Genomic DNA, 143,029 nt, shown 5'->3' with positions numbered 1-143,029 from the left:
TCTTCCATGGACCAGACCCTGTGCTTGGCACCAGGTACACAAAGGATAATAAAATAACATCCTACTTCAGGGGGCTCACAGCTGAGAACCTCAGATGACAACAATGTCAGATTGTGGGTTTAGTACCGGAGGCAAGTACAGGGCATGGTGGCAGAGAAAGATAGGAGGGGTCTGTGCTGCCTGGGTCAGGGAGAAGGGCCTCAGCACTTTACCTGGCCTGACTCCTCCATGCAGAGTCTACACCCAGAACACCCAACTCAGAAAGGCGGTCAGCTCTATGAGCTAAAGCAGGCACAGCTCAGGAAACCCAGGAGACAAGAGGAAAGGAGAAGGGTACAAGGGGTGAAAACTTAGCTCCTCGGCTCTTATCTCTGCTTCCTGGCAGCAAAATTCAGTCCTACCAAGCCCAGTGTGAATCAGCAGGAGCAAAAATTTCTGCCTTATCTCCACTCTTGTTTCGAAAACATTTCTCCCTTCATGATTCTTAGGTTTTTGCATTGATACTCCCCAGATTACTGGAAGGGGAGGCCACAGCTCCCTGATCCTGACCCACAAGGTACATCCACAAGTTGGGGCTGGACCCTGTCATTTCTTTCCCCTCAGACTCATTCCAGACTGGCCTTATTGGAGGTCTAGCAACCTTCCTCACTACATCTGGCTCCCCTACCTGCCCACCCTCAAACACACACACATCCACGTGTGCAAGGCCAAGGCAAATGGCTAAGACTTCTTCGGAAGGGGGAAGGGGCAGGTAGGAGAAAAGAAAGGGGTCCGCTGTCCAGCCTTCTTGGAATCCTGATACAATTTTCTTGTTATTTCTATTTCTCCCACCCCCCACCTTTCAAGTGTAAGTGTCCAAACATAGAAGCTCACAACTAAAAGAAACCATATGGACTCTTCAATCCAACGTTATCATTCCACACACTGGGGACGGTGTAAGTAGTAGAGTAAGGAGCATGGCCTTGGTGTCAGGTAGACCTGGGTGCAAAGTCTGACTCTCTCACTTAGTGCCCATGTAACCTTGTGCAGGTTACTCAACAGCTCTGTGCCTCAGTTTACTCGCTATAAAATGGAGATGATAAGGGTCACAGTGACTGGCAGGTGCCAAGCTATCAGTAGGTGTGGATTACTCTTACTAACTTCCCCCAAGTACTGGGACAGCCGAGGAGGTAATGACATTGATCTGAGAGTTGAAATGAACTCAGGGCTAGAGAAGGAGCCTGGAGTACATCCTATGGCCCTGCTTGTCCTGTGGGAAGCTGGCCTCTGCAAGAGGACATCCTGGAACATAAAATGAAAGAACCAGAGGGATCTTTGAGGATATTTAGCTCACCCTGGTTCTCATTTGGGGAAACTGAGGCTCTTCCCAATTCAGCAAGGAAAAGCCTTGGGTATGCAACCCAGGTTGGGGAGGGGATCCAATTATTTCTCAACTCCAGTACGTTCTGGAACGGTCAATTTGTCCACGTCACTGTGACCTAGGAACACGCGAATGGAACCCACAACTGTGGGCCTCTGTGCACAGAACAGCTGTTCACCCCAGGAAATCAACTTTTTTTTTATTAAGAAAAGCTGGAAAGTTATTTTAAAACAGAGAGAGAGGTAGCTCTTCCTAAAATAGCTGTAATGCCAAAGTTCATTGTTCAACAATCCCTTTCGCTTACAATGCAAAAAATTAACAACTTTAAGAAGTTCAACGAATGCAAAGTTGGAGAGGTCTAGGGAAGTGAGGGGCGTTAATCAGAAGAAAACGTTGCCAGGAAATCTGACTCTGTGGCTTTTTATGAATGGGGAGGCCTCACCGCACCCACAATATAAAAGGGGGACACAGTAGGTGAAGGTCTACACATCAGGGGCTTGCTCTTGCAACACCAAACCACAAGGCAGGCTCTCAGAAGGCAGAGCTTCAGCATGCCCAGCCCAGCGCTGCTGTGTTGCCTGGTCCTCCTGGCCGGGGTAGGAGCCAGCCGACACCAGAGCGCCCTGTCTGAGGACAACTGCACCCACTTCCCAGCCAGCCTGCCCCACATGCTCCGAGAGCTCCGAGCTGCCTTCGGCAGGGTGAAGACTTTTTTTGTGAGTATGATGCCTTCCTGTCCTTCCTTCCTTGCTGGGACTGCCTCCACCAGGCATTCTGCTAGAGCTCTAAGAATCCTCCCTCTTGTTCACTTCCATCCCCAGCATCCATTTCCTTCAAACTGAAATTCTTTAAGAGTCCCAGGTCAAGCCAGAGGCTCAGTGAGTTCAGCTAAGCCCAGTGTTGCAGCAAAGGTGCAGAAAAAGCCACCTAACAGGTCAATGCACTAGGACTCCCATGCTTAGAAACTTTTTATAAAGATTCCACTGGAGCTCAGTTGGCTGGGGGAAATCACAAAGGGTCTGACTGAAGATGAAGATGTGTTGTTCCCCATCCCTTGTGGCAGGAAAACATAAAGAACCTGGAAACCTGCTGGTTGGGGAAAGCGCCGTGCGGGGAAGGGGCGTGGGGGAAGCCTGCTTTAGGAGATGCTTCCCATCTCCAAACAGCTTTCAAAGCTGCAACTGGATGTCCACAGTGGGGAGAAAGACAAGCAAGGAGCCCCGAAGTGTGGGTGGGCAAGGGTGGACCCTTCGACCCTGATTCGGCTCTGCAGAAAGGAGACCAGGACCGAGTCAAGCATCTGCCGTGGCTTCAAAACCTGGCAGAATTTTTAAAATAACTTGATCCTGAGGAAAAGGACCTGATTGAACTAAGGGTTCCAGCACTGCCGAATGTCCTGTTTTGAAAATTTCCTTTCCGTTTTGGGGCCAGGTTGCACTGATTAAAAATTAGAAGCTCTATAAATAAGAGGGCATCAGAGAGACATTTCCTCAAAGGTCAGGTTCATTCTCCCTTTGTCCTTCTTGCAGCAAATGAAGGACAAGCTGGACAACATGTTGTTGACTGGGTCCTTGCTGGAGGACTTTAAGGTAACCTGAGGAGGTGTGTGGGAGGAGAGGGTGCAGCGTGACTCAGAGAAGGGAGGCCTCCGGGAGCAGGGTCTGCTTCCTTTGCTTTGAAAAGGAGAAGTGGAAATATCTTAACTCAACACACAGCCAAAGGGCTGTCCTGGGGGGTGGGGAGAGAGAGGTGGCTGGTTAAGAAAGGTCCCTGGGGACAAAGCTGTCCTCTCAAGCTAGGGCAGCAGCTCTTCCTCCCAGTCACCGTCCCCCCAACTCTGGCTCCTGCCCTTAGGGTTACCTGGGTTGCCAAGCCTTGTCGGAGATGATCCAATTCTACCTGGAGGAGGTGATGCCCCAGGCTGAGAACCACGACCCAGACATCAAGGAACACGTGAACTCCCTGGGGGAAAAGCTGAAGACCCTCAGGCTGAGGCTGCGGCGTTGTGTGAGTGCGGCCGAGTTCTTTCCCTTGTGGCCCTCGGGCTGAGTTCTTTCCCTTGTGGCTCTCGGGCTGAGTTCTTTCCCTTGTGGCTCTCGGGCTCTTCCTGAAACCCCACTCACACCCAGACGCAGAGACAGACTGGCAGGAGCACTCTCGGAAAGGCACTAGAGTTCCATCTCTTGCTCATTTCTCTCTGAGCAAGGAGTGGGGGAGGCTGCTAGGCATTTACATGTTTGCAAACAGCTTTCCTGTTATTTGTGAGTCATTTGTGGGTTATTAACTACTCCCCTCTCTCTTTATGAAAGGGGTCCAGAGCTTCAGTCTGGGCTCTCTTGTCCCTTTGGACCTTGACTCCAGGCCCAGCCAAACGGGCCAGGAGGCAGAGTCCCTCGGAGAAGAAACTCCACTTACCTCTCATTCTCTACCTTTTGAAAGCAGAGCTCTTAAGTGGGGCCCAACTGACTGACTGGACTTTCCTTGGCATTTTAGAAGAGCCAGGGAGCTACTCGCCCCCAGGCTAGTGTCTCTAAACAATTCCCCAGGAGAAAAAATTTCTCTAACTGAAATGATCCCCTCGCCACTGGTTTCCTTGGGGCATCAGTCAGTTGGTCTCTGTTTGTAGAATGGGACTCTGCAAATGTTTTGGTCTGCATGACTGAGACTGCATCTCTACTCCTCGGGGACTTAGAAATGGTCCCTGTGGCTGGACCTGAAGAAGAGGGACAGGATAGGGAAGCAGAGAAGGACAGAATGGCTGGCTCAGCACTTGTCAGCACTGTGGCATTCAGAGAGGAAGCTCCAAGCTCCAGATCCTGGGTTTCCACGCAAGCTTTGCAAACGCCTCGGAGTGGCTCCTAGAGAAGCACTTTTCATTTCCCTGGGCTGTTTTGTCTCTGTCTAGTGGGCAAGGGTGAGGTGGGGCTCAGTTCTCCCGAAGGAGCTACGGGGCTTAGGTATCCAAGATGAGTCTGGCCCCTTCTTCATGCTACTGGCTTGTCCCCCAAGTGCTGTGGACACAGGAGCTGGGAGCCCATGGCATTAACACTTTCTCTTTTCCTCCACAGCATCGCTTTCTGCCCTGTGAGAATAAGAGCAAGGCGGTGGAGCAGGTGAAGAGTGCCTTTAGTAAGGTAAGTGGATGGTGGCAGAAGGGGCTTGGGGACCATGACCTCTACCCACTCCCCAAGTTGGCAGGTGCTAAGCAGGCCCCGTCCTTCTCTTGAAGGGGGTGTGGGAACCCAACAGATGGTGTGACCTCCTCAGCCAGTGAGGAGCTGCTGCCTCGCTTATATTTGTTTTCTGTGAAGTGTCTTTGGGGGTTTCTAAATGACTGTTCCCCGCCTTTGCAGGCCTGTGGGTTGAGCCAGTCAGCCAGCCTGTGAACGCAGTGAGCTAGATGCTGGGGAGAGTGACGAAGGAAACAGAAAGTAGCTTGTTGGGAATCTAGACTAAAGCCACACGTGCAGGAAGCCAACACGTGAATGCACACACACAAACACACCCAGGGGTTCAGCCGGAACTCCCCAAAACTCTGAGCAGGAAGCAGAATTCTCATTAATCTAGAGTTGGTCCATACTCACTTTCTAGCTGCCATTCACACCTGCCAAGTGCCTCAGAATATCAGCTCTCAGATCCAATGGGGTTTCAGGCTTCCAACTGCCCGTGAACTGCTCGACCCCATTTCCCAGAAGCCATGCGGTCTATGTCCTCTTTGTGGGCTGCAGACAGATGCTGGGCAGGGTTCCAATGTCAGGAGCCATAAACCCCCTGACAGTAGGCCCGAGGAGCAGGGCAGGGCCTGTTCCATCCATTGGTGAGAGGGCATCCACATAAAAGGGCTCCCTTCGCTCCTCTTACCGACTTGCTTTCAAAGCCGTTCCTCTAACATCTTCTCTCCAAATTCTGAATAAGCATCATGTGAGCACATGACCTTTAAAATTGTTAAGGCATCATTTTGTAGACTGTGCTTTAAAAAAGCGAATGTTCCTCTTGTTACTTGCTAGCCATGCTTTAGACGAATGCATAGCCTTTCCTAAGACACTGGGCATACCCTCAGCTTCCTAGAGCCTATCCTTCACCTCCTGACTTACGAGAGCAAGTATGGCACCTGAGCCCCAGAGTCATACCCATCCAAGCCAGGGACCCATTTACTCACTTAGATGGGGCTTTCACTAAACATTTCTTATCTCCCTACACAGCTCCAAGAGAGAGGTGTCTACAAAGCCATGAGTGAGTTTGACATCTTCATCAACTACATAGAAACCTACATGACAACGAAGATGAAAATCTGAAACAGGCTGGGGAACAAAACATCCAGGATGGCAACTCTTCTCAACTCTAGGACATAAATTGGAGATCTGCAAAATCCCATCCAGGGATGGAGGAGAGCTGAACAACTCCGTGGAGAACCCTGCTGTACCTCTCTCTTAGAATATTTATTACCTCTGATACCTCAACTCCTATTTGTATTTATTTACTGAGCTTCTCTGTGAACTATTTAGAAAGAAGCCCAATATTATAATCTTTTTCAATATTTATTTTTTTCACCTGTGTGTAAGCTGTTTTCATAGGGTGATACCCTGTGGTATTTGAGTATTTTAAGATAAATTGTAAGTTATATAAGGAAAAAAGTGTTTCTTGGCGGGGAGTACTGAAGCTTCCATTCCAAGCCTGACCATACTGGATGGCTGTTGAGCTATTTCCCTGACCTCCCTATAATTTCTCTTGTCCCTGGGCCTGGGGCTCCTAGAGTGTTAAAAAGACTCTTACCCTCTGAGGAAGAGAAACTAGGGAGCCCCTTTGATACTTAGTATTCCAGTGGCTCAGAGGAATTCCCTTGACCTCATTCCCCAACCACTTCATTCTTGAAAGCTGTGGCCTGCTTGTTATTTATAACAACCAAAAGTTGGTTCTAATAGAACTTGGTTTTAACTAGAAGCAATTCAATTCCTCTGGGAATGTTACATTGTTTGTCTGTTTTCATAGCAGATTTTAATTTTTAATAAATAAATGAATCATTAAAATCATGTTATGGTGTCAGTTGACTTTCTGTTTGACTAAAATTATTCCCTCAGGGACACCTGGATGGCTCAGTCAGTTAAGCGTCTGCCTTCAGCTCAGGTCATGTTCCCAGGGTCTGGGGCTTGAGTCCCACATCGGGCTCTTTGCTCAGCATGGAGCCTGCTTCTTCCTCTGCCTCTCCCCCCACTCCTGCTCTCTCTATCTCAATCTCTCTCTCTCTCTCTGACAAATAAATAAAATCTTTAATAAAATAAAATAATAAAATAAAATAAAATAAGATAAAATAAAATGATTCCCCCAACATTTCCAAGATAGACGAGAATAGATAAATGAATTCTGCATTCCAGAGAAAGCAAGTCAGCTACCCTTTCCCAAAGAGGAGGTAAGTTCCAAATCTGATCAGAGGAAAAAACTATTTCCCTTCAAAAGCCAATAGCAAAAACTACCATTGTCTTCCCATAAACTCAGTCCTTTAAGAAATAATCCTTAAACTCTTAAAGATCATGCTGATTTTCAAGACTAAGGATGACATTCTGTAGATACCAGAATTAGAAAGATAGGCAGATGACTTTTTCAGTGTTTTTTGTCTTTGTTTTCTAGGGGTTTTGTTTTGTTTTGGGTTTTTTGTTTGTTTGTTTGCTTGCTTGCTTTGTTCTGTTCCGCTTGGTTTTGCTTCTTCAAGCCCCAAAGGTCTGGGTGAATACTAATCTACCTGGGTTGTTGTGAAAATTTGGACAAAGAGCTAACATGGCTGCTGGCACTGAGAGATGGTCCCTATACACGTTTGGTTGTTATTGGTATGCACAACCTACCAAGTCCTCCTTGAGTTAAGATCAGAGGCCCACCCAACAGAGTAGAATATAAGCAGATCAGCCCACTTGATAGAATACCCAAGGATTCAAGGCACTGCCGTCCCTTCTGTTCCCTCCTTCAACCACCAGACTAATGTGAGATTGGCTTCTGACTGCGGTCTGTTGGGAGGGGCACGGTGGCTGGGGAAGCCCTATTCAAAGCCCCGTGACTTGAAGAAGAGAGAGGGAAACAGTGGTCTGAGTAAACACTGATCACCCTCACAGTCTGCCCAGGCAGCCCTGGTCTGGGGGAGGATGGGGGCTAACTGGCTGTGGGCAGTTTTTCTGTAAGACCTGACTCACTTCAGTTAAAGTAACCATAGGAAGGAAGTGGGAAGCATCAAAGCTGAAATTCTGAGATGAAAGGTTAAGGTTAAGAGTGGAGGCTAGCAGAAAACCAAGAGAGAGGAGTGAGGCTCTACGCCAAGGCCGTCTGTCTATACTGAACTGGAGAAGCCGTGAGGTTTAGGCAGCTAGGGCTCTCTGCTAGGCAATGCGCACTAACTTAAGGTTGAGGTTGGCACCTCATGTGAGGGAAGTGGGCATCTGAAACCAAGACACAGCAACTCACCTAGAGAAGCCACACAGTTGATGAGATGTTGACAACAGTCACAATTCACCGAGCACTTATTTTGAGCCAGTTGGTGCTAGTTATGTACGTATCGGGCATGCATGTGGGATTATTATTGCAATCTTCTGTAAGAGGAAACAGATGCTCGGACATGTTGGCATGGCCTGGCTATATGGGTTATACAGAGACCAGAGAACTGAGAAAAGTATAAAATGCCTCTCCCTTTGTATTAATTATCTACTGATGTCTCCAAAATTTAGCAGCTTAAAGCAAAACACATTTTTTTTTGTCTTTTTGTGTAGGCCGGGAATCTGAGAGTGGCAAGTAGGGGTCCTGGTTCAGGGTCTCTGAGGACGTTGCAGGCAAAATGACAGCCAGAGCTGCAGTTATCTGAAGCTTGGTTGGGGTTGGACAAATCACATCCAAGATGGCACACTTACATGGCCGTTGGCAGGTGGCCTTGGTTCCACACTGGCTATTGGCAGGTGGCCTTGGTTCCTTGCTACATGGGCCTTTCTGTAGGGCTTCTTGAACGTCTTCACCATGCAGTGGCTGTCTTCCCCAGAGCCAATGATCTGAGAGAGAGCAAGGAAGAAGTCACGGTGTCTTTTCAACCTAATCTCAGAAATCTCACACCACACTCCTGGCACATTCTATTTGTTAGAAGTGAGTTGGCAAGTATAGCTCATATTGAAAGGGAAACAAATTAGATTCCACCTTTTGAAAGGAGGCATCTCAAAGAATTTGTGGACATGTTTTTAAACTACTACACCCTTCTAAGAATTTAGAAAAAATAGCTCTGTGCTCAAATGGCACATCAGGCTCCTGGGTTGGTGGGGATAAGGAGATGAGTTGGGTAAGTATCAGGGTGCATGGAGAGGCCATCATCATGGACACTACCCTCCTCCAGTTCTCTCCCCTGTGGACTCATTCTAATATATTTACCTCTATGAGCCTCAGTTTCACATCTGGAAAACTAGCAAAAACTTTTTTCCCAGGTGTTATCTACTGAATGTTTGTGTTTCCTCAAAATGCATATGTTGAAGTCCTAACCCTCACTGTGATGATATTTGGAGGTGGGGCCTTTGGGAGGTAGTTTGGGTTGGATGACATCATGAGGGTGGGGCCATCATGATAGGATTAGTGCCTTTATAAGAAGAGACACCAAAGAGCTCTCGCTCTTTCCACATGTGCATAATAAAAAGATCTTATTGAGCACACACAGAAAGATGGCAGTTGCTACAAGCCAAGAGAAGAGGCCTCAGAATGAAACCTACCATGTTGGCACCTTGATCTTGGACTTCCAGCCTCCAGAACTATGAGAAATAAATTTCTTTTGTTTAAGCCATGCAATTTATGGTATTTTGTTATGGCAGCCTGAGCTGACTAATAGACCAGACATGATATAAGGGTCAAATATAATGTCAGGTGTGAAGGTACATATGTGTTTTGGGTTGGAAATATAGAGATGAGGTTTAGATAGGGATTGATTGACTGATTGATTGATTTTTGGCAACAAGCCTTTATTCTGTAAGAAGATCAACCACCTCATCTCCCATGTTCCTCTTCTCCTCACACCAGAATTTAGATAGCAGTGAAGAATGAGAATCTCTGTTTGTGGTCCCAGCTGCTGAGGTGAGGAGGGTGGGACCAGTGAGAGAAGCTCCCAAAATCTGTGATGATAATGTGGTTACCCTACCTAGCCACTGACAGAAATCAGATCAAAAGTTTCAGGAAGGCACCATCTGGAAGGAAGGGGATGATATCAAAGATGTAAAGAAAGAGGAAAGAGAATTGGCTTGAGAGCAGAAGCTACCCACTCTATAGCATGTTGACCCCTCAAAACACGTATAGGAGTGGATTTAATTGTGGAACATGAGGACTAGCTTTAGGCCTGGGGTGATTTAGGGAGAAGCAGGCATAACACTCCAAGGAAATAGGAGCTGGATCATAAGAACAAACGCTCAGAATTTAAAATGGCAGAACAATCTTTGAACTTCCATAAGTTGCAGAACTGGCTACAAAATGAATCAGTCAACTTCACCTTGGAGTGGTTAGTGGGTCCAGGTGACATGTGTGTTCCATTATTTAATCCTCCTTTTACACACTAACTCACTTGGTGACTTTGGAAATTTTACTTACCCTGTCTGGGCCTTGTTTTCTTCAATGATAAAACAAAGAGATAAGTCTAGATACATGGTTTCCAACTGGGACCACTAGATGCATGCACATTCCCAAAAGCACTCACCGTGGAGAGACTGTCTTTGAACAATTTCCAAAACGTGAAAAAGCTTAATGAAATTGTACATTTGCCATCCCCACCTCCCCTAAGTCTGTGCAGGCTCACTAAAAAGCACTTCTATGTCCTCTGCTGGAGTAATAGCCACTTTGTATGGAAAGACTGGTAGCCTCCTGATGGCCAGAAGCTCTGTTTGCTAGTCATCTATGATATTTTTGACTAATGAAAACAGAAAATGGAATTATTTCTTGAATTTTTTTTAACCAGCTGAAATATTTTAAAACAGAGAGTCTCTGGGGAAAATTAATAGCAGCAGTCCTTTGTGGTCAAAAGCTTCCAACCACTAAATGAGATGACCTTGAAGTGTCCGTTAAGCCCATACTTCCTAATTCCAGCATCTGATTCCTCCAGTCAGCCAGGCCTATTCCCATTTGAGCCCTCTTCTGGGACACATTCCTGTCCACAGAGTCTGCACTGGGAATTTTCCAGATGGATTCCCAGTCGTTGGGAATATCAACAGCCCCCATCTCCCAGCAGGGTTGAGCATCCACAGAGCCCTGAGCTTCCAGAAGCCTCCTTGACCCTCTGTCTGGAGAGGATATGGAGGAGATAAAAAACCTAAGGAAAAGTAACCCAGCTTGTTTCTTACTCCACAGCCCAGAGATGATGTGCACAGCCACTGGAGTCTGCCAAACTTTGGCTCCAAGCTTCATGACCTTGAAACAACACCTACCTCAGTACCCTCTGTAACATGGAGAGAATAATTGTTCCTTCAAGGCGTTGTTGTCATAAGAAATAAAGGCGTGGATACATGTAAAGCACAGAGGAAATGCTTAGTAAAAGTGGCTCTTCCCTTAGACATTTGGAAAAGGCTCACATGAGACCAGATGGTAAGATCAGTGCTAACACCATAAAAAACAGCTGGACACCCTTTGTGTGTCCATCACTAAACCTGGACCTTTCCTTATACTATTTTCTGCTCTCAACCCACCATTTCTGGATGGAAAGAGAAAATGGACCATCCCTACATTTGGGAAGGACAGAAAGGAAATGACATTTTTTTGAGTGCCTGAAGAAATACTTGGCTTGATGAAGTAAGTATATATATTTATGAATTATATAATTCATATATATATGAATTGTAGCCACTAAAGGTGCATTAGTTCACTGAACAGAAGCTTAACAGAGGTGCCTAACTATCATCCCGAGCAATAATAGTTACACATACCATTAAATAAATATTAGGTTAACTATGTAGGAAGTTTTTATTGATTACAACACTGGGCTTTGTTCATATATGCTCATTATCTATCATTGTTACTTACTTGTTAGCAACCCAGAAAATGAGTCTACCACACTGCTTCTTCCCTTACCATTATTAAAAAAAAACAAAAAACAAAAAAAACACATTTTTTTCCCAAAGTCAAGAAGTCATTGTATAATGGAGCCCATACTTTGTCCAATATGCAACCCAGAATCTCATGCTTATTTGAAGAAATCTTTCTGGATTATTTAGAAGAAGCAGATGTTATTTCCCCAGCTGAACCCTATCATACTTCTACCAGAGCCAAATTAGTAACTACGACTAGTATGCAGCATAAATAACTAATCATGTCTCCTCTCAGAATAATCTCTACATTCATATCTAACAAGGATGGGACTCAAATCAAAACAGAGGCAAATTGCCTTCTCCCTGGCCTTTGCCCCAAATCGGAGTTTTTATGAGATGCACGTTTATTCACTCAGAACCTATTATGCTCTAGGTACTATGTTGGATGCTGGAGAGAAAACAGTGAATAAAGCAGACATAGCACCTGCCTTCATAGATTTAACAGCTAAATCCATAGAGGCAAAAAAGACATTACAAAGTTAACTACACAATATTATTATAATTGTGAAACTACTAAATGAGAAGTGAGAGGTTTTAATGGAGCAACTAACCTAGACTCTGGAGTAGGGATGGGGGGCCTTCCACAAGAAGGTGACATTCAGCTGGGCATGAAGAATGAGTGGGAGTTGGCCAAATGAAGAGGGAGATGATGAGAACCTTAGGCAGAAAGAGCCACATATTTAAAGACCTCTTAGAATGGCAAAGCATGAGGGGAGGGAATGTCTCTGAAGCAAGGGTAGATTTGTACTGATACTCAACATAGCTGGACCCTGGGCCCTATTCAGGACCCTCTGGCTTCTCCATCTCCTCTTGTATCCTGAGTATCTGAAATAGGAAGGGACTTAAACTGTTTAAGGAACTAAAAGATGACACATGACAAGTGAGGCATATTATACATGAGGGAGAGAAGTTTAACATGAACTGGAAAAAATGGGCAGAGGTAAAATGTTTAGACTTTAAGGGCAAAGAGAAGTAATTGAAGGTTATTAAGAGGAGAATCTACATCTTCTGAATGAGACCTTATAGGGTAATTTGCTTCCAATTCAGGTAAGAGGAAATTGTAGTATGGACTAAGGTGGTAATAAATAGGATTTGAGAGAAGTGCAAGTTTTCAAATATTCAGCAACTACTTAGATGAGTGTGGTGACAGCAGGTGATGGCCAAAAAGCCCTCTGATCTGGCCTGAACTGGGTAGAGAAGAAGGCTTGGAAGGGAAGGTGATACATTCTACATTGGCCCTACTGAGCTGGAGGTGCCTCTGAGACTTGGAGTGAGTTTTTCTATAATGGTCAGCTGGACTTAAGAGATGTAGTCTGAAGATAAATACGTGGGTGTCATTGCTATAGCGATGGTGAGTGAAATCATGGGAGTGGAGAAAATCACCAAGGGTAAGAGTGTTGAATGAGAAAAGAGCCCAGAACCAAGACCTGGAGAACCCAGATATTTATAAGTCAGAGCAAGAGAACCTGACAAAGGAAATTGTAAAGAATGGCCTGAGTGGTAGGAAGAAATACCAGGAGAGAGTGGCGTCCCTGAGAACAAGGAAAGCCACCATTTCAGGAAAGAGGGAATGGTCAACTAAATCAAACACTATTGGGAGGTCAAGTAAGATCAAGACAAAAGAGCTTCTACGGGATGTAACAAGTGGGGGCACTGGTGACTTTATCAAGAAGAGTGCAGGGTGGGGGAAAGAAGAGTGCAGGGGAGTTGTAGGGGATGGGAGATTGGTGAGATTGCACAGTAAATGGGAAGTGAAAAAGTGGAGGACAAGAGGAGATGACAGGACATTGGGCCAACAGAGGAGAAAAAGAAGTTGAGATAGATGAATGAGATAGAACTGATGAAGACAGTTCCTCAGAAGGCAGGAGGGGGTAGGATGCAGGTAGAGGAAAGGATGACCTTTGAGATGAGGAGGAACACCTTCATTGAATAATAACAGGAAGGAAGTAGAGACAGTGGGTACCAAAGCAAGTTGGTTTGAAGATTTGTTGGCAGGAAGTTGAGGTCGTTTCATCAGATGGTTTCTATTTTCTCTGAAAAGAGTGAATAAGAAAGAGAATGCAAGAAGGTTTGAGGAGAGAAAGAAAGATTTGAAGTGATACTTGCAGATATGTGGAAAGCAAAAGACTCTAAAGAAACATGGCAGACTTCCAGGCAGTATTGAGCCCAGCTGAGGTAGGTAATCATTAATTGAAATCTGCCAGATTGTACCCTTTTTCTCAGGATTCTCCTGGCGGCCTGGAGTAAACACAGCAGAATTGTTTTTGCCCCATGAATATAACAAAAGGACAAGGAGGAGAGGAAGTTGAGAGTATAAATAAGAGCTTGACTGGAAAGATGGACCCAGGACTCAACATTGAATAATGAAGGAAGTGCAGATAAGAGAGAGCTGATGAAAAGGGACAGTGTCGGTAAGCCAATGGACTGGAGGTTCTGATGTAGTCAAGGAACAGTTGTGGTGGTAAGAGCTGAATCACCAAGGAGAGGAGGTGGTGACCAGAGAGGGAAAAGACTGAATGAAGATATTTTGGAGGTGAGCAGTTTTGAGGGACGATGAATTCCAAGCTATAACCATTGGAGCAGATGGCTGAGTAAAGGCAGAGGGAAAAGTCATCAGCAATGTGGAGGTCATGGAATTGAAAAGCCACATTTTGAAGAAGTCACCCACAAGGGCAATGAAGTGCATCAGGCTTGTGGCAGTAGAAGGAAGACCAGTGGAAGGCAGGGTAAAAAACAGTATGGGGTAGGTGCTCAAATAATTTGTGAATGAAAAGGAGAGGTAGATGTTTGAGCATCCTGGAGCTTCTGGTGTATTCTAATTCCCAAATATGTGGAGTTCTCAAAGTTTCATACACTTGACAAATTATCATTTTAAATTTCCTAAATCTTAGAGGAGTGCAGATCTAGATTTCTTGGAAGGTTCCCTAACATAGACTGCTTGGAATTTCATAATAAATAGAAGGACTTATATAGTTGTAAATATATCTTAAAAGATTGAAGTCATTTTTACGTCAGGAAAATAACAAATGTCCAAGCATTAACCACACATAACCCTAGAGTCACTCAATTCAAGAAGTTTATACTTTTTGCCAATATGAATCATCATAAAATGACACATCCAACTGGTAACCTCCAGCAAATTTCCAAACAGATCTTTCCTATGATATGCAGGTTCTTTATCCCCTGAGTCTCTTCTATTCCACATACAGCCATTCCCACTTATCCACTGTTGTGCTTTCCCCAGTTTCAGATACAAATGGTCAACCATGGAACTGGAGCAGATGATCCTCCTTCTGACATATTGCAGACGAGTGCACATCACAAGGCCCATGTCATTCCCCTCACTTCATCTCATCACGTCGGCATTTCATCATCCCACGTCATCACAAGAAGAACGGTACAACAGGATACTTTGAGAGAGACCACATTCATATAACTTTTATCACAGTATGTTGTTATCATTGTTCTACTTTATTATTAGTTATTGTTGTTAATCTTTTACTGTGCCTAATTTATAAATTACATTTCTTGGGGTGCCTGGGTGGCTCAGTTGGTTAAGGGTCCAACTCTCGATTTCAGTTCAGGTCATGGTCTCTGGGTCCTGGGATCGAGCCCCACATCAGGCTCCACACTCAGCAGGGAGTCTGCTTAAGGATTCTCTACCTCTCTCTGCCACTCCCCCTGCTCATGCTCTCGCTCTCTCTCTCAAATACATAAATAAATCTTTTAAAAAAATACTCTTTTTCAAAGGTACGTATATATATATATATGAAAAAACAGTATACATAGGGCTCGGGACTACCCACAGTTTCAGGCACTCACTGGGAGTCTTGGAATGTAACCCCCATAGATAAGAGGGGACTACTGCATTACTGTTATCCTCAATCTCTTTCTTACAAAGTGGGAAGATAGAAAATCACCATCAAGAAAGTGTTACCCCAAGTATAATAGACATCTGTTGGTGACACTAGAGGTCCCCAGGGAAACAGCAGTGCCACCTGACCTTTTCCTATGAGAGCTGCCTCAATAATTATAGTGAGTAATTCTCTTACCCTCCTTTCTGCTGAGACATCCAAGCATCAAGTTTTCTGACTTGTAGTCTAGGGAGGAGGATGAGGGCAGAAAATCATCTAAATCAGTGCCGCTCAGTGTGGCCTAAAGACCAATGCTGGTCCATGAACTGTTCGTTCCCAGTCTGTGGCAAGAGCAGCACAGACACGAAGTTTAAAAAACTTTATAGCAATTTGATAGAGTATTTTTTTGTTAGATCGAATCATTGAAAACAAGGGCTTGTATTCTGTATATTTTTTACTTTTTTTTCATTTTATTTTCCTAACAATTATTTTTTATTATATTTTATGAAAATGTTCATCCACCATGGATTGGAATTTTTTTTTTTTAATCTAGTTCTTCACCAAAAATAGTTTGAGAAACACAGGTTTAAATCACACTCCCAGGCTTTATTCTCAGATTCATGGAAACTCGAAGCTGGAAGAAAGAGGTAGTGAGATACACGTAGAAACACGTAGCCTTAGACTTACCTGATTTCAAATCCCCACTCTACCAGTCACCGTTGACCTTGGGTAAGTTACTTAGCTTCAATTCCTCATATGAAGGTAGAGATAATAGTCCTGGGGTTGCAGACTTGAGATGAGGATTACAGGAGATACCAAGCTGCTACTAGCCTAGCACAATCCCAGGCCCATAATGAGGACTGTGAGTTGTGTTAAAGATCATTTGACTGAACCCACAACCTACTGTTCCAGTGAGAATCTCAGGCCCCACTGATGAACCAACCACAGGTACCCTAGCCCAGGCAACACATCCTGACAAGGACCCCAGCTCAGACAAGGCAGGTGGGATGGACCAGTTCATCTCTCCCCTGTCTCCATCATACCTAAAGAATTTAGGATCCTCCCCAGGAAGGAAATGTTGCAGCCACTCTTGGCTGCCATTCTCCTTTTCTCTCATGAGAAAGAACACTGATTTTCTTCAGATATCCCACATCCATGCCCCTCATGGGAGCTGGGCCCCTCCCAAGGTAATTCTGTTTCCCCTCTCCAGCAAGTGACTTAGGAATGGGTTCGTGATGTAACCTGGCCAATGAGATTGAGGAGAGGTTGGCTGAAGGGCTACCCGGAAATACTCTTCTTATTCTTTTTTTTTTTTTTAATGTTCTTGTTTTGTTTTGTTTTGTTTAAAGATTTTATTTATTTATTTATTTGACAGAATGAGAGAGAGGGAGCACAAGAAGGCGGAGCAGCAAGCTGAGGGAGAGGGAGAAGCAGGCTCGATCCCAGGACCCTGGGATCATGACCTGAGCTGAAGGCAGACACTTAACTGACTGAGCCACCCAGGTGCCACTCTTCTTATTCTTAAAAGCAAGGAAACTGGGCTTTTTTTCTGCCTCTGGATGTTCTCCACATTTGAAGCCTGGCATTACTGAAGCCTTCTTGAGACCCTGAGGGGACTCAGCCTGAGAGGATAAATCAACAAATGGAAAATAACAAGCAGAATAATAGAAAAAAGAAAGTCTTTGATAACTTTGTCAAACCCATGAGTTAACCGATCCTAGATGAGAATTATTTTAGAATTTCCAATATATAAGATAATTTTCATTTTGACTAAGTCACTGTTCATTGGGTTTCAGGTTACTTGCAGCCAAAAGTATGTACCAAAAATATGCCTGAGCCCTCGCGCCATAAACAGTCAAACAACTTCAATCCTGGGGCTTTCCCTACTCCCGTCGTCCTCTTGAGTGACTGAGTCATCTCTGACTCATCCACTGAGCCCCAAATATTTGAGGGAGCTCAAGATAGTCAAGGAGTTCATATCCCTTCACCACAGGATGTGACTCCAGAGTTTCGGCCAATTCTCAGGCTGGCCGCCATGCCGTCTTCCTCACTGGTTTCATCTAAGGAAACCAGAGTTCTGTAGAGCTGTGTGCACACTGGGGCGCTGAGGGAAATGTGTGAGGAACACTTGCTTATGCATCCGGTCCACATCTGCCTTCCTCACAGGGCTCTACCTTCTCACCCCCTTCTCCTGAGGATCTTTGCATCTTCTACTTCCCTTTTCAAATGCCTCCTCTCCTATGAAGCCTTCCACCACCATGGGAGACCAGACAGACAGTTATCTCCACTCAGTGACCAAACCACTGGGCCACACATTTAGACAATAGATGATATTCTGGAAGGTTCTACCTTCTAATCAATGTCAATGAGCTTGACATTGTCCCTCAGACCTGACTGCACCTCTGAGTGCAGGGAGGAGTCTTGCCGTCCGATAGCACTAATAGTGTCAAGTACAGAGAAGGTATTATATAAATGCTTGAGTTCAATTACAAAGAGGACTTTCCTTACAGTTATAAAATCACAGATGTTTTGAGTTCAACACTCAAAGGCTCTATTATCCCCCTCCCATCCACAATCATTTAATAGATGGACAAGAACAGTAATGCTTACACTTCAATATTTGCAGTGAAACAGAACTCATTACACAGTGTGCCCCTCATTTCATTTCTGGATAGCTCTCATGATTGGAAAGTTCTTCTGATTTTCTTATCAGGCCCAAATTTGCTTTGCTTTAACTTGCCTTCAATTATTTTAGTTACACTTTCTGGGATAGAAAAAATATATTCCATTTTCATATAGATAGCCCTTCAAATATTGAAGGCAGTTATTATATCTATTCTAAACCGTAATTTCTTCAAGCCAGCTACCGTCAGTTACTTAAATTATCATTTAAAATGTATGGTTTCCAGGGATGCCTGGGTGGCTCAGTCGGTTAAGCGTCTGCCTTCAGCTCAGGTCATGATCCCGGGGTCCAGGGATCGAGCCCTGCATCGGGCTCCCTGCTTAGCAGGGAGCCTGCTTCTCCCTCTGACTGCCACTCCCCCTGCTTGTGCGCTCTCTCTCTTCTCTCTCTGACAAATAAATAAATAAAATCTTTTAAAAAATAAAATAAGATACATGGTTTCCAGAATCTTTTCCATTCCTGCATTTTTTTCCCTATATGCGTTCATTAAGAGAGTCATTTCTCTCTTAAATTTCACTTATTAACTCAATTATCGATTGAGTTCCTACTGTGTGCCAGGTGTACAGCAGAGAATCAGATGCAGAGCTTGCAGCCCCAGAAAGGAAAACAATTAAACCAATGACTGTGAGGAACAAAAGGTGCCTGGTCACTGCATTGCACAATGTCAGGAGCACTATTCACACTCTATATGCTACAAAGGTCACCCCTTGGAGTTGCGCAACATGGTAAACCATGGGAGTAACTGATGGAAGCAAGCATACTGGGTCAGGAGAGGCCTCCCTAGAAGAAAAGAACATTTAAACTGAGATCTAAAATATGAACATCCATAAAGTAGGCAAAGAGAGAAAGGAACGGTATGCTGGGCTGAGGGAACAGCAGGCATAAAGATGTGGAGGAGAAGGGGGAAGGTACGAGACTAAGAAGAAGGAATAGACAGAATGTGGCGTGAGAAGCAAGCAGAGGTCAAGCCACCCAGTTTCTATCAGGCCATATTAGGAGGTTGACTCATATCCTAAAGAGGGTGGGAATCCATCAAAGGGTTTCTTTCTTTCTTTTTTTTTTTATTAACATACAATGTATTATTTGTTTCAGGGGTACAGGTCTGTTAGTCATCAGTCTTACACAACACACAGAGCTCACCACAACCTATACCCTCCCCACTGTCCATCACCCAGCCACCCCATCCCCACCCCCCCATCAAAGGGTTTTAAGCAGGGAAATAACATGATTGTATTTGCATTCTGGCTGCTGTGTGGAAAGTGGATTAGCAGAGGCTACAACCAGAGACTGGAAGACCAGTTCAGAACCTGTTACAGTCATCTAGGCAAATAAAATAAAATGAAATAAAATAAAATAAAATGAAAATCAGAGAGTGGCTAGCACAAGGGTAACAGCAGTGGAAATAAAAAGAAAATTATATAGACATATTTGTGCAGTAGTTCACATGTACTGTCAATTAGATGTGATGGCTGCCTGGACATGGAGAGTGAAGCAAGGGACAAATCAAGGATATTAGACAAGTGGGCAGACGGTGGTGCTATGAACAGAGACTGGGCCCTGGACGAGACACGGATTTTAGCAAAGGAGGAAAATGAAGAGCCCAACATTGGACGTCTTCAGTTGAGGTACTTGGAGCTATCTAAGTGGAGATGTCTAATTAGATTTTAGGAGATGTCTCCACCAGATTCTGGAGTCATCAGTATATAAATGGTAACTAAAGTCATGAGAAAGGATGCCAACTCATTCAGAAAAAAATATGGAGGAGAAAAGAAGGTTTAAAGCACAGAGGAATACAGTCATTTAATGGGTGAGTTGAGGAAGAGGTCTCCGCAATGGAGAGCAAGGAGAAGCTGTCAGAAAAATAAAAGGGAAAACAGAGTGTGGTGCACGGAAGCCAAGCGGAGCTAGGGGGAGCCAGGTACTGCTGAGAGTCCACTAGATGTGCCTCCCTGGGCAGGTTAGTACTACTCACGCGCCTCGCCCAACATCATTCATCATGATGCAGCCTCACCATCATCATGCAGATGCTTTAGCAGTAACCATACCACACTGCTTTAGCAGTAACCGTACCACACCATACTGGGTGCTACTGGATGAATTGTGTCTCCCAAAAAGATATGTTCAAGTCTTCACCCTCTAGTATCTGTGAATGTGATCCTATTTGGAAATAGAGTCTTTGCAAATGTAGTCACGTTAAGGTAAGGTTCTACTGGAGTAGGGTAGGCCCTAATCCAGTGACAGGTGTCCTTCTAACAAAAGGGAAATTTGGAAGCAAGGACATAGACACGCAGGGAAGATGGCCATGTGAAGACAGAGGCAGAATTATAGCTACACTGCCACAAAGCAACAAACACCAAAGATGGCTGACAACCACCAGAAACTCGAAGAAGCAAGACAGATGCTTCCCTTAAAGCCTTCGGAATGAGCATGGTACTATTGACACCTCGATTGTGGATTTGTAGCCTCTGAACCATGAGAGAATACATTTCCACTGTTTTAAGCCCCCCAGTTTGGGGTGGTTTTTTACAGCAGTTCTGGGAAACTAATACCCTGGGCTCAGCTAAAATTCTGAGTCCTTTTGATTTTAATAATTATCAAGTTACTTCATTCTCATTCTGTGTTGTACATTGAAGTTTTTGAAATTAAATGTATGACTCATGCTTAGATCTCTGTCTAATTACTCTTAGATATTTGCGGCAATTAATCTAGCTTTCAATAAACTTGGCTTCTATATCTTTGTCCAGGATGATAGAACATTAAATATGGTGGGTCAAGGCCATAGCACCGTAGATATCAATCAAGGTCCTCCTCTTAGCTAGAAATAATAGACAATTATATCTTATCCACAGATCGATCACATGAGACTTTATCAGATGCCTCAATGAAATCCAGACACACCAAGTCTACCAGATGTCTGAATCTACCAGTGCAGTGACCACACAAAACAAGTAGTTTGTTTAGATTAGAATGACTTCCCCACTCAAGGCATGCACTGTTCAAAAACTTCAGTTAATTGTGTTGAGTGAACTTGAATTTCTCTACCGCAGGCAATATGACTCACTGACTATGCTACTTGTTCTGTTCCTACCTCTGCCTTCAGATTCAAGGCGCTTTGTCTCCTAGGCATGACGCTGAGAGTCCTCTAAAATCTGACTCTGCACCCCCATTGACAGACTCTTCCTAACTCATGTGTCTTCTTAAACTCAATCCCGACAAGTGGCTTCCAGAGCTTTGAAGGTGGGACCCGAACAGTGAATCTTTACTGGATCCTAGCAACTATCGCTTTCTTTTCTACTTGCTCACACATCATAGGTTTCATAATCTGCCATTCTTTCCACTCCTAAAGTACAGAGGAGTAGTGGGGAGCCTTTCACAGAGAAACTGAGAGTGAGAAAAAAACTGAGAAAAGAAAGATGCACACATTTCAGGGTCAGCATGTGTCACAGAGGCTGAAGTTTGGTAAGTAGGAGATAGGACAAATGCAACTCCATGTTTATTGCCAGAAACCAAAGCTTTGGGTGAAATCTTGAATGCCTAGAAAGGAGGAAGGGTGGGGAAGTTTCTGACCTACATCTCCCTTGGACTTTGGTGACCCCATGACTGGAATATGTTTATTTGATGGCTGGTTTTGCTGTACTAGGTTCCTTCTTTCCTTCCATTCTCCTTTTGTTTCATAACACATGATAAGACTCTCCTCCCTCCCCTCTTTTTTCCATGGAAAAATACTAAGAATGAATAAAGTCATATTAATATTATGAAGCATATAAGTAATCCATCATTCTAGAATCACATCTTTATTCCTGTATTCTGAATCAAATGGCCTTGCGATCTTATCCACATCTTTTGTTAGATAAAGAGTTGGCATCTTCTCTTGAGCCAGAAAGGAAAATAACCAGTCTTTTTTTTTTTTTTTAAGAGAGGTAGAGGGGGTGGAGAGGTGGGAGGGGCAGAGGCAGAGAGAGAATCTTAAGCAGGCTCCACACTCAGCGTGGAGTCCAATGTGGACTCAATCTCAAGACCCTGAGATCATGACCCAAAATCATGAGTTGGACACTTAACTGACTGAGCCACCCAGGCGCCCCCAGTCTTTTTTTTTTTTTTTTTTAGATTTCCCCAAATCTACTTAGGATATTGGAATTAATTAGAATTATTAGAACTAAACAGCTTTATCATTGGGTATGTTAGTTAAGATAACACTAGCTGCTGTAACAGATAAATCCTGAAATCTCAGTGACTTAACAGAAATTTATATCTCACTCATAGAATGTGTATGGAGGGGCAGCAGTGAGCTGCAACGGGCAAGAAGTCTATCCCATTGTCATTTGTGCTGATGGAAGTTCTGTGTTATCATCACCCCTGAAACAGGATGGATTTCCCTCACAACAAAATGTGGTTTGGACGTCAAGACTAATGATGTCACGTGCACACACACACACCAGGAAAGCATGGAAAGGTTTGTTACTCACATAACGAGACTTTCTTGGAAGGAGGAGGGCTGGTTCCAAAACTGGCTTGAGATCACCTGGGTGGCTCAGTTGGTTAAGCGACTGCCTTTGGCTCAGATCATGATCCCAGAGTCCTGGGATCAAGTCCCGCATTGGGCTCCCTGCTCGGCAGGGAGTCTGCTTCTCCCTCTGACCCTACCGCCCTCTTGTGCTCTCTCTTTTTCTCTCAAATAAATAAATAAAATTAAAAAGCAAAAATGGCTTGAGAGAAAGCAGAGAGGGGCTACTGGCTTGGGGTTCATGATAGTTGGGTGATGGAGCTTGGGTAAGGATTCCCAGGCACAGGCTGAGACTTTCATGGTTTGAACTTCTGACCACTGCATTTTGGGGGGCAGAAAGGGAAAGGGGAGTAGTGGGCTTGAAGGCTGTAAGCAAACATCAAAAATGGAGTCAAACTCTTAATTATACTTTGCTGCCCTCCACATATGGCTTCCATTGTTGTCCTGGATGCAGCCAGATGACAAGGGAAGGGGAAAAGGATTGTAGGTTTTAACAGGTTTTTATAGGTTTTAATAGGCTTAATAGGTTTTAATAGGTCAGGCCAGGGAATGGTGGGCATATCCCTTCGGCCACGTTCCATTGATTAGAACCAAGTCACAGAGGACCTGGAAGTGTAGTCCCTGGTGGATGGCCACTTCCCAGCAACAACGATGGAAAGTGAAAGAACCTTTAGTGTATGGCTTGCCTTTTCTGCCACAGTGGAACACAAGCAGCAATGGATCTAGGTTTGTGGGGCCCAAAGCTTGAATAATTTAAAGACTTTCAGAAAAAATAAATTAGAGCTTACAGATCCCAAATTAGAAAAGTGGTTCATGCCAAGTCAGGACTCAGAAGCTGAAGCTTCACCAGCTTCACTATATAAAGTTCTCTCATTGCAAGTCACTCTGGTGCAATTGCAGGGAGGCCATCACTTGCCACTCTCCAGGGTCATCTGGACCAGCCAAAAGGAAGGGGCGTGGTTTCTGGCCTAAGGCTGCAGTTTAGTGTTACACAGTTACAGAACTCCTTCCTGGGAGGGAGTACACCCCTGGACTGGTGACTCCAGAGAGTTCATAGGACTCCAGTCCAGAGCCTGTGAAAACAATTCAAATGTGCCCTGAGAACCAGGGAAGAGAATAATGTTACAAATTTGCTGTTAGTGAAAACAGGTATTACCTCTTTGTAACTACAATGCCTTAAGAAATTTCATCTCCTTGGGTTTTGCACTATATGTAGCTATTCAGTGGTTTGGGGCAGGGATACCTTTTTTTTTATTATTACTGATTTCTGTGTGAGAGAGAGAGCATAAGAGCAGGGGGAGGAGCAGTGGGAGAGGGAGACAGAATCTTAAGCAGGGTCCACACCCAGCATGGAGCGCGATGTGGGGTGGATCTCACGACCCTGAGACCATGACCTGAGCTAAAATCAAGAGACACACAACCGACTGAGCCACCCAGGCACCCCTGGGGCAGGCATATTTTTTAAGCAAAAGATTTATAGGGGTGATGCATGAAATATATGATTTGGTGTTCCATGATTCAGCAAGTTTGAGAAAGAGCAGTATCCCTTTGCAGGCCTTCAGCCTGGAGAATCTGATTCAGAGATGCCCCCCAAACGTCCCTCACTCAGCCTGCTTTCTGGTTTGCCTGGGTGAGGGCATGGGATATAAACCAGAGAAGAGCTAGGACCCCATAAAAATGCTGACATACCACTTCCCCTAGAGGCCCCAGGAGCCAGGGACATGCCCCCCATGCCCATGATAAGACTGGGGCCCAGCACCGCACTCAGAACGACTCCCGACAGGCCGGTCACGCAAGCACGTACAGACAACAAAGTCTGGGTGGCATCTCTACTCAGCTCCACCGCGGAAGAGCTCTTGGGGGCATACATTCCTCTCCTTACTTTCTCATTTTTCTTTTCTTCTTTTTTTGATTTTTCTCATTATTTTTATTCAGCTCTGTTGTACCACATTGAAAACAATTTCGGAAGCTTCTATTTGGAGAAAAGTGGCTAAAAACAAAACACTAAACAAATAAATAATAAAGTGAAATAACAAAAATTTGTTTAAATGGTGTCATCGCCAAGTCTAGACAGAAGCTGGGTCATTAAAAGGACTTCTCAGGGCATCCTGTAGTCCTCGGCTTCATCCCCCCACTCAGCCATACTTCCTGAAGATCCTCTGTGTGTCAGCTTTCCGACAGGTGCTGCGGAACGGGCCTCCGTGGGCTGCCCCTGCTCCAAGCGCACAGTGCCGTCAGCCTGCCCCTCCGGGCTGCACAGGGCTGTGGGCAATTTGTCTGCGGCAGGCCCTGCTCAGCCTGCTGGGACACTGGGCTGAGGAATGAGACGGGTTGGAATGGTTAGTGCGGTTACTGCCACAGGACCCACTGAGGGCAGAACAAGAGGAAATGGGTTGAAACAGCAACAGGAGGGATTGGGGTTTAACCAAGGGAAGGCTTCGCCTTTATCAGGGAAGGAGGAGCTGTCTCAGGTGACAGGGGAGCTCCAAGCATCAGGGTGTCCGTTCCTGTCCTTCAGGAGGCCTTCTGTGGCTCTCTGACTTCTGGGGACTGCTCCTGACCCGGACTCGTGCTGCCTGCCTGCCACGCCCTCTGGCTCTTACTCATCCGCCGCCCCCGGCTGTTCTGCACAAAACCCTCAAGTCAGGGAGGCGGTGGCTCAGTCCCGTGCCTCTTGGTCTTCTGCGAGCTGCACGGGATACTGCGAGGCTCCTGCGGGCCAGGCGCAGGGGGCGGGGGGGGGGGGGGGGGGGAGGCGGGCGGTAGACCAAAAAAACCCCCCCCCGCCCGGGGGGAGCTTAGATTCCACTCGTGATAAATAAGTAAGCTGTGCAGATTTTTAGAAGGTGATCAGATCTTTGGGGAAAACATTAAGAAGGGTCGCTTTGGGGATGTACATTATAGTTCATTAAAAACGATTTTTTAAAAAATAAAGCCTTGGAGGGGAGGAGAGAGTGCCCAGAGTGAGGAGTCGGGGGTAGGAGGAGGGAAGACTGCAGTTTTAAAGAGAGCAGTAAGGGTAGGCATCACTGAAAACGTGACACGTGACCAAAGAGGAAATGAATTTTGCCCATATCTGAAGGAGGAGTGTTCCACCTCGGGGGCCTGGGGGCAGGGGAGGGAAAGGGCCTATGCTGTGTCCTTCCAGCCCTTCGGGTCCACGAACACTGTTGGCCTCTAAATGTGGCCTCGGTTGTGTTCACTGCCTCCTCTTTGCCTCTGGGAAGTGTTCCAACAGGCTATATCAGGGTCCTGTACCACAAGAGGTTGTTTACTAGCCTCAGTTTACAAATCTATAAAATGGGGATAACGATACCTCTACCATATAGGGTTGCTGGAGGTCAGAATTCAAAAGAAAAGAGTGGGGGCGGTCACAAAGGGGACCAGGGGTCTCTGAACAGGGCTGGGCAGTGTCTTCACCGGGCTTACAGTCACTGGGTGCAAGGAACTGGGCTGAGGCTTTACACTGATTAGCTGTTTAATTCTCCCCAAAACGCAACGAGAAGATGCTCTCCTGTCACCACTTATAAGAGGAGATGGAGGCTTACAGAAGTTGGAGGTCTCCAGCCGGCACGTGGAAGAGGCAGAACGTGGTGTGGACCTGCAAGAGTCCAGGGCTCCAGCCTACCCCACACCCCGTGCCTGGCCTGCCTCACCTGAGCCGGTTTTCTCCGCAGGCGTGAGCAGTGAGAACCATGTTCTGAAACCCAAGCTAGAGATAACAGCTCTCACGTTTCCTCCCAATCGGCCCTGATCTCTGCGGCCTCCTGTGCGGGGATATAACCCAGTTTTCTTTGCCAAATTCTTACAAGAGAAGAGAGAAATACTGCTGAAATCAGGGGCCTGATTAATTTTGACAACTGTGGGAGGGGAGGGAAGGAACGCATTCTTAGAACTACAGCGAGGCTGGGCTGGCGGGCACCACACTCAGCACATTCTAGATGCCATGGGCTCAGGGGTTTTGAGAGAAACCCTGTGACTCACCCTAGCTTCCCATAGTCCCTGTTTTACTTGAAGGCACGCTGTCTTCCCATCATTCTCCCCTGGCCCCCCAACTCTGCCGGGCACTGACGCCCCACCCGCCCTCCGCCCCCGGGTGACGCCCAGCTGCTCCACGTCCCAGCGTGAGTGGGGGGTCCTCTATGCTGGGCTACGGAGCCACGAAACCAGTGGCCCGAACCCGCCTGCAGCAGACACCGCGGCACCCTCCTCTCTGAACCAAAGCCATGCAGCGTTCATCCCTTTTATTCTCCTTCTTACTGAAATCAATCTGCTCGCACTGATACAGGAACAGGACTACTACCTGTGATACAGGACAATAATGAGCGCTAACCACGGGCCAGGCATCGTGCTCAAGCTTTTACCTTTTTCATCTGTTCCTTGCAACAACCCTATGAGGAAAACAATATCATCGTTCATCTGCGTCCTCTGAGAAGCAGATGCCAAAACGGGATTGGACACGCCAGGGGTTTAGTTAGGGGAAATGTCTTTAGGAGAGAAAAGAGGGAGGGAGGCTGGTCAAGCTGAGGGAGCCATCAGACTATGTCTGACCCCACTGAGGAGCGAAGGACAGAAGGGTGGGCACGAGTGTCCTATACTATACTACTATGCAGTCTGCAGAAGCGGCCGCAGAGTTGCCAGGGAACCCTCAAACCAAAATCGGCCATCACTAGAGGCCTTGTTCCCCTAGGAACTGGTGTACTTAGCATCCCTACCAAGCCCAGTCACTGCCTGGGGGCGGTCGGAGGGAAACATGGCCTCAGCGCAGATACAACAGTGGATTTCAGAGAACAGCACCTGGGGCCTTAGCATGATGCTGTAATTGGAAGTCTAGGCAACACATTCTCATAGTTAATACTTATAATTCCAAATATTGTTAATAATTTTTGTGGGGGGCGCTTGGGTGACTCGGTTGAGCCCCCAACTCTTGATTTTGGCTCAGGTCATGATCTCAGGGTCCTGGGACCGAGCCCCACATCGGGCTCCCCACAGTCTGCTTGTCCCCCTCTCCCTCTGCCCCTCCCCCACTTGCACGCGCGTGTGTACACTCTCTCTCTGAAATAAATCAATCTTAAAAGAAATCTTTGTGGAGTGCCACAATTATTATCCCCATTGTACTAGTTGATAAACTAAGGCTCTGTAAAGTCACCTGCACATACTTGGAACCCAGTCTGGTATAACTCCAAAGCTTTCTCCTGTGCAGTGTGCATCTGAGCTATTGACCACCACATCACAAGCCCCATTCCTCAGACTCCATAATCAGTGGAGGGCTGGGCACGCAATCAGTGTCCCATAAAGGTTTCTGGGGTAATGTGATTGAGCTCCTGTATAGTAAGAAAAAATGCCTGCAAGTTTCCTGTGTCCCCCATAACTCCTAGAACCCTGAGCCTGAGTCACCTCTTTCAGCACAGGCCTTCCTGGCACGGTCTCCCTAACCAGATGGGAGTCCCCCTTGGTAAGCTCTCATGGCACTCTGGGCCTTTCTCACAGCACCTGCCAGTCTGCCTTATGTCAAAGTCATTTGCACACCGTCATCTCCTTGGTGTTCCCACCAGGGGCTTCGCAGTCTGGGAAGCAGATCAATTAACGTGCTCAAGATCAAACACCAGCAGAAAGCTGAACAAGGCTGACTCTCAGATTTGTCTTTGAGCCATTCTGCCTACACACCCAAAATATATGCAAATAACTGTAATTGGGTGAGCAGAGCCACTGACATGGGGAGAGGCTGAAGGAATCCCCTTGCCCCTCCACATCTGATTCTTCCAGTCGCCCAAAATGCTACCCAGGGTATACATCTATATTTTGGGAAGTGCTTTTGTCCTCTTATTCTCAGCTGACTTATTCTACTCTCAGATTGCCCCACTGCTGACAGTAAATCCATTCGTGGACCTGTCATTCAGAAAGCAACATGCAAAATGCATTCATTCATAAATCGATACTGTCTTTCTGGGACTGCCTACCAAAACGTAAAATGTACATACCCCTTTAATCTAACTTCCACGTCTAGGAACCTGTCCTACAGAAATCCTTACCCATGTGCAGAGATGTTGTTCAAGATGTTTGCAACATTAATACTAACAGTAAAAAAAAAAAAAAAGGAAATGAAACATCCATCAAAAGGAGATAGTTAAATAAATTACAGTGCATCAGACTCTGGAATACTCTGAAGCTGTTAAGAATATGAGGGTCCGGGGCACGTGGCTGCTCAGTCAGTACAGCATGTGACTCGATCATGGGGTTGTGAGTTTGAGCCCCACGTTGGGTGTAGAGACTACTAAAAAACAAAAAACCTTTAAAATACTGGGGAAAAAAAGAATTTGAGAGTTGAATTCAGTCATGGACACTCACTAAGATATGCTGAGTTTAAAAAGCAAGTTGCATGTTGGTTACCGGGTATGGCAAAGTTCTGGAGATGGGTTGTGCGACAATGTGGCTCTGCTTCACACTATTTAACTCCACACTTAGGAATGGTTAAGATGGTAAATTTTATGGTATGGGTGTTTCACCACAATTTTTTTTTAAAAAGCAAGTTGTAGAACCATATGCCTAATGATCTCATTTGTACTTATTATAACCCTCAAAGAAATTTCTCACCTGTGTTTATAAGCCTATAGCTGTGCGGATAAAGTAATAGAAATTTTTGTAAGGCTGGATAAAATCAAAATCACAGCAAGCTGTTAAAGTTATTTCTGAAGAGAGAGGTTGTAAAGAAGAACTTGCATTTTACTCTGGATGTGTACACAATGATGTGTGTATAATTTCTTTGCTGTTTGAATTACTAAAATTACTTGTGTTCATTGTTCTTTAGATAACATTCATCCCTCCAACAGACACTGACCACCTATGCTGGCTCCGCTGGCCTTTTCAGAACTTGGAATAAGAGGATCAGACTGGATTTCTCATCTCCTTCTCTTCCTTGCAGACTGGCTCAGAGAACGGCCTGCCCCTGTCCCCTTCCCTCCTGCCTTCGTCCCCGCTGCAGGCGGCTGTGGGTGTGGTGAGTAGGGTCAGAGTCTCGCTATGAGGACCGTTACTTAGAACAGGTTTCTGACCAGAAAAGGAGACAGCTGAGTGCCAGAAAACCATAGGCCCTTCTAGGTCTTACTGCAAATACCAGGTCTCCCTGGACCGCAGGCTCTAGGCACAGCTAACCGAGGTCTGGGGCTCAGACTTAGATGTGATCGTGGTTTCTTTGAAAAGTAAACCTCTGACTGGTGAATTTAGAACCACAGGTCTCCAAATCAGAGGGTAAGGGCTGGGAGAACTCAGCTTATTCTGCAAGTTGAGGCCTCATAGGCCCAGGAGGCTCTAGCTATTTGAGGAACCAGATGCCAGGGGCTACTTGGACATGCGAAGGGAAGAAGGGATGAAGGGACAGCGATCACATTTCCCTTGGTATCAGACAGCAGGGGCCTGATCTATCCACCGGTTTTGGACTTGGGCCAGTGCCACGGAGCCCAGGGACTCATTTGCATAACCTTTGCATCTCAGGGCCCCAGCAAAGCTCCTCTCCTAGGATCAGAAAGGTTAAGACCAGCATTTGGTCACACGGGGCCTGAGAGACAGAAACAAAACCGTGGTGGTGGGGCCGGGGGGGGGGGGGGGGGGGGGGGGGAGGAGAAGGATCCTGTAGGGAGGGGAATAGCAAGGGGGGAAAGCCAGTCCCAATATTTCACTTGCAAATCCTGGCAGCAGTGTCCCATGGAGTAGGAAACTTCACTGTCCCATAGAGCAAGAAAGTTATGCAAACGAATGCATTTGCATGGCAGCCCTGGCTCCTAAAAATGACTTACCACACACAGGTTCCGTGCCTCTCGGCAGCCGCTACTCGCCCCCTGAGATCTCCCCCAAGACTTCCTGGCTAGAGGCTCTGGGTAGTAATTTCCCCCCAGAATAATAATTATGCCCCCCCAAGAGGGTGGATGTACATTCCAAGATAACCTTAGGCTTGAGATGTTGGTATGTAAGAAGTGTGGAAGCTTAGGTACATTAAAATGTGTATCTGTTACGGGGAAGCTCTGAGAGGCTCTCATTTCCTATACTGACAGGTGGTGTGAGGACCACCTGCAAAGAGCTATGGTGGCTCAGTGACACCTGGGGGGGGCGGTGCAAGGGAACCCTGGACAACCATTCAGCCCACTTTTCCAAGAGGAGCCCCCAGTTACACATAACGTTATCCTTTTTCGTAATGACTTGTAAAATGTGTAACTAAAAATGATCTAAGTTGAAGGTTTCTTTAAAAGTTAATGAACTGAAGATTAGAGGGGAAATCCCACTCAGGCTCTGTTCCCAAATTTTGGTTTTGGTGGGGAAGCAAACATAGTTGAATGAGAGGAATCCAGGTTGGAGGGGCTGGGAAGAGAAAATGGGCAGAAAAACACCGAGGATGTCCCACTGAGGGGGGTAAATCTTTCCCTTGGAGGAACTGATGGGGTCAAAGGTCAAGCTGAAGCAAGTAGGGGAGGGGGTGTGTGCGGGCAGCAGTTCAGACCAAAAGACAGAAGGGGGAACCTAGATTCAAAGGAAAGATGTGGCTCCTGCAGAGACCGGAGTGGAAATCTGATGGGAACATCTCCACTGTGTTCGTCCCTCATTGTCTACTGTCGAATCAGTCCTCCAAGGGCTCATAGGGGGGCGCTCTGGGGTCTCTGCCAGAACTCCACCGTCTGCACAAGCCCCTGCTCCGCCTGTTTTATGTGTTGGTTTTCCCTGCTTTCTGTTCTGTTACCGTCAACCTGCTCCTCTAGGCTGAGCCCCATGAGGGCTAGAGACCCACTTCCAATTCATGTGTGTCTCCCCAAAGTCCTGAGCACCGGGCATGGCACGGAGTAGGTGCTCAAGATGAGCTGAATCAGAACATGGCGTTTTAACTTTTGCGAGGGGGTTGAGTCTTCTCAAAGAGTGGTCGAGCCAAGGAGGCCAAAGCACTGATTCCCCTCAAAGCGCGACCTGTACAAGGAGGAACCCCCTTATACACCCAGGGATAGTGCACCCCCTGCTTCTCAAAGTCCTGGCATGGCCACATTTAATCCTCACACACCTCAGTGGGGGTAGAACTGATCGTATCCCCGGGAAGGCACAGATGTGAGGGCTCTGTCCAGAAGACAAGGATCCAGGGTGTGCTTCTTTGACCTCACTCATCCCTCCAGTGTCAAAACCTTTAGGGTGCTCAAAGGCTGCCCTGGGCCACCTGGGCTCAGACGACACACCCCTCACTGTCTGCAGCGGTTTTGAACAGATAGATTCAGACCACAAAGTAGGTGTCCAGGCCTGTGGAGGCAGAGAAAGGAAAAGACAAAGCCTCTCAAGGTAGCACACTGAGAAGGAACTGGGTCTTATACTTCGTTTTTCCCAAAGCACAGTGCATATTAGTAAGTGTCTGGGTATTTAGTGATTTAGGATTTTGGGTGGTCTCTTCACACTGGTCCTAGTGCAGGGAGAGGAGAGGTAGATGAATTTGCCAAAAGGCCCCCCAGAGCTGGAGCCTGGTGTCCCTTCCAAAGAGGAGCTACTTCCAAACTTGGCCAAACTCCCTCTGGGGTGGCTGAGCCCCTAAATGTGGACTTCAAGAGACAAAGCCAGCGAGGGGCTATATTCCTGGGGCCCAGGGCGCAGAGGATGCCCCCCAAAGTGCTCCCATCCCCGCTCAGGCCCACCTGGGGAGTGGCCAGCAGGTCTGTTTACACTTATGGGGTGGGCAGGACAGCCACTTTCCCCAGCCTCACCAACCCCATCCTGCTCCCCCGAGTAACAGAATTTCCTTCACACCCTGAGCAGGCACTGCCCATTCTGCCCACTCATCATTCACAGCCCTCCATAGGTGCTTCCTGTCTCCAGCCAAGTCAAAGGAAAACCCCAAATTTACTGTTACTGTTTACCAAACCAACTGCGTCAACCCAAAGCACAGAGACAGGCCCTCAAGGGAGGGCAGGACTGACAGCAGCCTAGACCACTGGCCCCACTCCAAACCTACGGCGCCCTGTGCCCTCTGGACGGTGGGACTCATAAGGGCCACCTGGCACCTTATAAAGCATTGAAATCCATGATCTCATTGAATTCCTCACAATAGCCACAGGGTGCAGGAACCTCACCCCCATTTCATAGAAAAGGAAACAACTCCACTCAGTGGAGGGGAACCCAATATGTCTCACTCTTGACCACCCTCCCCCTTCCTTACCAAGAAGACTTTGGCATTTTTGTTTGTGTGTGGTTTGTTGTTTTCAAGGAACTCTAAACTTGGAAGCTGGAGCTCCAGGTGAGATTCACCTCTGCTTAGTTGTGAGACCTTGGGAGGGTCATTTTACCTCTGTAAGGCTGCATTTCCTCATAGGTAAATTGGAGACTAGTCCTTAAGTCCTCTTTACATCTTACACCCCTGAAGGTCATTCAGGAATCACACCTTGTTGCCTCCTGCACCCATGAAAGCCAGCAATTGCCTTTAGGTCCAAGCTCCCTTTCCCATCCCACCTGGGAATTTGGCTGAAGGAGGTTAAGTGACAGGGAATCACGGAGCCACCCGTGCGGGGCTCAGGGGGACAGGGAGGAGTGCAAAGACATGGCAAGACCCCATGCGCCACGCTGGGCCCCTCCTGGCCCTTCACCCCAGCCAGCCTCCCTAAACACCAACTCCAGGACAATCCAGCTGGATCCTGAGCCGGGCCGACCCAGACCCAAGAGGCCGCAAACACAAGTGTTAGCGTGTGGGGCATGAGGGTGAGGAGGCTGTGCGACAGGCCTCTGTGACGGAGCAGGTGTCCCGCAGGCGCCCACATCCTGATCCCATGGACCTAGGCACATGGTCCTTTACACCGCAAAAGGAACTGCAGATGGGATTAAGGTTAAGAGCCTTGTGTTGGGGGAGATTATCCTGGATGATCTGTGGACGCTCAATCTAATCACCCAAGTCCTTAAACACGTGGAGACCTAGCTCCTGGCTAGGTCAAAGAGGTGGGACCACAGAAGCGTCAGAAGGATGCGATGCTGCTGGCTTCGAAGATGGAGGAAGAGGGTCACGAGTCAAGGAATGCAGAAGCCATCTGAAGCTGGAAAAGGCAAGGCAACGGAATCTTCTAGAGCCTCCAGAAAGGAATGCAGCTCTGCTGAGACCTTGATTCTAGGCCAGTGAGACGCTATCAGACCTCTGACCTGCGGGACTATATTACATTTGTGCTGTTGTAAGCCATGGAGTATTAGGGCGGCAACAGAAATACCGCCTCCCAAGACAGCGGAGCGTGACAATGCCCTTCTGCCCTCTCACCCTGGCTCGCCTCCTACCAGCCCTCGTTCCCTCTTCCTCCAAGTTCTCGTCACTTCCTACACCTGTGTAAGTGCAGACAACGTAACTGGATTTCCCTGAGAGCAAAACCTCATGCTGGTTTATCTGAGCAGTGGTTTCTACACGGATGAGTGGAGTCTTGAGCTGGCACCCAACCTCGACAATCCATTCAGGAGTTATAAAGGGGAGGTCGGGGGCCACCACAGGCCACCCTGCCCGTGTCTACAAGCCTGAGCAGCAGAGCCATGATCTTGCTAATGACGGAGGGGATGAACAGGCCCCTGCCAGGCAGAAGGCCAGGTGTGAGGATGGAGAACACCCCAGGTCTTTGGCTCCTGAGTTCTAGTGCAAACCACTTAGCTGTGTGACGTCCAGTACGTTCCTCCGCCCTGTCAGCTCCCTCCCTCATGAAGCGGGGTAAACACCCTGTCTTGCCTTTCTCCCTAGTCAGCTCTGCGACAATGGGAGAAAATGTGAACTTACCTAGGGTGCACTATTTGTCCTTCCGACTGGCAGGGGTCAGTAGACCAATGTCTACCTTAGGCCCTAATGCAAACCAATCCATTGTGTGATCCCAAACATCCCACCTCTGGGCCTTGCTCTTTTCATCTGTGAATGGGGGGCGGGGGATGGGCCACATGAACGCTGAGGCCTCTTCCAGGTCAATGCAGACTATTTCGCTTTAAGCCTAACTCCTATCGCCCCCTCCTGGAATTTTCAGGAACTACACCACCCTGCTCCCCTGGTCTCTCCCAGGATTTGACCCCAGAAACCCAATCCAGCAGGTCCCTTCCAGCTGAGGAGGCCAGCACCTGGCTGTGGCTAAACAGATCAAAGAACCATGTGCTGAGAAGCCAGCTGGCTCCTGGTTCAGTATTTGACAAAAGAGCATGGGCTCCCCGCGCCCCCCCGCCAGCTGCCATCCCACGCGCTCTAAAGGAGAGCAGCATTCGTGCCCCTACGGCAGACGCGACCCGGCCAGAGCCTGGACAGGACAGGCGCTCCCTCACCTGGGAGGCCCTCCCATCCTCTCCCCTCCCAGGACACCCAGATTCTGCCATCCCAACATACAAAACTACTCTCCATGGGTGCGAAGAGGAGACATGGGGGGTGGGGGGTGTGGAGAGGCTGAGTCCTACGAAGGAAGAGCAAGAAAACCTTTCAACTATTAAATCCGTTTAGTAAAGACAATTTCGCTCATACAAAACAACAACAGTTTACAACAATCTGAGTGCTGGACACACCATCAGAGACAGGGAGGCACCGCGGGCACTCGGAGCCCTTCCCCCACACGCAGAGAGGATCCGAGCTACTCCTCCAGCAAATCACCCCCAAGGGAGAAGAGAGCTGAAGTATTAGTGCAACCCCCTGCCCCGAAAAGACCCTGGCCCGGAGGACTTCTCCCCGCGTTGCTCACTAAAGCAGGGGGGGCCCTCCCCGCCCTCCCCCTCACTGGCCGGGACACACAAAGCTGAGTTGTTTGGGGTGGAGGTGAAGCGGCTAATGGGGAAGGGGCAGAGTCGGGACATCTTTGGTGTGAAGACTCCCCCACCCGCCCACTAGGCCACAGTGGAAATTCGCAGGACCACACAAGTGGCGTTTTCTTTGCCCACAGCGGGGAGCTGGCCAGCGCCCCCAGAGCCCGGGAGAGCGGCCAAATGCAGGAGCTCCGCATCACTTCTCAATGGCCCAGGCTCCTCCCCAAGAGCAGAGAGGAGGCCTGGTAAGAAGTGGCTAAAAATGGAGGAAAAATTGACAAGAACCGGTCGATAATGGCAGGAAGGAGAAGAGAGGCTGCTCGGTGGGTAAGCGCCTCAGAGGACTCGGACCAGCACTGAACGGGGAGTACGGGGCCGGGGTGCGGTGGTCCAGTCTTCCTGGCCACTGTACCTACGTGCCTACATCACTCCTCTTCCTCCCAGAACCAGCCAACGGGCAGGCCGCGGGGGCCCTGGCTCAGAATCGGGACAGGCTTCTCAGGCACTTTGGTAGACCCGACATGGGCACGGCAGGCCCGAGGAGGGGTAAGGTTCTTGAGCCACGGCAGGGCCCCTCTCCCTGCAGCCCCGCCTGCCCCGGGCCCTCAAATGCACAGTCCCAGACACAGTTGTGGGTACATGTACACACGCACGCGCACAATCACACTCGCCTCTGGCCGTCTGGCACACTGGTGACGTCTGAGGGCTCCAGCAGAGGGGGGTGGCATCCTGGCCCCGACCCCCTCCCCACAGGGCCGGGAGCTGCCGGAATGCCTCGGCCAGCAGGGGCCTCAGGCCGTGGTGGGGAAAGAGAGGGCAGGTGGGACAACACAGGGACAGTCCCTATAACAGTTTCCACAAATACCCTTGAACCAACCCCCAACCTTTGCACATCCAGAGAGGAAGGGGTCTGGGTAAGGAGGCAGATTGGGGGAAAGAACAATAAAAGAAGTTTCATAAAAATTCTAAGTCAAATTACTGATAAAACTGCAAAATGAGCACAGGTTCAAGAGCATCTTGCTCCCTTCTCTCCACACGGCCCCCCAGCCTCCCAGCCTCCCGCCTCCCAGCCTCTCCCTCTCTGAGGCGGCCGGAACCAAAGGCGGGTCGCAGCCGCTGACGGGGTTTGGGGCTCCACGCCGCCAAGGAGGAGGTGAGGTGGAAGTGGACAGTTCTGTGTCTCTTCGTTTAAAAAATATATTCAGGTCGAGAGTTATTGCTTGTCCTCCAGTGGAGCACGATGGGCTCAGAGGCTCAGTGAGCGAGGGCCGCGGCCTCCAGGGCCCGAGCTTTCTTCCGCCTCTTCAGAAGGAGAGGATTGGACGCATCTTCAATCTTCTTTATCTTGATCTGCTCGTAGTCGACACGCATTGTGGCCAAGGCACTGGTCATCTCCTCCTGGGGAGGGGGCAGGGTTCCCCCAAGGGGGAGGCAGGGGAGACAAGAGACACAAGGAGGGGCAGGGTGAGGGTGACAGAGGGTGGGAGCGGGAGACGACAGTGGGTCAGTGGGTCCAGAGCTGACAGCAGCCTCGGCCCCGCCTGGGTCACCAGAGCCTGGCCACAACACTGCTGCTGTTCTCTCAGGGCCCCCCCTCCCCCACAGCCCCGCTGGAATCAGCAAGAGCACTGAACTGGGAATCAGGGAGCTGGGCTCTGGTCCATCCCAGCCCATCGTTAGCTGCGGGACCTTGAGTAGGTCACTCCCCCTCTCTGGACCTCAGTCTCCTCATCTGCAAAATGAGGAGATGATAGCAGACAGCCTTTCAGGTCTCTCTAGAGAGCCAGTGAGCAGTGGGCTTGTAGGGAACCGCCACAGCTGCGTTTAGACTGACACGGTTCCCCGGCCCAGCTTGGTCAGGGAAGTGGCTCAGGGTCACTGCTCTTGCTATAACAGAGACCCCTGGGGCGAGCATGTGCAGACCCCCCTCCCCCAGGAGCACCGCTGCAGCCAGTGGTTCCCTCACCTTGACGTCCTCCCACCGCTCCTTGTCCTCCTTCAGGACCCGGCTGGTGTGCAGTGGGGTTTGAGGGACTTTTGTTGATTGCTGGGGAGGGAGGAGAAAAGGAGTTCAAGTGAAAGCCTGGGGTGGAGCAGAGTTGTGGCTGAGCCCTCGCCCTGAGGGACAGTTTCCATGGACCAGGGTCTCTCCGGCCCACCAGACTTACCATGATCCAGGGGTGGTTCATAAACTCCGTGATGGTCATTCTCTGAGTGGGCTCTGTTTTCAGCAGGTTCCGGATGAGCATCTTCACTGCGGGGGTGGGGCAGGGAGACACTGTTCAGGGGACACTCTCTCTCTTCTGCTTCTTCCCCAAGTTTTCAGGGAGAAACCAGATGCAGGGGCAGGGGGTGGTTGCAGGGAGGCAGACTGCCCAAGGAGCTGGCCCCGAGCCAGGCCCTTCACACAGACAGGATGGACCCAGCAGGTAGGAACACAAGTACAGACCCACCGCCACACCACGCACGTGGGCGGGACGCCCACAGGACACACGAGTGGGCAGGTGTGGGCTCCTCACCTTCCTCCGATACTTCTGACCATTCTGGGTTGGGAAATTCATACTGGCCCATTCGGATGCGACTCTTCATGCCCGGAGAGATGGCAAGACCGTGGTTGGAATAGAAGGGGGGATACCCACACAGCCTGGACCAAGAAGCAGGAAGGGAGGGGCAGTGCTGGAGTGCAAGGCCCCTAATTCCTTGCACCAGGAACAGGGTGGGAAACGGGCTTCTTGTAAAGGTCACAGAGAAACTGGAACTCGTGGATTTCAGGCACAATAGATGAAGTCAAGAACAGGGCCCAGAAATCCAACACACCAAGTATCTAAACCACACATTTTCCTGTCTGTTAGCTAATTTATACCCAGCGCTTAGCTATCAGAATCCAATAAGCACTGAGGGAAGGGGACATGCAGGGGATTTCCAGGGAATCCCCCACCCAGAAGGGGGTGCAAACCTTTGCTTCTTCCTCTTGTCCCGGAGAGGTACAGGCCTCCTTCTCCGCCCTGCCTCAGCCCAGCCCCAGCCTCTCCCCTAGGCCGTCCCTGATACACTCACAGGATGTACATGATGACACCCAAGGACCACATGTCACAGGACTTGTCATACTTCTCCGGACCCAGCACTTCTGGAGCTGCAAACCAAAGGTCAATGTGGGTGGGTCTGGCCCTTGGACACCGTGATACACCCCAACTTCTCTGTGGCTCACGCTCTCCATCCCAACCCTTCAGCCCATCGTGATGGTCCTGTAACTGTGGGTAGGAAGGGGACAGCCATAACCCAGTGGGGCTTGGGTGGGGGAGAGCAGAAGGGCATCCTCCAAGAGGAACCCTGGGGCTAGAACTTGAAGATGAAACAATCCCTGAACTGAAGAGCCTTTCTGGCCCATGCTGTCCACTTAATTTGACAAACATGAGTTTATTCTGTGCCAGTCAGCTGGCGTTCCAGAATGACATCTGTGCCCCAGACCCCACTGGGAATCTGAGGGCAATGACAGCTCTTCTTGGGGAAATTACACGTGTGCACAAAATCCTGCCTATAATCTCAGACAAATTAATCTCCTCTAGCGCCCCGATCCCAGCTTAACTCTGACAAGCCCTACTTCTGGGCAGGTCACATCCACACCAGCTCCAGAAAGGGTCAGAGGACACGACTGTCCCAGGCCCAGTGGCCGCTGAGAGCTGTAGAGAGCGCCTGAGAACGGCTCTGGGGAAAGACAAGCTCCCCGGGCCTCCTCTGGACTTACCCACGTAGTACGGCGTGTAACAAGGAGTGGTCAAAGAGTTGTGGCTGGTGGTTTCCTTGGCAAAGCCAAAATCTGTGAGTTTCAGGATGGCGTTGGGCCTTTTGGAGGTGTACAGGAGATTCTCAGGCTACAGGGAGAGAGAGACAGACAGAGGGCAGCTCTGCTGAGCCTGTGAGGAGCCATGAGAATCAGAAGGGTAAGGATTCTTGCCTTCCCTCATCCTTTCAACCATCATCGGCGCCCCTCGATGGGCACGCCACAAGGAGCGTTCCCGCCTTCTGAGAGCTGACAGAGTACATGGACACAAGAGACAAACACAGAGAAACACCTAACAAACACCACAGGGACCCAGGAAACCAACGGTGTGACTGTGTGGTGCTGACGAAGGAGGGCCACAGGGCTGGGCGCAGCCCCAGAAGGCTTCGCTCCTGGGGTTGGGGGTGTGCCCAGAGAGGGCAGAGAATGGCACCCTGCCCCATTCTGCTCTCGGGAACCAGGCAGCGAGGATGCAGGGTCACCGTGGCCCCCACCACACCTTGGTCGGGGGGAGGGGCAGCAAAGTACAGCGGGTACCTTGACATCCCGATGAGCGATGTTGATTGAGTGCAAATACTGGATGGCCTCACCAATGCTCTTCATGATTTCTGACGCTTCTGGAGCCGTGAGGTGGGAGAGAGAAAGAAAGGCACAAGATGTGTTGTTAGGCTGGATGACGCAGTACGCTCAGTCCCCTCCCATCAGCCCCAGGCTCCCTACACCCACCACCCACCCTCGAAGCGGAGAGATGAGGAGAAGCTGTCCTGACTGAGCGGGCACGGCAGGCCTGGCAGCGAGCTGGAGCAGGCTGCGGGCCTCAGCATCTTCCGTAGACAGCAGGCACTGGAGCCCCCTTCCCACAGCCCTGCCCGCCGGGGCCTGTCCCCACAACAGACCCTTTCTACCTCTTTCTGTGAACGCTTGGTCTCCTCGGTCCTGGATTCGGCTAAAGAGTTCTCCACCATCCAAACTGAAACAAAGCCCCAGTCAGATCTGAAGGGGACAACGTCCCACCACCCCTCCGCTCTCCATTCCCCACTGAAAGAAATCAAGCTTTGGCATTTCGAGCTTCGGGGTGCAGAGCCGGGCAGTCCCCAGAGGGCGAGGGGCCTGAGCGGGCAGTGGGGCCGGGCCGGGCGAGGAGAACAGGCGGGGCTGCTTACCACTCCATGACAATCAGCAGGCACTTCCTGCCCGCATACAGGTTCTCGTAGACGTCCACGATGCGCACGATGTGGGGGCACTGCGAGGCCCGCCAGTGCAGCTCCACCTCCCGGCGGGCCTTGGGGCAGTCCTGAAGCATCTGCAAGCCAGAAGGCCTCCTGTGTGGCTACACTATCTCTGCAGGTGGACGGGGGCTGCCACCCGGCACGGGTCCCCGCCGAGGCCCTGGCCCAGGTGCCCGCTGACATCCCCGCTGGTGGACCGTAAACTCCCCGCTACTGCTGGGCCTCTGCCAGCTCCCTTGGCCTTTTCTCTGGCCTCTCCGAAATCCTGACTTAGAGTTTTGTAGCTCCTTTCTCTGACCTAAAAGAAACTTTAAGATGACCCCCATGCAGCCTTGACAGCTACACTGAAATCCGCCCTTGGACCATTCTGTCTGGGGGGGCCCTTCCTAGCTATGCGCCAGAAGTCTATTCTAGAAGGCAGGCAGCTGTTGGGCACTGGGAGACGGGGGGTAAAGGAGACACTGAGGAGAAAGACAGACTGAGGAAAATGAATACCATTATAGGAAGAATACCATTCCGTCACGTGAGCTGAGGCTGCAGCTCACTGATGAAGCCAGTACAAGTCACCACAACCTCTCTCCAGACTCCAGAATCAGTAAGAAAAGGTACTTCCAAGATCCCTCAAAGTCCAGCACACCAAATCCAGAGCACTGTGCTTTCTACCTCTGTGATTTACTTCATTCAAACAACCGACCGCCTAGGGAGTCAGCCTGATGGGGTCTGAATGCTGCTTCTTCCTAGGTTTGCCACCTTGATCAAGTTCCTTAACTCACGAGCCTCCTTCCTGTGCCTTCTTCCATGGACCAGGGGGCCAGGGGCAAATGGAACCTGGATCCCTCACCAGCTTCAGGGGCTGAATCCTGACAAACCCAAGCCAGTCCCTGAATTCCTTTACTAGTGACTAGCTTGGGAACAAGCCTAAGACCCAGTGCTGGCCAAGAAGAACTTTGTGACAAACCTGCTAGAGGCCTCTTAAAGGGAGCACAAGGAAGCTACAGCATCCTTCCCGCATATGGCACCTGGAACCACGGCAGTCCCCTTAGCGCCATAAGGGAGACCAGCGTAAGAGGACAAATCAGCGCACTGAGGAAGGCAAGGAGGAGACGCGGCAGCTACCTGGGTCCTTGCTGACACCAACGAGCATCACTCAGGACTTGTTTTTGGCAAGATAACCATCTTTCCTTACTCTTTAAACTGCTTTTGGTAGAGTTTTTTATTGCTCAGAGCATCCTGGCCTATCCCTGTGTAACGGGGGACAGATCTGTTGCAAGGACTAAATGAAACAATTCTGCAAAGCGCCTAGCAGCGTGCCTGGCACATGCCCAACAACCAGGGCTGTCGCTTTCACCACAGAATGTCTGCTAAAGGCACAGCACAGATGCCAGGATAATTAAGACAAAGACCCTGACAGACTTACCATCTCTGTGGGCCGTCAAGATTAGCCCCACATGGCCCTACGCGGTTGGGGGATGCAGCAGGAAAGGCTCAGAGATCTGCTGGGCAGTGCAGGAAGCTTGGGCAGAAAGATCAGATGGCCAGGGTGGAGCCAGGTTACAGAGGGCAGCGAAAGGCAAATACAGGAATTTCCAGCAATAAAACTAGAATTCATCACGCCACAGCCCATGATATATTGGGCCTTTTCTAACTGTGCAACTGCATTTTATGGGATGAGGAAACTGAGGCTCAGAGAAAGAGTGTGTCCAGGGCTAAGTTCCTAGGGAAAGGCAGAGCCAGGGTTGGAATCCAAGCCTGGCGGATTCCAAAGCCCAAGGCTTTTCCATGACACCACAGAGCTTGACGAGGAGGGGTGGAGGCCGAGACTTGTCAGTTTCAGACAGACAGCTGCGGAATGACCTTGCAGAGGCAATCCCCAAACAGGTGCCCATAGTTCCGTCTCCCAGGGAGCAAGCAGGAGGCAAGGTCCCCATGGGGTCCCACTGCCACCTAGTGGCCATCTGGGGACACTGCACAGGTTAGGAGTTCGGCCACTGACAACTTTATCATGGACCAGGAAGAGTTTATTTTCCTTTCCCATGCCCTAAGAAAAGCAGGAGGCGGCACTGGCCAATTTCATTTGCATGTAATTCAACTCAACAGGCATTTATTGGGTCCCACATTGTGTTGGATGCCAAGACGAAATAGAAGAGTCCCAATCTGAAAGAATTCAGGCTGGGGGGGTGGTGTCAGGGTACTAGGGGAGGTAGACACAGAAACTACTTATAACGCAGTGAGATAATGTGCTATATGACCAATAAGTTCAAAGGGTTCAGAAGCAAAATTTCTCAGAGCAGCCACATAAGAAAGATCTCTCTCGCCCCCTACAGGTACAGCGATCACTATGAGGCCCAGAGAGGAAGATTTACTCAGAGGCAACATTAGGTTATGGATTTACAATCAGGGGAGACTTGGGCCCCGGTCTGGAATTTGCCAATATCTCCACTGACCTTGGAGAGATCATTACCTTCCTAAGCCTGTTTTGCATCTATAAGTGAGGGGGTAATGCCTACCTGGCCCCCTCCCTCACAGAGCCATCCTAAGCACCTAATGAAAGAACACCTCTGAAGAGTGCTTTGTGATCGGACAGGCACTCGTCACTGTAAGCCCCAGCGTAACTGCCCCAGCACCGGGACCCTCTCCGTCACCTGAGTTGAGGCTGCAGCTCACTGATGAAGCCGGTACAAGTCACCAGCAAGACTACAGGCTGGGTTTATGTTTGCCACCCAGTGACCACAACCTGGGAAGCAGCTTCAAGCTCTGACCAGCTATGCTAAGTGAGGACATACCAAGACCCAAACCCAAGGGCCCCTTGGTCCCTCTTGAACTCAGAGCTCGCACTCCAAGTTCTGCTCTTTCTGCCTTAGACAGGTGAGACCGTGTGGCAAAGGAGGATCTGCAGTCAGAAGGCCTGGGTTCACGTCCCACCTCCAGACTTACACACAACTTTTCACCTGGTAGATGAGCCAGATGGCCCCAGTACAACACACAGGGCCTCGGGAACCATGTACACCTCACACCCCAGCTCTGTACTTCCTAGCTTGAGTCAGGTAAGCCAATCGACCTTTCTGAAAAGGGTTTTCTCATTTGTAAAACAGAATTAGATTTAGTGAAATCAGTAAATTGGAAAGAGTAGTATTTTTAAATGATAAAAGAAACATAATAAGAATTTCCCGTGAAGACTGGTGCTTGGCATCCAGGTATGTGTTTATCAGAAATCCCTGAATGGATATGAAGACCAACTCAAGCCATGAAAGCAAGACCTTCAACTGAGTCAGGCAGGCAAGCTGGTTGATGTCATGGGGGAAGATCCTGAAGAGCCAAAAGGCTTTGTAGACAGCTGTGGGGTGCAGAAAGCCTGGAGGGAGGATATCAAGAATGTCCTAATCTGGAGTATGGAGCTAAGTTAAGAACAATTGGGGGGGGGGGGGCGCTGAGCTCCAAGCCAGAGGAGACAGGAAATGAAACAGGATTCCTGAGGTACTGTCAGGGGCCACCAGCAGGTTCAACCAGAAGCCAATAGAGTCACTTAGGAAAGATAGCAAAGGCTCACCTCTCCGGCATGGACAAAGACAGTGGAGGCCAAAGGGCCCAGGTCTATAGATCTCAGGGACCCAGACTGGAGGAAGGAAGGAAGGAACGGTCTTCCCACTAAGAAGCCACACGCCCTTAGACTCAAAAAGCCTAGAAGGGTTTATGAAATATTTTGAGCCCACGCAAAGCATGGAACAGATACTGTGACTTGTCTCCACCCCCTGTAGTTCGCGTCTGAAATTCTCTTGCACTGTAGAAAAGGTTAATTGTTGCATGTGCTAAATTGCAATGCAATAGGCAAGGCCACCTACCAAGTGTGGCAAGGGCCAGGGACCAGGCCACAGAGCCCACTGCCTGGGGAGGAACCTCTAGGATGGCAGTGGCAATGAGGGAGACGTGGGAGCGCTCCCAAAATACTGTTCCATGCCTCAATTTGCGGGCACCTGAAGGGAAGAGGAATGGGGCCCCCAATTCTGGTTGCTTATGGCCCCGTTATCCCCCCCTCCCCACCAGATCTTCCATCATGGGGCCACAGGAAAAGACTCAGGAGTAGTCAGCATCCTAACCCTAGCTGAGCCAGAGAAATGGAAGAAACTGAGCCCTGGGCCTGACGCATGGCTCGCCAGCAATGAAGATACGAGGACTGGACAGGAAGGAACAAGCCCCAGGCCCCAAGGGATCATCCCCTTGACAAGCTCTAATATTTGCCAGGTGTGTGAACTTGTGGACGTCTCTAACCCCTCTGTGCCTCAGTTTCCTATCTGTTAAAACAGGATAATAACAGTACTTGCCTATACTAAATGAGGCACATGATTAAATAGATGTACATCCTGTAAATTACTAAGAGCAGTGCACGGCACATAGTGAGCAGCCCATTGGTGCTTGCTATTATTATTTTGCCCCCACTTCCCACCCATGCTGTTGCAGAGTCCCACGGGGGGTGGGCAGCTAGGGTCCCGCTCACACCCATCTCATTTCAGGGGTTACGAACAGCCCCAGGCACTGGGCGGAGGGAAAGCCAGAATACTGGAAGGGAGGCAGTCTTTGGTGTCCCAGCCCTGCACTCTCCCTCTGCCTGCAAACACCACCTAAACTGGACAGCTGGGGGCGGGGTGCACCCGTCGTGAGAGGAGGAAGCCATCCCTTCCCAAGACTGACTGGGAGCCAAGAGAGATGCAAAAGTCTGAGTCAGGCACTGGGAGTGATGCCGGTGAGCGGTGTGTCCTTAAAGCGGACCTCCTCGGGTGCTCGCAGCAGGTCAGCAAAGGCCCCAGCCCCGCTCCCAAACTCTGTGCTTAACGGGTACTGGTGCTAAGTACTCCGAACGGGGAACCCTCATGCCCACCCCGGAAGGAGCATCCTGCTTTATAGATGAGAAGACTCGGGCTCAGAGAAGCTAAGCAATTAGTTCGAAGCCTTCCAGCAGCCGCCCGCGGCAGGGCTGGAATTTGATGCCTGTCCTCACTGCTCCTGGGGCTCCCCTTCCACCGCCCCATGGTAAAGCGGCAGAGGCACAGAACCTGCCCAGACAGTGTACCTAGGTACGTTGTGATAGCAATGCCAAAAACAGGGACTGACAGAGGATACAGGCCTGAAAGTACAAACCCTTTGATCCTGGAAATCCTGCTTTTAGAATTTTACCCTAAACTACTCTCCTAGACGGAGCCTTAAGGTATGCACATCCCAATCCCGAGTCAGTTACACCAACCAGAAAGCGGAGGCCCAACAATAAGCAAACAAGATTGCTTTTTTTTTAAGTGCACTTATCTATACAATCAATCATGAAAGTGATGTTTGAACAGAACATTTAATGCGGAATGGATTCCCGTGTCTGTTGGATTCTCGGTCACCCCCGGTCACGGTCAGTGGTGGCACTCACTCTGTTTTGTTCTTTGCAGCACAAATCCCAATCTTAGTTTCCTTACACTGACTCATCAGAAAGTGTCTGACAGTAAGTGAAAAAGCCAAGTTACAAAGCCTTATTATGTAGAGTACAGTTCTATATATTTATTTATACCTGGGGGGGGGGTGTAAAAGGAACGGCATTCATACTCAGTAAAATGCTAATCGGAAAAATGCTAATCAGAATTCTATCTGAAAAGCAGGATGACAGTGACTTCCTTTTTTCCTCCTTAGATCTTTATTTTCTAGGTGATTTATACAACTAGCATTTGTACTTTCTAAAGAGGCAAAGAAAGAAGCTTAGCTTTCCAAATGTAAATTGGAAGCTGTCATCCACACCCCAGGCCCAGCGGCCGGAAGCAGAGGGAAGCAGAGGGAAGCAGAGGGAAGCAGAGGGAAGCAGAGGGAAGCAGAGGCTTGGGGCTTCTCTGCCAGGCAGCTCAGCCACCCCAAGTCCATGGCAGGGGGCTGCCGTCTTGGAGTCCGGAGCAGGAAGGCAGCTCACGCCCGGCAGGTGCAGGCTGCTGTCGGGCGGGGAGGGGGGTTGTGAGCAAATACTGAGCACTATAGCACAACCTGGTCTGTCATCCTCTGTCCTCTCCAGCTCCACTCCGCCCTGACTTAGCCCTCCAGCTCCCCAGCTAGCGGGCCTCTGCATCAGCTCATTCACCTCTCTTTTCAGCCTGGAGCTGGGGAACTGGACCCCACGGCCCTGTGCTAGCGAAAAAGGGAGATGTGAGGAGGCCCCGAGGACACCGGACCAGGACACACTGTCCTTACATCATTTGATCTCTGGCTAGGCCCTTCAAAGCCCCCATCCCTGGAAATGGAGCCAGGGAGGGAAACAGGGAGACACAGAGCAGGCACAGCCTATGGCACATGGGCTCACCCCCCCAGACTGCCATCACTCGGCGGACGTCTGGAGGACCCAGCACACGCCACACGCTGTTTTGGAGAGGGCTGGGATAGAACAGACAACATAGTCAATAAGGCCTGTGCCCCACGGAACTTCCATATGAATGTAGAAGGGACATAATGAAAAAGTAAAAAAAAATTTTTTTCTTAATTATATCTTGTGATCTGTGTGTAAAGAACTAACTAGGGTGCTGCCAGAAACCAGCAATGGTGGTGAGGGAGACTCTCCCTCAGCCCCCCAAATTACAGAGAGCTGCTTACAGCCTGGAGACATGGTCACTTATCTGCTTACATCTAGCCCAGCTCAGGAACATAAGAGAGGACAGATAAGTCTTGGTTGAAATGATTTTCCTCTCCACCTATGGGGGGGGGGGGTAGGGTGGGAGGGAGTATGCCCCCTTCTAGAACTTCTGCAAAGCTCAGTGAGGAGCTACTGATGGTCCTCCCCTAGAAAATGATCTAAGCAGGAATCTAACAGCTGAGTTTGTAGGTTACTGAAGTAAAAGTAAAAGAAGGTTACAGTAAAGTAAAAGATACACAGATGTACCGCATCAGGGTCCCCAGCTGGTGCACACATTCCCAAATATTTGGCTGGAGGTAAAAGTGGTTCTCTATTTGCTACCAGCTTTCATTATTGTGACGGGGAAAAATCCCCGGAACAAAGCTAAAACTTACAATGGGGAATCCAGTACTAAAAGCCTTGAGACAACCACACCACACTGCCCAGAAGGCTCCTGGATCTTCCTGTGGTTCCCACCGTCTCTCTCCAGGACCTTCCTGGGGCAGCCACAAAGGACCAAGGTTCAACAAAAAGGCAAGAAGCTTAAAAGCCACACCATAAATGACAATTTAAAAAAAAATATTTGCAACACATAATGGATAAAAGGCTAACTTAACTCTGGCAAATCAATTGTAAAAGATTAACAATCCAATATAAAAATGGCCAAAGAATAAGAACAGGCAGTTCAAAGAGAAAGGAACACAGATGGCCAAACGATTCTTGATGCAACTCATTAAGAGTGAAATGCTTATAAAAACAACGATAGTAATTTCACCAGAATGGCAAAAATGTTTTAATGTTTGACCAAAAACAAAACAAAATAAAACTCTTGGGTTTCTGCCAAGACTTGAGAGGAAAGAGCGCTCTCACATACGCTTGGGAGGGATATCAACGAGTACATTGTTTGAGGAATTTGGCCATATCTATCAAAATTGTAAATGTTCAGACCTTGCACAAAGTCATTGCCCAGCTAGGAAATCATCCTACAAATATGTTCCTAAAGCATTTTAATGGCCCCAAGCTGGTAACAACCTATGTCCACCACTTTGGAGGAGTCAGATAAACGGCAGAGGATTTGGCACTCAGGCCGTGCAGGGGACAGGCAGGGCGGTGGTGAAAAGAGGCTGCTCATCAACGGGAGAGCAAACAAAGCACAGGATGACACTTCGGCTTTATCATTACCAGCCTAGCTTGTTTAGCCGACCTTCATTGGCAATACTTAAGTAACTTTTAAAGTCTATTCCTAAAGGCAAGAAGCAAACACACCAAAAGGTTAATTAATGGTTAACTGTAAATGGTGGTAATATAGGTAATATAGGTGTTTTCTAAATTTTGAAAAATAAAAAAAAGTACTGAACAGAATAGAAAATATAATACTATTTGGGTGGTTTTGTGTCTTAAGGCAGAGAGGAGAAAGTATATGGGCTTGTAGATGCTTGCAATTTTTCTGGATGAATTTACCCCCCAAAAAATGTTGAGTGTTGAACACCAGGGAGTAAGTTCTAGAGAGAAACTTGTGTTTTTCCTGTTTTCCCCGCTTTTCATTTCCACTTGATATCTTCCTGTACTATTGGGATCTTACCATCTGCATGTATTTCTTCTTAAAAATTAAGCCGAGGGGTTTAGATTCTAAGATGCAGTATGCCCCAGTTCTTACTTGGCCCCTGACCTGAGACAGTGACACAGCTGAATGTGCCCCAAAGCAAGCCGACCTTCCTGCTACCAAGGGAGGGAAACAGAGACGGGATCCCACCCTGGCCACGGGAGGAAGAAGAACCTGGTGTTACTCTAAGTATGAGGGCTACCCAGCTGATGGAAAGGCCTCATATCCTCCTGGAGAATATAACCAAAATATAATGAAGAGCAGGCCGGGGCCCCAAACCACCAGTGCTAACCACTTCTGACTTATATGGAAAGGAATACTGTGCACAGTGGGGATGTCAAGTACTCTGGGGTCTTACGTAGGAAACTGAAAGACTGGGGGACACAGATATTTCTCTTTCTGCCAGCAGATGATGAGGACTTTGAAAGAGAAAGAGGAATTTTCATGTATACCACACCAACCATGTGTCAGGTGCACTTTATATTTAGAAAATACGTTATACTTAAGCCTCCTAATAGCCCTGTGGATGAGGGTCCATTGCTGACTCCATTCACAGGCGTGGAACCGAGGCCCGATGAAGCAACCTGCCCAGGGACACATGGCCAGTCACTGCCTGAGCCAAGATGCAGGCCCAGTTCACACTCTTAAGCTCCAGGTTCTTTTCTTCACTACAAACGAGGCTTTGACACACAAACCCTGAGCTGCTCCTATTAGTTCATTGTTGCCCTGGCTCCCCTCCCTGCCCGGTTCACAGATCTGCCCCCGTTTATCTCTGCATCTGTCTGGCCCCGCACAGAGCTTAGTGCAGAAGAGACCTAACGTACACTTACTGATTGAATGGCAGGCTGCGCATCGAACAGCAAATCAGCCCGTGGCTTACACCAGGGTACACAGCATCTTTCCCGAGGACACAAGGGAGACAGAGGTAGGGAGGAAACACACTCAACTCTCCCAGCTGGATTTAAGACAAAATCTGAGTGGCAGAAAGAAAACATGCCATGTTCTTTGTGGTATCTAGGTATGACTTTTAAAGAATCCCGAGATGGACAAATTATCAAAAGAAATTAAGATCAGGGCGCCTGGGTGGCTCAGCTGGTTGAGCGTCTGACTCTTGACTTTGGCTCAGATAGTGATCTCAGGGTCGTGAGATGAGTCCCACGTGGTGGGCTCTGCCCTCGGCAGACTCTGCTTGAGATTCTCTCCCTCTGCCCCTCCCTTGGTTCACAGGTGGTGTGTATAAACACACACATACTCTCTCTCTCTCTCAAATAAGTGAATAAATCTTAAAAAAAAAAAAAAAAGAGGGGTACCTGGGTGGTTCAGTTGGTTAAGCATCTGCCTTCAGCTCAGGTCATGATCTCCAGGTCCTGGGATCAAGTCCCATGTCAGGCTCCCTGCTCAGCGGAGAATCTGCTTCTCCCTCTCCCTCTGCCTCTCCCCCTGCTGGTGCTCTCTCTCTCTCGTGCACTCTCTCTCTCTGGTTCACTCTCCCTCTCTCTCTCAAATAAATAAATAAAAATATTAAATAAAAAAAGGAAAAAAAGAAAGAAAGAAATTAAGATGGAAGGGGGTCGGCAACACTGCTTCTGGCCCATGCAGCCTCCAACAACTTGACTCTGTACAAGTGACAAAGCAAATTCAAATTCTTAATTAAAATGATAAATGCCATGTCATCGTCATCACTCCAATTTAGTGGAATGAGATTCATGGCATGTATGCCTTCATCAACAGATCCAATGGGAGCTGGAGAGAGTTGAGAGAGAGAAAAAGTGCAAAAAGAGAAGGGTACTACAAATCAAGAGGGCAACACACACACACACACACACACACCCTGACAACAACTCCACAATCCCACATGCCCAAACCTGGAGGACAGCACAGTGTGGGGAAAACGCAAAAGAACCAGAAGTTAAGTAATTCTTGCAGTCACCTAGGAGAGAATAGATGGTAGAAGATATGAACTTCTTAGCAGAAATGGTCCAGATGGAAGACAGAGCTCACGTCACCCAACATGAACACGAGGACATCTGACAGAGACAGATGCAAGGCTTTTTTTTTCCCCCTGCGAAGAGCATGGCACTTGATATATTCTCGCCGTGCCTTTCTAAAGAGTTTACCTGTCACAAAGCCAGAGATGCAAAGAAGGGAAATGCTCCTTGAACTCAGTTCTAACCAGGAAGCAAAGTCTAGTAAATTACGTAGGAAAAACAAAACACCTGTAAGTTAGCAAAAACAGTAACAACAAGAATACCGCATTGGGAGGAAGTAACCTTGTCATTTTCAGAGTTCAAAGGAGGGAAGAAAAAACCAGGGGACAAAAACAGTTGTTTAGCCTAGACCTGCAGAAAACCAGTATTTAGATGTTGACACAACGGAGCAATAGGAGCAGAGATCCCACAGGGGAAGGCATTTTGCAAGATGACATCTGGTCTCTCTCAAGTAGATTCTGAGCACGTAAAGCACAATAATCCCTGAAAAAAGAAGGCAGGAGGCAGCCACGGATGGTTAGGTCCAGAGGGCAGGGAGCCCTCATGAGCTTAGATACTGAAGACAGGACAGACCCCGAGAGTGGCGTGGGCTCATAAAACAGAGTGAGCAGGACGTGTGGAAACACAAGAACTACTCGAGACTGCCTGCACCCTACATGCAAAGCCATAAGAGAAACCAGGGAGGGCGATGGCCCTTCGTGGGGGCTGGGGCTCTAAGCTACAGAAAGGACAATGCGGGAATGTTCATCTACAGTATGTTCCATCCTCGTTATCAAGGAGAAAGTTCATCAGATTGTAACAAGCTAAACATCTACACACACTGATGGGAAACCTCAATGGAAGCTGAACCAAGAACCAACTTACAAGCACCCAAGGATGACGGAGTTACAAGACGGCGATCTTAGAAGACTCACATCCCAGGATGCAGAAACAACCTGTGGGTGTGATTCCAGAACCACTGTTGGTAATCAAGAGGGGGCATGGGGAGGAGGAGATGGCAGGGCCCTGCTTTTCGGCAGCATCCGGCCCCCAGCACCAGCAGGGGGAGAGGCAGAGGGAGAGGGAGAAGGAGATTCTCCGCTGAGCAGGGAGCCCAAGAGGTGCCCGGCACCAGACTGAGCACTTGGGGATTTAAGGAGTTCACAGACTAGTCAAAGAGACAGATTCAAGGAGAAAGACAATATGCAAAGAGAATGGTAATTAAGAAGGACTGCTTAACTTCACATCTGTCCCTGGCAAAGCCTAGAACAGATGATGACTTGCCCTGTCACTGCCCAGCCTGGGTTCCCTGAGAAGCCAGGCTCATCTAAGCTCAATAGCTTTTTTAGCAGTTACTAGATTACAGACCAAGGAGTGCCAGATTCAAGAGGCCTTGACTTTCTATAGAGTCTATGGACAGTCCCTTGCCGGACCTCCAGCACGACAAAGAAAGAAAGGGTGACATGACAAAGCACTGCCATATTTGTGACTGTTATCAATGACCAATAATAATGTGTTATTTAATGGATCCAGGGCAGGCAGAACATGCATCGAACCGAACTCAACGCCCCCTCGGACTTGCTCCTTGGCCTCAGTAAGTGACAATGACATCACATCTAGCCAGGCCCCCGGAGGTAAACCTTAAAAGTAGTCATCCTCACCCTCTCACCCTCACCCACAGAACCAATCTGATTTTGTCTTTGGAAAGATCTCCAAAAAATCCATCTTCCCTCTTGCAGTGTTGCGGCCACTTGCTTGGTTCCCTTTTGTCTTGGGTGCCTTCTGATTGGCTTCTAGATGGTAGCCTTCCTCTGTTCCAGTACATCCCGCGATGGATGTACTGGAACTGAAAGGCGACTACAAGCAGGATAAGGGTCCCTTTAAACACGTTCACTGGCGAACAGGACAAAACTCAAATTCCTTAGCCTGGTCTCTCCTGGCTCCCACCCACATTATCTTTGCCCTCACCTCCCAACGCATTCTCTCTGCTTGGGCTCCACTGACCTTCACTGTCCTCCAACAAGTCATGCCTCCACGTCCACATCCCTCAAGCACCAACATCATGTCATCCCCTCTGTGCAGCCCCCCTGATGACCCCCAGGCTAGGTCAGCCCCTCCTTCCTCTCTGCTCTCACAAGACTCTTGTTAAACTCCTACTTGCACACTCACGCTGTGATTTACAAGACCATTCTTCCCCCTATCGTGTATAGACCGTGTGCCTCCTAGAGGCTGGGACCATATCTTCTCAACCTTTTTTTTTTTTCTGAGGTATAGTTGACACACAAGGTTCCCTTGTTCAACTTTGATTTCAAACCCTCAGCCCCAATCGTGGCATTATGGCTGCACTCAACAAATACCTGCTTATTGACTAAACCCAGAGAACACCTCCAGTGACAAATTAAGAAATGCCATCTGTGGCTTTGCCTAGTGTTCTACCAATGGGCTGGCTGAAGACAAAGACTAGACGGCAAGCTCATCAGACTTGCAGGCGACCCAAGGCTGGAAGTGTGCTAGGTAACACATTTCTGAAAGATTACAGTAGGCGAAAATATGGGCCAACACGAAGTCCTATGTTCAAAAAAGGCATCTACCATAGCACGTGATAAAACAGACCTTTCTCCAGTCAGATCCGTGCACCGTGAAGAGCGAGAGCAAAGGCTCCGAAGCCAGGCTGCCCGAGGAGTGCCTGTGCCCGCACGGACGAGCCGTAGCCCCGGGAGTCTCCTAACCTCCTTCAGTGGCTTTCAGTGTAATACAGAGGGAAGAACAGCATCTGCCTCGTAGGCTGTTGGCTGGGTAACAGGAATCACAATGCATTTGCAACTAGAGTTGTGCCGCGCTCAGGAAACTCCATTACTTTCTGCTGTTGCCACTGCTGTGGTTGGGAAAAGCGACTTCCAAGAAAAGAGGAGAAGCTGTAGAGCACTGTGGTTACAAGCAAGGATCTAGAACTGGACAGCCCCGAGTTCAAATGCCAGCTCTAAGCTCAGTAGCTGCCTGAATGTAGGCAGTCACTTCACTTTCTTTTTTACTGTTTGTTTTTTTTTTTTTTTAGGATTTTATTTTTAAGTAACCTCTACCCCCAACGTGGGGCTCGAACTCACAACCCCGAGATGAAGAGTCACATGCTCTTTCGACTGAGCCAGCCAGGTGCTCTGGTTCTTTCCTTTCTAATCTCCACTGTCTTCATCCATTCAATGGCACTAGTGATGGTATCTGCCAGAGACCTCCACTAGAGAGAAACTAAATGTCCACTAACAGAAAAGTGGTCAAATAAATTATGGTACATCCATATTGATACATAAAATAATATACAATTATCACAAAGAATGAGGGGGGTCTAGATATACTGAGATCAGAAGTTCTCCAAAAGAGATATTCTTCCATGAAAAAAGCAACTGCAAATGGATACATGCAGTCTGACCTTGTTTTTGTAAAATGTTTTGAAAAAACGAGAAAAAGCAAAAGAAGTGTTGTGTGTGTGTATGTGTATTTACCCACACTTCTCTAAATATAGACAGACTTGCTTTGCACAGTAATACAGAACCACACAAATGACCGTGCAAAGCAATCTTACTCATCAATGGAAAAAATTAAGATTGTTCCATGACCTTTAGGAATTTTTGTCAAAACATTAAAAACTCTTTTACAGTCAGTTATAAATGAATAGAGAAATGGAAAAAATAGTAAAACTTGTGTTTAAGTACACCATAATAAAAAAAATATTAGACACTGAGAATGAGTGTGCTATTTCATTGTGAAAAACATCACCAGTAGCTGGGCCAGCGCCTGCCTTCTGGCTGCTGGACGCACACCACGGAGAGAGCGCCTTTTCTGTAACCCTGCAACCTGCCCGACTCTGTTCCAAGTCCGGGTCAGCTTCACATTTTATCCTTTGTGCTTTCAATGTTACAAAATACCTCCAAGGGTGACTTCGATGTGAGGTTTTTTTCCCCCCGTGTCACTTCCTCTGGAACTTCTTCATCCTTTCGTCACCATCACTCATGTCAATGAGTTTGCCTCCCAGAGTTCCTCTGGCTTCGTCTGTAGAGTCTTGAACGGTGGCCATGTCGACGTTCCCACGATCAGCTAGTAATTCTCTAACTCCACTTACATTCAGCTCCAATTTCACTTCCAGCATTACCACTTTTCAATTCTTTGTGAAAATTTCACCGTTGTTGTTGTTGTTTGTAAAATGTCACGTGAGTTTAGCCCTTGGGGACAAGGAGACAACACACTGCACACTTTCCTCTCTGGGTGCGAACGCAACAACGAAGTAAGTGACCACCACTGACCGACTCTGAAAGAAGGGATGTGATTGGTCACTGATCATTAAAAACATCTGTACATAGTCATCAGTGGACTGGGGAGCTCGTAGCAAAGTTTGGACTCTCTGCCATTACTCAGAGTTAATACACCACGGCGGTGTACGGGGGGACTGGTGTTCTTCAGCTAAACTGTGCTAAGCAAAATCCATGCATACTGGAACTGCAAAAAGCAAGGACTGTCCTCCACAAAGGACGTAATATGGAAATACAAATACTAAAGAATTACACTGGTTACCCTTCAGGAAGAGCTTTATTATTTAAACTTTGTTCAATGCTAAGTTCTGTGCCTTAAGAAAGGGCTCAACCTGAGATGATTTTCCCCCTCAGGGGACACCTGAAAATACCTGGAGATACTTATGATTGTTGCAGCTTGCGGGGGAGGGGTGGGCGGCATGGACAGGATTGCAAGTGGGGACAAGCCGGGGGTGTTGCTAATTCCTGGGAAGCAAAAGACAATACCCCACAACAAAGAACTACCTGGTCCAAAATGTCAACAGTGCCAAAGTTGACAAACCCTGTTTTAAACCGAATAGTTCTTATTAAGTTCTTTTTAGCAGTACCTTTCTCAGAAGGTGGAGGCAAAGGCTAAATGGGACGGTGGCAAGGAATGCTATTAATAACAGAGGCTCCAGATGACTTCAAATGGACTATCTCAATACCACCTGAGATTTGTGGAATTTCTTTATAAACATTCACTCATCTGGCTCCAATGCCATCATGTGGCTGCTAAGAAGTGAACATCACGTTCAGCCAATGGGTGGATCTGGTACCTAGATCAAGACAGGAGTTCAGACCCAACCACATTCTGTACCCCACAGACCACATCTAGAATCCAGTGCTCACCTCTGGGCAACACATTTGAAAAAGAGCATTAAACTTCCAGAGGGTGATGACCAGGACATAAAAGGTCTGAGAATCATATCACCTGAGGAACAGTTCAATCGACTTGGACAATTAGCCTGAAGAAGAGAAACCCTGAAGGAGCGGCTGAGGGACGAGATGGGGCAGCGGTCCCGAAATTCTATAGGGCTGTCACACAGAAGAGGCAGAAATTAATAAGGAACTGTCTCATAAGAGTAGAGGCCTGAGGGGCACCTGGGTGACTCAGTCGGTTAAGCGTCTGCCTTCGGCTCGGGTCATGATCCCGAGGGTCCTGGAATCAGAGCCCCATGTCGGGCTCCCTACTCATTGAGGAATCTGCTTCTCCCTCTGCCCTGCTTGTGCTTGCTCTCAAATAAATAAATAAATAAATAAATAAAATCTTTAAAAAAAAAAAAGAACAGAGGCTTGTAAGGTAATAAGCTCCCCATCCTTGGCAACATTCAAGCAGAGGCTGTCAGGTGGGCTCTCAGGGAATTCCTACACTGAGTAAGAGAATAACCTAGATGAGCAATAAGGCACTTTCCACTACTCCCAATCGAATCCAGAACACAATGAGAGGGCAGGGCAGAGTCCAGAACAAGAAGTAACAACAGCCTTCTTTGACCCAGCAATCCCACTCCTAGGTATTGACCCAAGAGAAATAAAAACATTATGTCCACAAAAAGACTTGTGCAAAAATGTTCATAAGCTTTATTCATCATAGCCCAAAACTGGAAACACTCTAAATGTCCATCAACAGGAGACTGGATAGGCAAATTATTTGATATCCATACAATGGAGTACTACTAGGTATAAAAAGAAACAAACTACTGATAGAGGTAACCATGTGGATGAATCTTACGTAAAAAAGTTCATACTGATGATTTCATTTCTTCGATGTTCCACAACAAGCAAAACTAATCTACAGTGAAGAAACACCAAAACTGTGATTGTTTAGGAAGGATCATGAGGGAACTTACTAAATATTTTTAAATGTTTGTTCTATAACTTTTTTTTTAGAGGTGGGGGAGGGGCAGAGGGAGAGAGAAACTTAAGATTGCTCCACCCTGGGCGGGGCTCGATCCCAGGACCCTGAGATCAGGACCTAAGCTGAAATCAAGAGTTGGTCACCTAACCAACAAAGCCACCCAGGAGCCCCATGTTTGTTCTGTATCTTGACAGAGGTTTGGAATTCACAGATGGAAGCATTTATCAAAACTCACCAAATGATATATTTAAATTTTGGGCATTTCACCGTTACATAAATTTTACCACCAAAAATAAAAAAAAATAAATGGATGAACAAATACCAAACTCTAATTAATACCTACATATGTGGAAATGTTGAGGGGGTGGAGTGTACTGATGTCTGCAACTTACTATAAAATGCACCCATGAAAGAAGGTTGATAAATGGGTGAGAGAGGGAAAGATGGAGAAAGACATGAGAAAGCGAGCAGAGTGAAATGTGAATGGTAGAACCTAGGTGGCTGGGGAGATGGGCGTTCACTGGACAATTCTTTCAAGTTGGTTGCATATCTAAAGTGTTTCATAACAAAAAGTGGGGGAGGAGGGCAGGAAGTAACAGCCAGTAGGGATCACAAGGGAAAAAGAGGTGGCTGGGTGGGGGGGGGGGGGGGTCAAGGGAAAGAAGAGGAACTGTTTCGGCCAACACCGGGGCCTCTCCGGGGCAGAATTGCAAAAGGCCCGGCTGACCTGGGGACATGCAATCACAGCCAAGATGGGACGCACGTGAGGCTGGTGCTCAGACCTCTGCTGTCGCCAAGTCCTTGTTCCACGAGACCAGTTCCATCACGATCTGACGCTCTAGTCCCAGACAAGTCCTCGCCCCTCGCTGGCCTTGGTACCTGCCCCTGGACACTAAAGGGACCAGTTTAGAGTATCCTTAATGTGCTTTCCAGCTCTGACAGCCTACTATTCATTGCATCTGCGCACACCATGTTTCTAGACAGGAGCCAAAGAACGCAGAGATGCTGTGGTAGCTGCAGCATGCTCCGGCCAGTTTCCCACAGGCGAAAGGTGGGGAGCTGGCTATCCTATCAATGTGTTCCCAAAGAAAGGGACTGGGTATAAGCAGCTCTAACTGTCTGCATGTGGACCATCCACTTTGTAGGTTAACCACAGCAAACACTGAATCAGTGAGCAGGAGCACCCCGCCCCCCAACACACAGCAGGTTTCTGGGACACAGAACATTATAGAAACCCAAGAGAATTAAGGAGATACATTTGCTAGAGGAAAAAGAAAAGAATCAATAATATTTTGAAAAGTCCAATTTCAATAATTTTTAAGATTACCTACTCTACTATCCTCCCCCTACTCCCAAGGACATGGATAATTGACACCTGATGGCATACAAGGCTGTCAGAGTTTCTGTGGCATGTTTTCTCTACGCCGTGGCTCTCTACCCCAAGGACACATACCCTGGAGTTTGCCAAGGGATAGAAGGATATGCCAGAAAGCTGAGTGACCTGGTTCTAGTCCCAGTTCTACAATTAACTGCTGAATACCTACCTGTAGGCAAGTCACTTTTCCTCTGTCTCCTGTCCTGTAAAATCTAAGATACACCTAGCCTCCCTGAGGTCTAAGGTTTCTGTAACTGTATTGTTTGACATGATTCACTCTTCCTAGTTATGTAATACAACCTTAAAATTTGTTTACTTTGTATATATTCCAAAGCCCTTCTGTGTATAAGGTCACCTTTAAATCTATAATCCAGGTGGAGCCCGCGTGCTCCTCATTTTAGGCACATGGAAACTAGGGGGCAGAGGGTTTGAGATATTTGCCAAGGATCCCCTGCTGGTTGGGGACAGAGGGAGGGCTACAACCCAGGGCCCTGAGTAGGCTACGCAGACTCCCCGGAAAAGGACAGGGGGCCTGGGAGCCCCTCCCAGATTTCAATACCTATAACCAGCCCCCTCTTTCTCTGCCTTGCCCACTCTGGTTTCCCTGGAAACCAGAGTCTAGTGCTTCTGGCCTCAGATCTTAAAGGGGAGGCTATGTGTGTTTCTCAATCCAAAGACCGTTACCTCACAAACCAAAAAACAACTTCTGGCAGGACTTCCTTCCCGCCTTTCTCCTTGGGGTGGGGGGTGGGGGTGGGGGAGGAACGGGAGAGCAGACTGCTTAGAGATCGAGACTCGGAAATGGGAGCTAGGAGCCTGGAGGAAGTCTCTGGAGTGTCTGGGGGTGGGGGAAATCCCGCTCCTCCCTTGGAATAACTGTGGCCAATCACCTAGGGGAAGTCTGGGATCCTCATTATGCAGGACACCAGGACAGCCTGTCTAGGTCCAGATGTGCCGCAGCCGCAAGCAGGGCCGTGACAGGAGTGGAGACCCAGCAAGGCTAGGACCTGTGGGCGAGAGGAAGGCGAGGCGTGCAGGGGCACCCTCTCCCCCACCCCCATGCCCATCATGCACCAGACGACCGCTGCAACGTCTGACCAGGTGAAGACGGGACGACACCAGAAGGGAGAACAGAGAGCGATCACAGGAATGGGGACTCAGACACTGTCCTGCCCTTTAGCCTTGAGGGGATATAGCAGGTCAATGGCTTGGTCCCTGGTGGCCAAGACATCTAAAGATTCTTCTGAACCAGTAAAGCCCCACCCTGGAGTAAGAAAGAATTTCCAGAATGACCCATTTATCTAGAAGGGGCCTGAGTGTATTCCCAGCACTGGTGATGCATCCCCAGCTGATGGGGGAAGGAGGGAGTCATCCCCTACTTCTCTCCTACAATCCGGTCCTCCACCACCCTTACCCAACACCCACCTCCAGTTAGCTCAGAGGTTCCTGGCAAGGGCTCCCTCCCTGGGGACCGGAGCAGGTCCACGGGGGTCAGAGCTGCTGGTCCCTCCGGAGACACTGGAGCCTGGGAGTCTGCAAACACAACCCCAGTTGGCAGCAGCCGCTAATGCTCCTGTTTCCCAAACCAAAGCCTGGCCCACCCAGACTTCCTGTGCACAGGGAACGGGGGGACAGCATCTGCCTTTTCTCTACTAACAAGAAGGACTGGGTTTGCTCCTCCCCCATCTGAATGACTCTGGGCCTCTGCGGCTGTGACTGAGGGAAGGCAAGACAAGGCCAGAGGAGCCAGGAGGTAAGGGACACCTCACCCTAGTTCCAAAGGACAGACTAACGCCTCCCCCTCTGGGAGGAGGTCAAAAGAGGAAAAGCAGCATAAAAAAAATATATTAATACATACATCGATAGAAAGAGATAGGGAAATCCTGAGCCTGCCTTAATTACACAGAGGTCTACCCACAGTGGACAAGTATACTCCCCAGGAAGAGTGACTGATTCCTACTCCCATTTTTTTTCCCAGCTGCCAATTTCCTCAGAAATCCTTTTCCTCCCAGCAAAGCTGCACAGGAAGGGTACTGAGGTCTGCACCAGCCTCGGGAACTCCCTGGACCTGGTGTGCTCCAGGTGAAGAACCCAGGAATGCCTCCCAGACCTTTCTCAAGGAGCCAGCCATCGGGGAACCAGTCATTCATACCCATCTCCTGTCACCAACGGTCAAAAAGCAATTCTAGCTGGGACTCTTGCATCTTAAAACACCACAAACTTTACTCAATCCACCTCACAATTCTGAATTCTTCCTTAAATTTTAGCCAAAATGGCTTCATCTCCACCCCACTGGGTAATGGAGAGCTAAGTGTCTTTCCACCCTGGTCCACCCTCCAGATGCCTTGTGGTTGGTGAAGGGGAGAAAATATCCTGCCCACCTGCTTCTTCCCAGCTACCACCTCGAGGTTCAACACAATCTCCCCCATCGGACAAGGAGAATGCACAGATAAGGGCACTATATCGTGCTCCCCTCCACTGCCAGGATTAGCAAGCAGCTGTCCCGGGATCACCAGCCCCTCCCTGCGACACGGAGGGCTTCGCAGCAGCCTGGGCCTCAAGCAGGGGTGTCTGTTCACTGCTTGTTCGCCCCCCACGCTGCAAACTGCCGCTTCCCAGGCGTGACAGATGTAGCTGCTGTTCAGCATGTTCAAGCCAGGACAAAAGCCTTCTCCAGAAGCACAAAGCCAGCAGGGACGCAGACAGGGCCAACTTCAATAGCAGCCACCTGCCGGGGGCCCTTCTCTGCCACACCCCCCAGGACACACGCACGCACGCACACACACATGTACACACACACATACGCACACACCTTTTTAAAACCTCTCAAACCGGTGTTGACCTAGAGTCAGGTGAATTTTTCTCGAGTCACTGGGCAGGTCTCCCAGAGCAGGGAGACTGTCCTGCCATGTCTCAAACAGCAGTCTAGGAGGATGTTAATAAGTAATAAGTGAAAAAGGGATCCTGGAAATGTCAGCAGCACTAGGTTTTGCAAAAAGATTCTTTTACTGCAGAACTTCTCAGAGCCTTTAAAATGTTAATGTACATGCAGAGTGTTTCCCAGCTTTATCTCCCCACAGAGCATCTCGGGATCGGCATTCCACCAACACATTCCAGGACTGGCTGGTGCTTGGAGGAATGGGTGGCTCTGTCCTCCACGTTCACCCTGACCCCTGAACGTAGCTCTCTTACCACCTGGAGGACGTAAGAAAAACTTTGCTTACGTGGTTTCCCTTCAATAAATTTCCAGGGACCAGACAGGTGAACAGATTAATGAGCATACACACGCCTGTGGGATCTTCACCATCCAGTTCAACTAGTGAAGTTCCTGCAAGGACCACTAGGACTTCGTCAGAGACACACCCAAGCCCACACTGGCTGTAACCATCTCTGCTTATGTCACCAAGGACAAGGGTTCAACCACAGGTGAGCCAGGGGGTTTCATTCCTTTATCAAGTTTCCTCCTAAACTACCCCAACTGTTTTGCATTTGGCTCTGTGGGTAACTGGGTCACTGCACGCAACGTACACGCCCATGGTCAGTGAGAGGCCACCCCTCTAAGTGTCACACATGGTCTGGGTGAGCTCAGCCACCAATACCACTAATGCCAACAGAGAAACCGAAAGGGATGGCAGGCAAGGGTTCTCACCCAACCCCCTTCCCATCATGGGCCAGATACCAATGGAGAGGTCACAGTGAGTGACAGACACTCAGACAGGACATAAATCATGTTAACATTTCCCAGAAAGGCCTGTATTTTTGTATTCAAACTATATACATATATATATGTATATATGTATGTCTCCGATTGTCTCTTGGATCCGATAGTAGTCTCCCCCCACCCCCAACCCACTCCCAGAAGACTCTAATTTTGGCCACGTACCCTGGGTGAACTTGTGGGACAGACCCTTCAGCAGGCTCTCTGCTTCATTCACAAGGGCATCTCCCACTGACCTCTGTGGCTGAGCACAGAGGCAGGTGTCCTGGTGACAGGTTGCAGGGTACTCTCAACGCCCCCCCATACACACACGCACGCACGCACACACACACACACACACACACAGGAAGCCTCTGCCTCTTGAGCAGCTGCCCTGGTTCTGAAGCCACGGGCTGTTCCTGGTACACATATTTCTTAGAATAGTGGAGCTGGGGATTGTGGTTAGTATTTGGGCAGCAACAAGAGGCTGGGGAATTCCTCACGCCCCGGTTCTGACCTAGGAAGGGAGGAGGCCCGAATGTCAGCACTACCCTCTCAACCCTAGTAGCATCAGAAGAAAACAAGATGAGACCCCGTGAGGCAGGACTGAACCGTCTCTATTTATCACTGAAGATAAAAATGGGCTTTATCACCTTAGAGAAGGCCCTCAGTTTATTCCTACCTTGTTTTTCCAAATTTCTCTTCTTGTCCACTGGGCAAAATGAGTCTAATCTATACACACTGGGAGTGAAAGGAAAGCCCCCCGCTACTCCCCAGGCAGTCCCAGGCCCCACAGCAGGGAGCAGAAACAGAAAATTGCCTTTCCAGCGCCCCCCCACCCCGCCCCCCAGCCAGGCGGCTCTCAGGGTTAGAGAGAGCCCTTTGGCTCCACTCATTATTCCATTTATCTCAGCAGAGCAGGCTTCTGTTTGGATGTAGCTGCTTCTGAAACAGACACTTTAATTCTGGATTTTAGCAACTTTATTGTTTAAATACCAGTTTTGCCTCTGAGGCAGCCAAGGCTCCAGGCCCTGCTTGTTAATTATCAGCTGCTAAACAGCACTTTTCTCCTGGGGGCTGCTGGGGCCCGAGGCCACTGCCGAGAGAAAGCTGGCGCTGGGAAAGGGGCTCCAGCTCCCCATGGCAGATGCAACAGAATCCAAAAGAAGACACACAGACACGACAACTAACCCACTTCTGTGGGCACACACAACACCTCAGCTAAGGACCTGGCACGGTGCTTTGCACTGGGGGATTCCAAATAAATGAGACACGGTCCTTGTCCTCAAGGAGCTCAGAGTCTAGCAGGGAAGGACACAAGAGTGGCTGTAATTCAAATTCATAGCAGACTTACCGCTAGTACAAACTACCCCTAGTATAGGGAAGGGAGTTATTCTACCTGGAATTGGGGGTGGGGAGCAGGTAAAATCTAAGCTTCAAAGGAGAGATAGAACTCTACCAGGACAAAAGGATGAACAAATGGGAGGCACAACAGAAGATCTGGGAGCATAAGAATGCACTCAGAGTGGGAAGCAGTAATCTCTGAAAGGGTGAGTGTATGAGTGAGGGGTGGGGATGGGAAGGAAGGTCAAAGCCGCTTGCTTGAATACCATGTTAGGAGTTTGAGCATTACACTGAAGGCAAGGGGAGGGTGCTACTGAAGGTCTCTAAACAGAAGTGATGTTTGTGGTCCTATCTGACCGGCAGCGGCTGACTGGGTGTCTCAATGCCTCTGAAGGAAAACAGATCAGTGTCTTCAAAAAGCAAGTGTTAGCCATGCAGAAAAATAGGGACTCTTTCCTATGGGGCAGTATGCAGAGAGGTGGAGGGTACACATGGTCCAGACCAGCTGGCCAACCCCTAGGACTCTCCACTGACGGGGTCTACTGCGACTTGGGCCTTTCCTCAATCTCTCAGCGAGGCCTGATAATTAATTGTAAGGATCCTGGCAATGATGTCTCATCTCTGCATCTCCCTCGAGCCCTTGGCAGGTCGAGTACTCTGAAGATGTGCCATGATGTTGGGTCAGAGGCTGTGTTCAGATATCTGCAGAAGACTGAGTACAGAAGATGGGATTGATGCATTCGGTGAGGCTCCAGAAAATGCAACTTGCACTAAGGAATATTACAAGCTCGGCGAACCAAATTTTGAACTCAATAAACACAGAACTTTAACAATGGCAATTTTTTTTTAATGGTAGGGTTTTCTTGAAAAGGGGTAAGCTCCCCCATCACTGGAGGAATTTAAGCATAGGTTCAATAGATCAGTGGTGGCCAAGCCCAGATAATTATCAGATAAGAATACACATTCCTGAATGCCACCTCTGTAGAGTCTCAGACTTAATAAGATACAAAGAGTGGGGCCCAGGAATCTCTTTTTTCAAATGTTACCCACAGGTGATTCTGACAGTTGACTTAGTTTGGGAGCCACTGGGCTAGCTGACCATTTGCTGGGATGTAGTCCTAAACAAGACAAACTAAATACTATTTAAGGTCCCTTTTTAAATTATTACCTTCTCTTTACCCTCTTACCTGGGCCTTACAACCTCTCCTTGTGCAATTCCACAAATCCCTTCTAGCTCAGATAACTCTTTACCAGGGTGTAGAATGACCACCTCAGAGTCCAGCGTTGTCTAAGAGAACGTTCTGTGATGATAGAATGTTCTCTATCTGTACTGCCCAGGACAGTGGCCACTATGAGACTACTGAGTACTTGAGACGTGGCTAGTGCTACAGAGGAACTGATTTTTTATTTTATTTATTTAATTTAAATAGCCACATGTGGCTAGGGGCTCTGCTATGGGCCAGCACAGTGAAGGAGGGCTTATATATTCACTGTGGGATCTGGGTAAACAAGCAAACTCCCTCCACCACCACCTCTCAGGCTCATTTCCAGCCTGAAGCACACTACCTGAAGACAGGGAGATTAAATTCAAAGAAAAGAGCAGGAAAGGAGGAGCTCTATGTCAGCTGTACCGAAGACAACAGGTACAGAGAACAAAGAGCCCAAACTAAAACTCTCACCCCTAAGGACTTTGCCCTTCTCTGCCCCAGAAAGCAATTAACACCAGCAGCACTGTGAGTCCCAGCAGCCAACACCCACCCCAGGCAGTGGGGCATTTCCCAGCTTCCTCAGAGCAAGCAGACCTCATTCTCAGGGATGACCTAGAACGTCCCTTGGTTGACTACAGCTGGAGTCTCAAAAGTTTGTAGGAAACTCTGGGGCTGTTTTGGGGTACAGAAATCCAAGAAAGAGAAAATGAATCACACCAAAAAAAAAAAAAAAAAAGGATAAGAAAAAGAAACACAACCCCAAACCCACTACTTTTCCAGACCTCAAAATTTTTCATCAGGAAAATATATCATCTGCACACTTTCAAACATAACTGGATTCCTGCCCAGGTACAGTACAAAGACCAAATTCAAACCTGACCGAGAACTCCAGATCAACATGTTGGGCCTTCCAGCCTTGATTCCTGCCTCCCACGTTTCAGGCCCTTTTGCCCAGCATCTGCCTAGACACATGCTCTGAATCTACCACAAAGTGTGGTTACCTGAGCCAAGAAGCATTGCCTTGACCTTCTGGAATACCAAATGACCACAGACCGATGCGGCAGCAAGAGAGGCCAGGTGGGTATCAGGAACCACCTGGCCTATTTAAACAGCTCCCACTGTCAAGGAGAGGCCACCAAGCAAGCCTCCAGGTAGCTAGCCTGATGCAGAGACACAGTCCCTCAGAGGAGAGGAGAGGGCAGAAGGGATGAAAGAAAGATCGGCTACAAAAAGCATGGTGGCCGGTGAGGCAATGACCTTCATCAAAGACTAGATACTGTCTCTGAAGTTTACTGGAAGATGGTTTTCCCCTTCTATAAAAAGAAGAAAAAAAAAAAAGAAAGGGAAGGAAAGGAAAAGGAAAGAAAAGAAGATCATGTTGCAATTTCCTTCATCATAGCACCCGCTCAGGAAAAAACCCCAGGCCTTGCTTCACTTTCCCATCTGCGCTAACGGTCAGCTCCATCCTGAGCCTTGACTTCTGAGGCCCTGAGAGGCGGGAAGCAAAGATGGCCAGAGCCTGGGGACAGAGGCCACCCCATCACCCTGCGAGCCACCTGCCCACGCCTCCACCCGAGGGGCTGAACACAGGATGGATGAGATTCTTCAGAGCAAGAGAGAAGTCCTGTGAGGGCCCAAAGGCGGATAAAAATAGGCTCTGCCCCAGGGTCAGCTCGGCCAGCTCTTTTTATTACTCCTTTCCCCCCTGGCCCTACTGGATGGTCAGCCAACACCCAATCCCAAGCACTTCCTATTACCAGAAAGATCCCTGGGAGGAGGTCCTCTCTTTCCCCTCAGCCAAACACAAGATGGGAGTACCCAGTGCAATTCCTCACGTTACTCCTTAGCATCCCTCCCACCCGCCAAACTTTAGTCTGCGTCCTCCCCTGGGTGTGTCACAGGTGTGAGTCCATGATGTGTCTTCCGCCTACGCAAGGCAAAAGTGACTCCACCCCCTAAGCCCTTCCACCCTGAAGCCCATCCCACGTCTCCATGTCCTCTGGGGCCACCCTATTGCCCTGACCCCACTGCTTATGCACCAGCACCTCCCTGAACCTCTTTCTTTGTATGGAAACCCCAACATCAGACCACCTGGCCTGCTTCTGTCAGAGACTGTCAAATGCGAATATGTATGAAAAGGCACAATCCAGATTGGGGGGGGTGGTCTTTTTCATTCCTTTTACACACACACACACACACACACACACACACACACACACACGTGTTCACTCCCCTTCTGAACCATAAGTTCCCAAAGGCAGGGCCCATTCCTTATCGTTGCAGCAATTTGCACAAAATAAGTATTCCATAAATATTTGATGATACAACATAAATTGCTAGAGCAACTAAGTACTAAATTATAATGGATTCATGGAGGAACTGTCAGAGAGGCAGTATAACAAGCTGAAAGGAGCCCAGGTTTTAGAGTAAGACACTCCCAGAAGGAGCCCCAGGGCTTTGCACCTCTGATTCCTCCTGCCCCCTCCTGCCCCCTCCTGCCCGCTGGCCCCTCCCCGCTCCCAGCATTCCAAGGTGCACTCAAACACCACCTTCCCAGTAAAGCCTTCCCTGAGCCACACACACATTCCCAGCATTCCAGGGCCTCCTGCCCTCCTCTTTTTGCCACCATAACTATCACCTTCTGAGAGGCCGTATCATTTAATTATGTTTTGTCAGTCTTCCCTTGCTAGAATGCAAGCTCCATGCAGACAAGATTTGTTTTGGTTTCTTGGGTACACTTAATGTATCCCCGGGGCCTATAATAACTTATAGCACTTAGTAGGTACTCAGTAAATCACTGCTAATGAATGCATTGTTCTGAACATGTCTGACCATGTTTCCCCTTCCAGAAAATATAAGTTTTCTGTAAATATTTTTACTTTGCAGTATTATTTTAGGGCTTAACAAGAAGAGAAGTAAAAACCTAACACAATGCCTGACACAAAGTATCTGCTCAATAAAGACTTATTAATCTGGGAAACCTTCAGTGTTGCTAAACCTTCAACAGTGATCTGAATGAGACAGAAGACTGAAGACTGTTGTATGTATGCATCAAAGTCGATCTGCTGTTCTGATCTATCCTTAGGGAGGCTGCAAAAGTCATCCTCAGCACTGCTAATTAATTTTCTTGAGTGGTAAGTTGCTTCGGATCTCAGAGGGATAGAAGGCACCCTAAGGCAAATCCTGCTTAGAAAGGCAAGAGTCTAGTCTAAGCTGCTAGAAAGAATCAGCCCTCATTGTTCCAAATTCCTCTCATCTCATATAGCAGAGGTATTAAAGGGGTCTAAACCCAAGGGGATGACCCTGACTAGTCTCCCATTCGAGGCTAATCCTGCCATCTGGGCCTCCTGATGGCCCGTCAGCAGGGAAGACAGGAGGCAGACATGGAAGAGAATACATGTTTATAAACACTGGTTGAATGGCTGAATGAATAAAAATACTACAGCCTGGGGAAGGGTGACGAACACTGGCCTGCACAAAGTGAGGGCAGAGAGGAATAGGCAGTCCCTGCTGCCTGGAACCGGGGCTGCCCACCTTCTTCCCAGTGTAGGGCTGTTTTCCCAGCAGTGGGGTGACAGAAAGCCCTTCATGCAGTGCAGGAGTCCTCTGAGATCAGGTCTGAGATCAAGCCGGAGCCCTGTGATTCACAAAGGAGGAAACTTGAGTGAGGCCCAGACAGGTTCTCGGACCTGCTGAGGACCACACAAGCCGGGTCTCTCCGATACCAGTCCCCGTCTGTGTCTCCTACAAATCTGTGGCGTGGAGTTAAGTGGCCCCACGAGAGTCAAACCTCTGACCTCAGACCTGGCAACTTGGTACTCAACACTGGTCTTCTTGCAACACACAGGAACAAGGCCAGCCATCAGACCACCTTGGGCTGCATCTGTATGTCTGTTTTGTCTGGAGCTAACCAGAAGATACCAAGAGCTGGAGGAGAGCTGGCCAGGTCCAAGGTCTGTCCCTCCCTCAGTTAAAATTCTCTGAGAGGCAGAAGGGTCATCTCTGTAGTGGAACAGGAAAAGGAGGGGCTCTGGAACAGGGAGGAGAAAGAGAAGAGGCACCAATGGGAAACTGTGGTCAGGGCCCTTACAAGAACGAGAAATCCGTTAGCAGAAACAGAAGATGCCAGCTTGAGTCAGCAGATCCGAATGTGTGGAGGGAAGAAATGCCCAGAAGACTGTTCTGCTATGAATGGCTTTTTAGCAGACAGGAGGAAGAACAGGGACAGACACTTGGGGGGGGGGGGGGCTTTACTAGACCCCTGGCTCAGTGTCAGAGAGCCTAGCCTAATGTTCCACGCCCAGAGCCGTCCCCCTCATCGATCCCCTCCAGCTGAGGACCACCATCAGGACCTTATGTTTATGCACGTAGCGCCCACTATTATTCAATTATCACACCTTTATTAGGCAGCTAGGTACAATGCACGATGCCAAAATGCTCCATGATTTTTTTTTTTTTAATGAGGGCATACAGTCACATGGAAATAAGAGAATATAAAAAGATTGAAGATTGAGTCTTCGGGAACTTATAATCCAGTATCTAGAGGAACCCCCTGAACATGGAGAAACAGACTGAAACAGACAGGAGGGAAGAGTGTCTTGGCAAGTTGGACAGGGCAGGGCGGGGGAGAGCCACCTCTAGTGTGAAAGCTTTCATGAAAGTGGCAGCATTTGTACAGGGTGGAGTAGGTAGATACAGACAGGGGTGGGGCAGGGAGGCAAGGAAGATACAGATGGACAGATGGCATACATACCATACATGGGTAAAGGTGACTGGGCGGGGGGGTAGTCAGGGTCCTATTCAGGAAACAGCAAATGTAAGCCCCTTAAGCTGAAACATAGCAGGTATTCAGAAAAAAAACAAAAACAAAACCAAAAACCAGATTGGGGTCAGATCAGGGAAGGATCTGGAAATCTCCTGTATTCTACAGACAAAGTGAACCAACTGAAGGGTTTAAGCTGGGAAGCTACATGATCAGAGCTGGGCTTTAGGTCAAGTAATCCCCCATGCGCTCCAAGGCACTGAGGGGGAAGACCTTCATTCCCCAGCTGAGGTCCTCAGAGGCAGCTGTGTGTTTCTCCTGGCCCCCACCCCACCCCCCTGCTCTCCATTCCTTTTTTCTCAAACTCTAGTTTATGTTCTTTTTTAAAAATCTAAGGCAAGGTAACCAAAACAAGCCCAGGAAATCAGAAGGGTCCAGACACAGGCGAAGGGGTGCTCATACCCCTCTTCCTCCCCGCTAGGAGCCCAGGAGACTAGCACCCTGCCAGGAGAGGGGGATGTGAAGGTATGAAGTCCCAGAGAAACCCACACAGGCTCCGGTAGAAAAGATGTGATGCTTGGGAGCCCAACAGTCAGAGGGAATAACAGAACTTCAGTGTTTCTATAAACATAAGCATTTACAAAGCAGGCTATCATACATACTCATTCTGTCCCTGTTTCCTTCTACCTTTCAGAGATCTGGGTGCCTGTGAGGACAGAGGCGTGGCGAAGGGCACGAGATGACCCCTGCGACCCTCACCCACACAGGAGAGCCGACAGGGTGCTCCAAGTTCCAAGGCCCCTATGGCCTCTCCACCAGTCCATCTGCATTCCTAGGATGCTCGAAGTTCCACACGTGTAGCCTCCAGTGCCCAGGGCTCCCGCTCTACTTCCCTGCCCCCCATGGTCCTCTGAGCTCTACAGAAGTCAGGATTCTCCACTTAGAGAGGCTTCACTTGCCCAGCTCTGCTGACACCTGGCCTTTAGAATCTACAAGCCTTCCTCTAAGAATTACAGAAGCCAGAGAAGGAGGCCCGGGATAGAGAAGAGGGAGGGTACGGTTACTCCAAGGACAGGGGCTCCTTCTGTCAGAGTTAAAAATAAACTCTTAGCAATTTACACCCAACTCCTCCCTCCAGAAGCCAATGGGCCTTGGCAGATAAACTCCCTGCAGAGAAAATGAGGACCCAGGGGCACAGACAGGAGAAAGCAGTCCACGGAGACATGGTCCAGGATGTAACTCTAGCTGAAGCCAGAGGGCCCCCCAAGACCTACCTCAGTTCCTATTACTCTCCCTCACACACCTCTTCTCCCAAACAAACCCCAAGCTCAGAAAAAAAAAAACGCAGAACCCTTGTTTGCACGGTTAGGACAACTGTCCAAGGATTAGATAAATCACAAAGAAGAGGATGCCAAAGTCAAGCTAAAGGAAACACTGTGCCCAGTACCTAGCAGTTACACAGGCACCCCAGCTACCCGAGCCCCTGTCCCCCAGCTGCCCAGGATCCCTAGGCAGTAGGGCAGGAGGCCACCTCAGTGGACTTCAGTGGACACAGAGCAGTGGTAACCCTGCCCCCACCATCAGGGACAGCAGAGACCCATGTTCTCTGTGACATACGGCAGGTGCAAAGCTGGAAAGGCCAGAGGGGCCCTGGCCTGACGCAGGAAGGAGGCCCCGAGAGCCAGGGCCCACTTAGCCTTGGAAGCCAGTAGGATGAGGTCACACTTCTGAGCGTGGTAACCTGAAGCCCTGCACTGCAGAGGTGGAGAATTTAGCTGGGCAACAGGGCAGGAGTCCCAGGACAGGCAGCGTGCTCAGTAACAGGGCAGTGGGGCTGAGCACCTGGGACAGCCCCACTCGGGGGGCTCTCCTACTCATCCCCACACACCTTCTGGCAGGGAGGCCTGCTTCCCAGCAGCCTGGAGGAAGCCAGAGCAGGAGGAAGCACAGGGGAAAGTCTCATGGACTCTGATGAACTTTCGCACCCTCCCCCTGACCCATCCCCTGATGGAGAAGCAAGGCAGCTCCACGGAGCCTGTCTTAGGGCCGGGGCTTGGCAGGTGGTTGGGGACAACTTGCCTTCCTGAGCGCTAGGAGTGAGATATGATACCCGGAGCAGCACCAGCCACGGCTCACTCTCGGCTCCAAGAGAGGGGGGCAAACGGGGAGACCAAGCGCGGGAAGAGAGACTCAGGTCGGCAGTGTGGCAGGAAGACCTGGGGCTGACGGCGGGGCCACGCTGTGAGGGGAGGCTGCGGCAGTGACAGGTTTATTTTTAGCTGCTGGGACAGAGGGGCTGAGTAACAGTTCTAGGCCCTGGGTGGGAGGCCAGGTTGCAGATGTCCCGTGTGTGGGCTGGGAGCCTAGTGACACGAGGGATCATCACAATGGCAGCGAAGTGACTGACGCCATCACCTGCCACGGAGGGGTGGGGGACGAGGTGCCCCAGAGGAGCGTGAAGGTGGAGGAGTCGGAAGGGGTTTGCCAGTAGGTCAAAGACTCAGTGGAGACGAGAGAAGCAGAGAGAAGACATCAACAGTACTGTCCCCTGCGTTCCCCTCATCTTCTCTGAGACAGAAACGGCTTCGAATGGTGGCCACACAGTTTCCGCCTTTAGCCACCACTCCTCACCTTCCAGATGAGTGCTACATGGACACTGGCCACGGAGATGCCTGGGCCGTCCCTCAAGAGTAAGATGCCCTTTCATATGACTCTTCTGGGCAGCTCAGGTTCCTAGCAGAATCAACACAGGGCCTGGCCAGTCTTGGAGGGGAACAAGAGTTACAGATAGGGTTTGACCTTGGGGCCGCAGCCCAGCCTCTCCCACCGGCGGGCTAGCACACAGAGATGTTTACTGGATCAGAGAATAAAGACCCCAACACTGCACTGCCAGACGCCGCGTACAACCTCATCCCCCTTTCCACTGTGGTCTTCTTCCACCAACCACATACGATGGCCTAGCACACAGGACCCCACAGTCCAAAGCTTCAGGGCTAAAACTACTGCTTCAGCATTAAGTGAGCAGGAAGAAGAGGAAAGAGAACAGACAGCACCAGGCATCCCTCTCTCCTCTTGCTTCTTTGGACTTCTGATATCCCGTCTTACACAGCCTTGGGGAGGGGAGAGGGGGGAGCAAGTGGTACCTAGATGTAAATCCTAATTTCCTCATCAGCTTTGGGAACAGTCCCCACCTCTCACGTCTGAACAGCTCCCAGCCCACACCATATCTCTGGGTGAATTAGAAGAAGGCATCCATTTGGATGAGCCCAGCCACAAGCCAACACAGAGCCTGCCCGGTGGACAGTAGGTGAGATTGCGGCCCTCACTCCCTCCCTCGCCGGGTGCCCCCGTGCAAGGCACAGCCCGCACAACCAATCACAGCAGCCATGTCTGGTCCCACACCTCAAATGGGAACGAAGTTTCAGACAGAGAACATAAAGAATTCCTCATCTCCACCTTGAGACATCACTACACTAAGATTCTTTTGACTTCAAGGTAAGAATAGATGGGCACCCCACCCCCACGCCTGAGTTACACAGCCCATCCTCTCTGCTGAGGTGCTAGCTGGAACACTTTCCAAGTCTTCACACAAGAGAAGGAGCAGCTGGTCAGTGATGATTATTAATTAACTGGACGCAGCTACCCTAGAGCCTAGCGTCAAGCCTATCAAAAGGGCATCCACACTGGCCCAGGTGCTGCCGATGGTCAGACGTGGAGCAGGTCAGCAAGCCATCCTGCCAGCTCTTGGCCTCTTGCCACCCCCCCTGCCCTGGCACAGCCTTCCACCCCCCGCCAATATCAGTGCTCAGGAGCAACTGGTAGCCTGAACCTCTGACACATGCACGAAAGCCTGGAAAATTTTAACTTTTCACATGACCAGTTAACAGGGCGCATAGACGGGACCCCTTTTTTTGCTTTCTTCTCTAGCACTTAACCAATAACAAGAGGCTCATCTCTAAAAATTTGTATCCATATATATCTTAAAATGCAAAATCCCTCTAATGACGAGAAAAGGTACAAAATCTGATTTGGGTTACACACCTGGTGTACATCAAGCTGCCCAGTGGCATGGCCCCTTCTCTTTACCAATGTCCCCATTTAAGCCTAGTGACCAGTTAGTGGAGCTCAGTTTTGCACTGCAAGGGCCATAATCCCTCTAGCAACTAAAAAACCAAAGGAACCCAGACTAAGAGGAGGTCCCAGGGAACTGTGTCCCTGATGAAGACACAGTGTAAGACCTTGGGCATAGCGCTGACCCTTTCCTGACTGGCCTAGCCTCCCACTCCGGTGAGATAGAAGGAGTCAAGAAAGATGAACAGGGAGTGTCATCAACTTTAAGGTGCAAGGAGGTATGGGTCTCTTCACCACCCAGTCTTACATCATTACCCAGAGCAGCTGCGGCCCCTCTGAACACAAAGAACAACTCTGCCCTGCCCACTCACCTCCCTCCTGGAACACTGAAGCACCTGGAAGGGTGCAGTCCAAGGAAGAGAGGAAAAAAGAGACCCCACATGGCCCCTGGAAGAGCCTGACACAGAAGAGAGGAAGCAGGACCTCAAACCACCAGGGACAGCCCTGAATCAGAGCATGGGAGGGCCTCTTGGGCCTCATGGAAGGTCTCCAATGCAGATGCCAATGCCCTGTCCTTCCCCAAGGTGGCTGACATTCTTCCTGGCACGGCCTCCATACATCCCTCGCATCTGCGGGTACCAGGAGCTTTGGCCCCTCCTCCAACCCCAGGATCTGGCCAGGGATTAAGTCTGCGGTCCCGAAGTTTGGCTCCTCCAAGCCTCTCCCTGAATCCCTACACCTGCTTCTTAAGGGGATTCATCAACTGATGATGGGTCAACTCCTCCCGTCCCAAGCAATCAAAACATCTTAATCATGGGCACCAATACCTTAATCCTGGGAGCCTCTTCATTTCTCAGGCATCCACCAATATCTGGTCCTGAGGCCTGGGGCTGCTTTTCTCCTCCCTTCCATCAGCCACTGATTCCAGATCTTAGCTGGAGATTATTTTCATGCTCCATCAAAGCCCAGAATTCACAAGTGAAAAAGGACCATGAGTTGACCCAACTTTGATCCTGCCTCAGTGGACGCCAAGAGTCTGGCTGCAGTAAACAGGGGCCAAGGCCCCACGAGAGGGAGGGTGTCTCTAAAACCAGAAACTAGGCCTCCCCAGTCTGAACCTCAGTGATTTGTCACCCTTTTTTTTTTTTTTTTAAGATTTTATTTATTTATTTGACAGAGAGAGACAACGCGAGAGAAGGAACACAAGCAGGGGGAGAGGGAGAGGGAGAAACAGACTCCCCACTGAGCAGGGAGCCTGATGCGGGGCTCTATCCCAGGAACCTGAGATCATGACCTGAGCTGAAGGCAGACGCTTAACGACTGAGCCACCCAGGCACCCTGATTTGTCACCCATCTTTACAACAGCCTGTTAGCTTACTTCATACCCCTCAAATACTAGAAAAACTACTTTTAATATAAAGCTAAGTTCGGTTCAATTCTGGGCCACCAGCCCTACTCACTCTTTGCCCACCTCATCTCCTATTCTCCCCTCAGGGCCAGTGTCACCAGCCCCTCTTACAGATCTGCTCAGACTTCAGAGGCCCAGCAATGAGACCGCAGTGGCTCCTAGGATCCTCACAGATTTCCCTTCCAAAACTCTTCTATCCCCAACCACACGATTTCACCTCTAGACCCGCACAGTCCAGTAGAACTTTCTACCAGGATGCGTATATTCTTCCACGCTATCCTGTTCAGCAGCCAGTAGCCATGGTAGCTACTAAATACTTGAAAAGGTGGCTAGCTGATTTTTAATTTAATTTAGATTAATTATTTTTACTTAAATAGCCATGCATGGGTATTGGCTGCCATACTGGACAATGCAGACTACATCTGTTAACGCCTTCTCCAAATTGGTTTCTTGACCCCCTAAATTTTAAGGCACTTTATACGTCTGTATCCTCTACACAACCAAGCATATAGTAGGACGCTCAGCAAACTGTTAACAACCTATAACCACAGTGGATATAAAAGAGGCTGATTTGGGGCACCTGAGTGGCTCAATCGGTTAAGTGTCCGACTTGATTTCAGCTCAGGTCATGATCTCAGGGTCTTGAGATCGAGCCCCCCCTCAGAATCTGTGCTGGGCCTAGAGCCTGTTTGAAATTCTCTTTCTCTCCCTCTCCCTCTGCCACTCCCCCACCTCGTGCTCTCTCTTTCTTTAAAAGAAAAGAGGACGATTCAGTCAATGAAACTTTCCTCACCATGTGATTCCATCCAGCAAACCCCATTTTGGGACACTGCCCCTCACGCAGCCATGCTATCAATCTTGCTACCCGGGAGGTATTCAGCATGAGGTGTGCTGGATAGGACGCTGCCTGTACTCTGGGGCGGGGGGGAGCGCCTGTGTCTCCCTCTGTTTCCAGAACAAGCATGGGAGGTGCCGATTATCTCCCCTTCAGAACACCAAAGGAAGCCACACCACAGTGACACAAAGTGACCTGGGGAGGGAGAACCACCAGAGAAAGGAAAGGAGAAGACATCACAGGACCTTGTTTTCTCTAATCCACGCAATGGAAAGATAAACAGAGATAAGGTATGACAACAGTCTATATTTTGTAAAGTAATAATATGCTTCAACTAATCAGAGTCACGCAGCAGAGAGGGACAACAGTGCCAGCTTTAATTAAATTTGTTCGGCTAATACCCAAGAGTCACCATGACACAGTGAAGCAGGAAGCAGCTGAGGAACCCCCACGGGAATACAACCAATTATATTACACAAGTGGGTTGAGACTAGGTGTCCTTACCAAAGAAACAGTTAATAGAATTCCTACGTTCTTATACAAAAAATAAGATTTCTATCAAACACTCCCTAAAAGGGGTGGAGATGGTATAAAAAAATTTTTAAGAAAAAGCTTCTTACCTGATTTAAAACTCATGAAGCTGCTGAGTTGGTATATAAGCTGCCCTCCAACTTCGGGGGTACTGCTGGGGAGGCAATAAACACCCACCCGGCACCCCCTCGCCAACAGTCAAGGGGCTAAGAGAGGAGCTCCTCGGCGTGAGGAGCTCCGGAGCAGTAGCCGACCCCAGGTCCGAGCCTGCGGACATCACTGCGGTTACGAAGTGGGAAGAGGCCTGAGACGGGGAGTCAGGTGTCCCGGGTTCTAATCCTGCCTCGGCCAAGTGCACGGCTCTATTACCTCAAGTGAGTTTTTGCTCTGGGTCTTGGTTTTCTCATCAGCAAGACAAGGGGGTTAGATGAGATGACCTCTGAAGCCCCTTCTGACCCCGACGAAGTGTGAGTATGACCCAGAGCGAAGCAACAGCAGGCCAGAGAGATGGTGAGGTGAGGTCACGGCACCCACTAAAAGCCCTGAAGTGTTAGCTCTCTGAGGTGGAGGCAGAAAAGCAGCAACGCGAGTTGGGCATTTTTTTTTTTTTTAAAGCACTGATTTCACTTAAGAGGGCTAAGAGGTCACCAGATTACAGAAGGAGGGGTGCCTGGGTGGCTCAGTCGTTAACCGTCTGCCTTCGGCGCAGGTCATGATCCCGGGGTCCCGGGATCGAGCCCCACATCGGGCTCCCTGCTCGGCGGGGGGCCTGCTTCTCCCTCTCCCACTCCCCCTGCTGTGTTCCCTCTCTCGCTGTCTGTCTCTCTCTCTCTGTCAAATGAATAAATAAAATCTTAAAAAAAAAAAAAAACCATAGAAGGAGCAGGGCACGGTAGCCACCACCTCCCATCCAGTCTCAGAGCTGTGAAGAGGTCAGAACCCCATCCGAGGCCCTGCTCCCGCCCTACAGCTCCTGCCCCAGATCCCCAGGAACAGCCTAACACACAATGTAGAGTAGAGGTCTGATCCCTTTTTCCTCAGGCACCTTCCCAATGGGGCAATCCGTGCTAGCCCACAACATCCACCCCCCTTGTTTTATAATCAAAACACTCCTGGTTTTGAAAATCATTTCACTACTCAGCACCTAAGGTTAAGTTCATCAAGATTCAAGATCTAGAAATCTCTTTGGTGTATGTCTCAAACAGGATTATTTGGACCAGATTCCCCCCACAAGCTGTAATTATGTCTTAGCCAATATTTGGATATGGAAGTTCTGTTGACACTGCTGTCAGTCTCTGAATGCCTCATACCTTCTTTCTTCCTCTATTATTAAGTTTTTACACAAAGATGTGTGGGAATCTACAATTTAACAGTTGAGTCAACTTATAAGATCTGGGAGCAGACTGCCTGTCAAAACAGACTGACTTCAATCTTCACCCACTTCTAACCTGAGGAGAATGAATTATGAGTGTTATTTAGAATGCTGCTGGATTTTTCCTTTCAAAACTATTTACAGGAGGGAAATATCCAAATCTCTCCCCTATTCATTACAAGAACAGAAATCTGAATTACAACAAATCCGAATTGCCACCCTAAAACATTTTAGCGTGTGGTTTTCTGTGTCATTAAATAGAATAAAAAGAAGTTGAGAGCTTTTGTTCTGAAGTCTTTATATAATATTCCAGCTATCCAAGGGAATGAACAGCCATCGTCCCCAAACTGCTGATGGGTGAAGGCAGATGGCCTCTCAGAGGGACAGAAAACTCTCCCAGAAAGAACGTCTGTCACTTCCTCCCCGGTACAGGTTAACTGTGGTCAAACAGTCTTCACTCAACTCCACTCCCCAAGGTCAGAGCCACAGTTAAACCACCACTGCTCCTCCCTGTCCCCCCACTTACGAGTATGGAAAAAGTGGTCTAAGGCACAACAACCAAAAAGCCCACAGCAACAGCTTAGAGTAAAAACCGAAGAATCTGACAGTGTTGGGGCTAGCTGAAAGCTCTCCCCCCAAAGGAGAATGCAAGCAGCAAGGAAATAATTTTAGAGGCCTTAAAATCTGGAAATTGGACCTGCTTGCCCTCTGCAACTGCAAAGTGCCAGAGTTTTATTACATCTAATTATCTATCCCAACAGTTCCACCCATCACACCGATCTGAGTTGTGCATTAATAGCTGAAATACAGCTAGCTGAGGGGGGGCAGCGGGGGGGGGGGGGAGAAAAATATAACACAGGAAGTATTTTTCTTCTTCTCCAATCATTAAGACGCCCCAGGGGAAACAGGCCTGATGTGTCACCTTTAGAGATGCGGTTTGATCTGAAACCTGTCTGAGGGGAAAACCTTTTTAGTGACCCTGAACACTGGCTCACAGGGCACTGGAGACCCACCCATCTCATCAGACCTCCAAGTCCATTCTGTTTAACTTCTAAAATAGGTATTCTCACTTAAATCCTCATCCCCACCCCACCCCCAACCACCACACCCCCTTAAAAAAAAAAAGAGGCTGGGTTTCCCCAGCTCAAGGATAACGCTCCTTCGTACTGTCCACCAATCGCCTATGTCCAGGGCTCAAGTGGCCATCTCCGATTTGCGGAATCAGCACCCGGCCAAGCCGTGGTTTAGACACCGGGTTCACAATGATCAATGGAGCTATGGAAACAGCAGACATCGCGCCGGAGCCTGCTGGCCTCCCATCTGGAGCCTCACAGGCACTGAAGGTAGGAGGGGGGCCTGCTCTCGGATCAAAACAGTCCCTCCCCCGCGCCCGGGGGGGGCGGTGTCCCGGCGGAATCTCCAGCCTGGCACCTCCCGGGCCGGCGCGCCCCAAGGCGGCACGGCCGCGCTCGGGAGGCCCAGGGAAGTGAAATCACACATTCCGGCTCCCAAATAAGGAGCGAGGCTAAATAAACCTCTGCGATCCGACTTCTCCAAACTAACCGACCAACCAGCTCAATGAGTAATGAGCCTTTTGTGCCCGCAGAAAGAAAGAAAGGAGGGAGGCGAGGATGGGGAACCACAACCCCGGAAAATCACTTCCTTGAGCCGACGTGAAATTAGCAGAAGTGGTCCCGAAGCCAACCGTTGCGCCTCGGCTGGATCTGGCTCAAACCCCAAAATGGCAGAGTCCTCACGAGTCCTTTCGGGTCCCGCCACTCACACCCGGAGGTGACCGGAAACTCGGTCTGGCGGCGTGGTCCGCGCGGACCTGACCTTCCCCGCGGCCCGCCCGCCCCCTGCTGCGCACTTGGCTCCCCTCGGGCTCCCGGGACCGACAGCCCTGCCGCGGCCACTCCTCCGCGGCCGGGTCGGACTGACGCCGGGTCCGGGAAGGGTCCGCGCGATCGCGCCGGCGACTGTGCGCTTCGACTGCTCCGAAGCGCGGGGCGGGGGTCGTCCCCGGGAGCCCTCTCCCTCCCCGTGCCCGTCCTCCCCTACCCCCGCCCCCGAACTTACTTTTAGGGCGAATTTCTCCTGGGTTCTCTTATTGAAGATCTGCAAAACTTTCCCGTTGATGCCCAGTCCCAGGACCTGGGTGGTGACCTTGTAGTCGTCGATGATGGCGTTCTTCTTGATCTGCAGGCTCGACTTGACATGGAACTGGGGAAACTGCTGCGGGGGCTGCGGCGGCGGCTGGGCTGGGAGGTGAGGCTGGGCCGGGGCGGGGGGCTGCGGCGGCGGCGGCGGCGGCGGGTTGGGAAACAGCACCGGCGGGGTCTGGCCTTGGGAGTTGGACAGCATGGTGCCCGGAGACACGGGAGCAGAAGCGGGAGGGCCCGCGGCCGCCCCCTCCTCCAGCTCCGGACGGGGTCCCCGCCACCCCCCGCCCGGCTGCGAAGTTTGCTCCGGGCTGGAGCCGGCTTCCCCGCCCCGGCCCGGCTCCAGGCTCGGCGGGTCGCGGGGCTCCGTGGGTCCCGCCGTGCGCCGCTGGCGCCCACCAGCCCTGCTCCCTCCCTCCCACCCTCCCCCCGGGGGCCTGGAGCTCGGGGGACCGCGGGACGGCGGGGGCCCGGCCCGGGGGGGAAGCGGCCGCGCGACAATGTACCCAGCCCGGGGGCCGGCGGCCGCGTCACAGCCTCGTCTGCGTCCGGGGCCGGTCCTTAAAGGGGAGGGTCGGAGGGGCCGGGCTTGGGGAGGCGGGGCGGGGCCGGGGAGGTGTGGGCGTGGGGGAGGGGCTGGCCTTAAAGGGGAGGACGCGAGGCCTCCGGAGTGTGGAGGGCGGGGCCTTCGGGCTGGGGGCTGTGGGGCTGAAGGACAGGGAATGGGGGCTGAGAAACCCTAGTTCGTAACTCATCAGGGCCACGCAAAGGGAAGAGGGAGGCGTATGAAAGTAGCTGTATAATTCAGATAGAAGAGCCACTTTCTTCCAATTGTCTGTCTCTTTTAGACCGCAGCAGCCAATTGGGAGAAGGGGTGTATTTTGAAGGCGAGAGGTGGCTGACTAGTAAGTATTAGCGACAGGAGACCTCGGGGTGAGCAGGAATTACAGGGAATTACAGAGGTCCTTCGTCCTCGAAATAGGTGCGAGGCAAGTATTAAATATTTTCTAGACCATTTTCCTCGGAGTTTTGCACTTCTTTTCTCATACATTTGTTTTTCAGTTAAAGATTTATCATTGTGTAACTATGAAGAATGTAGCAACTATAACTTTGAACTTTTTTTCATGTAAATGAGCTAAAAAAAAAAAAAGGAAACTGAGTGGGAAAAGGATAGACTGACCTTCAGATTTCCTGGGTGATCCTGAGCAAGCCATTGCTCCTCTCCCTCAGCAGGGAGAATAGCAATACCTTCCCACAGGGGTGTGGAGAGAATTAGATAAGACAGCGTAACAAAAAGGAAGGTCTGGCAACTAGGTTCTGATCTCCAGCCTGGAAGAGTTAGTCCCTGAACTTGCACCATTAGAAGTGGGTATTTTTAAGAAGTTGAGTTCTAGTCTCGATTAGCCCCATACCTCTGAGAAAGATACCAAGGATCTAGCTGGGCCTATAATAGCCCAGGTCAGGGGAGGTGACTGGGGAGGCTCTATATATAAGCTGATACAGAGCCTTTAGACACATTCTGATGGGGGTGGGGGATGATCATCAAATACATCCCTGCTGACCTCTTCCATGCTCTGACAGGTAGAACAGTTGAGAAATAAGACAAAGGAACCAGACAGGTGAAGACAGAACCTCAGCTTGATTACTGAAAACACAAAATTAAAAATGGGGCTTGAGCTATGGCCACATATGGCCCCTAATGTGTCACCCCAACACTCCAGAAGGAGCGAGAGGTGGAGCAAAAGGCAGGAGTTACCCTTCCGGAACAGTTCTTTCCAGGGTGGGCAGCAGAGTTCATTCCATGGGGCCGGGAAGGAAACACAGATATTGGCCTTTTTGAAGCAGAGTTAATTTAGTGGACAACTTAACTGTGTACAAGGTGCCGTGCTCAGCCTCACAGTGGTAAATGATGTTCGTGGAAGAAAACAGACAAGTACAATAAAACAGCATGGCGAAAACGGCATAGACACGGGTCTGGGAGCTGGAGGTAGAGGGATTCGCCTCCAGCTGCAGGAGCTGAGGGTGGATGTGGTTAGAGAGCTCCCCCCACCCCCTGACTCTTCAAAGACACAGAGACCGCCTCAGGCCACAGAGATTGGAAACCACCTTCCCCTCTCCGGTTCTGTAGTATCGCTATCACCTTGCTATCACCTCGCCGAGGCTTCCATGGGAGATGCCCAGGACTGAAAGGGACGGATGCAGGGATGGGGAGAAAGCTCCAACTGCTCAGGCTCTTTCTCCGCTGATGGAAGGTCCCTGGTGCTGCTCCTGGCTCTGAATTGGTCTTCTTCTGAGCACAGAGCGTCACTGGGGGCTTCCTAGTGCTTGGCATTGAGTTTTCACCTGCTTCTCTCCACATGGCTAGAAAGAAGATAAGCTCTTTGCCCTTTCAGAGATAGAAAGGTACAGTGGAAAGAGAACAGAGTTTAGAGACAAATGACCTGAGTTCAAGTCCATCCTCAAGTTAGGTTACTGTGAGCAAGCCATTTATCCTCTCTGTATCTGAGCAAATGAGAAAAATAATAACATTGACTTTCAAGGGTGAGTGAGAATTTAATGAGATCATATTTATGAGAACTCTCATGAACTTTTTTCAAATTTATAGTTTTTACAAACTATAAATTATCAGGAAATAGTAAATATTATTATTATTATTATTATTATTATTATTATTATTAAAGTATGACTGGCTGGTTCCTCTGCTCCATGCCCCCTGCCTGGGGATCTGTCCTTGATATCAAAACTACCTTCCTAACTAGCTGGGGCTCTGGGGAGATGCTGAAGCCCAGTGACCTAGGAATAACAAGACAACAGAAACCCCAGCTGGGGATCCCTCTCTGAGTTACATGGTCTGTGTAGGCCTCGGGGCACGCAAGGACTCCAAGGGCATGTTCGTGTGCATGTGCATAGAGCTTACATAAACTGCACACAGTCTCCAGAAAATGCACACCTACGTGAGCACAAACACATCAGCACAATGTGCCTGGCATGTAGCACAGAATCCATGCCTAATGGATGCATAATAACTGGGAGTGAGCTGGGATAAAGGGAGAAACACTAGGCAAGAGATCCAGTCTTAAGTTCCCTTGCAGACCAACTAGTCACAACCTCACTAGAGTCCCTTGCCCTCTCAGTTCCTTCTTTCTCATCTGTGAAAAGCAATAACACATCTGCCCTGCCAACCTCATAGAGCTACCGTAAGAATAAAATAAATTTTTTTCCCTTAGGACACAGAAGTCCTTAGTCCTATTTATACAATGCTACACTCTCGATGTGTAATAAACTTCTTAAGCAGTTTTTATGGATGTGTAGGAGCACTTCGAAAAGTTAAAAGTCTATGCAGATAGAAAGTACTATTTTTGTCTATTATTGACATGCAGATACATAAGCCACGTGATACTGTGCCCACAAAGACAATTAAAAGACCTCATGTGCATAGAGTCAGAATAATTTTAATTCTTGATTTATGACACAGCCTCATTATTCGTCCAGGTATCTCTACTCTTATTTGGCTATCAGTTATTTTTAATAATGCAAGAGGCACCTGTGAATCCCCTGCCCAAAATAAAGACTAGGGCTTTGACAGTGAAATAACTAGGTGGTTCCTCCATCTACCTCTGTTTCCCCAGCCAAAGATAACCATTATCTTGAATCCTGTGTTCACCATTCCCTTGCTTTCCTTTTATATAGTTTTATTTCATAAGGTATAGGTGTCTGGCCTTCATAAAAGATAAAGCTGATAGTGTCTTAGAAGGGAGGTGGATAAGAGTGACATTATTAATAAGATGAGGTTAAAATAAAGAAACATCTGGTGATGATTTCAAAGTATTCTCTACATTCTCATAGGGATGATGATGTTGATGATGATGGTGGTGGTGGTAGTCGTGACTGGGTGCTTAGTCTGTGCTCAGCCCTCCATCTGCACCATCTCATTTAAATCTTACAAAAATCTGTGGCAGATTTCTAGTTATTTGAGACAATACCCATTTCCCCCTCTTTAATAGTAAAGAGCTTTCAGTATTTAGCTAAGCACATGACTGCCCTGAGTAAAAATTACATCTCCCAGCCTCCATTATAGCAGGTTGTGTTCGTGAGATTAGGTTCTAGCCAATGACTTATAAATGGAAGGGATCGAAGGGGAGTTGTAGGTCCTCCTCCTTCTCCTCCTCTTTTCACTCCCCTGATGGCTGGAATGAAAATTTAATGGCTGGGGCTTGAGGAGCCATCTTGGATCATGAAGTAGAGGCCATAGGGTGAGGATAACAGAACAAAAGAATAAAAGCAGCCTATGTCCCGGTGAGCATGCATCCATCATATTAGCCCTAAATCACTGACCCAGTCTTTTATATAAAAGAGTAGTAAATGTCCTTCTTGTTACAGTAACCGATATACTAGGTTTTCTATCATTCACAACCAACCTTAACTATTAGTTATCCCAACTATTATACAGCCTTATGGGTATGTACTGTTATTCTCATTTATTTGTTTTATAAGAGAGGAAACTGAGTCTTAGAGAAATTAAATAACTTTCCTAGGGTCACAGAGTTCACAAAGGACAGAACCCAGGTCTTTCTGAGCTGAGGTCCATGGTCATGTCCCCCAGTCTAAACCCTGAGCAAATATATACCCACACATCCTTCTTGTTTTCAGAAATATAGTATCTGCCATTTCTGGGCAGGAATGACCCAAAGAGCTATGGGCTACCCTTTCCATTTTAGATAAACCTTAAATCTCCCACATCTCAGTTTCCTTCAACCTTCTAGTATAGGTCTGTGTTAATTTGCATAGCTGGGTTATATTATGGGATAAACCATGACTTCATGGCAATCTCTCTTCTCCGAGCTTCCCCACCCTGCCTTCACACCATCAGGGAGTAAACATCTCCTATTGTACTATGATGTGACATTATAAATGGATGACAGAGGATAGGAATCTATGGAGGTGGGTTTCTTGGAAATGTTCAGATAGCATGCTCTTGATGAGATAGGATCATCCATAGGCTGCTAGATATGCATATGCACACAGATAAACTAGACTTTGTATCTAATGCTAGTATGGCAAGAAGCAGAATATTGCAGAAGGGAGCATGATTCACAGGAAAAGATCTGTCCACCAAAAACTCACCCTTGGGAAGAAAAACAACTTGGGGCCTAGGGAGAGATAAGCAGTCTTCATGTCATAGGCTAGTAGTTCTTTGATAAAATGAGAGAGTCTTCAATGTGAGGATGACATATACATAAGAATCATTAGTCACAAAAATTTCTATAATCTCTGAAAGTGCTAAGAGCTGATCCACGGAAAGAAATTCTACATGAAGCAAGTGATGCCAACAATGCCCTATTGAAGGCTTCCCAGAGGGGAAGAAATGCTCTGCTCTCTTACCCCCCAATGCCCTTGTCTGTACCCCAAACTTTGACAGTTTAATGCTACAGCAGGGAGCAGCTACAGGGGTGGAGAGGAATGGGAATGGAGAGAGAAAGAAGGAAGTATCCAAAGGGGAATAGAAACTTTGCCTCTGCACAACAATAGACACAACATGGTCCAAAGGGACTACAAATGGGGCTAATTAGGACTACAAGATACCTAATTATAATTCTGCAGCTTAGTATGGGAAATGGAGGGAAAAGAAGTAAATATTCTACCATATTCAAGACAGCCCAAGACTGTTGTCCCTGTATTAAAAACTTTGCCCCTCCAGTCAGTCTAACCTATATTGGGCATGTCAGTTGCGACTCGGATGCTCGTTCAGTCTGGAGACTGAATTGGGGAAGAGAGACAGGAAAAAGGAGTTCCCATCCAGAAACACAACCAGAGTGTGTCCACCCAAAAGGTCATTTCATCTTTGCCTGGTGATCTTGTGTCCCTCGGACTTTTTTTCCCTCCTTCCCTCACTTAAGATAAGAAATGGAAGTGAGAGGATGGGAAAGGTGAAGAACACGTGTGTGAGCATGTGTGCACGTATGGAATGGCTAGTGTTTTCCTAAGGGCATAATGATCCTAGCTTCACATGAGAACATAATTTTCAGGCACAGGGCATGGTGGAATCAAATTCTGAGTTCAAATCTTACCTCCACCACTTCCCACTTAACATATTAAGTACACCTCAGCACTCACGTTCTATAATGAAGGGGATGATGATTCCCTAAGTTAAATACACAGGCACCATTTTGAACTGTTCCTGGCACATAGGAATTGACCTCTATAAATGTGAGCTGTGATACTGCAATATATATTCTCCTGCCAATTATTTCCTTCAATCCTCTCAACAAGGCTGTAAGTAGTATAATTTCTGTTCTTTTGATCACTGGAAACACTGATGCTCAGAAGGTTAAATAACCGGCCAGAGTCGTCACACTAGTGTGGGAAGAGCCAGAACTCAGACTCATGCTGTTCCCACATATGTCAGAGTCTGTGTTTCTAAACGCTCTTGTACGTGGTCCAGCTACCTGACACCTGCCAGGTCACTTGGGAAGCCATCCCAGCCCGTGTGCATGGCTCAGGAGAAAGAAAAACACTCTGCAACCTGCAATTTACTCTTATTCCCAAAGACACTCCCTCTAAGCGAGGTAAAGACAATGAATAAAGTCATGGCATCATTAATGAATTTGGGACCCTAGCAAGTATAAGCTTTTGAGGAAGGACCTGAATATATGAGGTATGTGTGGTATCGATACTATGTTTTGTTTTGGTTTTGCTCATTTCATGACAGAAGTAGGAGCTCATTTTTTCCCCACATATCTTGTCAGATTATGAAAGTTGTAATATTGTAGAGATGAAAAAGACCTATGGCAACCACCTAATTTGTCTCCTCCCTCCAAAGACCACAACTATAGCATCATAGAGGTAGGTAGGTGTGTGACCCTAAAAACTTTATACTCTCAGAACTTCCGGTGCCTCATTATAACACTGAGTAAGTTTTTCCTTTTGTGTGACCCATATAGCACATGCTACAGGCAAGTCCCTATCGTTCCTGGATGCTCACTCACTGATGCCAACAAGGGATCTCCCCACGGCACCAGACAGACAGCCAGAGGCCCCTTCCAGTGGAGCGGCAGGTGCAGGGGAAACTCGCATATGCTGCAAGACATGAGTTGGCATGTGGGTCAGCCTGACCTGCCTGCAGGTGCCCATCCCCCACCATCAACTTTGTGCTCCCCTCTCATATCAATAAACATGGACTGCGCACCAATTAGTGCCAAGTACCAGGCCAGGCATGAGAATGCCCAGAGGCCCCTGACAGGCCTTGAGTGCCTTGAGAAGTTTCATATGTATGCAAATATGGTGATGGTTATATATGCTCATAACATAAAATGTATAATTTTACCTTTTTTTAAAAGATTTTATTTATTTATTTGAGAGAGAGAATGAGAGAGAGAGAGCATGAGAGGGGGGAGGGTCAGAGGGAGAAGCAGGCTCCCTGCCGAGCAGGGAGCCCGATGCGGGACTCGATCCCGGGACTCCAGGATCATGACCTGAGCCGAAGGCAGTCGCTTAACCGACTAAGCCACCCAGGCGCCCCCACAATTTTACCATTTTTAAGTGTACGGTTCATTGGCATTAAGAACCTTCACATTATGCAATCATCATCACCACCCATCTCCAGAACTTTGTCTTTGTTCTTTTGTGACTGGCTTATTTCCCTGAGCATAACGTCTTCGAGGTTCATCCATGTGGTAGACTGGGGGAGAATTTCCTTCTTTGTTGAAGGCTGTGGTGTATGTATACATCATCGAATGTACTTACCACCTTCTGTTTCCCCATTCCCCCCTCAGTGGACACTTGTTGGCTTCCATACTTTGGCCATTGTGAATAACGCTGCCATGAACATGCGTGTCCTAATGTCTGTTGGAGCCTCTGCTTTCCATTCTTCGGGTCTAGTCCCAGAAGTGGAATCGCTGGATCATATGATGATTCTGTTTTCATTTTTTTTTTAAGAACTGCCTCCTGCGCTGTTTCCATGGCAGCTACATCCTTCCACATCCCCACCAGCAGTGCCCAGGGTTCTTATTTTTCTCCATGTAACTAACGCTTGTTACTTTCTAGAGCTTGTGGGTTTGGTTTTGGTGTTGGTAATAGCCCTCCTAAAAGGTGTACCCTTGAAAGGGTTTAAGCGTGGTGCTCCTGAGCTCATGAACAGGACAGATTCAGCCAGAAAGTCCTCACTGAAGACGTGACATTTGACTTAGGCATCTAAAGATGGGCAAGTGGGGCGCCTGGGTGGCTCAGTGGCTTAAGCGGCTGCCTTTGGCTCAGGTCATGATCCCAGGGTCCTGGGATAGAGCCCCACATTGGGCTCCCTGCTCGGGGGGAAGACTGCTTCTCCCTCTCCCACTCCCCCTGCTTGTGTTCCTTCTCTCACGTCTCTCTCTCTGTCAAATAAATAGATAAAATCTTAAAAAAATAATAAAATAAAATAAAGATGGGCAAGAAATCTCTGGGCAGAGGAGGAAAACCACATAGGAGAAAGAGGGACCACTGAATGACTTGAATGGAAAGAAACAAGAAATCGCATGGCCCATTTAGAAGCCGCAGGTGGTTGGGGCGCGTGGGTGGCTTAGTCTGTTAAGCATCTGACTCTTGATCTTAGCTCAGGTCTTGATCTCAGGGTTGTGAGTTCAAGCCCCGTGGGTTCAAGCCCAGTGTGGGGTCTACTTTTAGAAAAGAGAAAAGAACAGGAAAGAAAAGGAAAGGAAAGGAAAAGAAAAGAAAGAAAAAAAAAGAAGCAGGGGGTCAGCATGGGCTGGAATATAACATGTGCACAGGAAAGTGTCAACATGTGAGGTGGGAGGCAGATACAAAGGCTAGAAACTCCACTAAGGCTTTGGACATGGGAAACTAGGGAGCCATTACTAATGTATGTGAAAGTGCTATGCAAATTTCAACACATTATATGAATATAAGGATTGAGAACAAAAAGGAGAAAAATGTTTTTAAAGAAACAAATGCACTAAGACTAATACACAATACCTGGAAAATGGAAGTGGCCTCTGGCATCTGCCAGAGAAGACACTGGGTCCGCAGAGTGCTGGCACTGGCCCATGCCCTCCCCGTCGGCTCCCAGGTACCAAGGCAACAGGTAACAGGACAAATGGCCTGCCCCCGCTGCCCTCCCCGGGTGGTGGGGGGGCTCTTCCAGGCCTGGCGGGGTTGCAGGAGGGACGTCCTTCTTCCTCCTGGACCAGGGCACTCGGCAATGCTTCTCCTTCCAGTGCAACATTCCAAGTCATTCAGACACTCGGAAAATCTCAAACCTGAGCAGCCACCTGCCTCTGACAGCCCCTTCTAAGCCTGGAGTCGGATCCAAATCAGGTCTCCCTGATGCGGTTGTCTGTCTCACATCCTTACCATCCCTTCTGCCATGAGGACAGGATCGAGGGACTCTTCTCTATAACTTAACATACAGGAGATTAACAAACTCACACTTTTTTTTTTTTTTAATTTTGGAACCTTTAATACATTCACGTGGAACAAAATGCAAAAGCCCAAAAAGACGTATAGTAAACTGCTCCCTCCCATTCCTAAGCCCTCGGCTACCCAGTTGTCTGTCCCAGTTTCTTGTAGCCTTCTGGAGGTATTGAAGGCAGTCCAACCTCCTACCTAGGCACTAGCAGGGACTGCGTCTGGCCTCAATCCTGGCACAGCAGATCCTAAACTCCAAAGTCATGCTGTTCAGAGGAAAGCGTGGGACCAGCCATGCCACCTGAAGTCAGAAGGCCCCGGGTGGCTTGTGGGCCAGCCCAACCTCCACAGTAACCTTCCTCCTTGGGTTTCCGGGATCAAGCCGTCCTCCCCAGAGTGTGAGGCTTCTCCTGGCCTCAGTGAGGGAAGAAGAATACAATTCCTCATGCAGAGGGCAGGGGATGACAGCCAAGTTGGGGAGTTGGGTACGGGAGTATGGACGCGGGTGGGACAAATCCTGACAAAGGAGAGACAGAGACAGGCGCTCCCTGGATGTGAGTGTGAGCCAGGATACCAGAACCTCAGTCTGCGGAGTCTTTTGGTGTGAAGGCCCCTGTAACTCAGAGTACGACTGCTAAGAGGGGCGTGTGAGTAGCCTTCCCCTGGGCCTTCCCCAGACAGGTCAGGGCCAAGCAGAGGTATTTCTTCAAGTCATAGAGCTGCCTTACTGGGCCACAGAGCTCCCGCCCGCGTCACTCCCCAGGAATCTGGCACTTGTTTACCATGAAGAAGTGTGGTTATTACAGAGCCTAGTGGCCCTCCTCCAGCTTCCCCAGAGTGTGTGGAGGAGCCCAGGGCCTAGGAAGGGAGAACTGCTGAGTAGAAAGACCAGCAGACTTCCTGTGGTTCTGCCCCTCCCAGGGCTCCCTCACCAGGACAAGTCAGAGAAGAGCTTGGCAGGACTCTGGGGGCCTTCCTTGGCGGAGACATCTGGGACCTATCTTCTACAAAGTTGGGAAAAGAAAGAGCAGGGGAGCAGTAGAAGTAAATGAAGGCCAACAGGTAAGGAGCAGGGTGAAGGACCCAGGAAGAATCGGAATCCATGTGACACCACCTCTTGTGTGCTCTACACTGTGTTAAGAAATAACAGGATCTTGGGGAGGGAGTGAAGCCTCGGAGGAGATTTACGTTCTGCAAACTTTCCATCCCTAGTGACTTGCCCAATGCATGTCACAGAATATGACATTGATATTTTTGCTGGATGGATGGAATGGAGGATGGCAGATGGTGCACAGAGAAAGACAAAATCATAGGCTCTCATTTATTGAGTGCTTAGTATGTTCCTGATGGGGTTCTAAGTGCTTCCGTGTGTTAATTCAATCAATTCCCACAACAAGCCTGTAAGGTGGGTGTTACTAATATCCTTCCAGGGGCCCAGACAAGGAAATTGAGGCCCAGTGAATTTTAGAGACTTAAAGGAAGGACTGGAATGAGGGTTTGAACATGGGAAGCTAGGACCCAACACTGTCTTCTTAGGTCCCACAGTCTCCGACAGGGAGCAGGGCCAGCTGGAAAGGGACCATCCAGAGATAGACAACTGTCACAGCCTGGGGTCTAGAGCTCTATCCTAGAGTTTTCTTCTTCTATCAGTTACCCTGCTGTGACCTCATTGCCATCCCAACCCCTGGGTGGGCTCCACTGGGTCCTTATTAAATCTTAAGGAGACTAAGATGGTTAATGGTTTTCCCAAACCCAAATTCCAATAATCTACTCATTTGGCTCAGGATCTTGGTACAAAAGCCATAAAATTACATGGGCCCTGGTACTAGCAGAAGAGCCCAGCTCTGTCTCTGTTTTTGCTACCTCTCCTCGGTGCATTTTCCTCATCTGTTCCCTCTGCAGTTTTCAGAACATTGTCTAAATGAGAAGGTATTTCTGAAACACCAGCTTGTTTCATTTGCTCCCCACATAGCTGTCTGCTCTTTTCTCCCTGGGAAGTTGAGTTAACAAGGTAGTAGGAAAACCAGGTCATTTTCACTGTTTTTCAGAGTTTCCAGAGGCCATGGTGCTGCAAATGGAAATGTCAATGTGGGATAATTACATTAGCCCTGATGCCCTCTTTTCTGACTACCCTTTATCCACAATCGATTACTGAAAAAGACAAAGGACGTGAATAATCAGTCAAGCAGATGGAGCGTCAGGTGGCCAGGCCAGGAGAGAAAACAGGGTTCCCCTGAAGGGTGAAAGGGAAGAAAGGCCTCTGGCCCAGAGAGTGTCTCTGCCATGGGGACGAAACAAGCTGCAGGGAAAAGTGGAGGGCTCCGACCTGGCCTCAGCAGGCAAGGTGTATACAGGGGAACCAACTAATCAAGTTGCCCTTTAACATGTTCTGACAGCCATGGGAAGCTCTCTCTAGGAAATGAGGAAGGAGGTAGTGAGAAAGGCCCCTGAGGATATCAACATGAAGGAGGAAGCTTCAGCATTAGAATAAGGTTGAAAAATCACAAGTCCTGGAAACTAGTTATTTAGAGACAATCCTTGCAACACACACACACACACACACACACACACACACACACACGCACACTGGAGGTTGACAAAGCCTGAGGCAGGCCCACAGTTCCCTTTGCCTGGCTTCTATGCCTTTAGGTCTGGCAGAGGAGATGGGACTAGGCATTTCTCATTGACACTGTAGTCAGTTTCACTTCCTGTTTCTCATACTGAAAGCATAATAATCATCATAATGATAATAATAATTCTGCAGACTTGCCTCTGCCTCCTATTTATCTAGGGCCTGCCAGAAGTGTGTGTGTAAGTGGGAGAGGGAGAGTACAGCTTATCTACTCCATCAATCAACAGTTGGGAATGGAGGCAGGCATGGGGGTGAGGGTGGGGGATAGTAATTAGCAATGGAAATTATTAAACTCATTTTTTTTTCCAAAAGGAGGAATCTAAGTGGGTTGGTAGCTCCCCAAATGGCTATTCGCACCTTAGAGACATTTATAAATCTCTTCTCCCAAGGTCCTCCAGAAATAAATCTTCCCGAAACCTTTCCATTCTCCAGTGTGCCCCATTTAAGGAAATCCTTGTGAACTGAGGCCCAGAGAGTTTAAGCTGACCTCTAGAGCCACACAGCAAGCAGGTCAGCAGGAAAGCTAGGACCAGGCCTGGCTTCTTCTGCATCCATTAAAATCTTTAATCAAGAAGGGAATTTCCAGCTCTACAGGGAACTTGCAAAGTTGTTAGGAAAAACCACAACTATTTCAGCTAAGGAAAAAATGTGCAGTCCCTGCAGGCTTGGAACCCTAAGACAATAAGAGAGAGTGCCCTCTTCCTGAGAGTGCATTGGGAACGTCTGAGATTAGAAGGGGTAGGAGGAACAACTTTCAGACCTTGGTCAGGAAAAGCATTCATGGAATAGAGGTGTTAGGCCAGTGGTTTAATTTTTTGCGTGCAGTGGAGAGCTGTACTCTAAGGACAAAGGTTGAACACTTTACAGGCTCTCAGGACTCAGATGGGAGTGGAGGGAAGTGCGGGAGGGAGCCATTATCTTGATGATGACAGTGACAGTCTTCCTTTAGGTCCTGCCCTCCCCTTGGGGATCTGAGGAGAAAGGGAGGGAGGCAGCAAGCATGTGGTTCAAGAGTCATTTTTATATGAACAAGAAAGGCAGGTAAAGGGAAAAAGGAACAAGAGAACCCCTGATTGATTGAATTTTAAAAATCACCTCCTGGAGGGCACCTGGGTGGCTCAGAAAGTTAAGCCTCTGCCTTCGACTCAGGTCATGATCCCAGGGTCCTAGGATGGAGCCTTGCATGGGGTTCCCTGCTTAACGGGGCATCTGCCTCTCCCCCAGCTCACGCTCTCTCTCTCTCTCTCTCTCTCTCTCTCAGATAAATAAATTATATTTTTTTAAAGATTTTTAAAAATTGTATTTATTTGACAGAGAGATACAGCGAGAGAGGGAACACAAGCAGGGGGAGTGGGAGAGGGAAAAGCAGGCTCACCGCTGAGCAGGGAGCCCGATGGGGGGCTCGATCCCAGGACCCCCGGATCATGATCTGAGCCGAAGGCAGCCGCTTAACCCACTGAGCCACCCAGGCACCCCAATAAATTAAATCTTTAAAAAAAAATCACCTCCTGGGGTGTGGGTGGTTTAGTGGGTTAAGTATCTGACTTTGGCTCAAGTCATGATCTCAGGGTCCTGGGGTGGAGCCCTGAGTCGGGCTCCATGATCAGCAGGGGGTCCGGTTCTCCCTCTCCCCCTCTCCGCCTACCTCTCCCCCACCCCACCCCCCACTCCCGCTTGTGCACACACACACTCTCTCTTTCTCTCTCAAGTAAATAAATAACGTCTTTAAAAAAAAAAAATCCCCTCCCTCTCAGACGCCAGCAAAGACACACACCACACTCTGAGGCACTAGTTACACTGAGGGTAAGAGGATGCGATGTCACACATCCATTTATTATGCTATTTATTGTTGTTGGATTTCCACCCCACCCCCCCACCCCGAGGACAGTCATCAGCCTGGGGCTGGATGGTGAGTGACAGGTTAAAAATGTGAAAATGAAAAGTTAATTGTGACCCTGTGCGTGATGGACCTCAGGCTGTCAGGTGTCGGTTCAGCGCAGAGAGGGAATTATAATAATATCCAGCACTTCGATAGCAAGCGTGATGTGCCAGACACTGTTCTAAACTCTTCACATATGTTTGCTTGCTCATTTAACACTCGCAGAAATGCTGTGAAATAGGCGATGGCATTATGACGTTATTATTCCTATTCATTTCGACCCTGGCTATCTGGGCATCTCAGAGCAAGTAGAAAGCCTGTGTTATTTAGCCCCTAACCTCTGCCTCTTTTCCCAGCAGCAACTACCATCAGCTCAGGCCAAGCCACATGATCTGCAGGACCCAGTACAAAATGCAAATGCAGGGCTTCTTGTTCAGAACGTATAAGATTTTCAAAAGAGCGGCAGCAGAGCGTTAAACCAAGCATGGGGTCCTCTGAGCCCAGGTCCCCGAGTGACTGCATGGGTCAAGCACCCGTAGAACCTCCCTGAAACCTGGCACACAACTGTAGTGCTGTCCTCTGTTATCCTACCCAGGGGTAGGCCTGACTCCTGAAACAAGCAAAGGGAAAAAGGAAAAACATCCTACCCCCAAATAAATTGGGTGTCTGTGTATGGCTTTGTTGAAGAAGGTATTCCACAATGAAAGCAAAGTTTGGTTTGTTCACACCGGATCTAGAGGATTTTTAAGATCTCTCCTAGCACTGCCCTAGGAGATCTGTCCTTCTGCTCATCCCTCTCCTCACATCCCGCATCAAACAGGTTGGCAGTTTTTGCTGATTTAATCTCAGTCAGGCCTCCTGTATCTTGCCCTCTTTTCCTTCTCCTCGGCTACCGGCCTGGTTTTTGCTCAGCTAGAATATTCCGGTAGCTGCTAACTAGATCCCTTTCCTTCAAGCCCCATTGTTTTTAATCCTCTGGCTTTTTACATTTGGGTCTTTATTAGTTACACTTTAGGACTTCCCCCAGGCTGTACATTTCTCCAGGGTGGGTACTCCCTTCCTGGACAGCTGTGCCTTCCTCAGGAGCCCCAAGAAGAGCAGTTTGAGCCTTCTGGGTATTTCCCCCCCATCTCCTCTGTTTGCACATCTCTCATTTTCTGTCAGGCCCATGGTCTGGAACACAGCTCTGCCTCTCCAACCCTCAGTCAGGAGAGCATGGCTCTTCTGCCTACATTCCAGAGGAGAGCATGACATCTGAAGTCCTGCCTTCTATTACAGTCAAAATGTGGCCAGTTAGAAGGATTAGGAAGATCTGTCTCCCAGTCGGATCAGTGGGAGCAGTTAACAATGACAAGAGGCCATGAAGAGAGCGAATGGGTGTTTTTTGCTTGAAACTGTACATGGAGGCTTGTTTGGCCTGGTTTCAACCAGAAAGACATAGAGACCTGACTTCTTTAATTTCATTACGCATCACAAAGTAACTGTAGCTCAGGATGGTTTCAAAGAGTGATGGCTTTGACTGCTACTTTAGGGAAGAAGCTCTAATAAAGATGCTTTACTTCACTATTTATAAAGTCTTACTGGTACCCTGATCTCATTTAAAGACCGACGTAAATCACCTTGGGACCAGAATATGGCAACCCCCCCCCCCCCCCCCGTCAGGGGCATGCATTCAGCTGGGGAGGTACCAGCAATGGCTTCATCCGTAATAAAGTTAATAGTTTCTTAGTGAGACTGAAGGGAAGTGATTTCAGGTTGTTCAGTAACTCGACGAGTACCACCAAGGATCCGGGTCGTAGCATCCTCCTGCTCGACCACGCTCAGGAGACCATACTTCAGCCTCCAGCTCAGCTCGCCCGTCAAGCTTCCTGCAACGATGCTGCAGCAGCTCTAAGGCTCACAGCCCCGGCAACGGGCTTCAACAGAGCAAGGAAGGGGGCACGGGTAAAACGAAGGATACAAATAAATTTTAAGGGGCTTTTCCCCCCTTCCTGGCACCATGTTATTTATCAAGGGAAAACATCTTTCCCATTATATCTTATTGACCAGAAGGAGATCACATGCCCATCTTAAGCCCACCACTGGACAGAGGACCTGGAATTCCCAGGGTAGGAAGACATGTACCCACCCAGGAAGAGAGGGATGGTTTTGGAGTACGTAACTGACAGCAGCCACCCCACTCCCACTCAACGCCCCCCACCCCCATCCTGTACCATGTGGAAATGCTCCTGGCCCTCACTCCTGCCCCTGCCTACACTTGCCCGGTGTCCCCTGTATCCCCGTGTCTCCCCTTCCCTCTCCTAGCAGACTCACCGCGGGAGCCATGGGGCTGTGGAGCTTGCGTCCACTTCATCTCCTGCCTCCTCAACTCTCCCCAAGTCATGCTGGTGTCTCTGGCACCCTCCATCTCCTTCTTGCCGACGATTTCACTCCCTCACTTTGATCTCTTTGCTAGGTTTGCCGCGTGGGGCCGTCCCTTCTTCCTCAGCCTCCCTCCTGCCCTTGCCCTCAGTGGCCCTTCTCCTCTGCCTGTCCCTGAGGTGTCTGTGTTCTCTAGGGCTCCACCTTTGACTGTTTCCCAATCATTCCCTACTACTTCTCAGCTAACTCTGTACCAGAACCCCCAAATCTACAAATCCAGCCCAAATATTTCTCTTGAATCCATATCCATAGCAGACTTGCATTACTAGGCATTCCCAGACACCTTAAATTCACTGATTCATTATCTACACACACACACACACACACACACACACACACACACACTGCTTCACTCCGCTGCTCAGAGAAGATATCACAATCCACTGGGTTGCCAAAACCTGAAGCAGGTGGTGCTCCCCGTCTCTCATCCCTAATACTCAATGACTACTTCCTGCTCATCCCACCTCCTCTCTACCAGTTTCCTTCCTCTCTGCTTCTTTGCCACTCCCTTGCCTCACACATTCACCATCTTCTATCTGGATCATGGCACCAGCTTCCTAACTGGTTTCTGGTTTTCTCTTTCTAATCCATTCTCTCAACATTGCCCCAATAATTTTTTTAATATATAAATCTGATCTCATTATTCTAGAGCTTCCAAAATCTTTCAATAGCTCCCCAGAGCCTGGAGAAATGGACCAAACTCCCTAGTAGAGCAGATAGGGCCCTTCAGAGGCTTGGCCCCAAAGTCATGAGCACTGTTTTTAGAAGTTTAATTTGCAGGCATTGTGTCTGTTCAGTTGAAGAGAGGTCAAACGGTGACAGAGAAATCAGACACTATTCTCAAATACTGTTTTAAAATCTCTGTTACCAGGTTTGCAGATTTTGTAAGGCTGTGTTGCTCCCAGAATCCTTGAATAAACACAATGCCCAATGAATATTGATTTAAATGGAAGTGTATTCCTTTCCTTTGGGTTTTAACTTTTCCAACTGCTTAACAGGATAGACAGAGTCATACGGCCCATAGATGTTGGCTGGATCACTTGATTTCCACAAATTACTTCCTCTGTGGCCTCATCTTAGAATTTGGAGGTAAGAATAAAGATACTAAGTAATTGGAATGAAGGGTGGATGAAAGAAGCATTTTGGAGAGTGAATGATAGGACCTGGTTACTCTTAAAAGCTGGGTGCCCATAGCAAGTTCTGTCCTCTGTCCCAGGGGAACGTAGCCAAGTTCTTGGATTTGGAAATAGCAAAAGACGGGATAGTTTAGTATAGAGGATGAGAGAAGTTGTCTGTGTGGGTAATTGTTTATGGGGGGTTGGGGAGGAGAGAAAGAGAACATATAACATTAATAAACCACAACATCCAATAAAATAGAAATTGGGAGGCTCAATTTCAGATATAGGCAACTAATACTCCCCTTTCACATTTTCTTAGTGTTAGAACCCCAGCTTTAAAAGGCAAAGGTCAGAGCTCAGACAACGGGGAAGCTTTTCTTTCTTAGGATCTGACAAAAAAAGCCAATAAGAAATGGGACTGGGAGTCAAAAAAGAGGAAGTCCTTTTCAGAGATGCACCTGTGAGATTCTCCAGCCGGTGGAGGGGCGACAACTAGCATAATTGGGCTTCTACTACTCTATGATACAGTACGTCACAAGCATTGCCTCATTCAAGCCTCATACTATAAGGTAAGAATGACTATTTCCATTTGTGGCTTAAGAGAGAAAAAATCTAGCCACATAGTACGGGACAAAGGGACAAAGATATTTCTGGCCCCAAAGCACATGCCTTGTCATCTCCCTCTGACCATGAGCAGTCAGCTAGAAAGTCTCCTCTCTCAGGATAGCGGTTATCTTTCCAGATTCATTCATTCATGAAGCAAGTCTTAACTGAGTGACCAGGCACAGAGGTAGGCTATGGAGTGGCTGTGGTTCTGCTTTGGGGAAGGGGTATTCAAAGGATCCCTTAGAGGTCCCTTCTGGCTAGAAAGTTCAACAGCTGTAGGAAACTGAAGCAGCCACAGCCCCCTTATCTGCTGGTGTCAGTATCGGAATAAATCCCCCCAGGGAAAGGGCCAGAACATGGTAACCATAACTGGTCTGACCAGGCTAGGGAGAGCAGAAGAAGAGAGAGACACCGGAAGTCCGAGGGTCATATTGGACCCTGGCAGGCTCTCCCCGGTTCCCGTGTTAAAGACAGGCCCAGTATAGGGTTTCAGCTAGAGATGATGAAAAAGTTCTGGAGATGGACGGTGGTGTTTGCACAACAATGTGAAAGTACTTTAACATTAAGTGAACGATACACTTAAAAATGGCTAACAAGGTACATTTCATATTGTACACAGCTTACCACAATAAAATATTTAAAGGTCCACTTAGCAAAATAAATTCTTGAAAACGATTTTTTTAAGATGTTATTTTATTTTTTTAAAGATTTTATTTATTTATTTGACAGAGAGAGCACAAGCGGGGGGAGTGGTAGGCAGAGAGAGAAGGAGAAGCAGACTCCCCGCTGAGCAGGGAGCCTGACTCGGGGCTCGATCCCAGGACCTTGAGATCATGACCCGTGCTGAAGGCAGACGCTCAACCAACTGAGCCACTCAGGCACCCCTAAAATTTTATTTTTAAGTAATCTCTCCACCCAACATGGGGCTCGAACTCACAACCCTGAGATCAAGAGTGGTGGGCTCCACAGACTGAGCCAGCCAGGTGCCCCTTGAAGGCAATTTTGAAACACACTATGCAACACTGCTCCTAAATGTACACTTATCCAAAGCACTGACCATTCAGACCACCATTCACACAACTCAGTTTATTTTAGTTTTAAGGTATCCGTAGAAGGAAGGAAGGAAGGAAGGAAAGAAAGAAACTGTAGCAAAAGCACTATTAATTTACCTGTGGAAGTAGTCACAACCATAGTCAAATTGTTTCCCTAAAGGCAACAATTGTCCTGGTTTGTTTCCTACCCGTAGCATCCAGCATCTGATACCTGAAGCGTCACAGTTCACATAAAAGGAATGTTCAGTAAGGCACCTAAAAATAAATGTAAATCATAAAGCCTGTTAAGTGACGATAACAAAGGCAAAACAGGCTCAGGACCAAGTCTTTCCAGCCTGAGTGCCACAGTCACCAGGTCACTCTGACCTTCCCTGGCAGGCAGCCCTGGACGGCTGGAAAAGGTGACTTCCCCACCAGCATGGAAGGAGCCTGGCAGCCATGAGGGGCTGAGTCCTGAGGGGGTGTCTCAGGTCCAGGCATGAGTGACAGTGACAGCAGCTGCTGACAAGGGAGAGCACCCCGGCAATGGGACTACTGGGGCTCGAGGACCGAAGCACCGTTTCCCATCCCGCATCAGGGACTGCCCTCCCCCCACCCCCCACCCCCCCACAACACCGTGGCAGGCAGTGGCCTTCCCAGGAGACAAGCAGTGCCTCTGGATCTGCACATTACAGATATGGAAAGAGCACGTTTGAATAAAGATATGCAAACAGGTAGTTTCTATTTCTCTGCGGAACAAAAAGGAAAAGTGACTCACTCAATGCTCTCATTGGAACCAGCGCCAGTGCTTTTTCCACTGTAATGTGTCAATCCAGAAAACTGAAAGAAGCTCCTGGCCAGGGACCATAAGTGCAGTCAGGAGAAAGGGAAGGAAGCTAGAGGGACTTGAGCCTGGACTCTCAGTCGTCTTCTTCTTCTTTTTCTTCCTCTTCTTTCTTCTTCTTCTTCTTCTTCTTCTTCTTCTTCTTCTTCTTCTTCTTCTTCTTCTTCTTCTTCTTCTTCTTCTTTCTTCTTCTTCTCCTATTTCTCCTTCCCCTTCTCCTTCTCCTTCTCCTTCTTCTTTTTTTGAGTTTTGGGGAACAAATTGCTAAGGACTAAAGTAGGGGATGAAGCCACCTCTGTGGAGCGTCATACCTATATTCACCACCAGAGGGGGCAGTTGCTCCACATCGGTGGTCTCTCTGCTTGGCTGAGAAGGTACTTTTCTAAGGTGAGAGACCCCTAAGGCCCTAAGGGTCATTTTAGCTCTCCCCTGCCCAAGTGTGGCCTGCATTTACCTAGCAAACATCACCCTGTTTTAGATAAGGGAGGCATGCAGGGATCATCTTGTCCCAGGCAGCTGGCTATTTCCCCACTCTTAAAAGAATTCCAGAAACAGACTCTGTTACCTCACCGGGCGTCTGTTACGGGGCTGTCGGTGTTGGCTGCTGGCTACCCACAGCCCCTGAGACAGGAGCCACGTAAGGGCAGGTAACCCCCGCTCTGGGTGACGGCGCTTTAGCCCCTGCAAAGGGAGCCTGGGTTCCTGTCTCCTGCCCAGGAGTCCCAGGCTCCTGCTCCCATCCTTCAGGCCACCTCACAGACCGCGCCTGAGAGCAACACATAGACCCTTGGTCTTTGAGCCCAAATCCCAGAGCCCCTTTGTGTGCCTCTTGAGCTTCTTGTTCTAAGAAGTACCCTTTGTGGGGGTGAATTTGGGCTCATGAGAAACCCCATTTAGAATCTACTCCCACCCCTCCTTGCCCCCAATGCATCTGTCTTTGCTTCATTCCATCTGCTGTCCTCAGAGGAATGGCTAATTAAATTGAAAAGAGCTGGCCTATTTTTGGTGTTTTTCAGCTAAGACCTGGAGGAATAGCCACAAAGTTTGGAAAGAACCCCAGGGAGGCTGAAAAGCCCCGGAGTTGGCTGGTTATTCTAAGATTGGCAGGTCCTAAATCCCATAGGCTATCTGCTCCAATTAAGGTTCCATCCCAGTCTCTGGGTCATCAAATTTGAGGATGGGGTAAACACTGGAGGAAGGGGAAATATCCTCCTGGGTGTTCTTGATCCCCGCATCCTAGAAGAGACAAGCTCATTTATTTGGCCTTTTTTTTTTTTTTTTTTTTTTTTTAGGGAATAACACTTGTTCTCTAGGGAAAGATGACAGGGAGTTGGAATGAGGGGGTGAGATGTTGGGGGGAGGCAGGGATGGAGCAGAGGTACAGATCCCTAGCTCAGTTTCCTTCACCTGCATTTGAACAAATATTGTGTCCTCCCAGAAGATTACCTTCTACCCAAAAAGAAACCTCGTCATGTTACTCCCTACATGAAAACACCTTTGGTTTCTTATTTATCTGCTTAACTGATAAGTTCCGGAACTGGATCTACAATGTTCTTTTAAATCAGCCTGAACCTTTCCCACCAGATTCAATTCCTGCCGTCCTGTGTGCTAGCCACCGTGCGTGTTCCACTACCCTTTCCCACCTCTTGCTGTTCCCACACATTTCAAGTCCTCCGCCAGGAATTTCCTTCTCTGTCTCGCAAATTCTACTCACTGATGGACTCAGTATAAGTGTTACCTCTCCGAAGCCTTTTTTTTTTTTTAACACTTCTAGTCACTGTCTCTGCTGTGAGTCTCTAGAACTTTGATAATCCCTCCATCATACCTGCGACCAAACACAATATAGTGATTTTTACACATGTCTCTGTTCTATGTAAAATACTTGCTCCTTGAGAGCAGGGAGTATGTTTTGATGTGGGAAACAAAGGCAGAGGAAAAATTATTAAATCTACCCCCCCACCCCAGGATCCTGTAAGTCTACTTTAACATATAAAAATCCCTTTGGAAACTTCATCTCTAAACCTGCCAAGATACGTGTTGGTAATAACCCCCCCCCCCCCGGCAAGCGTATGGCCCACTGATACATATCTGAAGGGTCTCATGACTAAGGTTTTATTAGACAGTAATAAATTACTTTTTCCCAACAATAGCTAGCCCCCTCAAGGTCCTGGAAACCTTACTTCCAAAATTCCTTAGAGACTTAACACTAGCCCTAATTCCCTCCCAACTTGAAAGTCTATAATGGGCCAGTCCTCATGACCCCGGTGCAGCTCCTTCTGCCCACGGGTCCTGTCCCCGTGCTTTCATAAAATCACCTTTTTGTAGCAAAGACGTCTCAGAAATTCTTTCTTGTCCCTTGGCCTCAAACCCTACGTCTTCCCTACATCATGTTTTATCCATCCAGATAGCCCAAGTTCCCAGCATGGAGCCAGGTGAATTTTTATTGATGAATTGCTTGGTCAGTTAGGACATCACTCTTAGAGGTGGAGGAAACCTGTCCTCTCAAGAACCCAGCAGGGAATGGGGCGCCTGGGTGGCTCAGATGGTTGAGCGTCCGCCTTCGGCTCAGGTCATGATCCCAGGGTCCTGGGATCGAGCCCCACATCGGGCTCCCTGCTCAGCAGGAAGCCTGCTTCTCCCTCTCCCACTCCCCCTGTTTGTTCCCTCTCTCGCTGTGTCTCTCTCTCTGTCAAATAACTAAATAAAATCATAAAAAAAAAAAAAAGAACCCAGCGGGGAAGATGGTTCAGAAAGTTCAGGCAGGCGGTTCAGAATATGATCCTTCCAGGTGAGGCGAGAAGTAATGTGTGGAGTCAGACAACTACCGTCCGATGGCTGTCTTCGTCCATGGCCATTAGATAAAATTGCAGGGGTGGAAGAGCTGAAACTTGGCCCTGGATGGATCCAGTTGCTAAGTGGCATTCTGTTACAGTGAAAGAAAGTGCTCCCAGCCCTTTGCCCACCTGTCTTTCAAGCCCCAGCTCACATTCCCACTTCCTCCAAGAAGGCTTCCCTGAACACTCCTGCTCCTGGCTCCCCAGCTAGAATACCAGGTTCTTTTTTTTTTTTTTTTAGTGATTTGAGAGAAAGAAGGAGCAGGGGGAGGGGCAAAAGGAGAAGCAGGCTCCCCACTGAGCAGGGAGCCTGACACGGGACTCGATCCCAGGACCCTGGGATCATGACCTGAGCCGAAGACAGACGCTTGACCGACTGAGCCACCCAGGCGCCCTTGGAATACCAGGCTTTTGAGGTTTTATCCTCAGTGGACAGCACAATGCTGGTGCACGTTTTGTGCCCCCAAATTGTTTATTGATACTGATGGAATTGCCTGCTTAGGATCATAGAGACTGTGTTGTACGTACTCTATCCCGCCGGATCCACTCCCCATGCTTCTCCACTGTGCTCTGTGCCCTGGGAGTTTGGCTTTTTAGGATTACACCAACCAGTCTCTTCGCCCCTGACTTGCAGTTAGGTTTGGCCAATAGGAGGTATTGGTGTAAGAGGAGATGGCAGCCTGTTCGTCCCCTTGCTTCCTCCCTGCTGGCCAGAGGTTGGCCCTGCCTGTCTTCCTCTACCAAGGGCGCTCTGTGGAGTGGCCGCCCCCTGCGGCATCATCGGCAGCCATACTCTCTGAAATCGCACCAACCGTTCCTTTGGCCAATGTGGCTATCCCTTGGGTGCTTCACTGTCCCTTAATAGTTTCCTGTAACCCTGCCCCAGTTTTGCAAATAGCCTCTTCATCAGACTCTCCCAATTACTCCTCTTTGAGTGGGGATTAGACACGGTGGCCTTTTTACTCCCTTGTCTAGCTCCATGCCTGTCAGGGTTCTCCAGATGGTGGCTCCGCGCTGGTGCTTGGGAGATAAATTGGCTCAGAATCAAATTTATTTATTACATTCCAGGAACTTACATGATTCTGCATATGTCCCACTCCCCACTGATTTCTTAAATTTTCCAGCCAGAGAAAATGAACCTTTGTCCCCAACTTTAGGAGTACCTTCATGGAGCTTGGAGTTCCAGAATAGTCCCTGAAATCACAAATAATCCTGCTCCCTTCCTATATGTTCAGTGTTTTTCTGAGCCAGTTAGATATGTAAACGTGGAGTGCTTTTGTTTGTTTATTTCTTTGGGGGCACTGTCCCAATTTCTCCCTTGAACTCAACCATTAAGTCAATAATCGTTGGGGCTGTTGAATGTGTTCCTCCTCCAGTTCAGGCTCCTTGAGTTTAGGTTTCTTGGGGCTGACAGCTCCTGCTGTCTGGGCCTCCCCATTCCACAGCACCATGTCATCCTGCAGGGAGCAAGTTTTCGACCTCTTGTGATCCCAGCCCTCCATGCAGACGCCCACTGCAATGAACAGGTGCACCTGGGGCTGCACATTTTCCATCAGGATACATACGGCATTTTTCTCACCAGCAGGATCTGAGCAAACAGGTCTCCTGGCTCAAGGTTCCCCAACTTCTCAGGAGCTCAGATCTGAATAAGGAGGGCTTTAGCTTGCTGAATCGTTTCACCTAGTTCCAGGACTTTGGTAAAAACTCCTCCTGGGAGCCTCTCTCTGTGTGCTGCCCTAGATTGCCTCAGGGGCCCTGAGAGCCAGATCCAAAACCGGCCGCCTAAAGGGAAACTGAGGCCTAGAGAGGGGAAGCAGCCACTGCCCTGAGTCCCTGAGTCACAGGAGAGGGTGGGTGGGGGAAGGGAGAGCAGATAGATGTACTGCTGAAGGTCATCCCATGCAGACGTTCTGAAGTGAGAGGGTTGGCGGGGGGCGGTGCACGCACGCGGGACAAAGCTACGGGAAAGAAAATATGAGGGGTGTGTGTGTTGTTTGCATGCCCACGCCCACGCCCACGCGCACCCACTGGAAACAACAGCTTTGGCCAAAGACTTGTTTGTGGAACTTTTGCCAGTCTTTTTTGCCTTTCAAGTCCTCTGCCTACACTGCCCTCCTGGGGGTTATCACCCTTTCCCAGTGCCAGGCCGCGGGGACTGATAGTTTTGCCTGGGGTGAAGTCTGCTGGTTGGCTCCCTCCCCGGCCTGAACTGCCCCTTCCCACTGCTTTCCCACTGCTTCTCCCCTGTCCACCCAGGCCCCATAAAGAAGAACTGGCAGCCTCGCCCACATAGCTCCTCATGCCAGATTGAGACACTTGAGCTGGGAGATTACCGCAGCTCTCTTTTTAACCAGCTTGGGCTCATGTGACTGGCTTTGGTCCAGGCAGACAGATGCGGGCCAGCCCTCCCGGCTGGGCACACAGCACTATTTATTTCCCACCGGGTTCTCTGCTGGCGAGAGCCGGTGGGGTGGGGCTTTCTCAGGGCATTTAAGCCTCAGCTGGCGCCACTGAATTGCCCCAGTCTCAGCCTTTGCCCCTTCCCCAACCCTGTAGGTAAAAATAACCCCCATTTTGGCACCTCTGGGGAGTTGGATGAGGGCAGAGGAAGAGAGTTGCTGAGAATGCACGGTAAACACTGCATGGGGTGGGGATGGGGGGTTGAATGGGGCACCTTCTTTTGATAGCAACAGGGGAGAGTCTGGCTCCAAACCACGGCTCAGCTACTAACCAAAGGGACCAGGGTGTTTGGTGTCTCCAGTGTGGGGCTGTCTCTCACTGGGTCTGTTCAGAAGAGCCTGGGCACCATTTTTTCATGATCTCTCAGGCAGGAGGCATTGCAGACAATGGGTGGTCAGTGGGGGACAAGGTCATGGCTAGTGATGGAGAGGGGCAGCCACCGCAAAACTCCTTTGTTGACCTTCACCCCCACCTTTTTCTTTTTCTTTTTTTTTACTCCTAGGGCACTAGTGCATGTCTACATCATATATAGCTCCCTGAATTTCAACTCTGCCTGAGCTTTGTTTAACTTCCACCAAATTTTTAGAGCAAGGACTTGTGTCTTAGTCATGTTTGAATTGCCCAGCAGGGCACCTGGCACACAGAACATGGGAGAGAAGAACGGAGAAGGCAGGCAAAGAGAGGGGGGCCTCTGGGGTGCCCCTGCGGAGCGGCTGCTGTGGGGGGCGGGGGGAGGGCACTCCCAGGGCTCCGGGGGGCCTGCTGTTGTTCCCTCCCCCGTTTCTGACTTTACCTACCGAGACTCCGCCGTTCCAGAAATCCCAGCCTTGCCCCCCGTCCAGCCCCAGCTCCACCCAGGCTCTCCCGGCTAACGCTGCACCTTTCTCTGGGGAGGTAGCAGAATTCAGGGCCGGGAATAAGAAGGAACGGAGGGGCTTACTCTGAAAATGCAGCTGCCCAAGGTTGGGCTTGGAAAGGGTAGGAGGGGTGGCGTGTGTGACCCTGCCGTTGGGAAAGAGCTGTCCCTGCAGGAAGACCTGCCGCGGAAGCTCCTGATCCCTGTTATTTCGGCAGGATTGAGGGGAAGCCCCGGCGGTCCGCCCCTCCGCTTGGCGCCCCCAGAGAAGTCGCAAGCCTCCCCCGTTCTCACTCATGCTGCTTTGCCTGGGCGGTCCCTCTAGCATTTTGAAGCGGAGAGTGATTTGGGGATCCAAGGAGAAGAAAGGAGCGCTTGAATAAAGAAGGTTTACCGAGATAGGACTGGAACCAGGACAGTGAGGGCCAGCTGCTCAAAAACTGCAGACCATGACCTCAGGGGGGAAGTTTTTGCATCCATCCCAAGTATTCACCTCGGTCTCAGGCTCTGCCCGGGTTTGACGATGGGACCGAAATGAACGATGTCCGAACGGCCGCCGCCGGAGAAAATAGCAAAGCTAGCCAGCAAGTTGTCGAAGGAGGTCGGCAGAGAGGGAAGAGTGGGAGGGATCGCCGGTGCCTGCTCCTTCCTTCGCCCCTGTGGTTGCTCTGGAGAGTTAACTTGGGATAGAATGGCTGTTTGAAGAGGGCGTACCAGGAGTCAAACCCCTGGCCTGAAATCATGCTAAAGCAACCCCAAGGGTAAACCCAATCTCATCTTCGGGGTCAGAAATGGAGGGCAACTGAGAGCCAAGTAGCTCTGGGATGGTGGCTCTTTCATACCTCCATCTCCCCCATCTTTCTCCTCCACCAGCTCAGAACACAAGCCTCACACCATCCGCAGAGACTCAGAACGTTCTCTTCTGAATCCATCTCCCTTCCCTGCCCCATTCACTTACAGATTTCCACAAATTTAAAACCAGAACAAAGCGTAGGTAACTTGGGAGTTTTCTCTAAGCCCATCGCCTCGCTTTTGTTAAATAACAAAACCTATGAGAGAGAGGTAGGCAATGCTGTGGATGCTCCCATCCCTGACAAAGGCCACTAAAGAGCTTCCCCAACGCCTGACCCCAGCAGTTGCTCAATAAATAAGTCACGGTTGAAAGAATAAATGCACTAACAAAGGCCTGTACGGATGTGCTTCAGAAGGCAGAGATGTTTGGGCAAGGGCTCCTCAGCCACCCTGGGAATGATTAAGGAATCTCTGCAGTGTTTGGATTGGGTATCCTGGGTCTATCAGCAGCCAGATGCAGAGGCAGGGCTGGGAAGCCTTTGCAAAACAAGGTCAAATTGTGTCCAGGCTCATGCTCTAGAAAGATCAAGATCAGACCTTAGCATTGTCACAGTCAAGTTGCTGTCACTTCAAGTTTCTGCCTCTGGACTGAAATGCCTTTCTGGATCATGAAGAGCAATGGACAACACACCAAGCGTTCTCAGTGCCATTTCATTGCCTTCTCTAAGCTCTAAGTTCTGAAAAGCCCCGGGGCTGTCCTGGCTTGGGGTATACCAGATGGTGGGGAAATATGAACAGCATGTGGAAGGCTGATAGAATTCTGCCTGGCCTATGGTTTCTCTTAATGTGCAGCTGCTTTCATGTGAGCACAGGAAGGCCCTTCTCCAGCTTTAGGCCAGGCTCCCAGAGGCAAAAAGCCTGCTCAAGAATCCAGGGGATGATTCAAGGGTGGCAGAAGGCGGTCCTTGAGCTCAGTGTTCACTGAGCTCCTGTTGCCAGGGCAAAATGGTGCAGGGCCAGATCAGAAGCAGGCAGGAGTGAAGCTGCCCAAGGGCCGCTAAGAACTTTGTTTCCCTTTCCTTCCATGCGCTCCATTCCCTCAGGCTTTCTTTAAGTTATTGAGTGGTACAAGGCCAGGGCCTAAGACAAACACTGAAACTTCCCATATAAGACTATATTCCTTGAAGCTGCTTGTTAGGATTCATCCTTAAGTTAAGCCTGGGCCCCTGAAGGCTGAATGTCAGAAATCCTGATGGGAGAGCTGATGCTCAGGGCCCCTGGGAAAATGGCCATCCCTACATGGCTTCCCATTTCCCTTCTTTATAAAGTCAGGGTGTATGTCCCCTGGCTCTGGGGAACTACAAGACAGGCAGAATCTCTGCAAGGCTGTCTCTCATCCTACCCCTTTATTTCCTTTTTTGAGCACTTTCTTTATCATTGTCAGCACTGATAACCCATAGTAACTGGTGCCCACTCACAACATTGGCAACACTTCAGGATATGAGACCCAGGGCCACCTGGGGAAGTCCTCAGACTTGGTTTTGAAACAATCATGAGATGCTGAAAAATTCTCAAAGCATTTCATTTTTATTTTTTAGAAAACAAACACCCCCCCACTCCAAAAACAAAATAAAACGAAACAAAATCCATTGACTCATCCGTGCCAAACTATACTTTCCAGAGGAAGCGTGTCAGCAGATTCAAAGGAACAATGATAGAATCCCATGATACCAAAATGATTCAAACCTGATGCTTTAGAGGCTGGCATCCTGAGCTGAAATAGTCATGGGTCACCATCTGGCCTGATTTGGGGCCGTTCTTTCTTTTTTAGCTTATTTGTGTGGTGGCAGAGGAGGTGAGACTCTTTCTAGGCAACAGGCAGGCAGGCTTCTCCTGTTATAGAAAAATTATGACAGTCTAGGCACGACTTAGCGGTTGGTGAGCTATATTAAGAATCATATTCTCTCCTTCAAAGTCTAGACGATGTATTTGTAGCTCTGGCTTATCTCAGGGGTTATGGATCTCAGGGACCGGAGCTTTTAGTCCTTACAAGGATGGGTTCACTGTGACTCTTAAAAACTTGCCTCACTGAAATTAGCGGGCATACTTTAACAGACACTTGGAAAGGATTACCGCTAATCACATTATGGTTGAAGGCCAGGTTTGGAAGTAAATTCTAAATTCCTGGGATTTAGGAAATACAGGTTGAAGATGAAAGTGGGACATGTTGAACTGAGGATATTAGGAATATTATTTAAAACTGGGAGGCTGATCCTGGCAGAGGACAACTCTTCCTTGACGTGCCAATCCCTTGTCTTGTCTCGTCTCTCTCCTTATTTGGAAGACTCCAGGTCATTCATATCATGGATAGCTGCAGTTGCTATGCGTATAGTAAGTTTCAGCCGCTCTACAGACCAGTCACCTCCAACACGACCGAAGTCCTGGAGGAAAACATACTCTGTCACCTGGTTCAAAGGTTAAGTACTTATTCCTAATTCTCAAAGGAGAGAAGAGTGTACAGAGGCAGTCCGGATGATCGTTGCCACTCTTCCATCTTCCATGCTGAGGACATCAAACAACAGATGCATGAGAAATAACTACAAGTTTTCCATGGTTCCCTAAAGCAGTAGGAGTATTCTGTTAGGAAAGCTCAGAAGCATTTATCAAGCTCAGAAGCATTTATCAGCTGCTACCTAAAATTTAGCATTTAACTTTAATTATGCCTACTTTGGAATTAGGCAAAACAGAAAGTGTTTCAACATGACCAGCTGCTACAGATCCAAACTGTTTCACAGTTGAACTTTTTATTTAATCTTTTGTTCCGTTGTTTTTTGATCATGTAATAAACCTCACTCTTAACAGATTAAAGGTCAAAAAAATTAGGAGTATAATGACATTAGCCAGCTAACCCGTCTGTCCCAAACCCTCTTAAAACACCTAGGACTAGGAACACCTGGGTGGCTCAGTTGGTTAAGCATCAGACTCTTGATTTCAGCTCAGGTCATGATCTCAGGGTTTTGAGATCGAGGCGCTAAGCTGGGCGTAGAGTCCGCTTAAGATTCCCTCTGTCCCTCTCCCCACCTCTGTCTCTCTCCCTCTCTAAAAAAAAACCAAAAAGCAAAAACCAAAGCCAACAAAAAACCCCACCGAGGACTAAAGCATGCTACTATAGTCATAAACCAGTCTTCTGGGGAAGAGCCAGGTATACACCCTCTCCTCTTTCAGAGTCTCCAAGGGACAGAAACAGAATCTTTAAGTCATAGTTAAGGTTATTTTATGGCTGCATTTTTCACTATTACCAAGATGTCAAGTGCTGGACCAGAAGGAGGTGTCCTCACATAATCCTTCTCCGATTACCCTTTCTCAAAAAGGAGAGATTAGAGACTGGAGATTGTGTGGGTCAATTTAAAAGAAGACAAGAAGGGACGCCTGGGTGGCTCAGTCAGTTAAGCGTCTGCCTTCGGCTCAGGTCATGATCCCAGGGTCCTGGGATCGAGTCCCGCATCGGGCTCTCTGCTCCGCGGGGAGCCTGCTTCTCCCTCTGCCTCTGTCTCTCATGAAAAAATAAATAAAATCTTAAAAAATAAAAATAAAAGAAGACGAGAGGTGAGCACATTCCTGGTATATGGAGGGAAATGAACCTCCATCACCTGCACATGATCAACAGCATTACAACTGGTTCATTTAGAGCATCACGAAGACATGGGCCTGCCCATTTGAAGCTTACATTCCAATAAAGGAGAAATCATGATAGCACGTGATGAATGAACAGATCAATCACTCTGAGGACAGAAGGTAGGACAGAGTATGATATAAGGAGCAGGTATTAGCTGGATTAGATCTCAAAGTCATGTTGAGAGAAAAAAATGACTGTAGGAATAAAATTAAACAAAAATTCCTACCCAACTCTTTTCACAGTGCTAATAGCAATTCGGAAACTTAGTTGATTCTGTCAATTCAAAAATCAGTAGAAGTCAACCAACTTGACCTGTTTAATTGAAATGACCAAAAGAACAAACATGGCTAAAGAACAATTCAGTAACTGTCAGTAAGACAGCCTGAATCTCTGCACTAACTCTGATCCAATTCAGTCACTCTCTGCTACGGGCAGCGATCCAAATGACAATTTAACAGTGGCTGATAAAAGGGGGCACCGGGTAACAGCCTCTAAAAATGACAACTTGCCCCTAAACGTGAAACCAACTCCTAAACCTCCCCAAATCCATCTGGCACAGCCAGCACGTTTTAAACAGCCCACTCTCCCCAAACCTGACTCGGCTGCTGAAGCCAGGCGTCCCAGCCAGCCTGGATGACTCTGCTGTGTCACTCTCTAGGTTGCCAAACTTAGGCAGAAACACATCCATCCACCTTCCCAGAGCTTTCTAGAATTTGTCTGTGGTGTCACGGGCAGTCTACAGCCTGTCGCTTGGCCTAGTTTCAGTAACCTAAGTCTGCTCAATGCACAGGAACAGACCACGTGCCAACCTCAGCCACAGGTCTCCTTTTCTCCCGTCACAGATGGTGTGGGCTGACCAAGGAGATCGCTCACAACAAACACAAACATCCAGATCCTGGGCACAGCAGATGTGTTTGGGGCAGCAGTCTTTTTAACACTGTTTGCTTAAAAGAGCAGGTCTTCCACACTGATAACAACGGGCAAAACAACCTCAACACATGCTCTGCCAAGATAACGTGGGGGCTTCTTCTGCCACTTCTCCGTTAGGTAGAGAGCTTAGCAGGAGTTGGAGGGGCCCACAGGAGGTGTGGATTCCATCGCCTTCTGTAAACCCGGGGCGAAAGAAGCGATTCAAGTCTTAAATAGTGCAGTTGCTCAGTCACCAGAAGCACCAGGACATGCCCTTTTCAAGAGGCTGAGGCCTCAGTCTGAACCCTTGTGCCCGGGGCCAAGGCCACGTGGTTTGCTCTCAGTTTTCACAGCCTGTGCCGTGGCAATCTGAGTGCTTTTGGGTAAGGCAGGGGTGATGTGCCCCTGGCATTTCTTTTCTTTTGGTTATGGTGTTGCCCAGCGATCTTATGATCTTCCGACCTTATGGAGGTTGCAGACTAAATTCTACAGTAAAAACGGAACTGGGTCATCCTGAGAATGGTGTTGAAGAAAGCAATGGTCTACCTCAGAGAATCCACTCTGAGGACAGAGTTCGGGCATACTCTTGGAGGGTGAAAGTAGAGGGGAAGAAAACAGTAGCGTTGGGTTATTTAGTTACTGTACCTTCTCCACCCTTCCAAGGAAGACATTTGGCTGGCAGTTAGCGTTACTGCAGCCCTCACTGAATCTTAGCAGAGAAAAAGAAAGGATGTTGAAGTGAAGGAAAAAGAAATGGATTACCACCAGTGTGTGGATTTTCTTATAACTGAAGTTCACTCAGAATCTGGGGAACAGTCTTTGGCTTAAATTGACCGTGGGGAGATCGTGGCATGCTGAGGTGGCAGCGGGCTGGGGAGAGAGGAGGGAGGGCAGTGGGCCGTGGTTCGGTTTCTCTGAGAGTGATCACTTTTGTAAGGAAGAAGTCCATGGCAATACAGCAAGGAGGCTGGTCTCCAGGGTTCTGAGAAACTCGGGAACTGCAGTTGGCTTGCCGCTTCTACCTTTAACATTCATCTGGGGCAAAGAAGCTGCTTTATGTCCCCGGGAAACAGGGGTGCAGTGGGGTGGTAAAGTGATACACAGGACTTAGTTTTAAAACCAGCGCTTGGTAAAGTGGTAGGACATCCATAAAATGCTTTTCCCGGGAAACAAATCAGAAGCAGAAAAATCGTAAAAATAACCACAACAATATAAAATTAAAACAGCACACATCACAGGATTGAGAGAAAGAGAAATGAGTCATTGAGAAGCAGTGACACCACTTCTTCAAGTGACTAAGAGTTCCAGAACCTTCCCCTGCCCCATATTCTGCTGAGCCCTTTCACCTGGGATGAGGTGAGAATGGCCTGCTGGGGCAAGAGGGCTAGCTTCAGCTCTCATCCAGAACCACGGCCATGTCCCAAACTACCCCTCTGGAACAGAGGCTGAGGGAAATGAGAAGTGACGAGAGGTCAGGATACACTTCTCGGGGCACCTTGTATCTTGAGAGAAAGGGACTTAAACCAGTAGCAGCATACACAGGTGCTGTACATCTGACGACAATAACGAAGATGCACTGACCTATAAAAAGTCATTTAATGTACATTCCAGGATGGCCAACACAGGCTGGTTAGGTAATTAGCCCTTAAAGAGTTCTGTTACAGTCATATAAAAATGTTTTGCCTTGTTAAAAAAAGAAATCTAGTCTAACAAAAACATATCCACCGATGGGCTTGTATTTTTTCCCCATGTTCAGGTTTGCAAGATAATTAAAAATACAAACATAGACGTCTCTGGGCACAGCACTGTCCATTAGCTAATGAGTTTTGGCAGTACACTGCACAGAGGAATACCCCCGCTGGTTTCCGACATTAAGTTAGCTTTAAGCTTATTGGCTATTCCGACAACCGGAGGCAGCTTGGAACCCAGTCCCTGGAAAGCGTTTGCAGGATTTACCACCCGTTTGCCTGACACCTTTTCAATGGTGACAGGCCTGGGCACAGACTTACTAATCCATGGATGTCTTAGTGCTTGAGCTGGGGTCAAACGGGCAGAGGGGTCCCAGTGAAGACACCTTTTCAAAAACTCTATAAACAAGTAGTCCTCACATCCCTTCAATGCTGTCACCCAGTCTTTGCTGCCTGGGGGACCCCGCTTTTTACCCCTACGTGAGCGACCCCCCACAAGCACAACCCTCCCATCTGCCTGAGTAGTCACAGAACAGTAGCGAGGTAGGCCCTTGGAGTTAATGAAGTACTTGGCACGTTTGGATTGCTCCAGAAGTTTAGGTGGTGGCATCCCTAGCAGCTCCATCATGCAGGCCAACTGGTCTCCTTCATCCTCTCCGGGGAAGAGAGGCTGTCCTGTTAAAAGTTCTGCAAGGATGCAGCCAAAACTCCATATGTCTATAGGCGTGCTGTAGCGGCTTCCTAAGATGATCTCTGGAGCTCTGTAGAACCGAGACTGGATATATGTGTAAAGCTTCTGGTATTCGAAACAGCTGGACCCAAAGTCAATGACCTTGGTCGCACTGCGCCCATGGTGTTTCAGAAGAATGTTTTCTGGCTTCAGGTCACAGTGAATGATCTTATTTTTGTGGAGAGCATCCAAAGATTGCAAGATGGATTGAGCAAACTTGCGAACTAACTGGACGCTAAAACCCTGAAATTTGTTTTTTTTAATTAGCTCATAAAGGTCTATGCTCAGCAATTCGAAGGCCATGCAAACATGGTTCCGGAACGTGAAACTTTCCAGCATGTGGATGACATTCATGCTACCAGTTTTGTCCTGCTTTTTAAGATGCTCCAAAATCCGGATCTCCTCAGCGGCTTGACGATGGAAGCGCTTTTCATTGCGCACCATCTTTAGGGCCACATACTGTCGAAGTTTGTGATCGTAGACCCGGGCTACCTGCCCAAAACTTCCCTTGCCAATAATTTTCAGCACCTCATATCGATAAGCTAGATGGTCGCGAGGCACGTGAATATAGGCCCCATCTGCATCATCATACCCGCCGTTATTGGGACCCCCGATCACTCCATGTCTTTTTTTGGCATTTGGGCCCACGAAGTAAATTTCCGGATAATTGATGATTTCCAGCTTCTCGTAAGCAGTGAGGTGGTGTTTATATTGCTTCAGCGCTTGTTCTGGAGTCAGTGGTACCACTTTGGATGCTTTGGCTGAACTGCTGGGTTTTACCGCATTCAAGGTATCCGAACTTTTACCCTGAGAGGCGGTAGGAGAGCATTTTTCAGAGTCGTTGATGCCATCTGACTGAAGAGTATCGGATCTTCTGTTGCCAAATTCTTGAAACAGCTGTTCTACCTTCATCTCACCTCCATTCAGGAAGTGCTGAGTGTGATCTCTTGTTAACTGCTCAGCAGTGATCTATGGAAAAGAAAAATGAATGTAATGGTAAAGCCACTAAAAATAGGGGAAGGATGAAAGAATCCTTCCCCTGCCTGAACAACAACAAAACTGTCCAGTCACATAGGTTACAATGACCCAAAAGTGAGATAAGTAAAGCAGGAGTCAATAGAGACTTGTGTTATATCGATCTTCAGACCCCCTGAGTATTATGGCCACCTCAACCCCTGATATATGCCTTGCTTTGTTCAAGAGAGAATGGTCTTCTTACCAAACCCTAAATGTGCTAAGTTCCTTCTAATAGGTATGTCTTTCTGCTGAGTCTTTTCACCCCACCCACTGTAATCCTGCACTCTTTCAAGGCCCAATTCAAGTCCCTCCCTTCCATCTAGAACTACTCCAAGCCCCTGCTAATTAACCTCATATCCTAACTGTAGCTTTTCAAATCTGTACCACCTGATCTGGCACGTGATTATATACATATTGTCTCATATTGTTTACTGTTTCAAGTATCCTCCCAATTCTTAAGGGCATATATCAGAATCAAAATATGCATATTAAAGTGTTCTATAAAAAGAAAAGGAAGAGAAAAAGAAAAAAAAAAAAAGTGTTCCATAAATGATAAAGCACCAAAAAGGGACAGAGACAGGATTTGAACGCAGGTCTTCTGTCAGTCCAGCACCCTTCCCACGAACACCACTTGGCACCGGGTTCTCCTAGTACCTGTACTACTCTCCACTAGGGCTGAATGATGGCTGTGGCCTGGAATCAAGCAAGACTTCATGATCTACTCCCAGGTTCCCCCCTAAATGACTGAATGCTTGTAGCTCAGCTCACTGAATCACAAGAGTTCTAAGCCAGAGAGAACTTCTGAGATCCTCTGGGCCAATTCTTTATGTATCTGATGAATAACAGTGAGAATCCAAGCCCCACCCGAGGAGATAGGCTTGGCTGAATGAGGGAATTAAAACTGTTTGGTTTTAGGTAGATTTACATAATAAAAGCGAAACTTTGCATGCATCTCAGCCAGTTTTCCTTAGAATTTTCACTACCTAACTTTAATGCACCTACATATTTACTGCGAGTGTGTTGGGGACACATGCTGAAGAAAAGAGATGCCTGACAGGCTTGGCTTAGGTTGGAGTCCTGGCTATCCTGCTTAAAAGCTGTAGGTCCTTGGGCAGGTTGCTTGACCTTTTGCCCAGTTTCTTAGCCTTAGTTTCTTTATCTATAAAATGTGAATAATACCTACTTGCGGGATGCTGTGTGAATCAAATTATAATTAATAATATATGTGAATGACCCTTACAAGCTATAAAACATTTTACAAACACTGGTAATAATTAGATAAAATTCTCAACATATTAAGGTTTAAACTATACGCCCTCTCTTTGCCCTTTCCGTTTCTCTCTTCTCTCTGTGGGACCTCCTTCCATATCTCCAGTCTCCCTCCACCAGACATCTGGCACTACACAGGTCTCCTGCAGCATGATGGCCCCACAACAGGCCCTCCTTTAGGATACATGGAAATACCTCACGCACTTTCTCTCCGGCATAAAACCTGCTTTCAACTTGCTATACAATTTAAGGTGTCACCTCTCCAAGATATTGGAACTTTAACAGAAGAGCAATGCCTTAACCCAAAGGAATGACTCTCTAGGAACCGTGGTCATCAGTGACAAGCTGGTACGAAAGGGATTTGAGGGTCCATCCCTGGGTATTTTACCTACTCTGCCTACATGTAAGAATGTGCTGGCTCTGGAGGTCTTCATTTCTGTTTGTGATAAAGAGAGGGTCTCAGGCACAGAACATTAATAAGAACAGATACAGAACAGAAATTTAATTTTCACAGAACTATTACAATAAAATTAAGGATGTCATTTGGATTTCCTGACTCATGGTTTTTCCTTAGAGTGAGCCTACATCTCTCTCCCTGTGAACTGAGTCTTATTTTGCCCCCTGGAACTACATAGGAATGTCCAAATTTCATGTAAAAGTCCTTCAATACCTAAAAGGGGCTGTCCTGCCCCCACCATTTTTCCCTGGGCTCATCATCCCATTACATCCTCTACTTCACATGGTTGCTTACTATCCTATTCACATTCTCAACACAGGCTGCACTTCATGTCTCTCTTGAAGTGTGGCTCCCAGAGCAGAACACCATGTTTCAGGTACAGTCCACTACGGATTATCAAGGTTTGAATCTCCAGTGCATCTGAAGAATTCCAGGAAGGAGTTTTTCCACACGGGGGGGGTTCTCTTCTTAGGTTTCTTTCCTTTCCTGTACATAACTCAAATCCTGGCCTGAATCAATTATGTATCAAGACTGTTGTGCTATAAATAAAATCTTCCTTCCATTGTTCTAGTAGAATCTACAATTTGCACGCATGTTAAAGGATAATAGTTATAAAATACTATACATTTCTAGTCTGTAGTTATAATCACAATAACCAAGCAGTATATATGACCAACTATACCAATTATTTTCTTATGTCATTATACCACAGGGACAGATAATGCCAGATTAATCATGTTTTATTTAAGAATGCTTCACATACACTGTTAATTTGGAGGGCTCTTGACATTTCAAATACAATCCTCAACTGTGTTAATCAAGTCTTGAAGATCTTGTTGAGAAATTCTGAGAAGGAATATACTTCTCATCCAGACATGAAACACTCCATCCTCTTTTCCTAGCTCTTGGCCCTAAATCTGCAACACAAAGCTTAACCCAATAAAAGCCTATAAGCGGATGATTTATAGTACACAATGAGAACGTAAGAACATCTTGGATAAACAATGAAGCCTAAAGGCTTTGTGAAAAGAGCAATAGGATCTGGGGATGGAGTCACGTCATAATGAACTATAAATGTCAACAAGATGTCAAGGAGCATTTTTTTCAGCAAAGTTTGCAAAGACACCATTAGGTTAGAATGAAAAGCCTATGTCCCAAAAAAACGGTTACTCTTTATATTATACAGTAAGAAATTCATTTTGATCCTGAAACATATAATTTAATTGACCTGCTGGGAGGTGATTAGCATTGGCTAACTCTAAATTAAAGTTACAATGAACTTTTAAGTCACATGTTAATGCCCCAGCCCAACTGCAAAAAAGTTTCCCACAGAGACACGCTAACTGGCAGCCAGTAACCAAGAAAACTGATGGTCAACCAGAGGAGTATGGGATTCTGGAGCTCTCAGAGGTCTTTCACATACTAAAGAAATAAGCTTGCTGAGAATGTAAAGGAAACTTACTGTACTCCAGAGAACAGGTTAAAAATAGGGTGACCAGCCTTCCAAATACATTTAGGCAATACTTTGTAATAATATTAGCCTCAGAACTAGTGAAAAGATTGATTTTAATAGCAAAAGCTGACAAAAAGTTGGGGAGGGCTATGAAAAATGCATGTGATTTTTTTTGGAATATAGAAACAATCTGAGGTCTTAAATGCAGAAATGTGAAGGAGAAATTACAAATCAGTATATTCAGTTATTCAATTTGTTCATTAGGTGATAAATGCAGCAAATGTTAAAGTCACAGGATAGCTTCCCTCTATCCTGGAACTTGTCCAAACCCTATTCTCCCTACTACTCTGTGTATGCTGAGGGAATATGAATTAATTTTTTTATTACCTTAAGTAAAACAGTGTCAAAAGCTAAATGTCTGCAAGATCCAGAATGATTAAATGCATCAAAACCAAACTGTACTATTCAAATTTTATTTATGACCCATAAAGTGATTCTCTGTAGCATACTAATAAGCTAGGACTGCACTTCTATCTGGCAGGAAAAAAAAATGGGCAGATCTATGAATTCAGGGGTATTTTCTGTTTCTGGTTTTTGTTAAAATGAGTTTTTACAACACACTGTGTCATTCTATAACAAAATAAACATTCAGCAGATAAAAGTAGCTTATTATTTTTTTTACTAATGCCATATATTTATCCCAGTGACTGAAAGGAATACTTGTGGCTCCAAATCAAAATCAGTCTGTAAAGCTAAACTTGGACCACAGCAATTGTTATTTCAAAGTCAAGAGAAACCAAAAGGACACAAAAGAGTCTGGGTTGCCAGCAAGAGGTAACTGTACCTTGGGCATTAAGTAGCACTTCCTTCTTTCCAAGACAACTAGAGAGCAAAGAACCACTTCATTTACTTACATTTGGTCTTCTGGGTAGAGGCGGTTCAGAAGGATTGCAGAGTACATTTGAACAGGGTGGGCATTTGGTTTCATCTATCATCATGAAGGTATCATAGACACCATCCCCCAGTCTAGTTGAAAGGATTACAGATAAAATCCTCATCAGTAACTGAAGTATATAAACTTGTATTTTCAAAACATTCTGTGCCTTTATTGCCTCACATCTGCCACAAATAACTAATACAAAAAAAATGTCTACACTGCATGTTGGCACTGAATACAAACAACTGGAGTATTTGGCAAAAGAATAGAGGAAACCCAACTTTTCTTTTTTTTAAAAAGGAAAGCATTTCTAGGTTTGTATTTTGAAATAATTAAAACAAGTCTTACTTTGTGAATGTTGTTAAAAAATAGGGACTATCAGGGCGCCTGGCTGGCTCAGATGGTAGAGCATGTGACTTAATCTCGGGGTTGTGAGTTCAAGTCCCATGTTGGGTGTAGAGATTAGTTAAAAATGAAATATTAAAAAAAATTTAAAAAAGGGACTATCAAAAGGATCTCATTTAACTTACTACTTGAAAAAAGAAAGGCTAGTTTGAATCTGAAGCCTGAAAGCTAACCAGAACAGGAAAAGACAGAGAAAAAAAAAAAAAAGGCAGAGGTAACTATATTTTAAAAGTCAGAGACTTGGATTCTAATCTCAGCTCTACCACTACCTTCTTTCCTGAGCTTGTTTTCCACATGTTATAATGGGAAGAATAGTTCCAGTCTACGTGCAAGAAATAAAAGGTCTTCTTAGGGCTCTCTTCTTTTTATTATTTATTTATGCACCCACTTAACATCTATCTAACTTGTAGAAACATACAGTGAAAAGCACAACAAATACTAAAGGGAGTCTCTAAATTACAAAATGTACTGAATTTCACTTCTTTACCCACTTCATTTTCTGGTGGATGGTGGAAGCTAGATGCTAAAGGACTAAGGACCACCTCTCTGTTCTTTAGCGCTGAGCCTCCACCACAAAAGAGGGAGAGGGTTTATTTAATCCACAAGATGGTCCTAGATAATGTATTTCATCTGCCACTAAGAACATGAATTTCCCAATCACACATTATCAGCCTTTCATTGTATCATTTTTACATAATACACTACAAATACAATAATGATGACTGGGTTGCAGGGGGAAAATTTTTAAAAATCTTTTAAAATATGCTGAAATATTTATTTCAATTTTTTTATTTCAAATTTAAAGTTGCCTTTAGAAACGGTTTTGTAAAATTAGTTCTAGAGCTTTCTTAATTGATGTGTCATAGAAATACAAATAATTTAAAAAGTCCACTAAAATCATTTTTTGGAATATTCTTTTTAAAAACTAGCTCACATTCTGATAGCATTATTTACATCTTTAATGGAAACTGCTTCTCTGACAACAAAAATTCGGGATATGGCTGACTCTTCGCTAACAGCATGAATATAATAAATAAAATGGGACAGGCGTTCATATTTATAGAGAAAAAGACACTGAAGACCTGCAAGTATTCCTATAAATAGGCAGAGGAAATTACCCAAAGGAAGTCTGCATGCAAATGAAGCGGGGGTGGGGCGGGGGGGGTCCCTTGTCTCCTTTTAGGTGTAAAACACAATGCAAGGTGGAGAATCTCTCAAAATAGGATCCCCAGAAAGCCCTACTCAGCACAACCCTTAACCTGCATATCCGAAGCCAGACCGCACCCCTCATGGCAAAACCCCGAGTTCAGCCCTTGGTTATCTGCTCTGAGCAACAGGGCTTCCTTGAAAGGTATTGCTCCCTGCCTCCCCCAGTTTGTTAAAAAGCCCCACAAAAAGTCCCAGCTTCTTAGAGTTCCTTACCATATCCCCGATCTAGGGCTGCTTCTCCTAACTCCGCTCTAGCCCCCTCCCCCGATCACGGCGGGCTGGGGGGGGGAGGGGAGCTGACGGAGGGGAAGAAGGTGGGCCGGTCCCCCGGAGGCGGTCAGAACCCTTCCCTCGTCCCTCCTGCTAGGGGCTCACTCCAACCTCAGCCCAGGCCTTCCCCGCCCCCGGACCTCGCCAGCCTGCGCCAGCCGCCCACTCGGGCGCCCCCAGCCCGTTACCCTGCGGCGCCGTTACCTCCGCTGCTGGGGCTGGAGTCCCGCTCCAGACGGCCCCGCATCCTTCCGCCCCGGCCCGCGAGCCGTGCCTCCCATCCGCTAGCTCGGGACCCACGGGGGGAGGGGCGGCGGTTGGAGGGTCCGGAGTGCAGGGTCCACCTGCGCTGGGGCGGCTGCCGCCGGGGCCGCGACGCTTCCCGGGGGAATCTCGTCCAGACACTGCAGATCCGCGCGCCTTTGCTCGCGACTCGCCTGGCCGGGAGTGGGGAGAGGAGCGACAGGGGCGGGAGGGGGAGCGGTGTGGTCGCCTAGCAACCGCGGCACGCCCCGGGAAACGCCTCTTCGCCGCTACGCGGTGACGCATGGGGGCGGGGCCCGAGGCCTCTCCCCACCGCGCGGCGCTCGGCACTGCCACTCGCGCAGGCTCCGGGAGGTTCGGGGCGGGACGTCAGTCCGCTGTGCGGCGGGTGTTCTCTGTCAGCGAGTGAGGGGCGGGGGGCCGCTACCGCGGGGGGGAGAAAATCCCCGACAGAGGATTTGTGAAAGTAGCGATTACCCCCGGATTTCTGCCTCAGAAGTGCGGCCCGTCCCTCACCGTCTACTGTCCTTCAGCACGTTGTAGCCTGAACCTCTGAAACCTCCCTTGAATATATTTTAAAAAATTAATGAAAAACGTGTAATTTCCTTAGGCTTTCCCACGGAGGGGCTTCTCCCCCTCCCGCCGGAGGGTAATGAAAGCAATAATAAAAACGTAGGAAGCGTAATAAACTCATTTAGTGACACTGTACCAGCGCTTACGAACACTGTTTTACTTAATCTCAGCGACCACACCATAATGACATCCCCCTTTTACAGATTTAAGTAGGATCCATAATTTAAGCTGACATGTGTCTGACTCCCCTGCCACCGGATGCCGCGGATGGTAGGGCGCAAAGAGCCATTTTACCGACGAGGAAACTGAGGCCAGGGGAGCCCTGCTTCCCCAGGATCTTCTAGTTGGCGCAGCCCGAACTAGAAGTCTTCAAATTCCCAGGCTTCCTTTGGCTGCACCAGGCCCCCTGGAAGGCTCTTCCTGTTGTTTTTTTTCCCCCCTGGGAATATTTAGGGAATTTGTTTCTTCCTTTTCTGAAAAGTGAAGAAACCTCAGTAACCGTAATGTTATGTGGATTTCTATCGTTGGAACGAAAGTGAGAGGGAAGGAGGTTAAAATAGAAGAACGCAAGTGTGGCTTCCTAGTGCGTGGTATCTAATCGGATTTCCTTGAACCTGCAAAACACGAGGCCAACAGACCCTCCAGGAGAGAAACAAACGTTCTCAAAATGCCGAACAGGGGCGCCACCTCGCGGGGCTTGGGGACTCATTGTCCCAAAGCAGCATAGCATAGTCCATAAATCTGAAAATTTTCATCTAAGGCTCATTTCCGTGTGACGAAAAGTCATATTCCCCGTTCTCATGCCTCCAGATAAAAATGTCTTTAAAGATTCAAAGGCTTTTCACTTTAATATAAGAATGTGTCAGTTTGGGGAACTTTATTCTTTGTGACCAATGTTGCTTTAGCTTCTCAATGATATAAATAAAACTTCTTCCAGTTCTTAAAGTTATTCTAATTTTATAAGTAAGCTTTTGTGGGTTTTTTGACCCTCCAAGCCGCACCCCTAGCAATCCTGCTTTCATATAGGTTTGTATTAGGGCTCCTGTGGAAGCTTTTGTTTGAAGAGAGAGTTGCGTGGCAACAAAACTTTGGACTAGATTGCTACTGAGGTCCCTTCCAGCTCTACGATTGCAAAATTCTACTGAATAATCCCTGTTCTTATTACTTACGTGGACATCCTAGACCACTTTACTGCCCTGAACATTCGAATGGGACTTGCCCCCACAGGTTTTCTTGCCTCACTCTGAATCACTGCTTTGAGAGAAACCCATCTCCGGTTTCAGACATACCTCTGTGAGCCAACCTAAAGCATTCCTGCTTCCCTTCCTGCTCCCGAGGTAGGAAACAGAAGCTTCCTTTATCTTTAGCCTGTTCCCACGGTCAAGGAAGGAAGGAGTCCTTGGAGGTGCTGGAGCTTCATGGTCTCTGACCTTAGTGGTCTAAATACTTTCCAATATTTCGTCAAAGAGCCCCTGTTTCATAACAGTCTGGCTGGGTTAAACATTGGGCTGGGTTAAAGTCCAATGAAGGATCTAGCAGGAGCTTCCACACCCTCTCTGAGCTGATATCTTGTGCCCTCTTGAGCAGCTTGAGCAGCTCCCACATGATTCATGTCCTTCCTTCCCCTCCAAAGCCCCGCTCAAAAGTAGTTCAAAATAGCCATTATCTTTCTCCACATAGCTAAAGCCAGATTTAGCTAACATGGATTAGCCAAATATATAAGATGCCTGCCTGACCTTTGAAGCCAGTTCCAATATATCCGCAAAATCAGGAAACTGTAACAAAAAAAAAAGGCACTATTCCAGGGACTTCAGAAATCAATGGGACATTCAGAATGTGATCGCAGCAGTTTCAAATGCATAGAGTAAGAAAATAGCCCTGTGGCCATATTCACCTTCAATTTTGTGATGAGATAGCTGTTGGTAGGTTAAATTTAAAATCGTTTCATTGCTATGAAACACTAAAATCATGTCTTATTTTTCTGGAACCCCACCATTCTGCCTGACCAGACCCTAGAAAGGCAGTCCAGTTTTTTCCAACTCTGCATTCAGGGGAAAAAAGCACATTTGCGGAGGTTAGGGCTTAGAATTAGGCAGATGCTTCGTACCCTTAACTACCCACTTCCATTACGCAGCCTCTCCTGACACCTGCCCTTGAACAGGTCTCTGGCTACCCTGACCTTCAAGGCCCATACATGCACAGTACACACCTACAGGCCTATGGAACATCCCCAATCATTGGCATCCCCAATCATTGGCATTGCCTCAAGAGTAAGAGAAAGCCCACCCCCAAGCCTCCTGTGGACCTGCTGCCTGTTGGGGTCCCCAATTCCTGCTGCAATCAAGCCTTCCGAGTGTGTGTTATTGGAAGGTACTCTGGCCAAGCTGCCCAGGCTTGCCTTAGCAAGGTAGTCCATATTCCCCCAGCTCTGCTTTAAGCAGGAATGTGCACATTGTGTAGGTTAAGGCTTAGAATTAGGTAATGCTAGATATCCCCAACAGCCCCCTCTATGAACCAGCCTTGCCTGACATTGCGCTTTTCCCCATCGCTCACTACCCTGACTTGTGCCACCAGGGCATCTGTGGTCCACACGCATCAGTAGGCCTTTAGCTATGGAAGCCTATGGAGCTCAGGCCAGATGCAAACAACCTGAATAGCCTCTAGGAGGGAGGGAGGCCACCACTCGAAAATTGTTTTGAGGTGGTAGCTTTAAACTGGCAAAGGTCAGTCCCCTTGTAGACTCACTCTCTGCCAGAGTCCTGGGCATCTGCAGCAATCACAGATCCCAGGTGGCCCGTTTGGACTCGCTGCCTGATGCGGTGCCTGCTGAGAGGGTATAGACTAAGCGTGTGCAGGTGTACAGGGATCTGGAACAGGGCAAGTGTCCTCAGAGGCCTGATCATGAGAGTGGACCCTTGTGGTTACAAGGCATCTGCCAAATTCCAAGCCCTAACCTATACAGATGTGCTTATTCCCCCTGAAAGCAGAGCTGGAGGAACTGGACTGTCTTGCTTAGGATGGATGCTGTGAGCTGGCTGGAATATCCTCCAATAACAGATACTTGGGAGCCTTGATTGCTGCAGGAGCCCGAACGCCAGCGGAAAGTAAGTCCAGGTAAAGACAATTGCCCATTCCAGTATATGTGCAGGTCAGGCGTGCCGGGGACCAGGCACAGGGCAAGTGTTGGGAAGGGTCAGATGATAGCAGCCAGCTCTAGGAGGCACAGCACATCAGCCCAATTCAAGATCTACCTTCCATTATGGAAGATTCACCCCAAGGCAGAGCTGGGGTGTTCAGGCTCCTTGACAGGGTGGGTGCAGGTGGCCGGCAGGACAGGGTGTCCTGTATTAGGAGATGTCTGGGAGTCTTTGTTTCTAGTGAAGCCCAGCACCCCAGCAGGCAGCAGGTCTACCTGGGGACTGAGTGTTGCCCATTTGCAGTTGCTACCTCGAGCAATTATCAGAGGGCTCCCCCCACGTCGCCGGAGGCTATCCTGCTGTTGGCTATGCTGGTAGCTGGGGCCCGGCCGGACTTCCACAGGCTTGAAGGCCAGCCCTGCTCAAGTCTCGCACAGGGGTATGTACCGCGCATGTGCAGGCAGCACAGCTCGGGGTGCAGGAGCCCCTGACCCGGGTTAGCCTCTGGAGAGGACTGGCTACTGGAGCAGGCTCTTGGGATTACAAGGTAGCTGCCGAATTCCAAGCCCTAACCTACACAATTGCACATGGTCCCACTGAAGGCGGAGCTGGACTATCTGAATGGCCTTGCCGGGGCTGGATCATGCAGGCTGCTCAGGGTATCTATCATCCAGGAAGAGACACCTGGGAGCCTAGATGACTGTAGAAGCCCGGGACCCCAGCAGATAGTAAATCCACTTGGGGACCGATGGTTGCTCTTTTTAGGAGCTGACTCAGACCAGTTTTCAGGAGGGTGGGTTCCCTCTATCTTTGAGGCTATGCAGGTGGTTGACGAGGGGCCCTAGCTCCACAGGCTCCGTAAGCCCCCACTGCCCAAAGGTGGCTGATGGCATTCAGACTGTATACATGCGGGTGGCACAGCCGGCGGTACCAGGGACCTGAACAGGGCAAGTGGGGGAGGAGCTGGGTCACAAGCTTGCTGCTAGGGTGAGGACCGGGCATGCACCAGCAGCAAAGGTCAGTGTCATCAGACATCTGGAGCAGAGCAATGTGGGGCGAGGCCGGGTCACAGGAGGGGGCTGTTCGGGGTACCTGGCATCTACAAATGCACACATTTCTGCTGAAGGCAGAGTTGGAAAAATGGACGGGGCAGGCTGGCTGACTGGGGCACTCTCCAATAAGGGACACCTGGGAGCCTTAATTACTGGGGAAGCCTGACCCCATTACTGCCATTCAGCTTGTGGGGTTCATGCTGGACTTCCAGAGGCCTGGACTGTCCACAGCAGCCCATGGGCAGCTTCCAGGGTGAAGACTGGGCATGTGTGGGTTGCACAGGTCAAGGTAGCTGGATACCTGCACCAGGGCAATGTCAGGGCACAGGAGGGATGTACTGGGGGTGGAAGGTGTCAGCCTAAAGTGCAAAGCCCATATACCCATTGTGAACCTTTCTCTCAAAGGCAGAGCTAGAGGTTTGGTGGGTTTTTTTTTAAGATTTTTTTTTTAAGATTTTACTTATTTATGGGGCACCTGGGTGGCTCACTCATTAAGCATCTGCCTTCGGCTTGGGTCAAGATCCCAGGGTCCTGGGATCGAACCCCCCATCGGGCTCCCTGCTCTGCGGGAGGCCTATTTCTCCGTCTCCCACTCCCCCTGTTTGTGTTCCTTCTCTCGCTGTGTCTCTCTCTGTCAAATAAATAAACTCTTTTTAAAGATTTTACTTATTTATTTGGGAGAGAGTGAGTGGTGGGGGGGGGAGAAAGAGCGCATGAGCAGGGGAGAGGGGCAAAGGGAGAGGGAGAAGCAGACTTCCCTGCTGAGAAGGGAGCCCGGATGTGGGGCTGATCCCAGAAACCTGGGATCATGACCAGAGCCAAAGGCAGACACTCAATTGACTGAGCCACCCAGGCGTCCCCAGAGCTAGAGGTGTTTTAACTGCCTTGCAGAAGGGGCCTGGCTGGCATTACAGGCTTTCCTCTGTTTGGAGACACGAAGGGGTGCTGGTTCCTAGAGAAGGTGTGACACCATCAGGCAGTAAGTTCACATGTGCAACTGTTGCCACTTGTGGCTTTCAGCTCAGAGTGCTTTTTGGAAGGTGGGCTCCCTCCACAATGATAGCTATGCAAGTGGTTGGGGCCTGGCTGGAGTATCATAAACTTGAAAGGCTGGGTCTGCCCAAGGTTGACATATGGGATGGGTACTGCTCATGTGTGGGCTGCACAGGTTAGTGTAGCCCAGGACCTGGAAGAGGGCAAGTGTCAGGAGAGGCTGGGTCACAGAGAGGGCTATTGGGTGCACCTGGCATCTGTTAATACCAAGGCTGAAGCTACACAAAGATGCGTATTCCTCCTGATTGCAGAGCTGAAAGAATCTGCACTGCTTTGCCAGGGCGGGCCTGGGTGGGTATCTAGATGTATCCATCAAATAAGAGACACCTGGGAGCCCTGATTGCTGGAGAAGCCTGGGACCCCATCAGGCGTCCAGTCCAGATGGGGACTGACTGCCATCCATTTGCAGTGGCCACCCCAGAGTGATTTTCGGTAGATGGGTTCCCTCCGCACTGGCGGCTCTGCACATGGTCGGGGCCTGGCCAGACTTCCACAGGTTTGGAGGGCCCGCTGGGTCTTCAGATGTGAACTGTGAATGCACAGGCGGGTCAGGGTAGCTGAGGATCTCATCCGGGCAAGTGTCGGGAGAGGCCAGGTCACCGGGGAGGGCGCTGGGGATTACAGGGCATCGTCGGCATAATTCCAAGACCTAACCTACCTAATGCACATATTCCTTCAGAAGGCCTAACTGGAATCCTCTGCGCTGTCTTGCAGGGCTGGGTTGTGTGGGCTGGCTAGGGTAGCCTCCGGCAGGAAGCACCTGCGACCTGTGATTGCGGCAGAAGCCTGGAACCCCAGGAAACGGCGAGTACTCATGGCCACTGGCTGTGGCCAGTTAAAAGCAGCCACCTTAGAAAAATTTTCACGGGGAAGGCCGGGAGGCCAATCAGGTGCTTGGGGTCCAGCTGGAGTTCCCCAGGCCTGGAGCGCCCCCTGCAGGCCAAAGCCAGCTGATCCAGGGCAGGCTGCACATGCGCGAACCGCGCAGGTCAGGGTAGCCAGGCACCTGGAGCAGGGCACTATCAGGATAGGTCAGGTAACAGGAGGCGGCAGTTGGGAGTACCTGGTGTTTGCCTAATTCCGAGACTTAACCTACACAAATGTGTATGTTCCCCCTGAAGGCGGAGCTGGAGGAACTTGGACTGACTTGCCAGGGTTGGATTGTGCAGGCTGGCAGGGGTATCCTGAAGTAAGAAACACCTCGGAGCTGAATTGTTGCAGAAGCCCTGGACCCCAGCAGACGGTAAGTGCACTTGGGGACTGACTGTCATCCATTTGACGTTCCCCTTAGACACATGTCCATTTCCAGGCTATGCAGGTGGTTCAAGACGGGCACTATCTTTATAGGTCTGAGGGCTGCAGTGCCCAGGTGTGACTGACCAAGTACGAATGGCACATACATGGGATGGTCCACCTCAGGGTCGCCAAGGACCTGAAACAAGGCAAGTGTTGGGCGGGGCTGCGTCACAAGACCGATTTTTGGAAGTACCTGACATCTGCCAAATTCCAAGCCGTAGCCTGCATAAAGGTGCCGATCCTGCTGAGGGCAGAGCTGCAGGAATCTGGACTGCTTGCCGGAGTGGGGCAGGCTCCACTGCCAGAGGCAATGAGAGACACCGGGGGGCCCTGAGTACTGGAGAAGCCCGGGACCCCACCAGGCAGCCAGTCCTAATGGTCTGTCGTCACATTAATGCTGCTTGCTGCCTCAGAATGATTATCTGGGGGGTGGGCTCTCTTCACCCTGCAGGCTCGCAGGTGGTTGGGGGACAGCCTGTCCACAGGCCTGGAGGGCACCATCTGCCGAGGACCAGCTGACAGGGTGCTCGGACGGCCCGTGCTCGGGCCCGCAGGGCAGCGTAGCCGGGAACGGAATCGGAGCAAGCTTCAGGAGAGTCTGAGTCAAACAGCAGGCTATTAGGGATATGTGGTATCTGCATAATTTCAAGGCTTACCCAACACAAATGTGCATATTCCCGCTGAAAGCAAAGCTGGCTAGTGGGGTACCCTCCAATAAGAGACACCTGGGAGCCTTGATTGCTGCTGAAATCTGAAATACCAACACACAGTAAGTCTACGGGGGGACTGACTGTTGTCCATTTTAGCAGCTGTCTGGGGTAATGGGCTCCTTTTACATTTGAGGCTATACAGGTGATAGGGAATGGGCCCTAGCTCCGTAGGGGCGGATAGCCCCGTTCACCCAAGGGTGGCTTTTGGAGTATGTACTGTGCCCGTGTGGGCCGTGCAGGTCAGGGTAGCCAGGAGTTTGTACTTAGGGACAGGGCGAGTATATGGAGAGGCCGAATCACAGGTTGGGGCTAGTAAGGGTACCTGGCATATGCCTAATTCCAAGGCTTAACCTACATAAAGATGGATTTCTCCAGAGGCCGATTTGGAGAAATCTGGACTGCCTTGCTAGCATGGGGCCAGGTGGGATGACAGGAGTACCCTCCGATAAGAGACACCTGGGGGCTTTGACTGCTGAAGACCAGGACCTTGTTAGAAAGGTCCCCCAACCAGTCTAAATGGGGATTGACCATCACCAGCTTCAGCAGGAACCTCAGAAAGATTTTCAAGTGATGGGCTCTCTCCACAGTGGAAGCTAGTGGTAGTTCAGGACTGCTCTGTGTTCCAGGGGCTTGTAGACGGGGTCTGCCTGAGGCCGGCTTGCAAGGTGTGTCCTACACATGTGTGGGACTCCCAGATCAGGGTAGCTGAGGATCCAGAACAGAGCAAGCATCTAGAGAAGTTGGGTCACTGGAGCAGTCTCCTGGAGTTACAAGGCCTCTGCCTTAGTCCAAGCCCTAATTTATACAAATGAGCATATTCTCACTGACGGGCAGAGCTGGAGGAAGATGGAGGGGATGGGCTGGCTAACCCGGGTACCTTCCAATAAGAGACATCTGGGAGACTTGATTGTTGCCAAAGTCCAAAAGAGGAGCACACATGGGGACTGACTACTGTCACTTTATTTTTACTTTTTTATTTAAATTCAATTAGCCAACATATAGTATATCAGTTTTTGGTGTAGTGGTCAATGATTCATTAGTTGTGTATAACACCCAGTGCTCATCACATCACATCCCCTCCTTATTGCCCCACTTTAAAGCTGCTGCCTCAGAAAGATTTTTGACAGAGGTGGGGGGGGGTGATGATGGGTTCCCTCCACCCAGAGGCCATTCGTGTGGTTGTGGCTGGGTTCCAGCTGGAGTCCCCTGCAGGGCTGACAGGGTGCCCTGCGTGCACGTGCAGGCTGTGCAGGTCGGGGTAGCCAGGGACCTGGGAATGGGCAGTGCCAGGCAAGGCCGAGCCACAGGAGGGGGGCTGTTAACGATAGAAGGCGACGGCCTAATGCACAAGGCCTACCTACTCGTTGTGGTTTTCTCTCTGAAGGCAGAGCTGGAGGTTTTCCAACTGCTTTCCCAGGAGGGGCTGGGCCAGCAGGACGGGATATCCTCCATGAGATACCTGGGGGAGTCCCGGTTCCTAGAGACGCTGGGAACCCTCAGCCGGTAAGTTCACATGGGGACTGATTATTGCCCATTTGCAGCTTTCAGCTCAGAGCAGTTTTTGGAAGGTGGGCTCCCTCCATGCTGGTGGCTTGTGCCCAGCCAGAATTTCCCAAGCTTGGTGGACTGGATCTGCCCAAGGCTGGCTTAGGGGGTGTGAACTGTGCGTGTGCAGGCTGCCCAGGTCAGGATAGCTGGGGACCGGGATCAGGGCAAGTGACCTGTGAGGCTGTCATAAGAGAGGGCTATTGAAAGTACCTGGCATCTGCCTAATTCCAAACCTTAAGCTATACAAATGGACATATTCCCCATGAAGATAGAACTGAAAAAATCTGGACTGCCTTGCCAGGTCAGAGCAGGCTGAGACGGCCGGGGTACCGTCCAGGAAGTGACGGCTCAAAGCTGTGGTTGCTGGAGAAGCCCAGGACCGGTTAGGCAACCAGTCCAAGTGGGGACAGTCTTTCACCAGTTTAAATTGCCTCAGGGGGCGCCTGGGTGGCTCGGTCGGTTGACCATCTGCCTTTGGCTTAGGTCGTGATCCCAGAGTCCTGGGATCGAGCCCCGCATCGGGCTCCCTGCTCAGCCGGGAGCCTGCTTCTCACTCTCCCTCTGCCTGCCGCTCTCCCTGCTTGTGCTCTTCTCTCTGTCAAATAAGTATATAAAATCTAAAAATAATAATAAAAAGATAAACCTGCCTCAGAAAGATTTTCTGGGGCTGGACTCCTTCCACCCTGAGACCCTTGAGGTGGTTGAATTCAGGCCAGAGTTCCCCAGGCCTGGAGTGTCCCCGGCAGCCCAAGCCAGATGACAGAGCAGGTACTTCACATGTGTGGGCTGTGCCGGTCGGGGTAGCCACGGACCTGGAACAGGCAAAGTTGGGTGAGCCTGGGTCACAGGAGGAGCCTTTTGGGCATACCTGGCATGTTCCTAATTCCAAGCCCTAACTGACACATGATCCGTATTCCCCCTTGAAGACAGAGCTGGAGGAACCTGGAATGCCTTACCAGGGTTGGATCAGACAGGCTGGCTGAGGCAGCTTCCAGTAAGAGACACCTGGGAGCCTTGATGGCTGCGGAAAGCTAGGACCCCAGCAAACAGTAAGTACACATGGGGAATGTCACCCATTTCCATGGCTGCCTCGGAACAAGTTTTGGGAGGTAGGCTCCTTCTACGCTTGAGGCAATGCAGGGAGTTGGGGATGAGCCCTAGCTCCGCAGGCCTGGGGACCTGGCTAGCCAAGGGTGGCTGACCGGGTGCAGGCTGCTCATGCCAGGAGGCACAGGTCAGAGGAGCCAGGGACCTGGAGCAGGGCAATGTCAGCAAGGCTGGGTCACAGGAACAGGCTGCTGGAGGTACCTGGCATGTGCCTAATTCCAAACTTCAACCTACACAAATGCACATATTCCCCAATGAAGGCTGTTTTGTTTTGGGAGGCAAATAATGCTCAGAGGCTAATTTTGTCTTTGCCAACAATGTATTTAACAACGGTTCCCCATGCGAATTGCACGAGCCAGTAGCATACGAGAGAATGTCTTTTCATCAGATAATACAGAAATCACAGACTCCAAACCAATGTTAGATTAATCACACGATTGTCCCAGGCAAGGAGTCCAAATACAGCTGAGGTGTATTTTTATAGGAGTTGGTACTCAGGAGAGACCGCTTAGCCAACCCAGAGCTGAAATCCGGCTGCCGGTGCAAAAGGGAAAGTCTCATGTTGCTAAGGCACGTTGTTAGGGAACGAGGACCACTGCCGTGTTGATGGATAATGGGATTTTTGCTGGGATGCTAATATGGCTTTTGCCACCACCTGTGAAAGAGTCACATTTACAGAGGTAGGAGCTAATTGCCTCCAAGGTCTTCAGGGGTTCTTTTAGATCAGCCAAGTGTAGACTTGCCCAGACCAAACACTCTCCTAGTCCTCATGGACTCTCGGTATTTATAGTCTAATGTCCCCTTACCATAGCTGCTGCTTCATATGCTTTTAATGTAAGGCTCCAGGGGGCCCATCAGCAGCTGAGCTACTCAGTTCTTATGGGTGAGAACCGATGAGCTGATGACATCTGACACAACTTCACCCAAAAGCAACACTCAAAGCAAATTCACTTCTAAGAACAACTTTATTTTTGTCTTTGTTGTAAACAAGTGGATTTGAAATCCTGTCAAACCAATACACCACAGTCTACCCCGTGATTTCGGATCACTCACACACTAATACTAAGGGTCTAATGTCCTGTAGAAATCTAAATTCACAAAAATATCAATCTACCCTGTGATTCTACATCACTTAAAATGTTAATCACAAAGAGTCCTATTCGGAGAGCATTTTTCCTCTGACAAACATTCTTTTACACTGTAGTTGAATGGCCAGTTTAAACAACTATGTTCCTAATATGATCAATATAAGCATAACAAAGAACTCTTTAACATGGTACCATATTTAATCTCCAAACAACCAAAAGTTAAGTTTCTTGAACCACTTAGTTTAACGTCCTTGACAAATATGTTTCCAAGTGAAGATCATCTTTACAGAGCTCCAGAGGGTGCAAACTTTCACCGTACTATCAAACAGGTGTTCAATTGCCATAACATCAGCATTCAAGGCTGCCATTATGTTAGGGAATGCATGTGTTCGTTCCCTTTTTAATTCCTGCAAAGTTGTGTTGATTTTTATTAATCTTCCAAATGTGCCTTGACTTAGGTTTTCTAATGTACAATTTATATTTATTAGATCAGTTTGAGGAGGCTCAATGTGAAATATTTTTCTGGCTATTTTAATAGCTCTTGATCTTTTCTTGACCTCGAATAACATCTTTTCCCCTCTATTGACACATCCATTACCTGTTGTATTTTTACACATCACATCATGTTGTGTTCCTTATTTTCCCTTTGACTCCATTAGGATAGGGTGAGGTTTGGCTCAGAGCATGCTATCCTGGTTCAAGTTCCCACATAATATATAACTGGTTGGGGAGGCATCAAAGCCATAGTCCTAGGTACTTGTCTGGTACTTGTACCATCAGGTATATCCAGAAGTCCAGCAGTAATAAAGGTATTTTTGTTCCGTTCCAGCAGTATATCCTTAGGAACACGTTTTCCTTCCTTCATAAGGGGGCTTTCTGTGGCCAGTGGGCTCCACTCTCCCTTTTGATATTGGGAAACTGCATATGTGGGTAACCCAATGTCCTATTTCCTCCTTTAAATGCCAATATTATAATTTCACCGTTGCCCAAGGAATGAGAGCCATTAGGATGTGTGATACCTACTTTCCTTCTGGTTGGGTGGTTATCTCAGGCGACAAGTACTGCCTTGAGATTATAGCTGTCCTAAGCCTACCCCATGTGTCAACCATTCCTAACTGTAACATTGACAATCAACAGAGAAACGTGTTTCATGTTGTTTTTTAGTATTATTTTTAGTGTGTTCTCCAGCTGCTTTATGCCAAACTTCCATTGCTCTGTGTACTTTTGTGTGAAATTTATTTATGTTTTGTAATATATTGTGAATATTTCCATCTGTGTACCCAGTGATGACAAAGCTACCATTGCATGTGTATTAAATTGAGATTGTTTGGTTTCAAAAATTGAAAATTTAATATGATTTGAGGGATTTGGGATTGAGAAAAAAATGGCTTGCCATTGTTGTTCCAGTTAAACCTACCAGTCCAACAAGGAACTGTAAGGGTTTCCTTCCTTTTAGTGAATCTGTCTTTGGCATACTTTGTAAATTGAGCATAAATGAGGATGGATAAAACTGAACACAATTAGGGTATCTGTATCTGGCTAGAAAGTCCTACATGTTAAATTTCAAAGTGTAGGCTCTCTTGTAGGGTATGACTGGGAGTGATTTTTATCAACATAGATTGCCATATTGTTAGGGTAGAAATCTGCAGTGTGAGAAAGAAGCCTGATACATACCACAAAGGACAATTATATGTGATATATGCCTCGTTTCCTAGGTGTCCTCTATATAACATACAAGGTGTCCCTATCTTTTAAAGTCTGGACATAATATCTGTGGATCTATTGCTCACATTGTTCATTCATACCTATTTTCTAATAGGTGAATATGGACTAAACAGTGTAAATTGGGAGTGTAGTAAATGATCAGTTTTTTGGCCTATTTCTATTTAAAGATATAATTGCCCATGCTGCATATTCAGCAGCTGTTTGTTTGTTTGTTTTTTACAATAAAATGCTAGCACACAAATCAGGAACTAAATCTGAGTTATTTTCAGAGTCTCTGTCATGTGTCCAATGCTGCACTCAATTCAGTAAAAGTACAAAATTCAGCACCTAGTTGCATTGGTTTTAGTTTTTTACTTTGTTTTAATATAAAGTTTATTAATGAGACCGATACAAATAGTTATAAATACAAAGACCACTAATCCCATGCCAGGTCTGGGCCTTCACATTTATTCATTTAAGAAGCCTTACAAAATTTAGATCTCATAACAACTTGTTAATGAATTTAAAAATTCTTTTAGGCCCCTATAAGGTAGATATTATTATGATCCCTTTTTTAAAAAATGAGAAACTGAGGCCCAAGCCAGTAAGGAGCAGAAATGAGATGGGAACCCAAACAGATCGGCTGCAGAGCCTACCCCCTTACCTAGTACATACATCTGCCTTTTATTTACTTGAATATTTTGACTCTACCAACTGATGTACTTTCTTGTATATTTTTAAACTCAACAAACTGCAGTAAGGACCCCAAATTTAAAAGTCTCATGTTCATTTGAATATTTGAGCCTTCACTTGAGGATCCTGGAACTGCCTTGAGGTGTCCAGGTGCAGCTGGTACCTTTTAGCAGCTCTCGAGCACTAACTGCAGGAAAAGAAAACAAATCCCAGCCTTTGATTAAGGGAGCACCCAACAGGGTCTCAACTAGAAGCACCCAGGATTTTAGACAGAATCCCATACAATTAGTGGAGTACTCTAAAGGAACAGGGTAAGTAGATCTAAGCCTCTCAGGTTTTGCCTCAAACTCTAATTCTTTTTCATGCATTATTTATATTTTGTCATAGACAGCTTTAGTTTTGAAATTATATTTCCTAAGCATTGAATGGATACAGATATTCTTTGCATATTAGTGCAACTTTCCAAAAGCTCATTATCAGCTAATGCAATCTAATTAATGTCAAGAACCAAAAGAGACTTTTAAAAAAAGTTCTAGAGGAACAATCTCTGCAAATTCATATTTTCCCCAATATTACTTGGGTTTTATAGGACCAAATACAAAAACAATATCATTACATTTGGACCATAACACATTTCAGTTTCAGTTTTGTATTTACATTATGTTTAGTTATTTAGTATTTAGATCATTCTAATTCCGGGCGATTTTGCCCTATCTCCAAAGATCATTTTAATTCTGTTACAACAACAACAAAAACTATACTATTCAGCAAGTTACACCTTTGAGAAGTTTTGGTTAGTCTACACAAAATGCCATGCCATGCCTGCATCCTCAGATTCGCATTCTATGGTTACTGCATGGATGCCTTAGCGAGGGAACACAAAATCCTTTCATTCTGGTTATTGTTTATGTGGTCCAGTAAGGGCTGCAAATGTGGGAGACAATTTTGCTAGAATCCACATTTTACTAAAAGGCTAAACAGTCATTGGTCTTTTATGGAGAGGCCACGGCTTAAGTCCAAGGCTTAATTTCCTTTTATCCATTTCCTTCAATGTATTATATATTCTTATTTTTGGTTTTCAACACTGTTGTGCTAGATGTGTTTTTCTTTGTATCCATCCTGCTTGTATTGACAGTTTGTTATTAATAGCTATATTTTGGAAAATTCTCAGCTGTGTTTTAGAAATTATTTCTTTGGTCCCTTCCTTTCCTTCTTTTTCTTAAGGGATGTCGAGTACATGTGTTAAATTGTTTGATGTTGTTCCATAGGTCTTGGTAGTTCTCTTCTGGTTTCGTTTTGCTTTGGTTGCTTTTTGATTTTTAACCACAGTGTTTTTCTTCTTGTTTGTGTTTCTAATTTCCATTCATTTATTTTCAGTTTCACTGAATCGTTCCTCTTTTGTTCCCAGTCTGCCTATTGAAGGAGTTTATCTTCGATACCATGTTTTTCACTTCTAATATTTCCATTTGGCTTTTAAAAAATCACTTCCATGTCTCTGTTAAGATTACCCATTTGTTCGTGCATGTTGTCCACCTTTTCACTGGATTCTTTAAGATATTAATTATAGTTACTTTAAATTGTCTGATAGTTTCACCATCTGGGCCATCCTTTGACCTTTTTGTGTTGTCTATTCTGTCTGTTGATAATGGGTTTGGGGGAGTTGCTTTTTGTGTGTCAAACAGAATTTTTATTCAATGCCTATTACGTGTGTGAAAGAATAGTAGATACCAAGGTAAATGTTACTTATACCTGGAAATAGGTACACCTTTTTCTGCCAGGCCATTAATGTGAGGAGTTGAGCCAATCTAGGCAATAGTTGAACTAGCTTTGGGTTTTTTAACTTTAAGCTTCCCCCGTGGTGGGCTGCTATTTCCATGTTCTTACTGGGAAGTCTGGGTGGTCAGGGGTTTTCTGCAGTAATTCTCCTCTATCAAACAGACCCTGTTACTCAGCATGAGATGTGAGTGGGGCAGAGGGTTCTCTTGGTTCTCCTGTTCGAGCGGTAGGGGGAGGCAAGTGCTATGTACCTGAGTCTCTAAAGTGGAACTTTCTCAGCATTCCTACTCTGAGCCTGTGGTGGGCAACTTCGGCCTCTGCCTTAGTTCAGGTCTAGAGCGGCAGTGTCCTAGGCACAAGCTACATGTGGCTATTTAAAATGTAATTGTAATTAATTATAATTACAAGTAATTGGATTTACTTTTTACAATTACAATTACACATGCAGCTTGTGGCTCCTGTATTGGACAGCACAGTTATAAAACACTTCTGTCATCACAGAAAATTCCACAGCACAGGTCTAGAAGGGCAGGTGGCTGAACTTGGCCTTGTGTCAGTGGAGAGTATGGGGTGTAAGTGAGGTTGTCACTCCTCTTCTGGCAGCAGCAGACCTCTTCTACACATCAGTGTGGGTCTTGGGCAAAAGCAGGTCCGAGAGCACCTCCCCTTGGAGTCTCTGCAGGGTGCGGGGTGTGGGCAAGCTTCTGTTCTTCCCCAGAGGCAGAGCCCTTCACCTGGGACCAGCGTGTGCACGGGGTTCCTGCCTCATCCCCAGCAGGTGATGGCTTTTGCCTCCTGACGGAGATAAGATACAAGACACGGCAGAGACTGAAGGCATTTGTTTCCTGTGTCAGGAGGGTCTGTGGCCCTGTGCTTGTTCCCTGGCGGTGGCCAGTCACTGCCTCGTGGTCACTCAGGGACCAGAACACAGACGAGTGCCTTCTGGTGGGCCTGTTCCACCCCGAAACCTCGTCAGGCCCCATAGCCTGCGTCGTGACGGGGCTCTCCAGTCCTCCCCGCCTGTCCCTCATCTTTCTCACCAGCACCCATTTGTGAAAGAAGATTGAGCTTAAATTTACCTGTGCAAATAGACTGGTTTCTTTTTCAGCATTTTTGAGGTTTGAAGGGGGCAGGTTTATGCTACTAGCTCGCTGCCATCTGTGGAGTGTGTTGATTCAGAGATGTAATTTATATTGATGATATGATTTCCTCTGACTTCTGCCTGTGCCTTGATGGTTGTGTTTCACCCTCAATTATAATCAAATCATGGGGGTTGTCTTGATTGCTGTCAGATCACTTATAAATGGAGCTAGAAACATTTAAATTAACTGGTAGGTAAGCTTAAAGTACTAGTCTAAATATAGAAAAGGACGTTTTTAAAGGAAGTAGTTAATATTTTTCTTCCTAAGTTTGCCTTTGGTGGTGCATTATTGTGTCTTGAGACTGAATTTTTCAGAAATATCCCATAGGTAAATGAAGCAACCGCCATTTTTAGAGCTGAGGCTTGCAGCACCAGGTTGCATTGGTATATATGCTGGGTTATAATACCAAGAGCCAGTTAGTATTCGGGCCAATCTTCATCCTCCAAGTCAGTGTCTAATAGAGTTGTTGCTCAGGATTCTTGTTGATTCCTATGTAGATTAAAATGGAGGTGTCCACTGCTTCATCAGCTTCTCTAAATATTTAGTGTCTCTACTGATGGAAGCTTTCCTAGTGAGTAGATGGTGCTGACAGTGAGGGATGGGGTGGAGAGGCTGGATTTGGTGATGCTGGTGATGTCGATGAGTCCTCCGTTGCGGTGAGGTGACCAGGATAGTGATCCCTGGATAAGGCAGAGGATGTCACCGACAGTTGTACGGGACCAGAAGGCGGCATTCCAATTCAGAACACTGGCACAACCGCTGCTGCTGGAGCTGGCGGAAGACGATCCACAGCTGCAATGAGTATGGTCTCCAAGAGTGAGCAACAGGCAACAGAGTGCGGCCAGCGGGCAGCATGCGGCACCGACCCGCTGAGTAATCTTGATAGGGTTAAAGATGCACGGTGGATTCCTGCCTGCAAGATAAGGCTAGTATCCTAGACATTTTTAATTCTTTCTTGTTGTTCTTGCCACTCAAGGATATCCATCATTATTATGTCCATTTTTGCCAACATTTCCCCAAGCACAGTCACCCTGCATCATGCTAGGCTAAATATTAGGCATCTAGTGTTAATACAATAAAGATGCTGTTCTTCATGCCTGACATTTTTATAGAGGCATCATATTATCGTCTTTAATTTGATGTAATATGGTTTTTTCCTCAGTCAGCTAGTAGGTTTTATTGGTGGCAGGTGCTATAATTTCCCCAGTACTATATATATACCATTATGGCTTCTCTTAATGAATATTTTTCCTTCTAATTTAGATTCTGGGGTATTGTTAGTACCCTTATCTGTGTGGGTGCTTGCAATATTAATTCAATGGGCATTGTTCCATTCTTTCTATATTTATGGTTTAGAGATCTTGCCACCTCCCAGATTGCTTTAGTCCAAGCTTTTATATCAGGATTAGTAAGTTCCTGCTTGAGTAAGCCGTTACCCCTTTCATTTGACCCAGACGTGGTTGGCTTGTAGGTTGAAGTGGAGGTTCCACATTATGCTTTGTTCCTTAGCCCATTCTTGTATTTGCTTTCCTTTGAAGTGGGTGCCCTGATCTGAGTCTATGATGGTTGGGATACCATAGCAAGCAATCCAGATTTCTAATGCTCTGATGGTGGATTTTTGATAATTTTTCCTGCAAGAATAAGAGTAATCCTATGCCTGACCATGTGTCTACAATGATGCATGAATATAGTTGATTCTCTGATATAGGCAATGGTTCTATACAATTATTTGTATAATTTGGAAGGGTCTGTCAGCTTTGACCTTACATGGAGTATTCATTAGTGACCTCCAACCTTTAAACTTTCAGCAATTCCCACATTCCTTAATTTGAAATTGGAAGTATTTGGTAAGTATGTATGTTTTTATTTCAAGTTTTTATTTAAATTCTAGTTAACATATATTAAAATTGGTTTCACATGTAGAATTAAGTGATTCATCACTTATGTATAACACTCAGTGCTCATCACAAGTGCCCTCCTTAATACCCATCACCCATTTAGCCCATCCCCTGCTCACCTCCTTCTATCAACCCTCAGTTTGTTCTCTGTAGTTAAGTCTCATGGTTTTTTTCCCTCTTTTTTCCCCTTCCCCCATGTTCATCTGTTTTGTTTCTTAAATGTCACATATGAGTGAAATCATATGGTATTTGTCTTTCTCTGACTTATTTTGCTTAGCATAATACACTCTAGTTCCACTCATGTCATTGCAAATGGCAAGATTTCATTCTTTTTGATGGCTGAGTAATGTTCCATTGTATATATACACCACATCTTTATCCATTCATCAGTCGATGGACATTTGGGCTCTTTCCATAATTTGGCTATTATTGATAATGCTGTTATAAACATTGGGGTGCAGGTGCTCCTTTGAATCAGTATCTTTGTATCCTTTTGGTAAATACCGAGGAGTATTGCTGGGTCATAGGGTAGTTCTATTTTTAACTTATTTAGGAACCTCCAAACTGTTTTCCAGAGTGGCTGCACCAGTTTACATTCCCACCAACAGTGTAAGAGGGTTCCCTTTTCTCCATATCCTCACCAACATCTGTTGTTTCCTGTGTTGTTAATTTAGCCGTTCTGACAGGTGTGCGGTGGTATCTCATTGTGGTTTTGATTTGTATTTCCCTGATGTTGAGTGATGTTGAGGATCTTTTCATGTGTCTGTTAACCATTTATAGGTCTTCTTTGGAAAAATGTCTGTTCATGTTTTCTGCCCATTTCTTAACTGGGCATGATAGTGAGTGATGTTGAGCATCCTTTTGTATGTCTGTTGGCTATCTGGATGTCATCTTTGAAGGAATGCCTATCATCTCTTCTGACCATTTTTTAATTGGATTATTTGGTTTTGGGGTGTTGAGTTGTATAAATTCTTTATATATTTTGGTTACTAACCTTTTATTAGCTATGTCATTTGCAAATATCTTCTTTCAGTAGGTTGCCCTTTCATTTTATTGTTTCGTGCACTGTGCAGAAGCTTTTTATTTTGATGTAGTCCCAACAGTTTATTTTTACTTTTATTTCCCTTGCCTTCATATCTAGACATATCTAGAAAAATGTTGCTGTGACTAATGTCACAGACATTACTGCCTGTGCTCTTTTCTGAGATTTTTATGGTTTCAGGTCTCACACTTAGATCTTTAATTCATTTTTGAGTTTATTTTTGTGTATGGTGTTAGAAAGTGGTCCAGTTTCATTCTTTTGCATGTAACTCTCCAGTTTTCCCACCACCATTTGTTGAAGAGACGGTCTTCTTCTCATTGTATATTCTTGCCTCCTTTGTCAAAGATTAATTGACCATATAATTGTGGGTTTATTTCTGGATTTTCTATTCTGTTCCATTGATCTGTGTGTCTATTTCTGTGCCAGTACCATACTGTTTTGATTACTACAACTTTGTAATATAACTTGAAGTCTGAAATTATGATACCTCCAGCTTTGCATTTCTTTTTCAAAATTGCTTTTGCAATATGGAGTCTTTTGTGGTTCCATATAAATTTTAGGATTGTTTGTCCTAGTTCTGTTAGTATTTTGATAGGGGTTGCATTAAAGCTAGATTGCTTTGGGTAGTATAGACATTTTAACAATATTTGTTCTTCTATGCCATTAGCATGGAATGTCTTTCCATTTCTTTGTGTCATCTTCAATTTCTTTCATCAATGTTTTATAGTTTAGAGTACAGGTCTTTCACATCTTTGGTTAGGTTTATGCTTACATATTATTATTTTTGGTGCAATTGTAAATGGGATTTTTTTTTTCTTGATTTCTCTTTCTGCTGGTTCATTATTACTGTACAGAAACACAAAAGATTTTTGCACATTGATTTTGTATCCTGTGACTTTATGGAATTCATTTATTCTAGTAGTTTTTTTGGTGGAGTCTTCTGGGTTTTCTATATATAGTATCATGTCATCTGAAAAAAGTGGAAGTTTTACTTCTTCCTTACCAATTTATATGCATTTTAGTTCTCCTTGTCTAATTACTATGACTAGGACTTTCAGTACTATATTGAATAAAAGAAGTGAGAATGAACATCCCTGTTGTCTTTTTCCTGACCTTATGGGAAAAACTCTTAATTTTTCCCCAATGAGTATGATGTTCACTGTGGGTTTTCCATAGATGACCTTTATTATGTTGAGGTATATTCCTTCTTAACTTACTTTGTTGAGGGCTTTTATCGTGAATGGATGTTGTATTTTGTCAAATGCTTTTTCTGCATCTATTGAAATGATTATATGGTTTTTATCTTTTCATTGATGTGATGTAACATGCTGACTGATTTGCAAATATTTTTTCCTATATATTTTGCCAGTCCTTACATTTTATTTATTACTATGTTCAGTTAGCCAGCATATAGTACATTAGTTTTTGATGTAGTGTTCAATGATTCATTAGTTGCATATAATTGGACCACCCTTGTATCCCAGGGATAAATCCCACTTGATCGAGGTGAGTGTTTAATGCATTGTCGGTTCTCTTTACTAGTATCTGTTGAGAAAATTTTGCATCTGTGTTTGTCAGAGATATTGGCCTGTAGTTTTCTTTTTTTGTAGTGTCTTAATCTGGTTTTGGTTTCAGGGTAATGATAACCTCATAGAATGAATCTGGAAGCTTTCCTTCCTCTTCTATTTTTTGGAATACTTTGAGAAGAATAGGTATTAACTCATCTTTAAATGTTTGGTAGAATTCACCTGTGAAGCCATGTGGTCCTGGACTTTTGTTTGTTGGGAGTTTTTTGATTATTGATGTAATCTCCTTGCTGGGAACTGATCTATTCAAATTTTCTATTTCTTCCTGGTTCGGTTTTGGTAAGCTATGTGTTTCTAGGAATTTATCTATTTCTTCTAAGTTGTCCAATTTGTTGGCATATAGTTTTTCATAATAATCTCTTAGAACTGTTTGTATTTCTGTGATGTTGGTTGTTATTTCTCCTCTTTCATTTGTAATTTTGAGTTCTCTCTCTCTCTCTCTCAAGAAGTCTGGCTAGAGGTTTATGAATTGTATCTTTTCAAAGAACCAGCTCCTGGTTTCATTTATCTGTTCTATTTTTTAGTTTCTATATCATGTATTTCTGCCTTAATCATTATTATTTCCGGGGCGCCTGGGTGGCTCAGTCGTTAAGCGTCTGCCTTCGGCTCAGGTCATGATCCCAGGATCCTGGGATCGAATCCCGCATCGGGCTCCCTGCGCTGCGGGAAGCCTCCTTCTACCTCTCCCACTCCCCCTGCTTGTGTTCCCTCTCTCCCTGCCTCTCTCTGTCTGTCAAATAAATAAATAAAATCTTAAAAAAAAATCATTATTATTTCCTTCCTCCTGCCAGTTTTAGGTTTTGTTTGCTTCTTTAGCTATAAGGTTAGGTTGTTTGAGATTTTTCTTGCTTCTTGACGTATGCCTATATTGTTATAAACTTCCCTCTTAGGAGGGAAATGTTTTAGAACATTTTGTTTTCATTTTCATTTGTTTCCATTTTGGAATTTGGATTTGTTTTTTGATTTCATGGTTGACCCATTCATTGTTTAGTAGCATATTACTTAACCTCCGTATATATGTGGTCTTTCCAGATTTTTTCTCGTGGTTGACTTCTAGTTTCATAATGTTGGTCAGAAAAGATGCATGGTAT

At 47.8% G+C, this 143,029-nt stretch overlaps 3 protein-coding genes across 4 annotated transcripts; 1 reads left to right on the top strand and 2 right to left on the bottom strand.

Annotated features, from left to right (window-relative positions):
• Positions 1 to 1,876: 1,876 nt before the first annotated feature.
• Positions 1,877 to 5,857, top strand: IL10 (interleukin 10). Its single transcript, XM_032422366.1, has 5 exons — positions 1,877 to 2,076; positions 2,890 to 2,949; positions 3,215 to 3,367; positions 4,429 to 4,494; positions 5,563 to 5,857. Exons 1-5 carry the CDS (start codon positions 1,912 to 1,914, stop codon positions 5,653 to 5,655), a joined length of 537 nt encoding a protein of 178 aa, XP_032278257.1. The 5' UTR covers positions 1,877 to 1,911; the 3' UTR covers positions 5,656 to 5,857.
• Positions 5,858 to 34,930: 29,073 nt separating this feature from the next.
• Positions 34,931 to 79,768, bottom strand: MAPKAPK2 (MAPK activated protein kinase 2). 2 transcript variants are annotated; one of them, XM_032422178.1, is made up of 10 exons: positions 79,295 to 79,768; positions 40,175 to 40,314; positions 39,908 to 39,981; positions 39,549 to 39,628; positions 38,976 to 39,102; positions 38,288 to 38,363; positions 37,750 to 37,874; positions 37,399 to 37,484; positions 37,197 to 37,277; positions 34,931 to 36,628 (listed from the first exon to the last, which is right to left on the bottom strand). In XM_032422178.1, exons 1-10 carry the CDS (start codon positions 79,577 to 79,579, stop codon positions 36,485 to 36,487), a joined length of 1,218 nt encoding a protein of 405 aa, XP_032278069.1. In that variant the 5' UTR covers positions 79,580 to 79,768; the 3' UTR covers positions 34,931 to 36,484. The 2 variants fall into 2 exon arrangements, with proteins under 2 accessions (XP_032278069.1, XP_032278070.1); XM_032422179.1 differs by having other exon boundaries at positions 36,227 to 36,628; positions 39,917 to 39,981.
• Positions 79,769 to 109,775: 30,007 nt separating this feature from the next.
• On the bottom strand, positions 109,776 to 120,711 carry DYRK3 (dual specificity tyrosine phosphorylation regulated kinase 3). The gene is made up of 3 exons (XM_032422175.1): positions 120,474 to 120,711; positions 118,363 to 118,474; positions 109,776 to 114,221 (listed from the first exon to the last, which is right to left on the bottom strand). The coding sequence occupies exons 1-3, from the start codon at positions 120,548 to 120,550 to the stop codon at positions 112,647 to 112,649; spliced, it is 1,764 nt and encodes a 587-aa protein (XP_032278066.1). The 5' UTR covers positions 120,551 to 120,711; the 3' UTR covers positions 109,776 to 112,646.
• Between the last annotated feature and the right edge of the window lie 22,318 nt (positions 120,712 to 143,029).

Source organism: Phoca vitulina, unplaced genomic scaffold (assembly GCF_004348235.1).
Source record: "Phoca vitulina isolate PV1807 unplaced genomic scaffold, GSC_HSeal_1.0 scaffold26, whole genome shotgun sequence".
In the NCBI taxonomy this organism is placed as follows: domain Eukaryota; kingdom Metazoa; phylum Chordata; class Mammalia; order Carnivora; family Phocidae; genus Phoca; species Phoca vitulina.
The sequence above is the reverse complement of the archived record's forward strand: the minus strand, read 5'-3'. Positions and strand labels throughout refer to the sequence as shown.

Bases quoted from the DNA above. Each gene is read 5' to 3' on its own strand.
- IL10 (XM_032422366.1), top strand. From the start codon at position 1,912: ATGCCCAGCCCAGCGCTGCTGTGTTGCCTGGTCCTCCTGGCCGGGGTA. The intron at 2,077-2,889 runs GTGAGTATGATG...TCCTTCTTGCAG, and splicing joins GCAGGGTGAAGACTTTTTTT to CAAATGAAGGACAAGCTGGA. The intron at 4,495-5,562 runs GTAAGTGGATGG...CTCCCTACACAG, and splicing joins TGAAGAGTGCCTTTAGTAAG to CTCCAAGAGAGAGGTGTCTA.
- DYRK3 (XM_032422175.1), bottom strand. From the start codon at position 120,550: ATGGGAGGCACGGCTCGCGGGCCGGGGCGGAAGGATGCGGGGCCGTCT. The intron at 118,475-120,473 runs GTAACGGCGCCG...CCTTTCAACTAG, and splicing joins CTCCAGCCCCAGCAGCGGAG to ACTGGGGGATGGTGTCTATG. The intron at 114,222-118,362 runs GTAAGTAAATGA...TCTTTTCCATAG, and splicing joins CTCTACCCAGAAGACCAAAT to ATCACTGCTGAGCAGTTAAC.
- MAPKAPK2 (XM_032422178.1), bottom strand. From the start codon at position 79,579: ATGCTGTCCAACTCCCAAGGCCAGACCCCGCCGGTGCTGTTTCCCAAC. The intron at 37,875-38,287 runs GTGAGTGTATCA...TTCTTGGTCCAG, and splicing joins GGTGTCATCATGTACATCCT to GCTGTGTGGGTATCCCCCCT. The intron at 37,278-37,398 runs GTAAGTCTGGTG...CTCCCTCCCCAG, and splicing joins TGAACCACCCCTGGATCATG to CAATCAACAAAAGTCCCTCA.